We start from the raw sequence: 122,800 nt of genomic DNA on the forward strand, positions 1-122,800 counted from the left end.
AAAGCGTGAAAAATAGACTTTTCCACTCATCAGTTCAAGACTGAAGACCTGGGGAGTATAGTACATAGTAATTAAAACACTATTTGGGCTGGTCATAGTTAAAGGCCACTTTAAAACCTGCAGATTTATCAGATAGTTAAATGCCCATAAGCCTTTTTAAAGGATTTGGTAAAACCTCCTCCTCCTCCACCAGCCCAAAACTTCAATCAATCTGCCGTCATCCTCTGCATAATCCTCGAAGGTTATAATCCTCAAAGGTTATAATCCTCATGGGTTATAATCCCCACGGGTTATAATCCTCAAAGGTTATAATCTCCACGGGTTATCCACTCGTACAACCTGTTTTACGGACGCGTCATCGTGTGCTCACCCTTGTCTGGGGTCTTGACCTCACGTCACCAGTATCTGCTGGTCAGATGTTAAACGGCCAGTTCTGTCTTTCGCTCGCTCTGCTTCAACTCGCTTCCGGGAGTAACAGAAGGACGCATCGCAGTAACGACGGCTTGTAAGTGTTTTCATCATCAATCGGTATAAACCACCCCTCTCGATCGGAATCAAATCTTGATCGGATTGAGTTTGATCGGGTCAGACTATTCCGATTTATCTGTGTACATTTTTATTCCGATCAGGCTTTTAATCCGATTAAATGTGTCCATGTAAACGCAGCCAGTGGCCATAAAGCATCGTCCGAGCGTGGAAAATCGTCATGATTAGCGCTCCATAACTTCCCTGAGCTTTATGAGTTCTCATGAGCAAAATAAGGCCGGGGGGGGGTGGGGGGTCTAATACTCACTCAATAACAATCCAATTATGACGTGCGTTTCTCTGGGAGCTGGCATACATTCAATAATGTCTCGTGTTCTGGTGAAAGCGGGGGCTTTCCTGTGGTCTCGGCGGGCGAACACTGAGCACGCAAAAGAAGGTCATTGTACAAGACACAATACAGGCCTTTGAAAATAATGGCGGAGGAATGGCTGTGTGAGGAACTCTCATCGCACTCTGGGGCAGAGAGAAGGACGCTCCAAAGCCCCCCCAGGTCCCAGCCGGAAACCTCGGCCACTATTATTCATGACAAACTGCAGCTACAAGGCGTCTTTAGAAAGTGAAAGACCCTCACATCTGCCGGATGGTCACACAATCGGGTGAGTGGGCTTCTGCCAAATACAGAGAATAAACACGACATGAAACGTAAACGCATCTGAAAACAGATCAAAGATATGCTGTTGTTGTTGTTGTTGCCAGAGGACAGGACTCCAATCCGTCCACCGTGGAGTCGACGCAGGAAAATCCATCTGTGGACAAACGGGAGCAGCGGCGCCGCGTCTGGGGGATCCTCCTCAGCGCGTAACGATGATGAAGATGAACAAGGGTCGATGCGTGAGTGAGGAGGTGAAAGCAGCATGCAATGCGTCCAATCAAACCAGGACGCTGTGCAGGGCTGGCTCAGTGCTGCTTCTCAGATGTTGGGGGGGGCATGTGTCCTCCAGATTTCCCCCAGCTGACCTTTATAAGAGCTTTGAACATTTTGGCTCTGGCGTGTTCTGTTCTGCCTTACTGTGTCGTAATGCTCCTCTCTTCTTCTGCTCTTCATTAACTCTTACTGAAACCTCTCTGTGACATGCCCCCCCCCCCCCCCCCGCGTGAACCCAGCTTTAATATGGCGTGTTGGTGTCGCGTCTGAAGAAGCACCCGTGAGACGTTTTTATTCAGGATGATAATCCTACCGATTTATGCAGCTCTGCTGCAGACACTTTCCTGATTGTTTCCATTTGGTTTGCATTGTTAGTTTGTGACTGTGTGTATAGAAATAAACATATTATTATTCATCCCTCCCTCCATCCAGCCGTCCATCCATCCATCCAGTGATCCATCCATCCATCCATCCATTTATCCATCCATCCATCCATCCATCCATCCATCCAGCCGTCCATCCATCCATCCATCCATCCAGCCAGCCGTCCATCCATCCATCCATCATCCATCCATCCATCCATCCATCCATCCACTGCTGCAGGATGACACGTCCAGTATGTGTTTGAAGGTTCGGCCTTCCATGACGTTTTTTCAGCCATTTCTTTGACTTTGTCTGTAGTAACATACTGAATACGACTACAGCTCTGATGCTGTTCCAAGCTGCTCAGCTGTTAATGTTTCTGTATGTGCTCAAACCCAGCAGTAACCTCCCAGAGCTCTAGGCTCAAATCCCAGCAAACACATTCCACCTTAAACTCAAAGGCCTTCCCAGACTTCAGACAGAAGAGTTGTCAGTATGTATATCTGAGTCTGGGACAGACATACAGAGTGACTCACCAGCTGACTCTTTAAGGCTCAGAGAGAGAGACAGAAACATCAGAGTCACCAGAGAGAAACCCCTGAAGACTGGAACAATGGCAATTACTGTACTTCCAGATTACATTTTAAACATCAACAAAGCCTCTCTGCATATATATATATATATATATATATATCGTCTCACCCTCCAGGACGGCATAGTGTCTCCTTCACACTCAGATCCTCTACCAGAGGTCTGGGAGCTTGAGGGTTCTGTGCAGGATCTTAGCTCTCCCTTAGCTCTTCTTTTAGCCCTTGTTATTTTGTGTTTTATATAGAAACAGCTAGATTTTTATGGTCCTTGCATTACATAACCCCACATAACACATTCATGGTCAGGCACATGCACATAATGTGTGTGTGGGCCTGGGCATGGATGACACACAATAATACATTCAGCCAATCCTTGTGATCGGTGCTGAAAAGGTACCGAGTTTAATATCAGTTCTGTGCTTCCTGTTGCCATAAGCGCTTATCTGCTCTCCCTTTGTTACCATCCCTGTTATTTAAAAATACAATAATATATATATATATATATATAAATGCAGAAATGTATAATCAATAAATAAACACACACAAGACCAGTTGTGCAACAGGTGGGCGATTCTCAAAGGGTATTCCCTCCTGGAATGAGATCACCGCTCCTTTTAATGCACAGACTGCTCCCCTCAAAACAAAGGAGAGCAGGATCAGCAGAGAGTGGGCTGGGGCTCCAAGGCCGCGCCCTTCAGGCGCTGCTTCTTTCAATGCACAGATCAGGACACTCGAATCCAAATGCCTGTTACCTGCACAAATAACAAGCTCTGCAAATCTACAAGCTGTGTGAGGATAACAAAATGGTGACGGTCCGACATGGGACAACGCCCCATGGTAACAATATCCAGCATACTGATAATAAAAACAAATTTAAATTAATTAATTTAAATTAGCTTAAATAAGGCTTCTCCTTTTGGTTTAGTTTTATTCTGTTTCCCTTTTTCTGACCTGAAATTGCTCATGATGATGATGATGATGATGAATATATTTATTAGATAGAATGTTAGAGTACAAGTACAGTCAAACAGGAGCATGTATTACAGTACAAGTACAGTCAAACATCCTGTCTAAGAGGAGCATGTCAAAAAAGCCCTTGCGGTCTTGTTTCCGTTGAAAGTCCTTTGCACATTAATCATCGACTATGATGGTGATGATGATGATGATGATGATGATGAGAGAAGTGAGATCTATCAGGATGATAAATCTGATGTTGGGTGTCATTAGAGATAGACGTGCATCCTGCTCTATAAACATAAGAATAAACACAACAAGGCTCGATTCCACAGCGTCGTCCCCCGAGCAGCTGCCCCTGGGTGGCTCTCAGCATGGAGCTCCAGCCTCAGCCAGCCCTGCCACCCACCCAGCACATCACCCCACCCTGCAGCAGACGCCAGCTCCAAGCATCAACACTGCTTTGCAGCTGTCAGGTGGGGGGGTTGAGGCGCTCCCTCATCGGAAACAAGGCCGACTGCTCTAAGCGTCACAAAATCCTCACAGCTGCCGAGGAGCCGACTTTGGTATCTTGGAAACAAAGCAAAACAATTCAATTTGGGATTATTGGCGACTGATTTGAGCTAAAAGCCTGTCAACATAAAACAGGACCGACCCGCTAGAAGGCTGGTAACTCCCCGTTATTCCCACCGGACGCACTGGGATCGCTGCTGCGGCCTGAAATGATCAACCATCACTCAGCGCCTCTTCTATTTCTCTTTCTTTCTTTCTTTTTGGTCTACATGAACATGCTAGCGTCTGATTAACCAGCACCGCTTACTGGTGAGCCTAACCTTCCCGAACACCGGAGCACACACGATGGAATGCCCCGTGGTCTGCCTTCCATTCGGCTCACTGGCGCTCTCGGGCACGCCGAGGTAAGGCGGGTCACACCTGCCGAACCTCGGGCGCCGTTTGGTCCCAGCTTCAACCGATTCATTTATGAAGGTAGACAGTTCATTGATGGTGAACATGTAATATCTTCACTGCAGGGGGAATGTCCCTGAAATAACTGCTCAGAGTCCGACACACATGTTACGCATTCATTTCTAACTGGCTGGTGGGGACGGCCCGTATTTAAGCTCTACAAACAAACGCAACTATTAAGGTGTGACCTTAATCGCGTCATTGTGTCAGCGACCTCAGGGGAGTTCAAATATCTGTACCGCCCCCCCTTCCCCACCACCAGCCAGTCGGAAGAGGTGACACCTCACATCTTGAACTACAGATACATGAGAATATGCACCAAAGTATAATGTCTCATGGTTGTGTAGAAACTATCAGACTATCCTCCGCTACACTGATGTTTATTTTAGGTACGCTCAATGTGATTCTCACTTTGGCAGAGGCTTCGATCCAGGCTTTGTCTTGATGGTCCCGGGAATGCCCAGACACATTTGACCTTCGGCAGGAAGACAGTTCATTTCCAGCCTGGAGGAATGCTGGCTGGACAATAAAGAATGTCACCATTGTCTGTCCTCAGCAGCGCATTCCAATCCTGACGGTATGGCGGGGCAAGCAGAGCCCTTTTGCTAATTCAGTAGCCTCCGGTGCCTTTGGCCTCAATGTCGCTCTGACCCCATCGCAAACAATGCACCAACAGGCCCCCAGCCTGCTCCTCTCTTGGCTGCGGTGAAGGCCACAGAGCGCTGGCATGCCCACTTCCACAGTAAAGCCTTTGTTTGTGCTGTTTGTGCCACTGTGGCTTTGTGTTGCGTAGGAAAACAGCAAATGCTAAACTGAGCGAGTAATTCTGTTTCACGTTCCACAACTCAAGAGAGGAGATCTGGAAATCAAAATGACGACGAGGGATGGGGAATTGAAAACTGCTTCTTGCTGAGAACTGGTTTCCAGCGTTTGAATTCCACGGAATCGTTTGCCAATTTTGCAAACGATTCCCTGATTGATTCCAGTGGGAGAAAATGCTGTCGCTACGCAACGTAGGAGCAGCTGCAGCAACTGCAGCACATCCTCGACTAACACTGCCTACCATGCTAGCGCTATTTACCTCTTTGGAGAACCAGCTATTGCTAACTGTTAGCATTGTGTGCGCAGGCGCCCTGCACCCCGCCTATAAGCATATATGCCTTTCTTTATTTTGCAAAACAATTGTTAACTTCTTCATAGTTGATGGTTGCACAGTTCCATTGGACCTGGGTTGATTGTATTGATCACACATGCTGTTATATTTACTTTTTTTAGTGCTCAGCTCTTATATTCTTTTAAAGAGGAGATCATTTTAATTTCTAGACATTCTTCTGTATTTGCCACAGGATAGTTTGTTGTATTTTGTTCATTTCTACAGAAGAATATTTATTTTGTTGTTATAAAAAAAATACAAAAACCTCTCAGTCACGTGTTTGGAAGTAAATTTACCGGTAACTGAAAATTCTGAAATAAGATATAAAACAAATTTGATGTTAGTCGACCTTTTTGTTCTCCTTTTTTCCACGTGAGGATCGATAGAACCGACAAAGAACTGAACCATTACACGGAATTCTTTGACAGAAGGTGATAGATGATGACTGAGGATGAAATGTGCATCATGAGGATGACGAGGTTTGAGCTTCAGCACTTTGGGCTGAACCTCAAACCTCCTATTTCACAAATTCTCATTTAATTTGTGGAATACATAATTGAATGAGAATTCGTTTGTTTTCCTTCTCATCTAGACCAAATCAGTTCCCCCTACAAAATCAATGCAATATTTTTCAGTGAAACTAATATTACATGTTTTTGTGCTTCGATGAGCAAAGATGCAAACATGGATGGAAGAAAAAAAACATAAAGTCAGCCGGCAAAGTGTGGAAAATGGCCACATTCAGAGGGTGCCGCTACACGTTCATAATTTTGACAGCAAACCTGATTTATTTCCCTGATGTCAGATGCAAAGCTATATAATACCCTCTGGCTGGTCCACAGAGACAGTCAGTCCAGTATTACAGACCAGTTACTCACGGGGCTTTGTCTGACCATGCTCAAACGGTGGGGCAACAAGTCCACCTCCCGGGACCGGACCGTGTTGTGAAACGAGAGGTGCGGCGCACGTGCCTCATAAGGACGCGTGCTTTGTTAAAGTGGATGACGTCGGCTGCTGCGTCTCGCATCCACACTTATATTGCAGCCCAAAAGAAAAGTTTACATTTTTAAGCATCTGCGCTCAAGATGTGATGAATCAAATTGTCTAGAAGGGGATGTGACACCCTGTAATCTCACACCGAGCATTAAGAAAAGCCATATTGTGGCCCTTGTGCAGATGGCCTTGTGCACTGACATAAGAGGGCAAGCATTCAGAGCAAACGAAAGCCGCCTGTGGTCATCTTCACGCTGAAAGCCTTTGAGCGCTCTCACGGGTCACGCGAAGGCACGTCAGCTCACGCTGCGCTCCAGAGCCGGATAAAAAGCTCACTGCATCTGAAAGCCGAGACGAAAATGAAGGTCATGTTTGCTTGTTTTTGGTCGGACAGCTTTTCCCTCTCTGGTTCAGTTATTTCAAGCTATTTAATCCTTACAGACTTTAGTATGCATCCTTATTCCATATTTTCCCCCCGATGACATTATTCTTAAAACAAGAGTTACCAGAATTTCAGAGCTGTTTACACAATTTCTTTTCGTGTTGACAGGGCCACCTGTGTATGTGTAAATCCGGCCCTCCGAACTTGTGCAAATTATATCATTAAATTACATTTTATTAGGATTAATCCTCATTAATTTTACATTTTCCCTGTTATGCTACCTGTAATTCCTTTTTCATGTCATTTATATTAATTCACACAAACACTCCATCCATCTGTGTCAAATTTTAGAACCCATTGTGGCCCGTGAGTCAAAAGGTTTGCCCACCCCTGTTTTAGAGTTCATTATATTTAATCAGTACTGGGCTATCAAGCATGATGTATCAAGTTACTCCTCAGGGAGAGCATTAGTTCTCTCTGCTAAAGCAAAGCAAGCGCTCTTTCCTGCAGTAGTGAAAGTCTCACTTACTGCACAGGCAGATATTCACTTGTTTGTATTCTGACCAGAGATGGCCATGCAACTGATGATCAGGTTGGCTATGCCATGCATATTATCGAAAGGAATCCAGAAACAAGTATCATGTGGCCCATCTCAGCACGCTGAATGACAAAGAGTCAAGTATGGAAGTAGATTTACAGCCGGATGCTGGCAGAGCAGGTTTCATTTCATTTGTAATAGGAAAACTGATAGCGTGCGGAAGCATGGATAATTCCACAGCATTCTTTCTAGGGAGCCTGGAGTCTCTCTCTCTGTGTCTGTGTGTGTGTATAAGCATAAATTGTGATCTTTCAAGAGTGCTTGTTACAACATCTAATTGCACATTCACTTGCCTTTACATTAATCAGACATCCCTACAGTCTGAGCGTTTGTGAAGATAGATTTAAGCGCTGCTTTTACTTTTGAAGATACATCAAATCCGTTTGTCCACTACTGGTTCCACAGTGTCTTCGTAAAGGCCAGCAAAAACAAAAACCTCATTTTTGGAGGTAATAAAGATATGATTGAAAGTGTCCAAAAAAAAAATTGTTGTGAAAATTGACCCCCCGATTTCAACTGGATCCGTCTCCTCAGGTATTACAGATAGAACTAGGGAATACGGGAGAACCTGGAAACACTGAGGAACCAGAGAGGATGTTCTGGCAGAGAACTGTCCAGAGAGGCAGGATCTGATCAGGTGACATGTGGAACAAGTGCGTCTCGTTCAGTTCATCGATGCCTCCGCAGCTGTGCAGGGCAGAAATCAGCCTGCAGCAACAGTTACCATAGCAACCATCACAGATGGGGTTTAATGTTAAAATGTAGTATTTTTTCCTGATCTTATTCTGGATCAGATCCTGAAGACATTTTGCATGATAGTTCATATTTATGACTGGGATTTTTGGTGAGTGAATTGAATGCAGATTTTACAAGATGTGATTTTTTTTTTAAGTCTCCATTATAAGTAAATAGGAAAAGCCGGATGGCGACAGTATGCGCAATCCGGATCCGATCCGGGTGAAATTTGGTGGTGATATAGAAATACCCACCCTACGTGATTGTGTTAAACTCCATAAACATTAGTTAATAATCAACCGAGATGTTGAGGAACACATTTTGAAGTTACATTGACTGCAATGTTAATGAATATTTAAAAGCGATCCAGAATCCAGGATCTCTTGTGGATCATCACCAAAACTGTTCAACTGTTCCTGGTAAGATTCCCTACTTTTCCTGAAAATTCCATCAAGATCCTTCCAGAACCTTTTGAATAATCTTGCCAACAAACTAACCAACGGAGCTGAAAACCTTCTCAGCAGAGTAAAAAAAAAAAAAAAGATTTTGTGCAGCGGAAACTACAAATGCCCTCATGACCCCCCCCCCCCCCCCCAATCATTCACCCACCCCCATCCCCGCTCTTCTGCATGTACTGTAAAACAGTGCATGAGATGGCCCCGTCTCCTACAGCTTATCTCTTCTGCTTGAGGAATGCCAGCATGCTTCCTAAAATAATACCCAGTTGGGATGATTTGTTTTGTGTAAAAATGAAGGCGGCATAGAGAAGGATCAAATCTATGTGAAAGAGGGCTTTATACATATAATTAAACACCCAGAAAGGCTTGTTTGGGTGCATTTACTAACATTGTTCCTTTTTGCACACTCTGTAGAGTAGATTTGGTCAGATGTAAGATTTTGATGACAGATTTCATTCCTTCAGCAGCTTTATAAAAGTCGGCGCCGATCCTTGATGGAGGTTGTGGGAATATTGCAGAACCGGCTGAGGACACGGACATTGCGTCGGAGAGGAACAAGCATTTCCACACTTTCCTGCCGGGGTGAGCAGTGATGAGTAAAATCTGCGTTGTCTGCTCATTCCAGATGGACGTTACAGGATTGTGTTTCCACTCACTGTTTGCAGCGTGGCATGCTAAGTGTGAGAGAGTAGCCCTTTGTTTCTCGTAATGAGGTCAGCTCTGTTGGGAGCGTAGGGACGGTGGTTGGCGATGGAGGAGGAGAGCTGATGGTCACCGTCGGGGAATCCAAGGGCAACATCTGGACATCTTTCACTGGAAAACCTAACAAGCAGACGCTCAAAACTAATCAGAACTGTTTTACGTTTGTGTAAATACCTTTATTAATGTTCTGGTATGTTCTGCTGTGCACATTCAGATCACAACAGAAAGTCATCTCAAGGCACTTTACAGGATTAGCAGACAGAACCCAACTTGACCCGCAAGAGCAAGAGATTTGGAGACGGAGAGGGAGGTAGGAGGAGAGTCCAAAACAAGATGTATAAAACTATAAATGCTAATGCCAGCGATATGGACATCAGTGTTGTCCAGTCACTTTCCTGTCTGGATGCCTGCTGATGAAAAGGCGGAAGGGCTGAGGCGAGGACATCTGCCGCTCGGATCTCAGCGGCGGCAGCAAGACATTAGAAACATCAGCGTTTTGGAGTGTGCCCTGCCGAAACGCAGATTACTCCCATTTCAAATCCACCGGGATGAAGTGAATGAACAAAATGTTCCACAGAAAATGAAAATGCAACCAGGTATGGCCACATTTTCAACCCTAACCCTACCCCAGCCCAGGAGGGAAAGCATGCTGGCCGTGGTTTTGATTCGCAGGCGCATTATTATGGGCACCAGCTCTGGACTCTCCATCGGGTGTTCCAGGGTTCATGGGAGTTCGCCCAAACAGTCCATGTGTTGAGTGCATTTGGAGAAGCCGTTAGACCGCGTCCCTCGTAGTATCTTGTGGGGGGGGGGGTTCTTCGGGAGCTCTCGATTTACCGGTCAACCTACGTTCCTACTCTCACCTATATGGTTGTGAACTTTGGGCCATGACCAAAAGGACAAGAACCCGGATGGAAGCGGTCGAAATAAGTTTCCTCCGCAGGATGGCTGGGCGCTCCCTTAGCGACAGTGAGGAGCTCAGTCACCAGGGAGGAACTCGGAGTAGGGCCGCTGCTCCTCCTCATCGAGAGGAGTCAGCTGAGGTGGCCCCGGGGAATCTATTTCGGACGCTTCCCTGGGGAGGTGTTCCGGGCACATCCTCGGGGAAGACCTCGGACACGCTGGGGAGATTATGTCTCTTGGATTATGTCTGGAAGTCCCCGCTGATTGTTGCCTCCGCGACCCGGATAAGCGGTGGAAGATGGATGGATTATTATGGGCTGACCCTTTTGGAGTTGCCAGTGTACTTTCATTTCCTCCCACACATGAAAATAAAAGCAACCTTAGACTGTAGAGTACAGTACTGTGGCAATCCTAGAGGGATGAGTGGGAGTTTTGAAAAAGCCCTGCTTCATTACCCCTCACCCGCATCCATCCAACATTATGAGTCACACAAATCCACTATGGTGTCATTGTTGAGAACAGGAAACCCCCCAAATGATCTTTCGAGAGACAAAGCACGAAGAGTCGTTGGACAAGGAGAGCAGTGTGTGAGACATTTCCCACATTAACACTCCTCAGCTCACACTGAGACGCTTTCCACAGTGGAGAACTAAACTGGTTTTGTTTTAACCCTTTAAAGCCCGCACCATGAAGTAATCGTCAGAACACTCTCATTTTTGGAAAATAAGGTCTTAATGAAACCTTCTGACAAATTTAATTAATGTAACTTTTGCAAAATCCTGATTTTCTTTTCATGGAAAATGCAGATGCATGTGTTGGCTTGTATCCGTCAGCTGTTTCAGGGCGGGAAAATGATTTTGCACGCCAGTACGAGCGGAGTTACGAGTACATCGACGATATGTACAATCCTCAAATTGATTTGTCATGCGAGTGATTTGACATACTTGTATGCCAAGGTATTACTGCAAATATATTTTAGGTATTCATAGCCTATGATCGAGGGAAACGTCACACTTATTTGGTATTGGTTGACGGAACAACGGCTGATACGTGTCCATTTTCCAAACAATAGTTCAATGATATTTTAAGCTACGAAAATAGACTATTACAAAAGATAATAACTTTATTTTTCTGCATTATCACTCACAGAATTGTGTTGAACATATCTGATTCAACCTGATCAAACGCCCTTCATAGATTGTGTAATTAATTAGACTTGATAGAATCACACACGACATCAAGTCAAAAAAGTCACACTCATCATTATCTTATTGGATCGTCTCCAACTTTGTGCCATTTATTTCTATCCAGACTTTTTTCTGGATTTTTCACCAAGATTATTGATGATGGGAGAGTTAGCCTTCTCCAGCACATTGCAAAGCTTGCCAGCGGAGAGCAGGTCTGAATTTGAAGCCTGATCTGTGACTTCTTCAACCTGGAAGAAATCCATGCCGTCAGGGAAGAAAAAAATAGCTGATGGAAACCCTTGGACATTCAGTATATTCAGGTAGTTAGCGGACCTAATGTTTATGGAACACAGTTTTGCTGAACCTATACCTCAACCAAGATCCAAACCTAGACCTGAACCAAGATTTGAATCTAGACCTCAACCAAGATCCAAACCTAGACCTCAACCAAGAGCCAAACCTAGACCTGAACCAAGATTCGAATCTAGACCGGAACCAGAATCAAATAAATACACAAATAAAACAAGTCCAAATCAGAACACCGCCCCCCACAGGCTAAAACAGCATTTCAGATTATTGGAGATTATTTATTTAGATTATTGGATGGAATGATTAAATTATTTAAGAGATTCCTTCAGTATGTTTTTAAAGAATAATGCACATTGTTTTGTTCATGATATCTCAGTCGAGGGTGATGCATAATCTGATTTGTTGTTTGTGTTCATATAAAGTGTATAAATCTCTGCGGTGTTTCAGCCTGTAAAGGATCAGTTCATGTTTCAGATAACAAAGTCAATCAATAATAAATCAAAGTCAATCAATCAATCACCAATCAAACTTTACTTCTATCGCACAAATTCACAAATTACACTTTGCTCCAACAAAATCACAGAAGTGCGCAACTGTGTTTTGTGTGTGTGGGTGTGTGTGTGTAGTTGTGTGTGTGTGTGTGTAGTTGTGTGTGTGTGTGTGTGTGTGTGTGTGTGTGTGTGTGTGTGCAAACTTATAGGGTGATTTTTGCATATTTGTCTTAAGCGTTCACGCCCGCCATTTTCCCCGTGATAATTCTTCTTCTGTGGTGATCGGATCAGTGCTCGCCCGCCCGTAATTGTGTAGTTTTGTCTGGCTGTGTTTCTCCAGCCGGTCCGTTCCTCAGTTGTTTATGATTGTTTCCTGCTTCAGTTCACATTTTCCTTTGTGTGCGTGTGTGTGTGTCTCGGCTTCCTGGGGCCCACCTGTTATTCCGGGTCTTTATTCCCCATGAAACCTGACCCGCGTGTAGCTAACAGCAGCTTTCCTGGCGAAACGGCTCAACAATCGAATGTGTTTATTTGCTGCTGTCACATCCCAGCTGGGCTCGTCCCACCAAATGACCTCAGAGTGAGGAGGATGCAAGGCCGACGCCAGACGCTCCACTCATTCCAGGCGTGAACACCGATTATCCGGAGCTGAATATTAGAAACCGGAGAGCTAAAATATCAGCTGTGGTGTTATTGTGTTGCGTGAACCGATGCTCGTAACCACGGCAACAACGCCTCGCCCTGCGTCGCCCCTACCAACGGCAAACAAGCCCGGGCTGTGACCGCGGGCTCTCATAGCAACATCTATTCTAGAGCTGTGGGTAAAATCAGAAGAACATTACCAAATGGAACTTTATTCAACGCTACTGATCCGATACTGATGGTCTGAATGCGTGGAGGTAAGAGTGCTCGCAGAATTTTTATCATCACTGTGCCTTCTGGCCTCAATGGTTAAGCGTCCGGGTGGAGGCACATCTCATTAACATCTGGAGCATTAACCTCAGCATGTATTTGATGGGGGGGAGGCCGGGGCACCAAGCTGAACCCACGTGACCATGACGATGAGTAGGAACTCCACTGTCTGTAGATAATGTCAAAGCGGATGGAACACTGTGTGCAAAACTATTCAGCTGCAAGTTGTGTTTTTGAGGATTCATTTCAATATTGAGTAAGTCCAGCGGCATCAGTCAATCCAAAATGTTCATAAATCCTCCAACCTGAATCCTTTCAACCATCCGTTGAAAGTCGTTAGTACATAAATCATCGACATGTAACAACACCAATAAAATGTGTTGACTATCTCTGTTTCTGCCCCCCTGAAAGGTGAATTTTCAGGGCTGTTTTGAATGAGGCCAAAGAGGTGCATGTTTTGAGGGCAGGAGTCAAACAGTTCCACCCATGGGGGGAAGTATTATAAAAAGATAATTTACCCATGTTGGTCTCATATTAGAGTCGCATTTAAAAGTTGTTCTGTCTCTGATATTCACTCAAAGCTTTTGTTGTGGTTTAGTCCGGGAACTATTTCCTGTCTGCCCCAGTTTTAATGACGGTGTCATCGGTGGAAATGTAATACGCACTTCTCTGTGTCTCCTACCGAGATGAGCTTGTGTTTATACATATATAACTATTAAATAGCTGATTTTGCTTTTATTCTGAAAGGATGACCGACGTGAGGAATGACATGCTCCAAACTGACTGGTGCTGATGCTGTGGTTTTGAAACGGTCTGTCCATGCACTGCACCACAGTGATCAATGATCAATGAGGAAACTGGAGAGAAAAGGAAAACATTATATGCACTCTAAAATGTGGCTGTCGATATACCGTGCAATCTCAATGCAATAGTTCATTAACCATAGTCCGTCTGTTTGGCGGCAGAGGCTCCACGCTTATATTCACATACTACTTATTTATATATATTTAAAGCAGCTTTGAACTCAGAAGAAATAGATTATAATTGTATTGTACATTCAGAAACTATAAAATATATATCGTATCTGCTGCCAGTGAATTGTTGTAAATTTGCACTGAAAAGTTTTACAGTGTGGGCTCCAGCAGAGGGAGGTTGGAGCTCGAACCACACATGTTTTTTTTTTCTTTCATCCTTTGTTACTCATCTGAATGTCAAAGCGTGAGAAGGGATGAATAGCTTCCTGTGTACTCAGGCCATGTGGTTGACATTATCTGAATATCATTGAATCCAGTGTGAATCCTGCTTTCAATCTTTCAGCGACTCGACGTAAACAGCAGACCTTACTTATTTTGTAGAAAGTTCCAACTCAGCATAAATCGGCGCTGAGACTTTGAAGTATTTTTCCTTTTATCATATCCTTCCACTATTTTCCAAAGTCCAATACCTCAAACTGTAAAACGTTTAGCTATAAAGCACAATACATACAGAGCTTGGACAGGGAAGCACTGTATTCTTCTTAATTTACAACACAATACTTGGCACAGTTTTGTCAGTAATAGTATACTTAAAGTGTGTAAAATGTATTTTAATCAACAGCATCTATCCTGTCTTTAATAACAATACAACCACTTTTCCAGTTTGACCAAGCATTCAAGGCGCATCATTACACAAACCAGAATTCACACACAGTAAGTGGTTTAAGAGGCCACATTCACACACACTCACAAACCAATGGCGTATAGCTGTTTGAAGTAGTTTTCATATTCCAGGTCCAAAAAGCTTCTTCCACCTTCACGCGATGCTCTGAATTAGATTTACTGCAGATTCCTGTAAATAATGGCATCCTCTTTTTTTTTTATCTCCCAGGTTGCATTGCAGATTGTAGCGTATATGTGTGATTGTGAGTCCTGGATGCTCACGGATCAACTGTGCCAATTAGCAAAATTGATGAATGAGAGGCTGAACCATCCAGCAGAGTGCGGCCCAGATGAGAGGCTGAACCATCCAGCAGAGTGCGGCCCAGATGAGAGCATGTCCGCTCACAAGGAGCGCAGAGGAAACTTCCCCTCCAAATCAAACCCTGAGCGCACGTTTCTTCCTCCAAGACAACAATCCTGCAGAGATGCAAGGCTTCTGCTCCGAGGTTCTGAGCTCCCTCGCCTGCAAGGTAGCAACTGTACGCTGTCAATGACTGTACTTTAAAATGGCATGACATGAGCTGGTTCCATTTCGTTTCAGACATATTTTAAATTTCACCATTTCAAGTTGGTCGAAGCCAGTCTCATCCAGATTCACGTCATGTCGTTCGAGGTCATCTGGTGACGCAGTAATAATCAATAAAACTAAGAAAGAAGAGTTGGTGCAGAGTGTTCTAGAGGAGAATAGACTGATGTCATGTTGAATATTGTTAGTGGGTATGCTCCACAGGTAGGAGGTGAGTTAGAGGAGAAGAAGAAGTTCTTACGCTCCACAGGTAGGAGGTGAGTTAGAGGAGAAGGAGAAGTTCTTACGCTCCACAGGTAGGAGGTGAGTTAGAGGAGAAGGAGAAGTTCTTACGCTCCACAGGTAGGAGGTGAGTTAGAGGAGAAGGAGAAGTTCTTACGCTCCACAGGTAGGAGGTGAGTTAGAGGAGAAGGAGAAGGAGAAGTTCTGGAGTGACTTAGATGAAGTGCTTCAGAGCATCCCAGCAGTGAGAGAGTCGTGATTGGAGCAGACCTCAATGGTCATGTTGGTGAAGGAAATAGAGGAGATGAAGAAGTGATGTATCATTTATCATCCGGCTCTGCAGTCTCATTCCATTTCGTGACATCTCATCACCGTGTGTTGCCTGGTCACAGTCTAATTCCATTTGACGTACTTCTGTTGTAGTGCAGGGATTTTGCTGTCCCCTCCAGCAGAGGCCGGCCAGCAGCAGCGGCAAAGCCCACTGCGTGACACCGCAAACCAGGGGGGGTGGAAAGGGGAACTTCAAAGGAAGGCCGGGGATTGCAGACCGGTCAACCCCAAAGTGCAGGACGGGGAGAGCAACGATCACCCAAGATGGTGCCTCCGCCGCCGCACTCCATCGCACACGTCCAATCAGTGAATGTCCTGCTCTGGCATGGGAATATATCGTATGGATGCTCACCGTTACATCCATCCTATGGCTGATCACATTTAACTCATTTCCCTGAAGTTTAAATAGAATTTTAAATTTTCAAAAACTAGTTCAAAAGCAGCGCTCATGTGTTCATCAATGTTCACAGTTTATTGATAGGATTATTTATCATTCTACAACCACTGTGCGAATCGAAAAGAGCCAATCTGTGCAACTAGTAGAGAAATATTTTGTGTATTATAATTCTGCAGCAAATAGATGCTTCACCTTTCAGCTGGGTGTGAAGTCGGGGAGCAACTCAAAGCGAAGGCCTTCCTTCAGGAATATGACCAGCATCAGCCTTTCTTTTGCGGCATCGCCACAGTGTTTTGTTAACTCTTACTTTTCAGAATAGAGACGCATGCGCTGTTTATTCGTTCTCCGAGTCACTTTAAAAGCCTTTTTTTGATCAACAAACATGACCACTTCATCTTCCAACAAATCTCTGTAATCACGTCCAGACGGCATGCAGGATGCAGGTCTGAGATCTTCTTCTGGCCGTCGGGCGGAACAGCTGCGCTCAGACAGAGAAGCCGTTTCGGTTTTCATCTGACATGAAAGCTCCTCTGTTGTGCATTAGCCCTGAATGACTTGGACTATAGGCCGTGCATGTTTTTTTGCTGTCGTTTTGATAATTGCGTTTTGGATATCCTGTAGAGATAAGCGGACACAGATCAGCTGTAGCTTTGCGTGACCTAAAACACAGTCTCTGGATTCTCTGGTGTGTGGATGCGACTGTTTTCAAAGCTGCATCTGTAACTGAGTTTTTTTTTTATTTTTATAACACATGCTCCCTTCTTTTTGGCAGAAATTCCCATAATCCCCTTCTCCAGCAAAATGCAGGCTCCACACGGACATGCCGGCGCCGCAAAGGTTTCCGAACTCCATCTGTATCTGCCTTCATCACTCTGTGATGATGAGGGGCAGGACACTGACACACAGGAAATGAGGTATGACCTATTAGTGGTTGTGTTTTAGGCGTGAAGGCCTCAAAGCAGCCATCAGCATCACTTCATGTTCATTTCTTCTCTCTTTCGCATCAGCGTATGTTTCCATCCTCGCTGACCAGAGCTCCAAAATAAGGCTCTCAGAGGTGATGTCAGTTGGAGGGTGGGGAGACAAACTATTTTCCCATGTACAGACGTGTCCACTGGGTCTAAATGGGATGTCCTTTATTTACAGAATCATTACGTGCAACAGAAAAGGAGGACGAACCGACTTGAGGTTCTGTGAAAAAGATTCCTGTTGAGGCGGACGCGTTGGAAATGACATAATCAGCCACTATGTGAAAATAAAAAAATACAGCAAATTAGTAATGATTGCTAAATAATCGACATGTTGATATAATTATTTGACATAAGCAATTGTAAACAACTTGTAAACATCCTGTCGTGTTGTATTAAGGCCTGTGTTAATGTGATTCCTGACTGTCGCTGCTGCTGTACAAAAAGTTGATGGTCAACAGATCAAGAGACGCCATGAATGTAGGGATTACAACTATTATTGAAAAGAAGGGCGGCCATATTGCTCACTGGTTTATTTTTTGCCATTTTCCGAAATGTTTCTTTGTCAATTTTTAGTCATTTGTTTATTATTCTCACTTTAACAGATGGAAATAAACAAGTTAGAGGTGAAACTTTTCATTTTTCATTTAGTTGCATAATAATTCTGCAGACTTACAGTTACCCAATAAGATACGAACAAAGATACGCTCCTAAGAAATCCAAAACGTCTCTTTTATCTTCTTAAATATTTAGGTTTAAGGTTTATGAACATTTCCAATTGACCTAGAACATTGTAATTGTTCAATAATCAAATCCTTAAATGTACAACTTGCCTAATAGTTTTGAACACAGTGTATTTACCAAGTCATAAAAAATATATAATTTAATAAATGAACTTTCAGTAACCACATAAACTGCTCTCCTGCAGTTTGGAACCTACTGAATGTGCTGTAATTAAATGTCGTCAGTTCGGGAGCGTAATTATTACTTTTGGGTTCTGAAACAAAGTGTCGACAAATGAAGGTGGCGCCCAAAAGTTAAGCCTGGTTTGTAAAAAACAAAAAATCTATGTCACAAAGCTGGCCACAAATGTTCTTTTATTTTTAAATGTTGAGGGCGGGACCAATATAATCTCCTCCAATGACTAGTTGTGCTTCTTTACATTTGTTTTAAAGCACTTCTAGATTTGTGCCAACAAAATGTTAGCCTGAACTGCTTTATTGTGACTGTATCAATTTATGAGACAGTAAAATAAAGCGTCCTGAACCCACATCTGAAGTAAATGACGCAACAATGTTCTTTACACTTGAGGACAGCGACCCCTGCTGACTGGTGTGAGGCACGACAAATACAACAAGCGCTCACCGCATTGCTCCTGTCGGAATCTGGAATCTGTTTCATCTGCACAAGAAGAAAATCGACAATATCATTAATAATAAAGAAATACTGAGACCTCCCTTCACCCTGACTTATTTCAGACACATTGTTAAGATAACAGAAAATGGTGAATACTGATTGCTGACAGTATTTTATATGATATAGGTTATTGTAGACCTAGATCAAGAAGTAGCTTAATTAATCTTAACAACAATACAATGTCGTTAAGATTAATTTAATATAATTTTTTTTAGATAACTTTCCCTTGGTACAGCCCTAGATTAAATAAAGAGTAGTTGTTTGTCTTCTTCTGTTTTTTCCCTTAATCTTCTCATCTTCAACTGTTGAAAGGACGATTCTCCTTTATCCCCCTTTTATAGAATTAGTTTACAGATTTCTATAAGCATTGATGTTGTGTCATTAGTCAAAATAAAACAGCTCAGAGTGAAAATTAGTATCTTTATTTATATATACTGCATAAATAATAGATAGAGAATTTTTTATCACTAGTATTTTTGCCCAGTACCAGAATTTATTGTTTGAATGTGGGCTACACTGTTCACAAAATAGCAGTACACCGATGTACATATACAACATGTACATGATACTTGATTGTTGTGACGTTGTGTATACATTTGAATGTATTAACGCTTACTGTTTATTATGCTGTTTTCTCTCTGTAATATTGGATTCAATCTTTACTTAAAAATAATATTATCCACACTTATTATTGAGCTCGTTTGGGTCATGCTAGTTTTTTTTATTTTCCAATTTGGCCCAGAAATAAGTGTTTTATGGACACTTTTGTGCGTGATGTTTGCTTTATGTGCTGCTGTTTACGTTCAACACTCCAACACTTAGTAATGGCTCCGCGGTGACACGTCGGTGGGCGTGTGAGCAGAGAGGCGTGGCCATTCCATAGAAGCTAACCTTCCTGTTTAGCCAATGAGACGCTTCCGGACAAACGTCACCCACAGAACCAGCCAATCACAGTCAGAGTAGAGGCTCGTCACGATGACGTCGGCTCGTTCGCGGAACAACAGTGCTGTTCCGCTTCCTGGTTCCGACCCCCCTCATTGCGGCTCTTCTGCAGGCCTCCCGGGGAAGGACGGCGGACTCTTCGGACATGAGGAGAACTTATTCGTGGAGGTTCGTGAAGTTGCTCGCCGTCTCGGCTGCGCTCGTCCTGGCCGCGCAGCTTTTAGTGTGTCGAGTAACCTTCGGTAAACGCGGTCCGAAGCCGAGTCTCCTCCCTGCGCATGCGCACAGAGTCCTGTCACCTGAGACGTACCAGTACGTGCTCGACAACCGCGCCGTTTGCGAGGACAGAAGACCCCTGCTGGTTCTGATGGTCCCGGTCGCCCCCGAGGAGACCGCATCAAGGGACGCTGTGAGGAAGACGTGGGGCGCTCCGTGTCGGGGTGTCCTCACCCTGTTCTTTGTGGGGCTCCCCAGGGGGGGGCGGGCGTTGCCCATCCAGGGTGTGCTTGAGGAGGAGAGCCGGAAATATGCAGACGTCATCCAGATGACCTTCCGGGACAGCTACCAGAACCTGACCGTCAAGACCATGATGATGATGAACTGGTTGGCGACGCACTGCCCGGGCGCCTCCTACGCCATGAAGGTGGACTCCGACACCTTCGTGAATGTCCGCCCTCTCCTCGCGCGGCTGGAGCGCTCCCCCAGGAAAGGCTTCATCACGGGCTCGGTGATCAGCGACGGCAGCCCCAGGAGGGACCCGAGCAGCAAATGGTACCTGTCGGAGGAGGCGTTCCCCGAGGAGCGCTTCCCGCCGTACGTTTCCGGCGCGGGCTACGTCTTCTCGTCGGACCTGGCCCTCCGGATCTCCTGGGCGTCCAGGTTCGTCCGGATGGTCCCCCTGGAGGACGTCTACGTGGGGCTGTGTCTGCGGGTGCTGGGCGTCCAGCCGGTGTACGCTCGGAGCCTGCCCACATTCAGGAACCTGTTTGAAATCGGCGAGTTGGAATACGACCGGCGTTCGTTTGCCAAACTGATCATCGTCAACCATTTTGAGCCGCCGCAGCTGCTGAGCGTTTGGGAGGACTTCTCCCGAGGCCGCGGCCGCTGCTGAGCGTTTGGGAGGACTTCTCCCGAGGCCGCGGCCGCTGCTGAGCGTTTGGGAGGACTTCTCCCGAGGCCGCGGCCGCTGCTGAGCGTTTGGGAAGACTTCTCCCGAGGCCACGGCCGCTGCTGACGGCAAAGAGCTGCGTCTGAGAGCGGCTGAAATAAAACCAGCACTCGACACAGAACAGAGTCGCAGACGTAGCGTGAACGTGCGACGCAGGGAGAGAGTTAGTTTCAGGTGCGACGGACGAGCGAGGGTTCAACTCTTAAAACTATCGCCTTTAAAATCTGTAAAAAAAGATTTTGTCCATATAGCACTTTAAAATCTTTTCAGTAGAAATTGGAGCCAATGTGCTCTCTGTAAGTTAAAGCTGAGCTGCAGACTTTCTGAAAAGGCTCTGCCAGCTTAAAGTTATAAATTAAATAATGCGTAAATAACGTAATAAGAAGAAGAACTAAGTTGTCTTATCGGACACGAGGAAGTAAAATGAGCAAAAAAAAACCCCTGCAATGTGTCACATGACTTTGGAGCGTTACGCATGAATGTAAGTATCAAGGCCTGTGTACACACAAATATAATGCAATACTCGCGCTGCATTGAATTGTCTTGTTGCACGAAGGACCGACATTACTGTTGTGAAGAACCTTCCAGAACTGCAGTGCATGGACTTCTTCTCTTCTCTTCTCTTTTCGTGACTATCACTCTCGTGCCTATTTATTTCCTCAGACTTCCGTCTCTTCGACGTGCCTCTTGCTGTGCTGTAGTTGCTAATGACAACCAGCTGGCGGCAGTATGTTCTAGCAGATGCAGCCGGGCTGCTGTCCCTCTAAACCTGACCACTGTGATATGCTGCACACCCAAAGGCCTCGTATGCACGTTCATATGGGAATACAACTGCTGCTAAAGACAAACGTCTGCTCCGCTTACTCGGTGCATTTAGGCCAGACTGGTTCCAGTTGCTGTGTGTGTGTGTGTGTGTGTGTGTGTGCGTGTGTGTGTGTGTGTGTGTCTGTGTGTGGCTCTGGTTTAACATCCACAGTGTCTAGAAACTTTACCTGCTCTACTGCTGCTTTCCCTGCTGGATCAATAAAGGAATATGCTAATAAAGGAATATGCTATGATACTGGTGGGTTTTTATTGTTATTATTTTACTCATTCCTGTTTCTGTCTGTCACATGGGATGTTCGCGTGTGTCTTGTTTGAACCTTGCCTTCCTAACACTGCACTGCTTGGATCAGGGCTCTCAAACTCGCGGCCCGGGGGCCATTTACGGCCCACAGGACGATCATCCGTGGCCCGCAGGACGATACGAAAGTTCAGCGTTAATATGTTTAAATGAATTATTTATTTAATGAATGAATATCTGAAGAATGTCTTTTGAGTTTTTGATTGTTGCTGAAGGGGGGGGGTAAAATTTAAACATTTTCTGGAAACCCCTTTTATCAGAACATTTTGTTTTTTTTGTGCAATGCCTGATGTGGCCCGACCGTACCCCCAGACTGTGCCTCCTGTGGCCCCCTGGGTAATTTGAGTTTGATCTTTCTCATATCACTTCCTGCTTAACAACCTGATCGCAGGCCAGTCCCACTCCTCTAATACCGCTACAGTCTCTGTACAAACAAACACTTAAAGTACCGGATGAGAAACCGGAACATTTCCGAGAGCCTGCATGCCGTAGTGTCTTCTGATTGCAAAGGGAATCTTGACTTCTGTCTTTTCACCTCACACACAGTAATGTATTCTAGAGCAGACATGGGCAAACCATGGCCCGGGGGCCATACACGGCCCCTTGGGCTTTTAATCTGGCCCGCCGAACTTGTCCAAATTATATCATTAAACTACTTTTTATTATAATTAAACCGCAATCATTTTACCTGTAAAAGGCCAAATCCTTTCATGTAATAACTTTTACATGTCATTTATGTTAGTTCACACAAACACTCCATCCATCTGTTCCCGGCCCCTCTGTCAAATTTTAGAACCCATTGTGGCCCGCGAGTAAAAAAGTTTGCCCACCCCTGATCAAGAGTCTAGAATATATTACTGTGTTTACCATTGTTTTGAGAAATGTAATTGGATAAATTACATTTTATACAAGGCAACCTAAAAAGATTTATTGCTTAATTATAACATATACTCTTACACGCTTGTCAAAACAATGATATTTACTGCTTTTTTTAATAAATACAATTGATTTTATGCAGAATGAATGAATGAACTGATTCATCCACCTACATCCACAGTAATATATTCTAGTCTAGAATATATTACTGTGGATGAGGTGGAAAGAGAACGATTCTAGACTGTATTTATTGACGGTTGGACTCGTTCCTGTCTTTAGGGTCGTGTGGCCTGCCGTCCCACTCTGGAAGCTGCAGGAACCGACTTCAAGGTGCAGAATCTGCTTGGTACAGGTGCCTTTGGGTGAGTCAGATAAGAAGTTTTTTGTTTCTACCGACTCTGGATTCTCTCTCCAGTCACGGAGGATGCTGACGTTCTCTTTCACCTCTCGTACAGGTCCGTCGCCATGGTGAGCAACAAGGCGACGGGTCAGAACTTTGCCTTGAAGTCGGTAAAGCACGGGTCGGTGCCCCCCACCGTGCTGGCCTTGGAGCGAGGCATTCTGGCCTTCACCAGAAACCCATTCATTGTCTCCATGCGGTGCCCCTTTGAGACCGAGGCAGAGAGCTGCATGGTGATGGAGCTCATGGAAGGTAAGGGGCGGGCGAAGGTCAGACACCGGGCGGTCAGGAAGGTCAGGCAGACAGATCCGAGGTGGGAGGCGAGCAGACGGGGTTCCGGGGGTCAGGCAAGGTCGGTACTCGGGGAGGCAGGCGCTGGAAGGGTGCTGGAAAGAGCGGGAACATGTCACTACGATCTGGCGGGGTTGTGGTTGTCCGGGCCGATGAGGGATGCGTTGCAGCTGGTGACGGGACGGGAGCACAGGTGGCAGGAATTAGCTGATGGCAGGGCAGGTCTGAGGAGGAGGGGAAGTAGGTGTGTAGCGCGGCGCAGGCCGTGACAGCGGGCGCCACGCCCTGCAGGCCGGGGGCGACGGGCCTGGAATGCGGCACCACGGAAGGCAGAACACAAAGAAGCAAGCAGTTCCTGCTTTCAGTGGAGGCCGAGCAGCAAGTCGAGGTGAGAGCCGCCTTAGGAGCCGTTTATGGCGCCGTAATAAAGCTTTGGTGCCGCAGCTATTAGCTAACGTAGCGTTTAGCGGTTGCAGTTTAGGATTCGCTCTTCTGAACGTGTTGGTTCTGAGTAGCTCGTTAGTCTGTCCGCTCTTTAACCGCCTTTTAACCGGATACCTGAGCCAACAGGTTCCGTCTGAATTTGAGACGCATCACGTTTAAGTACCGAACTCTGAACTTTCCACTTGTGTCTCGGGATACGTTATAACCTCAGCTCTCACTCTCACGCATCCTTATGACGATGGAGCCGAGTGTGTTCCAGTTTGGCTCCTCCCACTGTTCTTAGCTTGGGCTTTGTCTCTCGCCGCTGTCGGAGGTTAGCCCTGAAATCTGATTGGCTCTACTAACTGTCCGTTTTTTTTTTTAGCGGTATCTACAAACATCGTCAGAAGAATGTTTATTTTGTTTTCTATTTATTATATGAATGAAGTGATTTGTGTCCGAAGCCACAGATGGCGGCGAGAAAAGACGCCGGCTCTGCCCCGGGCGCCAGACGGAGACGCTGGTGGCACCTGAGACAGCGGTGGAGGATGCTGGGCGTGTTTGAGATCAACCCGGAGCATCCGTTCTACCACCTGACCGCCATGATAAAGGAAGGCATGCAGGCGTCCATTCAGACCCGGGCCGGCGCGCCTGGGCAGGTGAGCGGTCGCCTCGTTGTGGATCACTCGTCCGGTTAGAGTTCAAATGTGAATGAACTCGCGTTTCATTTGATGTTCCAAACCCCACAGGATGCACTCACAGCCGAGCATTTCACGGCAGAGGAGACGCAAACCCACGAGGCGAGTCCCCGCCCACAATATGTCTGCCTGTTTTATTTCAACAGAACCTTCACAGCCGTTTCTGCTATATCTGGACCATCTGGATCGCGTTAGGGGGTCACAGGGAAAAGTGGCGGCTGATGACGTCACCCCGACTGTTTCAGCAGCCAATCAGAGCCCGGGTTGAAGAGGAACAGCCGAACCTGAAAAACGAGCCGCCGGCTCGTTGCAGCGTCTGAAACACGAACACGTTTCCAGCCGTGCCGGAATGTCCCGTCGCACGATGCATGAATCTGTTCTGACCCCGAATCAGGGAAACGGCGTGAACCTGCCGTGCGACCGTTGCCTTGCAGGGCTTTGAGCTGCAGACGTTTGCGGCGCCGGCGTTTGCCAGTTTGCGCCGTTGGCTGGACATCAGCGAGGAGGAGTACGTGACCTCGCTCTGCTCGGGCCGGTGCTACCTCCAGTTCGTCAGCAACTCCAAGAGCAAAGCCGATTTCTTTGTGACGTAAGCATCGCCGCGCGTGCGTTTGAGTGCACGTTTTACGTGCGCGCGCGTGCCTCCGTGTTTGATTAGACGTAACGAGGCCTTCAGGGAACGCGTGTGGAGTTTGACTTTTTACCTTCGGCTCTAGGAAGTAAGAACATTTGCAGAGTCGGGACTTTTCTTTTCCGTGTTCAGTATCTTCCAATAAGGATTTCCTTCTCTGCTGATATATATTTATATTTATTTTAGGAATGACAAGAGGTTCTTCCTGAAGACCCAGAGCAGCAGTGAAATCCGGTTTTTCCTGTCCAAGCTGCAGGCCTACATGGCCCACCTGAAGAAATACCCTCACTCACTGATGGTGAGGATTCTGGGTAAGATGAGCTTCATGCTGCAGACCTGCGTTGTTTTATTTTCTACACTTTTTCCTCCAGCTGTTTTCAGCCCAGCTTTATTCTGAGTGCCCAGATCCTCCAAGCCCCACAGAATATTCTTTCCTACGACTACGCACACGCCGAACCTGCCGAACCCACCGAATGAAAGAAGTATCTTCTTTCATCAGAACACAACACGGTGTTCCGACCATTTTGCCTTCTGGGGTTATTGAGCTGTTGAAGAGAGGCAGGGTTGGCAGTGAATGTTTGGCAGTGGCACTCAAAGAGTTAATCATTGAACGCCATCGGTGCGTTCCTTTGAAGTTTAGAAAGCAAATAACGATCAATGTATTAATAACACGGATCCTTCTGTCCCCCTTCAGGCGTCCACCGGATTATCCTTCCTGATCACATGAAGGTACTTTAATGAATAACCAGGAGGACATTCCGGCCGCCAGGATACTACTACTACTAACCCAGGATACTACTACTAACCCAGGATACTACTACTAACCCAGGATACTACTACTAACCCAGGATACTACTACTAACTCAGGATACTACTACGTCAGGATACTACTAACCCAGGATACTACTACTAACCCAGGATACTACTACTACATCAGGATACTACTACTAACCCAGGATACTACTACTAACCCAGGATACTACTACTAACCCGGGATGCATTGTGTCTGCGCTCCAGAAGTACTTCATCGTGATGCAGAGTGTGTTTTACCCGGACGAGAGGATTAACATCAGGTAGCGTTTCCTCGTCTTCGCTTTGCTGGATTCCTGATATCGCTCGCTTGAATCGGGACGTTTGCGTCGCACAGATACGACGTTAAAGGCTGCGAGGTCGGACGCTGGACGAACCCGGACACGGGCGGGACAGCCATGATCAAGGTCCTGAAGGACAATAACTTCCAAGGGCAACACATCGCGTTGGGTGAGTCCCCGATGACGTCATCCGCTCCGCTCCGGCTGCTGTACCACGGAGTACTGCAAGTACTCCGAGTATTGTCGTGTGCTTGTGGCAGGCCAGGAGCGACCGTGGTTTGCCGAGCAGGTGAAGATGGACGCCGCCTTCCTCCGGGGGCTGAACGTTCTGGACTACAGTCTGCTGCTGGGCCATCAGCCTCTGCACCAGGATGAGCGTGATGGGAAGCGCTCGCTGGCGAACCTCGTCCTCCGCACCACAATGTAGGTGTCATGAAGCCCGGGGGCGTGGCAGGAAGTCCGGGGGCGTGGCAGGAAGTCCGGGGGGCGGCTTGAAAGGCCAGGGGAGTGGCGTAAAGCCCTGGGGCGGGGCGTAAAGCCCGGGGGCGGGGCGTAAAGCCCGGGGGCGTGGCGTGAAGCTCGCCAAGCGTCATTATGTTTTCGGTTCTTATTCGCCAGGTCTGTGGATTTCGAAGACGGCCCCCCCGAGTCGGACCCCACCACAAACCCGTTATTGGACGAGACCACGGGTGAGGCGTCTGCAGGCCGCGGGCCAAGCTGGCCACGCCCTGCTGGGAGCCCTGACGAAGGCCCCGCCCCCCAGGAGAGAGAAAGCAGGACCGACACAGAGCTGAAGGAATTCCGTCTCCACCACTGCAGGCTGCTGCCCAACTGCAAGAACGCCATTCACGTGGTAGACGGGCCGGACCGGCGCTACTTCCTGGGCATCATAGACATCTTTACCGTCTACGGCTGGAAGAAGAGAGTGGAGCGCCTGTGGAAAAGCCTCCGCTACCCGGGGAGGGCCTTTTCCACGGTCAGCCCCGACCAGTACTCACGCAGGTTCTGTCAGTGGGTCCAGAACCACACTCGGTGATGCCGGGTCCTGCCGGTCAGTCGGGTCGCGACCCGAGAGCAACGCCATGTTCTCATTTATAGTCTGGGTCAGTCTGCAGATCAGCCCTTTGTCATTTTGAAATAAAGATCTTGTGTCTCGCCACAAAGAGAAAAGAGCTCAGCTTTTTATTTTATTTTATTATATTTTACCTTCACCAAGGAGGTTCTGTTTTTGATGCCGTTCGTTTGCTTGTCTGTTTTTTAGTTAGCAGGATTAGTTTTGGTCTAACTGAGATCTCTGAGAGCGAACCCGAAACCCTTCTGGATAGAAAAACATCTGGATTTTCCCTTTTACTTATAATAAAGGCTTTAAAAATAAAATAAAAAAATCACGCCTTCTAAAATCTGCATTCAATTCACTCACTAAAAATCACAGTCAAAGAGGTCCGATATGAACTGTCTTCTGGTTCTGATCCAGGATGAAGTCAGGAATAAATATTACATTTTAACATTAAATCCATTTAAGGATTCAAAAATCAGTTAAAAATACACAGAAACTCTGATTCACGTTAACTTTTCATGGTTGTTGCATAAATACACCAAGAACAATCCAGAACCTTCTGGTGCTGATCCGGATCACCATGTGGACGGTGTAGATCCAGATCGGAGGGGAACGAGCTGCTTGGCGGAGGTCTGAGCTCTCTGAGTGCTTTTCTAGTTTTTTTTATTGGCGCGTTCATGTCCAGTAGGTGGCGGTAAGGAGATGAAAAAGGAGATAGAGAAGAAGAGGAGGAACCGGAAGCAGAAGAAGAAGAAGAAGCCAAACATGGACGAACCAGCGTCTTTCTGCACCGTGTTGGACAGAAGCGGTCAGACGAAGTTCGTGTGTTCGACCCGCAGGGCGGACGGGAAGCTCCGAATATGGTGAGTGGGAGACTATCGATCATGTACTACGTGACGTCACCAGGGCTTCCTGTGACGACTGACCCATGCGTCGGTTTCGCAACGAGGTGAAGTGGACGGAGTCCGCTTACACTTTAATATGAACGCGGTGTGTCCGGATCGGATCCGGATCGATCAGAGCAGCTGTAGCCCGGGTTATCAGTGACGTCACTCTGTCCTGCAGTCTGACTGATGCTGCCGGAGTCTGGAGGACGGACTTCACGGAGGACGCGCTCGACCAGTGTGTGAGTTTCACCTGCCGGCCCGAGTGGTGACGTCATCAGTGGCGGTGTCGCGTTTCAACCTCACCTGTTTGTTTAGAGACGGAGGCTCGACGTGAAGTCTACGGAGGACTACGTCCTGAAGCTCAGGTGAGTCCGCTCGGAGGCTGTCCCTGGGGACGGGGGCTGAACGTCCCTCCGTCTGCGTCAGGGAGGAGACTGTCCCTGGAGACGGGGGCTGAATGTCCCTCTGTCTGCGTCAGGGAGGAGACTGTCCCTGGAGACGGGGGCTGAATGTCCCTCTGTCTGCGTCAGGGAGGAGACTGTCCCTGGAGACGGGGGCTGAAAGTCCCTCCGTCTGCGGCAGGGAGGAGACTGTCCCTGGGGACGGGGGGCTGAACGTCCCTCCGTCTGCGGCAGGGAGGAGACTGTCCCTGGGGACGGGGGGCTGAACGTCCCTCCGTCTGCGTCAGCGAGGAGACTGTCCCTGGGGACGGGGGGCTGAATGTCCCTCTGTCTGCGTCAGGGAGGAGACTGTCCCTGGAGACGGGGGCTGAATGTCCCTCTGTCTGCTTCAGGTCCGCCTGCGGGAGCGGCCATGTCTCCGTCTCGGTGCAGGACGCCGGCGTGGAGATGCACGTGGGCCCCCCCCCGGGGGACCTGAGCGTGACGCTGTCCCGGCTGGAGGACCCGGACGCCACGGCGGAGCTGAGAGAGCTGCTGTTCACGATGGCCGACCGCCACGGTGCGTCTCTCTACGGGCTCGTCTTCTGTTCTCACCGTGGGGGTTAAAACGGTTCTCCGTCCTCACAGGGAGCTCCGCCCCCATCAGCCCGGAGAAGAACCAACCGAGCCGGCTCACAGGTGCGTTTCCATAACTAGTAGTTCTGGACCAAAGTGTTCAAGGGCCGGTCCTGGTTCAGACCCAAACGCCCCGACGGACGACGGGATGATGAAACGTAAACTAGTAGAGGTCAACCAGTAAATGTAAACCAGTAGAGGTAACCCAGTAGAAGTAAACCAGATAAACCAGTAGAGGTAAACCAGTAGAGGTCAACCAGTAAATGTAAACCAGTAGAGGTCAACCAGTAAATGTAAACCAGTAGAGGTCAACCAGTAAATGTAAACCAGTAGAGGTCAACCAGGAGGGGTCAACCAGTAAATGTAAACCAGTAGAGGTCAACCAGGAGGGGTCAACCAGTAAATGTAACCCAGTAGAAGTAAACCAGATAAACCAGTAGAGGTAAACCAGATAAACCAGTAGAGGTGAACCAGTAGCTCTCCCGTTGGAGGCTGTGGCCGTGATTCAGAGCTGATGATGCCGTTTGTTCTCCAGCTCCTGGTTTTACCGGTTTTATTTCCCCCCCCAGCGTTTGAGCCCCGGCAGCAGCAGCGGCGCCGTCCTCCATCGGCGACCGGGAAGAACCGGCTCGCCGGGACGTCCCTCATCAACCCGGGGATGAGGAGGTAGGCGGCGCGTCCGGCGATGGTCCGGCGATCGTCCGGCGTTGGTCCGGCGTTGTTCTCCGGCCTCTGAAACTGACTGTCGCTGTTTTTGCAGGAAGGCGCGAGCGACTGGCGTGGCCTTCGATGACGCAGAGGAAGACTGAACCTGCAGGAAGACGCTTCCTCCACGTGTTCACGCTGCTGCTGCTCAGACACTGACTGTGTGTGTGTGTGTGTGTGTGTGTGAGCGTGTGTGTGTGCATTTTTAGATTCCCCGCTTGTACAGAAACATGATTTTTTTAATGGCATCTTACCTTGTTTTTAGTGTGTAAATAATAAATTGATCTCTTAATGGTTCCGGGTTCTGTTTGTGCTCGGTGGCCTCAGATCAGGACCGGAGTTACGAGTTGTGAGTGAGAATATACACACGTGCAGTATAAATGTACTGTGCGGAAATATGAACATTTCATTTTCACGTCTGCTTTTAATGTTCTATGTTGTATCTGTTGAACGCCACTGACTTCTTTCATTGTGGGCCTTTGTGAATCCACAAGAGGGCGGCGAAGAGTCCAAACCAAAGACTGTGTACTCTGTCGCGTCTTTACGACGGCGCCACAGAGGTAGGAAATGCCACAAAGAGGGGCGCTTCCAAATACGTTCAGTCAGAACTTCACACTCATAAACTGTGAAAGAATTAAAAGCGTTTCTGGTTTAATTCAAACAGGAAAACTTCCACAATGATCACAGGAGGTGTGGCGGCGAAAGAAGCTCGATCACAACGAAAGCAGATGAGAAACAATCCCCCCCCCGAGTCTATTAGCACGGCACGATCTGCACCAGACGTTCTTTACCCGAGTTAGTGAGCGGATTATTCTATCCCTTCAGGGTCACAGTGAAGGTCGCTGGCTTTAGGGCCACGCAGTTCAACGCTGATACGACCCACGACGACAATCCTCCATGTGCCACACGGAACCGTCCCGCCAGGGAACCGTCCCGCCGGGGATCGACATCCTCTCAAAGTAAGTCGGCTTGGGCACATGAAACGAGGACGCTCCGGTTGGCTGGGAGCGACGCCAAAGTAAAGCCGGATCCTTCAGTCATGGAATGTCGGACAATCAAAGAATAATTAATAAAACATTCAAAGACAAAGTCTTCGATCCAAATGCAAGCTGCTGTTTCTGCAGGCCGGGCTCTGCGGGGACTCGTCTGGAGGCCGGGCTCTGCGGGGACTCGTCTGCGGGCCGGGCTCTGCGGGGACTCGTCTGCGGGCCGGGCTCTGCGGGGACTCGTCTGGAGGCCGGGCTCTGCGGGGACTCGTCTGCAGGCCGGGCTCTGCGGGGACTCGTCTGCAGGCCGGGCTCTGCGGGGACTCGTCTGGGGGCCGGGCTCTGCGGGGACTCGTCTGGGGGCCGGGCTCTGCGGGGACTCGTCTGCGGGCCGGGCTCTGCGGGGACTCGTCTGGAGGCCGGGCTCTGCGGGGACTCGTCTGCAGGCCGGGCTCTGCGGGGACTCGTCTGGGGGCCGGGCTCTGCGGGGACTCGTCTGGGGGCCGGGCTCTGCGGGGACTCGTCTGGGGGCCGGGCTCTGCGGGGACTCGTCTGGGGGCCGGGCTCTGCGGGGACTCGTCTGCGGGCCGGGCTCTGCGGGGACTCGTCTGGAGGCGGGACCGGTCCCGTGTCCCGGGTCTCTCAGACGGGTCCACGGCTCCGCCCTCCGTCACGCTCATCTGTCTGCAGCTAACAGGGCCCGCCTCAACAGAGTGTGTCTGTGTTGAAAGAAAGCTGAACCTGACACACACGCACGCACACACGCACACACACACACACACGCACATATTATGGAAGCAGATGTGACACAACATTTGTTTGTTTGTTCAAAGCATCCATCCATCCATCCAGCGGGTCACGGCTGCTGCTGGACCCGCTACCTGCTGACTACGGGTGAGAGGCGGGGCACACCCTGGTCGCGTCGCCAGCGCATCGCAGGGTCACACCCTGGTCGCGTCGCCAGCGCATCGCAGGGTCACACCCTGGTCACGTCGCCAGCGCATCGCAGGGTCACACCCTGGTCGGGTCGCCAGCGCATCGCAGGGTCACACCCTGGTCGTCTGTCCGTGTTCTGACTCACCCGTTCCTCTTCAAAGCTGATGAGTCCTTCATCATCGTCATCGCTCTCCAGCTCCTCTGGCTCCTCTCCAATCAGAGCGTTGAGCTCTGTGTTGGGTGGGCGGGACTTCAACAGGCCGAGGAAGCGCTGCAGGGGAGACGGCCCACTGGCCGGGGGCGACGCCCCCTGCTGCTCCAGGTTGTCGCTCTGCTTCTTGGCAAAGTTGACAAAGACCTGGAAGGCGAAGAGGACAGATCCTGAATGGAGTCGGCGTTCCCCCCCCAGCACGCCCGGGACGCGGCGTCCACCCTGACCCACGTTGTCCAGGGTGGTCTGGCTGACTGAGTAGTCCTCGATGTCCAACGCGTCCACCACCTGCTCCATCCTGCTGAACACCTGAGCCAGGGAGATCCGCTCCGACTTCAGCTGGTACTGGACCTTGGTGTGGTGCCGCTCCTGTAAACATAACGACACGATGCATTGCGTTTGATCTTTTTAGTCCTTCGTTAACAGCTGACCTTTGACCTCTAGTATGACCTCTAAAACCGAATGCCGCCATGTCTTGCAGTGTTTTTATGAAGATCCCCGCGATAAAAAGATGTTGCTAGAATCTGGAAGCGTGCCTCTTCTCAGTCCTTCACCCGAGGAGCTTGTTTGTGACTCAGACGGGTCAAGCCCCGCCCCAAAACCATAAATATCGGAGAGACAGGGATTTGAACCATTTGAAATCAACGACAACCAAGCTTTCCAGGGTCCGTTTCGAATCATCTCCGCGTAGAGCTGAGATTGTGTCGCATTAGCAGCTCCTGCAGACCCACTCTGAGGCCTCTCTGATTGGTCGGAGGAACGCAGCCCCACTGATCCGAGGTCAACTCTGAGGCCTCTCTGATTGGTCGGAGGAACGCACCTTCAACACGGCCTCGGGGAAGGTTCTGTTGAAGAATCGAACCACCTCCTTCACGTTAGAACTGCTCTTGGTTCTCACTGTGATCGTGTAGCCATCCCCAAACCTGCAACAACAACACACAACAACAAACACACAACAACACAACAACACACAGCAGCAGCTTAAGTACGGCACGATAAACACGGCATCAAATAGCGGCCAGCGCTATTTTGAGCTTTTATGTTCAAAGGTAGTTTCCGTTCCTGCGCTTCTCTCCTAGTCTTCGATGTCAAATGAAAGTTTGTGTAGAATTTGTCCTCCTGAGACCCAGCATGTCCTCTAGTGGACATGCTGGGTCTCAGGAGGACATACACAACTACCGTCTGGCAGGTTCCAAACTTCAACAGTTCATGGCCTCTCCTCCAAAACGCTGGAACGCATCAGAAAGGACAACATGAACCGACGCCCCCGTCCCAGGAACACGCTGAAGACCGTTAAATATCGTGTCTTTAGCGTGTGCTTCGGTCTTTATTGCCATTAGACTTCATCTCCCAACCTTTTGGGAACTGGGACTGTATTAACGGCAGGTACGTTCACCCCCCCCCCCCCCCCCCCCCCCCCCGACCTGTTCTTGAGGTGCTGGATGCTGCCGAGGCATTTGAACCGGCCGTTCACCATGATGCCCAGTCTGGTGCACAACGCCTCGCACTCCTCCATGCTGCAGAGGAAAGCGCAGAGTCAGCGAACGGTCCAGCGAAACACAACGAGCCCCCCCCCCGAGGGCTGCGGCGGCGCACCTGTGTGATGTCAGCACAACGGAGCGCCCAGTCTTGATTATGTCAAGGATTAAATTCCAGAGGAACCTGCGGGCCTTTGGGTCCATCCCAGTGGTGGGTTCATCCTGGACAGGCCCAAAAGTACAGGCAGAAGATGAAAAGACAGGTGGGGGTTGGGGGGGGGGGGGCTTATTCCCCAACACATCCAGTCCTCATCTGTAATTTCATTTTTCTGACACGTGAAATTCCGAGCACCGTCTCTCCTGAGTTCAACACGACCTTCGACCCTCCCTACACTGCCCCCAGAGGATTCCTCTGCTTCGTCATCCATCCAGCCTAACCTCAGCTTCACTCCCCTCCTCCTTCTGCTTTCAAATGCCCCGCCACCCCCTTCTACAAAAACTAAAATGGACCCTTGAATTGTGAACGGCTTCTTTTAGACCCCCCCCAGCTGTCTGGATAACAGAAAAGATTTATCTGCTGCAAGAGACGGGACGGCCTCTTTCTCATATCGATGAGAAGTCACCATTGGCCCAATGTTCTTTTCTTGGGGCATAAAATCCTTGATTTATTTTTCGATGTGGTTTCTATGGAAACCTCCATCCAGACCTCTTACCAGGAAGATGAGCGAGGGGTATCCAATCAGAGCTATGGCGGTGGAGAGCTTGCGCTTGTTTCCTCCGCTGTACGTGCCGGCAGGTTTGTCTGCATACTCGGTCAACTCCAGCTTCTCTAATGCCCACTGCACCACCTGCAAGGGGCAAACGGTCGTTCGTCAGTCTGGGGAGACCTGCCCACGTTGCCAGGGCAACGCAAACTGACACCAGACTTTAGGGACGGCGAAGGATGAGACCTGGAGAACGTTCTCGTAAACAGATGATAGGATGAAAGAGAAGGGAGAGGACATAAGAGGACGGGGACAGCAATGACACCTGAATATGCTGCGTGCTAAAAAAGGAAACCCAAACGGTGACATTAGGTTTGTTTTGGTGTGTAAAAGTGGGGGCCGGTTTTCCTTTTGATGACCCGAACAGAATTTTAGACACTTAGTCTTCGAGTGCAGGATGAAAGCCCTTGTTGAAGATGAGACAGAAAGCTCGTCAGTGAAAATCTAAAATGTACGGGCTCAAACACATGATACAACTAGAAAGACAATCAGAGATTGCAGACCCTCGCCTCCAATAGACTATTGGATCTTGTGAGACAGTAAACGGGGCTTCCGGATCAGAGGGGCCAAACCTGCTCTAGCTTGCTGCTCCGGAACGGGACAAGATACAACTTTTATGTTGCACCCCTGAAATGAAATGAACGACTGGACTCGCGTTCATCTTCGTTTGGTAACTTTTAATTACAGTCCTCGGTTCAGTAACGTCAAGTAATATCTTTGTCTCCTGCGTACTACACGACACCTTCTGGACTCTTTTTCCCATCATGCCATTCGTGTCCCTCCCTCTTAAAGTGACACTCCCATGTTACAGCACAGGCACAATTCCAGATGTAAAAATAATTCTAGAATCTGGATCCAGATCCGGATCAACGCCATTCTCGGGGAGGACCGAGCCACGGACAGAACCTTGCTTGTGTAAATTTCAAGTTGATTGGGTTACTAGTTTTTGAGTTATGCGCTCAGATAGACAACCAGACAGACAGACCCAATTGCACTAAAGAGCGTAAAGGGTTACTATGTGTGTGTGTGTGCAGCTGAGTGGCCAACCTTCTCCTGGTCCTTCCAGGGAATGCCCCGGAGTCGAGTGTACAGCTTCAAATGCTCCGTAGCAGTCAGGTCATCAAACAGAGCGTCAAACTGTGGGCAGTAGCCAATACTCTGCTGCACATGCAAGAGGTCCTTCAGAATGCTGTAAGCACACACGCACACACACACACACATACACACGCACACGCACACACACACACACACACACACACACACACACACTTTATTAGGCCAGCTTGTGTCATGTAGCAATCCCTCCGTCCCTCCTCTACCACTTGGCGCTTCGGATGGTTCCCTCCTGAGCACACATTGTTAACCCTTTCTCCCTGCTCCACTGACCTGCTTCCACTGATGAAGGCCTCTCCTCCAGTGGTGCACTCGTCCCCAGTCAGCATCTTGAAGGTGGAAGTCTTCCCGGCGCCGTTCACCCCGAGCAGCCCGAAGCACTCCCCAGGCCGGACACCCAGGCACAGCCGGTCTACGGCCAGGATGCGACCCATCCTCCTGGATTTATACACCTGGGGAGGACGCGGATAAGAACCAGCAATGATGTCTTCTTCACAAACTGTATGCTGGTAGATCACTCTGACATGAAAACATGCCCATTTATGAATTAGTGTCGGAAAATGAGCTGCTGTGTTTAATGTAATTCGTTTTTCAAGAGTTATTGTCCTTTGAAAAGCAAACTGCAGCGTCTAAATGGCGTTCTAAATGCTGATCTAAACCTTTGTCAGGTTCTCGATCTTCAACATGTCACTGTCGGCGTCTCCACGCAGCACTCTTCTTCTCTCAGAGGCCACATCCACATCATCATCCTCGATAGGCTGGCAGCTGACTGGCATCCTCCTGGTCACACATACACAGATGGATTTGCGTTTCGGCGTTTTCTTTCACTCTCAGCTCGCTTGTTGGGCTGATAAATTATGAAGGCAGCAAGATTTCAGCAGAATTTAGGAGCTTACATGCCGATGACCTTTCAGCAAGATGTTCTAGTGAATGTTTCACAATTAAAGCTCCAGATAAAAAGATATATAATATTATATTAATAGGCTATTGTCTCGCAGCACCGTTGAGATGCATACGTAGACAGCAGGAAGATTCAACTCTTACTGATGAGTCTCTTTTCTGCACTTTGTTATCTTCTCCGTTTATATTCGTGCTTTCCTTGAGCGTTGAATGATTTACGTAACGTTACTCTTTTGTGTTGCCCTGCCTGCTTCTGCTTCCGCTTTCAGCTACTTTATTAGTTACGTTAGTCATGAAGTCATTCAATATGCATGAAATAAATCCAAATTTAAACTTGCATGCCAGATAAGAATGTAAAAAGCAGATATGCTCCAAGCCTTGAATGCATGTGAGAATCAGCTGGGAGCCACAGATGTAAAGTCTGCCTTCCTCTTCAGGTTCTCCAGCCTGTTCCTGTAAGCTTTTACCCTGGGGGCCTTTTATTGGACTTTGTACATTCCACTGGCTGAGTGTTTTAGTTCCTGTACTTTGTACTTTGTATGTAATTTTGAACGGCAGTCTGTCCGTTACCGTTTTTTCCTGCAGGTTTTTGTTTTTATACTGTAAATATTTTTCAATTAAAGACTTTATTATTACTATTTAATATAACTATTCCACATTCTTGGTTGAAGGATTGACAGTATAAGTGAAGACCTCATGCACACACACACACACACAACTCACAGGGGTTTCCTGAGGAAGTTGTACTGGCAAAGGATTGTGATGAGGAAGCCAACAAAGCCTTCGATCGTCATGGCAACAAGTCCTCGAGTCACAATGTCCCACTCAAATGGAGACTTCATCTTGTCAAACTGGCCTGAAGACACACATGCAACAACAAGCACTCCTTTCATATGAGATGCTTTCATCCTAATAGTTCTGTCAAATATAAGAGATTAGCAGATCCAAAAATCTGCCGATAATTCATTCAAATTCATTTAAATACAAAAGGTAAACGTACAATAAATGCAAGAACCTTTTTTTTTTGTTAATGCTTGAAACATGGCTGATACGTTTGAAAATATGTCACACATGTATGTGCGTGTGCTCCGAGTGTAACACGGTTTGTACATTTATACATGGAAACATGAGTGGTGAGGGAAATTCTTCAATCAAGAATTGCTTGAGGATTCAGTGAAGGAAACACCTTTGTATACTTACACAACATAATAATGTAATATAATCTTCATGTTTTTAACACGTGGAACTGTACACTGTATTTTCCGGACAATAAGTCACAATATGTATATTAAGATATGTACAGTAAACCCCCAGTTATCTGCGGTTCCAACTCAAGTATCCGCAGTTTTTTTCCCCCTCATTCCTTCTCGCAAGACTGTTCGAGATCTGAATGCTGAGCAAAATCTCGAGAGATCTGAATTTGGAACCATTCTACGTGAAGCAGCTTTGTGATGAGTATACCAATTTTAGCGTAATATTCATTGATGTACTCGTTGTAGGCCATCTCCATCAGGCCATGGCCCAGGTTGTAGTTGGGGAAGATGAGGAAACAGGACTTCAGGTAACTGTTGACTCTTTTCAGATCCTGTAAGAAAGAACAACAGTGACGGAAAAACCAGAGAAACACAAACATGTCAAGTGTGAACCTGCTGACGGGCAGACGTGCTACATCAAGTTAGTAAAACATTATTTTCCCATCTTTAAAAGGTTATGGACAGGTGAAAGATATTAGAGTATATCCGACTGCAAGCTTGAAGGTGTTTAAATGTTACAATTATGTGAGGATGAATTGTTGGCTTAGGGCACAAGCCTTCATATTATTTGGGGTTAGTCAGTATCTGATTATATAATCAGTCAAACAAACCTTATCGTGTTCAAAGAGCTGGAGGAGGAAGGTAGCAACAGTCGCGGTGATGCCGATGAAGAGGTTGATGACGATGAGGAAGACATAAGCTGTACTGGGAACCTCAAACCAAAATGATGCTGGGTACATGATGGGAGTGATGGACCACCTGCAAGGTAAGAGCAATCATCCCAAAAAAAGATTACAGACGATGTCTAAAGGCACAAAAAAACTGTTTAAAAAACGGGTTTCTGTGCTTCCTGCTCAGGAGGGAAGTGAGAACTCTCTTCTCTCTCAGAGGGTTCAGCTCACGAGAACAATAAGCAGGTGCAAAGTTAAAGGACGTTCACACAGATTGATTTTGTTTATATTGCAGGATAGTCAGGAAAAATATAACTAAGGTTGTTTTAGACTGAATAAACCCCAAAATTAATATCAGCACCCCTAAACAAAAGACGACAATTTTACTTTTCCAAAACCATGTTTGCACTCCAAACAGAGCAGAATAACTCACCCACACGTAACCAGTAGAAATACTGGCTTGGCTGATACGACTTCAATTCAATTTTTTTTCTATAGTGCCAGATCACAACAGAAAGTTATCACGGCACTTTACAGGAGTAGCAGGGAAAGACAGAACCCAACTGGATCCACACGAGCAAGACCTTTGGCAACGGATGCAGATAAAGACTTCCTTTTACCAGGCAGAAAGCTTGGACAGAACCTATGGCTCATAGTGCGTTTTAAAAGTGGAAATCTCCTAAAAGAGAAGTTGCTCTGAGACATTACACAATAACATCTGCTAAAAAAAAGCATACGAAATATAAAAACAAGTCCAGTAAAACAGACTACCAGCAGGTGACATCATTTTCCCTGCAAACCTTCACAGGTAGAAGACGTAAAAACCATGCATGGATACATGATCTCCTTAGCCATCCATATCCTCCAACACCACAGCACATTTCCATGTTAATCACAACATCTGATTTGCTTTAATCAAAACCTAAAATGTGTGTGTGTGTGTGTGTGTGTGCGTGCAACCAGATGTCTCACCCATAGAGAAGGAAGAGGGCGAGAACAGCAGGGAAGTTGGTTCTGGAGGTGTAGGCTGGTAGGTCAAACACGAACAAGATAAGAACGCAGCACATTGCAGGTACCAGGTAGTTCAACTGAGGAGGAATGAAAGGATGCAGCATGTTCAGACCCGGACACACCCGGCAATACGTCACCTACACAACACCTACACAACACCTACACATCACCTACACAACACCTACACAACACCTACACAACACCTACACAACACCTACACTGTTAAAAACAGGCATCAAGCATTCTCCATGTGCTCTACATTAAATAAATACGAGGCTTAATGTAAAGCGCATTGGCCACTGCTATATAAGTGAAGTTCATTCATAAATTAAATCAAAGAACAAATTCTTTAGTAAAAGTTAGAAACTCAATCTGCTGAAAATGTCTGTTTTTGGGTGACACTATTTCATTAGCGATGCACAAAGTGCAGGCACATCTCGGCTGCCTTTCAAATGACATGCGAGATGACGGACAGGCGGCACTCGTACTTATACCAAGACACAGCAGAGTACATTTAAAAGACGAAACACGGTAAACTTCACTTTGCTGCCCGGCTGGTTTGTAACATTTGCAAACTTAACACGCCTTTGCACCATGGACTTTGTGTTGCATTGTTTAAATCCGCTGCTTTCCTGCGTACCATGTCCCATATGTAGTTAGCCAGCCAGTAGATGACAGGGTCGCAGCCACTGACAAACTGAAGGTGCTTGGCCTTCGTGGATTTCTCCGCTACGAGGAAAACTACAAAGCTGGCTGGCACAAATGACATGGCGACGATGATGAAGATGGCAATCACCACATCTGTCCCCTGGAGCCTGGTGACGGAGAGGAAATATAGAGGGAGCGGTTACAAGACTGACTGACTACACCCCGGAAACATCGCCAGCCCACACAGACAACCACTCACGCACACGCTCACACACTAAGAACAATTCAGAGCAACCAATTCACCCAAGCTGCATGTTTTTGAAGGAGGCAGGATAATGGAGAACCTGGAGAGAACCCACACAGCCACGGGGAGAACATACAAACTCTGAACAGATCGGATTCAAACCTGGAACCTGCTTGCCCGGAGGCAACAGCGATACCAACTGTGCCACCGTGATGCCCTGATTTGACTGTAATCCTGAATTTATTAGAGAACTATATTTATCCAGTTAGTACTTGCCTACAAAATAAGAGTTAGTGATTGGTATGCAGAGTTCCTGAAAATGATCTTCATCACCAGAAACATTTGTCAACGTTTGTGTGTGTGTTTCTAGAGCTCACTTATTAACTCTGGAAACATAATCAATCACTTTATCATGAATAGCAAGACCGAAAAAGAAAAAACTGGAAATGGTCTAACGGTCCAGGTTTTGAATCCTTTAAATGTCATTGCTGCTGAGCAACTTACAAGTAGTCCAGGGAGAGGCTGGCACTGGTGCGATTCATTGGGTGGTTTGTGAGTGTGATGCCTGCAAAACAAGGGAGCCAAGCAACAACCTGATTCACGTAGACGACAACAGCCAACCTACAAGCTAGCTCAGACCAAGAGTGCAAACCTTCATAAACTACACTGGCATTCATTGATGAAGACACCTGATTCAAATTCAAACCTTCTCTGTCCATGTTAGGTCTCATTTAACTACCATAAGCAGCAGGGTTGCCCTTTGATGATGGCAGGTTGGCGCGCAGGATGGCGTTGTTGAGGACGTTCAGATATGTTGGCATGCTGTGGTAACCTTTGTTGTTGTATAAAACCTGCACAGAAGTGGTCACTCTTACACTGGGCTGCCTTTACAGTTTATGCCTGTTGGTTCAGAGTGACTCTCTCACCTGAGCTGCTCTGCGAACTGCTATCTTGCGAACCATTGGTGGCGTCTTTCTTCCAAAGGATGCTGGGATGGATTTTTGAATGTTCCCCACTGTTATGCCGCCGTATCTATTAAAGACATCGGAGAAGAAAAGAGATCATAAAAAGTCATTAGAATAAACATTTTAAGGTTCCAGTCCCAGATAACCCCCAAAAACTTCAAATCTGAGAAATCCAGAAATGTGAAAAATGCGGATAGTACAAATTGTACATTTGTCCATAAAATACGAGCGTATTGAATTCAGAACATACCACCATTCTGTGAAGCATCTTCTTGCCGGATTAGCTAGCACTGTATTCTACAATAGCTAGATATTTAATGTTTGTCAAACGTACAGCATGTTAACCACAGCTGGTCCTCGCTTACCGACGTACTCATTTAACGATGACAGGCTTCCCAAAATGTACAAGTATGTGTTTAGCGGCAAGAAATGTCTGTTCCGATGAGCGTAATGCGCTGGCCGCGGAGTTGCCATCATTCCTACTACCTGTGCAGGCGTACTCTGTCCGATGTGAAGAGCAGATACTCAGAAACGTTCCGGCCAGTGATGTCCACTAGGATGTCACCTGTCACCACCTTCATGAGTGGGGGTCGCCCTCCAACCCCACTGGGACATGAGAAACCTGTCCCCTGCATGGAGCAAGTGCAACGCACTGGCTCATGGATAGAGAGGGGGAGAGTGGGAGGAGACGTCACAGGCTCTGAGCAAGAGAGAAAGCAAAGGTTACATTTAGATTACATGTCGAGGCGTAGTGATGCATCACAGCAAGAAGGTCACGGGTTCGGGTTGAGGTAGGGTGACCAGCCGTCCTGCATTGTGCGGGATTGCACCGCATATTTATCTCAAATCCGGCATCACGCAAATTCAGGCTGTGTCCCGCATTTTAATCTCACCGCCACATATTTTATTTTAATACTTAAAGCACATGTGTCAAACTCAAGACCCGGGGGCCAAATGTGGCCCATGAGAGCCGTGTGCAGACATTTGTTTATCTTTTTTCCTGGGTGATGATTGCATTTGAATGGAAGTTTTCCACATTATTAGATGTGTTAATTTATTCCAATCACAAACTTTGGTTCATACTTATCATTGTTCTCATTTACAGTATGTCTTTATCTTCTTCTTTTTTTTTAAGTTATATCAAAACGGAATATTTTATTGTAATTACTGTGGCGGCTAAAGAGTTAAATAAAGAAATACGTATGTAACAACATGTTAAGGAGTAGTTACATTTATTTTACATTAGATTACATTACTTTTAGTTACATTTTTTTACTGTGTTACAGTTTACATTTGGCCTTTGGAGGGCAAACATAATGCGAATGTGACCCCTGGAGAAAATGAGTTTGACACCCCTGACTTAAAGTCATAGAGACACCGGCGCAGGATTCGCTGCTCCTCTCTTTTCTCTCTCGGTCTCTTTCTCTCCTTCACCCAAGCAACACAGTGTCGCTGCAAATGGACGGGCGAGGTCATTTCTTGTCATTGTTAAGCCCCGTCTCCAAACAAAGGCGGTAACGCCGCAGGAAATGAACGTTTATCGGAGAAAAACATGGAACAATCCGCTAAAGAACACAGCTGCTCCTAAACCCGTGACCGGGAACAAGTTTATTCCTGGTAAAAGCAGCTCAAGGGGATTCTCAGTCCGTTCTGGAATCATCCTGCAGCAGCAAGTCTTGTCTGGATGGGAGACCTACTGTTTAAATTAGTTTTTATGTATATTTTTACCTGTTAAAACAGCACAAGATTACAAAAAATAATAACAATTGATAGCCCCATTCTTTGTGGAGTGTTTATTTACATGCTTCTTTCCAAGTGGTTGTATAAAATAAAAGACTTCGGAACAAGTCAAATACGCAGTTCTTTAAATGCACAACTTACTTTTATACTGAGGGACACTAAATTACACAACATATATCATATGTCTGGAAATAATAATTATTGTTTGGCATCTACGAAGTGTCCCTCCTTTGTCCAACCTATACAGGCCTGCTGTCCCACATTTGTCCGGTGATGATCTGGTCACCCTAGGTTGAGGTCGTCGACAAGAATATGGATGGATGGATGGACAGACAGGCAGACAGACACCATGAGCTGGACTCACCGTGAGCTGTGGTTGGAAGGGTGACTGTAAAGTTCCAGAGTCCATCCTCAAAGCGAGGGTCTGGGTCATCTGATGGTGCTGGCGAGGGAGGTGGTGGTACAAAATTGGAGAGAGGAACCCCCTGGGTGAAGGAGTCCAGACACATGGAGTCAAAGTAGCGGGAGGCCAGAGTTTTGGAGTTGTTGGCGCTGGGGTTGAGGGTCTGGGCCAGTTGGTCCAGTGTGCTGTTGAAAGGGGTTTTGAGGATGCAGGTGGCACCGACACCTGAGGGCAGACGGAGGGTGTTGACGAGCTTATGTGGGCTGGCATCCGGCGACAGCTTACCCCTGAGGAGGAAGGAGAAGCATGCTAAGATTCAGCACTGGATGTAGACAGTCATAATGTACTCTTAGCTTAGCTGTTTCCCTGCTTAAAGTCTGATCCAGGACCAGCCACACCTGAGCTCAGTCACTCAGTTCTACATAAGATATTCATTGTGTTCAGTCTTTCGGGTTGTAGGAATATCAACTTGGGTTTGCTTTAGTCTTCACTCGTGACTCGTATGTGAGTACTTCCTGCTTTGTGTAACAGTACGTAAACAGTGAGCCATGGTAATGACACCAACGTGTAGCTAAGATAAAGCACGTTCAGAGTTATTTAAATGACTTTTATCTATCTGAGAAAGTTAAGATGTTAACTTTGCAGGAAAGAGATCCCGATTCATGAGTATGTACGAGCATACTTCCGTTTCTGAAAATATTACAGTCAAATAAGTCTTAAAGTTTTAAAAACACAAACATAGGCTTTTAAACAGTAATAATAATATGATCTTGTTATAGATCAGCCATAAATGCAGCACTAATGGACATTGCATTGCAGGAATGAAGCTTTAAAACTTATCTTACCTGTACTGAGGTCTGTATTCATTGGCATAGGGGATGAAATTTCCTCTAGGTTGGGTATAATTATGATACTGAGAGGGGGACAAGATCAGGGGTGGCAAATCTCCTGAGAAACAAGAAAAGCACATTTAAATTGTTTTATTTATTGTAAAAGTAGTCCAGGACACTTGATTGCTAAAAGCAGTAATTTCAGAAAAAGATCGATACTTCAGATCATAGCATTGTAATGATATTGATATTGTTCTAGCCTCAAACCATCTCTAGTTTCTTGGAGGCATCTCACAATACGTCAGTGTGCATTCACTGAGAGGACCAACAACCCGCTAGCTGGTGGAACAGAAAAAAGCCGCCGTGGTCCAGAGGATTACAGATGTTACGCTAAACCTCGCGTAAAATCTTACCAATCTCAGGCACAGACAAAGCCACGGTCATAGCGATACAGACGAAGAAGGCGGGTAAAAGGATCTGAGAGAAGAGGCCTTTGCTGTTCCTTTTGGCACAGTGGAATCTCTTGATGATGAGGCCATGAAACTGGCTTAGCCTTAGCCACCAGCCTTCCAGCTTGAAGCTACCTTGCCCCTCGAGGGCCTCTGGCTCTGGAGACAAAGGGGTTCCCCCATCACCTGAACGTGAAGGAAACAGCAGCTCACTAATTGGGACAAAACAACAATGAACAACAGCTTCAAATAAAATGGTGACTCATTCCGTAAGAGTTCACTAACTGAGAATAATATTACAGGATGCACTCAAAAAACACAGAAACGTAAAAGTCATTGGGAAAAAGAATTCATATCCAGACAGTGTGGAGATTGTCCTCGACTTCAGGGCAAGGCATCTTTCCAGGCGTGGACCTTAGCGCAAGGCTAAGGTCCACGTTGCCTTCAATTTTAAGTCAAACAGTGAATTCTAAATAACAGAGTTGATTGTGACAAATAAACTGTATATGCTCCTCGCTGTCTTACCCCTCAGGCTAGCAGCGTCAGACTCTGGACCATTGTCAAACAGCGGACAGTAATCTCCATAGAAGTCTGCATAGAGTCCCCCTTCATCCCCCCTCACTGAGCCAATGGAGGACGAGGACTTCAGCGAGGACTGACTTTGGCTCAATTTAGAGCATGCCACCAGGTTACTAAGCTCAACCTCCGGCTTCCCGTTCTTCTCTGAACGTTCGGTCTCACCGTGTGGCCCGCCGAGGCCTGCTGAACCCACTGAGGTTCCCTCTGGAGAACCTTTAATGTCTGCCCAGGGAAAGAGAGAAGGGAAGAAAGTTAGTAGATGACCGTGATCTGTGAATATTTTGCACAAATGTACTTGTTCTTGTTGAAAAAGTCAGAATTAACTGCCAAAACAAATTCAAGTGTTGCGCTTTCCGGAGATATGAGGAAGGAACATGGTCCTCACCTGCGTCACTATTCTCAAGGGACGGGTCCTCCTCAGACACTTTGAGAAAGACCTCCTCTAGAGTAGTATCCATAACTCCGAAGCTGGTTAAGGCCAGGTTGTCCAAGTTACGCTCTAAAGCCTGGAGGCAACAGGAGAGAATGTCAACGCACCGGCGCGGAGATTGAGGGCGTCGTCTTGAATACCGTTAGCGGTGAAAATGGACCGTCACCTGGAAGAGCCTCTCGAAGCAGCCCTTCTTTACGGCCTCCGACGGGAGGACATAAGACAGCTCGGTGTTGGAGTCCGACACCAGCAGGCAGGAAAGCACAAACTGGCCGATAAACTGGGTGACCCGCGCCTCTGAGCAAGGCGACAGAGAGGAGGTTGGAGACAGACATGCAGGATGCTGCAGCTGGCTGTCCAGACCTGAAGGGCAATGGGGAAAAAAGACACACATGAAAGATGGAAGGAAATGGCCGAGGGTGAGACAAGGACCCCCCCCCCCACACACACAGTAAGAACCAGTGGGGACCCATGATGAAGGTAGAGCGAATACATTTTATGAAAATGTGCAGATTTATTTTTCAACTCTGTCCCCTCTGACATTTATACACTTTGTCCCGCAGTTGTTTAGCATAAAGAGTGTTCCACTACAGCGGTATCATCATCACTATGGAAACCACTGAACTCCGTCCTCATGTTTGGGTAAAGAAAAGACACCAAGGTAGCGGATGAGTACTGTAAACTCGATGCCGTTCATCTTCTCAGACAGTTATATATATATATATATATATATATATATATACACCAGGATCAATATGTATCACATGTACAGTATAAATGGCCAAGTTGTCGATTAACTCTGGAACGAGGAAAAACGGTAGGAAGACACCATTTTTTCTGATGAAAGAAGAGACTATAATCCTTCATTTAGTCTGTCATGTGGTTGGTTCGGTATTTGCGTAGTCATAGTAAAGAATATTCTGTGGGGCAAAATGAGCAAAAACTGGGGGCACTCAGCATAAAGCGGAGCTGAAAACGGCTGGCGCTGAAAGAGTTAACGGGTTTTTTTTAACCATGAAATCGTTTAGTGACGGAACGTAACTCCGTTGTTAAGTGAGGACCACCTGCATGCTGATAATGTGGTTCTGTTGATTTCATCAGGCATCTTCAGGATGCAGTTTTTAATTTACCCGGTAACAACTCCTCACTCACAATGATGAAAACCTAAAGTATCGGTTAGCTACCCGAAAGTGAAGCTGCAGTATGAGAGTCAGAAACTGTGAATCCGAGGCCGTGGTTCTTGGGTTGGGAGTATTTAGTGTGCAAGTGACAGGAAAACAGACGATGAGATCGTATCCAGGTGCGTCGGTGCAGCACCAGGAGTATTCTGGGTACTGTGTCGAGTCGGAAGACAAATCTCTCTCAGCCTTCGCCGCTTGCAATAAATAACCGCCACACAGTTATTGTGCAACGTTGAACAAAACTCTCCACAAGGCGCAGAAGTAAACAGGTGACCATCATATAAATGAAAAACACAAGAACATGACAGAAATGCGCTAACTTAGCGTCCTGCAGGAGGACAAACTGAAGACGCACCTCGGCCTTCACTCTGCTTCTTAACCAGCGTCAGCTTGTATCCGTCGCCGTAGGTGCTCTTCAGAAAGAGAGGAGAGCCGCAGCACTTGAGTTTCCCGTGCGAGATGATGGCTATGCGATCGCCCAGAAGGTCCGCTTCGTCCATGTGGTGGGTGGACAGCAGAATCGTGCGGCCTGGGGCAGAGACGGAACGCACAGGTGGTGTTTTCAAAATGTTTGTAACTGCTTTTAACTTTGTGTTGCTATCTTATTTTCTCATGTTATAACTGCAATTTTAGTTCATTATTACTATTTTGACAGAGCTACGTGTGCATGTTTGTATGTGTGTAGTTTGAGTGTGGATGTGTGTTTGTGTGTAAAGAGAGAGTATTTTTTATTTTATTCTGTTTGTTGTTGTTGTTGTTGTTTTTTCATATCTGCACTGCTGTTATTTTGTTTATGTTTTGTTTTGATTGAGGACCCTCTTGAAAACAAGATGGTTTCATCTCAAGGGGTTTTAACCTTTCAAATAAATAAATGTAAATGTAAATGTGTGCACCTCAGAATCATTCTGTGACTACAGTCGTCAGTAAAAGCGTCCTTTTGTGCAGAAATTGTGTTTGTGTTGGGGGCTGGGGGGTAAATCTGTTGTGCTAAGCAGTTTAAACTGATCTTCTTGATCTGGGTGATGAAAAGTACATTTTGCCATCATACCTAGAATACCCGTGATGTCTGAGACGAAGGCTTGAAGGCCGTTAAGTTCAGTGCAATAAGAGCTCTTAGGATCTAAAAGCTTCATTCAAAAGGCTTCAACTCCGCACTGACCTTGTTTGTACTTTAGGATGAGGTCCCAGATGGCCCTCCGGGCGTAGGGGTCCACGCCGGCCGTGGGTTCGTCCAGGATGACGGCCCTGGAGCCACCAACGAAGGCGATGGCCACAGACAGCTTCCTCTTCATCCCCCCAGACAACGTCTGCACTAAGCTGTGACGCTTGTTGGATAACTCCAGGTCCACAATCATCCTGGACACACACACACACAAAGTAGAGTTACATGTTACACGGAGCCGATTCAAATGTCGTCCCTCCCCGAGACAAGGCACGCCCAGCTCCAATAACAGCCATCAGGTCGCTGCCTTCCCCACTAGCCTGTCTAAAGGGACTCTGCTCCCCGTCCCAGTGTATTTCCTGTGTGTCTGAATGCCTATTTTTCTTTTGTAAACGCATTTGAACGTCACCCAGTGTATTTCCTGTGTGTCTGAATGCCTATTTTTCTTTTGTAAAGGCTTTTGAACGTCACCCAGTGTCTCGTCGCCTCTGCCTGAAGCGGTCCTGAATTAACACCAACCCACAACGGTCCAGATCTCGAGCTACGGCTATCCGCTAGCTGCTGCAGGCTGGAGATCTGCACCTTCACGAGAATTCCAGTGTCATTTCCACTTCAACAACAATGCAGGACTATACCACTAGTACTCTTGTTACTCCTAGTTTTCTACTACTAAACAGAGATGGCTTGATTTTCTGCTAATCAATTATGATAAATGAACTATAAAAAAGAAAAACTTTATGTCTTGAAAAAAAAAAAAAAAAACAAGCCTGTTCCAGTCTACTTGAGATTGTATCAGATGGATAAAGAGAAACAGTGGAGACAGTTTCAGTTGTATTTTTGCAAGCAATCAAAAACAAAGCAACTTTATTAGTATGCTTTTTTGGTGACAAATATTGTTAGGTTGAAGGTACAGGTTACTTCATAGCCAACGTGACATCACCACCAGATGGCTTGCTCTGATTGCATTCTGTAGCTATTTGCTTTGTCCTTGCTAATAAAGTTTTATTGCATCTGTCTAACTGTCGGCGGTGAACATGAATTGCTTGGTGATGCAGCAGGCCTCTACTGACTTGTCCATCTCCTTGTTGATGTCGTCTTCCGCCATGCCTTTCAGCCTGGAGTAGAACCACAGATGCTCTTCGACGCTCAGCTTATCGAACAGGACGTTGTGCTGAGGACACATGCCCAGGTTCTGGCGAATGCGCTCCATCTCCGTGCGGATGTCGTGGCCGTAAATGGTGGCAGAGCCAGAAGTAGGCGGGAACAATCCTGTCAGGATGGACCTGGGACAAATCAGTGTGTGCAAATCAGTGTTACGCTGTGGAACAGAGTGAGACCTCTCTACTACAGACAGAGACGGTAACGCATGACATCACTTCCTGTGACGCTATTGGTTGAATTCTGGCTAAACAGGGAAGCAGCTTGGAGCTAGTCGCACGAGTCTGTCTGCGCTGTGGAAGTATTCTGAAGGGGACAACAACAACCTGCCGATTGAGCTGCTGTTCATTTTATTTTAAATATTCAGATTTAATATTCCCTGTCGCACTAGTCCAAGTCCAAAGTGAACAAAGTATTTTATTTATGACTTCAATGTTCAAGCTACGCCACACAAGAGCTCTGTTTAAGAGTTAAATGTTGAAATAAGATTAATAAAATTAAATATAAGGGACATCCTGGATCCGTTTTTGACTCATTTTCTTTCTTTTTTTTTTTAATGTATTAAAGAAGTATTGGATCGGGACTGAGTTCAAAATCAAATGACTCGTGGTCAAAAAAACCTGATCATGACATCGTTACTTCCGACCGTTGTTTGTTCCGGAGTTATTGGCCGTTGAAGAGAGGCAGATTTCAAAGTCAGGGTTGGCAGTGAATGTTTGGATTATTAAAAAAAACTTATTTAGGCATGAATGGCACTCAAAGAGTTAAGTGACTAAAAACATCCTCACAAAATGAAAACTGTTGCTGTAGCTGAGGATAATTCCATCAGCATGGTCTTTCATACATACACACAGGCACACACCCCACCCCCTCACATTGTCGTGGTCTTGCCAGCGCCGTTGTGCCCCAGGAAGGACACCACCTGATTCTCGTGGAGGTTGAGGCTCAGTTTGTTCAGGGCCAGTTTGCTGCCCGTCTTGTACACCTTGGTCAGTTCGTCTATGCAGACCACCAACGGCAGGTGGCTCGGCTCCTCCTCGATGCCCCGCATCTCCTCTGGGGTCACAGAGACAAAGAGAGACATGGCGTTGATTGGCTTCTCAGCATTGCCCACTTTGCGTCTACATCATGTCTTTCACGACGTTCTGAGTTGGAATGTGACGTGTGGACAGATATATTCCAGCAGTGCCCTCTAGAGATATTTATTATTTTTTGTAATAAAAACATCCCCCTTGAATTATCGTGGCGGGGGCAGCTTTAGTGCCCGAATGATCCCTGGAGCTACAGTATGAGGTCGGGGGCTTTGTGCTCCTGGTAGGGTCTCCCATGGCAAACAGGTCCTGGTTGATGGGCCAGATTAAGAGGAGTTCAAAGCCCTTCATGTGTGATACAAAATGGAAGACTGTAATGCGCAGCCAGGGCCCGAAGGGGCCTGAAGGGTCGGGGCTCGAATGCAAGGGGCCTCTGCCCACGGGGTTCAGCCGGGCTCCACGTTGGCTCCACCATCGGTGGACTCGCCACCCGCCGGGGAGCCGTAGGGCCCGGGGACAGAGACTAGCTCTTGGGCCACGGTATGTGACCTCGCTGTGGGGGGGGGGGGGGGGGGGGTTGAGAGGTACCGTCTAGATATAGTCGGCCTCACCTCCACCCACAGCTCGGGCTCTGGGAACCACTTGAGAGGGACTGGGCTCTACATTCCTCTGGCGTTGCCCGCGGGGAGATTAGTTTAATGTTCCAGTTCACATACGTTACTGTCCGTTGCTTTCAGTGACTCTGAACCTTTATGTTGGATGTATTTTTCTGATAATAAGCTGTGTCCAGCTTGACCAGTTCATGCTCGGCATGTTGTTGGATGTGCTGCTTTATGCTTTTGTGATAATGACTGTGTATTTCAGCAAAATAACTCTCCTTTTCGGTCAATTTATCAGTCCCATTTTATAAAAAACTCACTTTCCCATGTTTCTACAGTAAAATAAACCATCCGGTCAATCCTTCGTAGTTTGTGTAGGTCTGTAATCACCTCCTGAAACATGTCTGGAAGAAATCTCGCCCGGATTTCGTGCACATGCGTGCGTGCGTCCCTGTGTCTGCGCTCTCTTCACCGTCATGGTTAAGAGGAAGCTGAGCCAAAAGGCGAAGCTCTCCATTTAGCAGAGTGGATAAAATTAAATTTTTGTGGTAATGTTCTGGCAAAAATTGGCAAAAATGTTTTATTGTGTGCTAAAAACATCCCTCACGGGTTACCATGGTAGCGTGCTCGCTGTCAACGTACTTTTGTTCCGGGTTTAGAGCGTTTCTGGCAGAGCGGTTTGAGACAGAAAAGAGGGATGCTGTCCTGCAGCATCTGTTTGAGACAGAAATGAGGGACGCTGTCCTGCAGCATCTGTTTGAGACAGAAATGAGGGACGCTGTCCTGCAGCATCTGTTTGAGACAGAAATGAGGGACGCTGTCCTGCAGCATCTGTTTGAGACAGACATGAGGGACGCTGTCCTGCAGCATCTGTTTGAGACAGACATGAGGGACGCTGTCCTGCAGCATCTGTTTGAGACAGAAATGAGGGACGTTGTCCTGCAGCATCTGCTTGAGACAGAAATGAGGGGCGCTGTCCTGCAGCATCTGTTTGCTGTTTGTAGACTGGCACAGATATTTCATGTAAACTTTATACTGAACAGTTTCAGACATCCTTCAGTGGATCTAAAGATAATACAATAGTCACAGCCAAATTATCACTATACCTGTTCTCCGCTGGTCCATCGCACAAGCCTGATCTTCCTCCATCACGCTAAGCCGGGTAGCCCCGCCTCCACACCACGGCCAATCCCAGGTCTCAGCACGCCCGCTCCCTGACCAATAGGACCTCTGAAGGGGAAAGTACCATGGTCGAGGCAGGCCATACATTCCTATAAAAGAGAGAAACACGTGTATGCTTCAATCTCTAGTGCAGGGGTGTCAAACTCATTCTCTCCAAGGGCCACATTAGCATTATGTTTGCCCTCCAAAGGCCAAATGTAAACCGTAACACAGTAAAAAAATGTAACTAAATGTAATGTAATTTAATGTAAAATAAATGTAACTACTCCTTAACATTCTGTTAAATAACTATTTATTTTTTATTTAACTCTTTAGCCGCCACAGTAATTACAATAAAATATTCAGTTTTGATATACAGTAACTTGAATAAAGGAAGATAAAGCCATACTGTAAATGATAAAATTGATAAGTATGAACCAAAGTTTGTGATGGGAATAAATTAACACATCTAATAATGTGGAAAAGTTCCATTCAAATGCAATCATCACGCAGGAAAAAAGATAATCAAAACAAAATCAAAGCAAAACCAAAAATCCACCACCTTTTCATGGACATGCGCAAACCAAAAAAACCAACCGAAGTGGGCAAGATAAAGAATATTCCCCGAGTCAATGCTGCGGAAAAGACGTCACTTTCAGGTTCAGCACTGAACAGCTCCATATGTATCCGGCTGGAGCTGTCCAGTGCTGATCCTGAGCTCCATATGTAGCTGGGATCAACATTTCAGCACATGCTGGAAAAAACAAAAAGTTTTAATAACTTTCAAGAGTCACCGCCAGCAGATTCTTGATTTCCTGACTGCAGCGTGTTGCTATTGTTATTGCCGTGTTGCTGAATTTTTCCATTTGATCAGTTCACTACTTAAGTTACAAACATTGCATATTCAATTGTATAGTTGTAAAAATATATGGATAGATTATTGCTGTTATTATAACATAAATCCTTTCAATTGATCAGGTTAAGAAAACCACACTACTCCATCGATCAATAATCAAACTCATTCAAGTAAATAATATTAAATGATAAATAAATAAAAATATCATCCAACACAAGTTATGGCATTAACTTTGTTCAATACTCTTTTGTCACAGTTCAGAGGGGAAGAACTGCAGAAGAACCAACAAATGTGGGTAGATTGACTGAATGCTAACATAGCCTACATGCTGATCAGTACGAACAGGATGGTGGGGATTCGGCGCAGAATGGTTTCCTACCTGGATGCACAGCCTCTATGTACCAGGTGAGCACGCCATACACGCCGGCATCGATGATGAGCATCATCATGGATAAACCCAGGTTAAAGTCGTCGCCTTCTACCGGCGACTGACTGATGGTTCGCCACTGAATGCCAACGCCGGCCACCTCGTACAAGGCAAAATACTTGGAGCCAAGTCCGAAGGCTGTGGTGGACATGAGAGACTGGAGGAGAGAGGTGAAGTTTCGATGATGTCACAAGGAGCAAAGCGTTAAACGGACCAAATGCAGTCAGATTCAAATGAAGAGGGAGAAAATAACATTATTACAGCAATGCACTTCTCAAAGGCCGTGATCTTGTCATGGGCCACCTCCTCCCTGATGGCCACATACATGTAGGGCACGTAGCTGAGGAAGTAGATGATGCCTCCACAGGCTGATGCCAGTTTGGCCTTAGAGTAGATCACCGAGACCAAAAAGCTGGAAAACAACACGGAGTTCAGCAGAGTGAAGATTTATACACGCCAAAGGTCAAGGTCGGAGCCGTGACGATGTTTTCCTGACTTTCTACGCACATATCAATTTTAGAATAAAAACGAATTGTTACGTCTTGACTCCTCCCCTTTCTGTGTTACTCTGACAGCCTGTCGTAACTCACAGTCGTCGTTAAACGAGGACCGCGTGTACTTAAGTTGAGCAGACTTTGAGTCCAGAATAAATACATTTCGCCCTTTCATTGTTCGTAGGTGTGTTTTGGTAATCAGCGTTAGGGTTCTACGCCATTGTCCACTCCCTCCACAAGGCAGATGCACCTAGCCGATACCTGATAGAATGGATCGGTACTTCTGCAGAGGAGTAACGGCTCACATTAGAGGCTGATTTCTACTCCGTCGGGGATTGTGCTGTCGGGCTTTGAGCGGGATGCCAATTTACACTCCTCTGTGCTTGAATACAGCCTCAGTAGGCAGAGATGGAGGCCTGCAGCTGCTGCTAAGCTAACGCGCAGCTTTCATGCAGCCGGTTCGTCATTTCTCAGCAATCAATGACATTCTGGCATTAAAAGCTGGGGGTTGAGCAATGAGAAGATCTCACCAGAACATGATGGTTGCCACAGCGTAAATGGTGAGGAAGAGCCAGATGATGAAGGCGTTGCTGTGGAGCAGGACCCGGCCGTACTTTAAAATGGCCGTCAGAGCGGTGACTGAGATGGACAGCTGGACGAAGCCAGTGATGAACCAAGCCACCCAGTGGACAGCGTTGTTCAGGCCCATCATCTTCATCACCTGATGAAGCGGCGCCAGAGTTCGTCATTTATGTATGTGTGATATTAGACATTATATTCTGGAACACCGCTGTAATATTAAAGTCATAATAATTAAACAGTCGAATAAATGCAAACAAAGAATTCTATATTTTCCTCTAATGAACAAATCCCAAAGTCCATATATTGAATACATTCTCCTAATAAATACAAGATTTAAAAACACCTCATCTTAGATAAAAACGGACAGTTTCATTTTAAAAGGGGGACTCGTTTCCTGGAACAGCTGGTCACTGCAGTCGCGTTTAGAGCCGACGGCTCATTTCTCCCTCCCGACTGATAGCCGTGAACGAAGACGCGAGAACAAGAACAAGAACTTCCTCCCAGTAAGACCAACCTCTTTGAGCCGGTGCTCCTTCTCAGCCACGATGTGCTGAATCATCATGGCCACTGAGTAAACCCAGGAGATCACCATGCACAGAGGCATCATGTGCTCAATGACAAAGAGGAAGCTGAAAGACAGCAGCAACACAGGCAGGTTTGCAGTTGAGTTACACTTGGCGTAGAAAGTATTGATTCACTAAACGTAGTGGAAGAGCGCAGGAGAAACAGCAGATGAAGATAATTAATAGAGCGTTTACAGCAGCGGGCCCCAACCGTGTTCCTGCCATGGACCGGTTCTTGTCTTTTAATCCAGGGTTCTGGTGTCTCTGTGCCGAAGCCGTTTTGACCCCTTCATTGCTCGTTAACGAAGCTAATCAGCTGTTGTTGTTTAACCCGAGTTTTAAGTCTGACTCCTGGTTTGTCTGTTAAAAGAAGTTTTCTTTTCTTTCTCCTCTTCTTAGTTGGACTTTCCCATCAGCAAATAAGCTCTCTAAAGACATTTGTTTTTTAATTTGATTTTCACTATTTTACGTCTGTTTTAGTAACGTATCACGTAAAGCATGAAAATTCACAGGCGAATGTCTCAACCCTAACCCTAACACCATTTAGACGCTAATAATCGATACAACGGAAATTGTATACATTAGTTCTTCTTTATGTGTGGCCCGGTAACAAATGCCTCATGGACCGGTACCGGGCCGTGGCCCGGTGGTTGGGGACAAATACAATGACGCCGATCACTGGTCTACAACGTTCTAACATAATCAGAACCATGAAACCCCGTTTCTTACTCGTCTCTGGTGTAACACGGGTACGGAAACATCTGAACGTAGTTTCCAGGTTCCACCACGTCGCGGCCGACAAACATGTTGATGATGGCTCGCTCTATCATGTCTGAGGAAGGGTGAGGATGGAGACATAACGTCAGACAGAAACAGAACAGAACTATGCATTTCATTTACAGCCTAACAACCTAAATGAAGACTTAAATCTATCCAGTTAAGTCTTCATTGCTCCCCTGTGGACTCACCACCCGCAGAGGGTGTCTTGGGGGGGGGGGGGGGGGGGGGGCATTGGGATGAACGGCCTTCCCGATCTCAACGCGAGTGCTGTTCTGTTATTGGACTTCTGTGCTCGTCACAGTTTGTCCAGAACAGACATCTTGTTCGAGCACAGGGATGGGTCGTTCACCCATCCCCTACGGTTTCTCAGTGGGTGGTGAGTCCGCCAGAGGTCGGACCCACGTCGTCCTTTCGGGCTGAGCCCAGCGGAGTCCCGTGGGCATAAGCCCATCCATTTGCATTCGAAGCCCGACTGCTGGTCCGAGTGGACCAGAGCAGCTGCTCGGTTCTGGTTACGCCATCCGGAGTAGGGGGTCCGGGGCACTTTGCTGAGGGCTGTCCGGTCCCTGTATGATCAAAGCAGGAGCTTGGTTCACATTGCCAGCAGTAAGTCAAACCTGTTCCAGGTGCATGCTGGACTCTGGCTGCTCCCCCATATCAAGCGGGGCTAGCTGAGGTGGCTCTGTTCTAGATGCCTCCTGGAAGCCTCCCTGGGGAGGTGTTCCGGGTATGTCCTCCGGGGAAGACCTAGGACACGCTGGCCGGCCTGTCAGTTCGGAAGCATCGCCACCATCATTCTGCGTCACATGAGCTGAATAAAAATGCTGCACCTGTGATGATGCACCTGCATCATCACAGGTGCAGCATTTTCCCAGAATGCATCCTGCTCCTGGTAAAACAAGCCACGTGCGTCTGGTGCCACAGAGGACCGATATCTGGATCTTGATTTGTAGCAGAGGCTGCTGCCGTCTGCAGGTTGCACTAAAACAACAAATCCAGTGTCCAAACCTCTTTGACTCCAACTATGGCAGGAGCCCAGCAAACATGAAACTATCAAATGACGGCTCATTATACTCAGTACTCAGGAGGCATTGTATGAGAATCACTTACCTTGGATCCACACAAAGCCATACAGGAAGTAGAATTTCCCCCCGGTGTTGGGCCCAGGGCGCCAGTAGGCCCGTCTGATTTCATTCGTCTTCTCAGTAAAGCTGGAGTTTTGTCTGATTTTGTACAGAACATGTGGCGGCAGGGAGCCATCTTTGTTAGTCTGGAAAATCACGCCTGGGAAACAAGTGAGTTTATATGTCAGTCACAGGGTCAAGGGTCAAGCCAGATGACTGCTGCAGCTAAGAATGTCCTACCATGCATGTCCTATAAATGGCTTTGCAGTTTTAACACGCTTGTTTTACAGGAACAGTTAATCTATACACACTCACTGGCAAACACCGAGACGTTGTCCTGGTAGGCCTGGTTCAAGGTGTAGTTGACAATGCTGTCCTCATCGGGGAAGCCCTTGAAGACGTCCACGCTGACCTGGAAGCACAGGAAACAACACAATGAAGCATAAAAGCCTGGTAGCCACGGGCCTCTCCCCGGACAGATAATCTGGTGCACTAAATACAGCAGCAGAATTAATACCACTATCAAAATGAATTATTTAGTCCTGAAATGTATAATTAATAACAAAAGAGTTGTGGTCTGTAAAAAGAAGCAGCCTCACTCCCTCACGTAGCAGCAGGAACAACCGCTCTGTCGTTTGTTATAGGATGTGAGGGTGAGATGAATTATTTGAAAAAAAATATTTTTTTAATTGCTGACAATTTCTGTTTTTCTTTTTTTTTTAAATCAAAATGAAGTCTGGCGAACAATAGATGCGTTTTCTGGGTGCTTCTTCGTTTGTGCGACCAAATGATAAAAAACATAATTTAACCCTAACCCTTTATGCCCGAGATCCATCCTTCAGAAGTCATCAATAACATTCAGAGATTACGTCTCCATATCAGACCAAAAAATCTATACATATCCAGTGGAACCTCGGTTCTCAAACGACTCGGTAGTTCTCTTTGTTCTCTTTAGCTCTTAGTCGTGGATCCAAAGAAAGGCAGCAGTAAAGAACAACCGTTGAATAGAAGAAGGAAATTATCGCCAAATGTGAACATGCCGTCCGTGTCTGGGATCTCGCTGCAGGACGGGATGGAGGAATCAACGATTTCTACTCTTCTTAAGAACCGATTCGTCCAGTTTACACGATTTCTTAGGAGAAATATAGTTTCTGTATTTGAGAACCGCGGTTCCGCTGTACACTGTTCATGTTCCGTCTGCTGATGGAGCGCGTCGCCCCAGATTTAGACCAGGTGGAACTCGTCTGTTCCCGCGGACACAACCTTCGACATGAAGCGAGTCCAGCCACAGGCGGCGTTGTCAATGGTGTCGAGCTGCTCCAGCAGGGTGGCGGTGCTGGGAAGGGTGTAGTTTCCATCCACCAGACCCCGCGTCAGCTCACCGTCGGTGCCGTTCAACAGCTCCGGGCGGTGCCGGAGCTCGGAGGAAAGCTGGAGAGGGATGACAGCGAGGAGGACACGGAGCCAGGCAGCTTCGTCACGGTTCCTTCACACATTAGTCGTTAATAAAGAGGGAACGTGTCGGGCTACCTGCTGCAGCCACACCCGCTGGTCGTGCAGCCGACCCTCCTCCAGGAAGCTCCTGAGCTGGGCCGAGATGTTGAGCCACACGTGGGCGTAGTGCGTCACGTTCCCGACAAATGCAAATGTCTCATTAGCCTGAGAACAAATACATAAATAAAAAGCCATGACTTTGAGTTCAACCATCTTCTTCCTCTCTCTGCATCGCTCACAGCTCGGTTTCATTTGTGCTAAATCAGGGGTCAGCAACCCGCGGCTCCGGAGCCGCATGTGGCTCTTTAGAAAATAAATAATGAGTATTTAATTCAATGTATTTTATTTTAGTTTGTTCGTTTTTAAAATGTAACTCTAAATTTGAAGATTATGGTGATTATAAATAATACAAAATAAAACGTATTCAATTTTTTTGTCGCTCATAATATAGGTCACAACCATCGACATATATCCGGCCACAACCGCCAAATTGCGTGCGATTTCTTGAACTTTTCGACCCCCAGGTAGGACAACTATGGATAAATCTAAGAAAAGAAAAGTGTCTGAAGAAAACAGAACGTTTAATGATACGTGGGCAGATACGTTCGCCTTCAATGCTGACGAGACGGGTTTACCGGTACGCTTAATATGTAATAAGAAGCTAGCAAACAACAAAAAGTCAAATGTCACAAGACATTTCCAGAATAAACACACAGACTTTGCTCAAAAATATCCCAACGTCTTTTTTCGGAGTTCAAAATGTTTTTGTTGCGTGCAGAAATGTAATTTCACTTCTCTGTAACAGTTCATTGATTCATAAATGCAACACACTATAGTTTGTTTATACATATATAAAGGTAAAAAACGATGATGAAAAGATGCAGCGTTGTCTTCATTTTAAATGTCAAAAGGATTTCGTGGCTCCCCGTGTTTTCTCTTCTGTGGAAAATGGCTCTAAATGGCTCTTTGAGTCGAAAAGGTTGCCGACCCCTGTGCTGAATGCATAACGTGCGACGGATAATCAGGCGGCTTCGTGTCTGAACTGTCGTTTTTTTACAGTAACCGATAACCCGCTAGCGAGTTGCTCCGCGTCTGAGTGAGAACATTATGTCTGCTTGCCTTCTGAATCACTTTGTCCACCTGGGAACCGATGGGGGAGTAAAGGATCTTGGGATTTGCAGTCATCAGGTGAACCAGTAGGCCCAGATTCCTCTGCTCTTTGCTGGTGAATCCAAGAGAACTCATGTTCCCCTGCTTCAAAGCCTCCGGCTCGATGATCCTGCAGCAAGACCGTTCGGATGAATCCACATTAGCTCCTTGGTTTGTCGTTTCAGCTTCATTGTTCTCCAACCAGCTATAAATGGCAGGTTCATTTCTAAAACGATGGAATACGTTTAATAAGCAGCCTGACGGATTGTAATCAGACTAACCATTTATCCATCATATCTCTGATTCAAAGGACGATGCAAAGAAGAGCACAGCTACAGAACGTCAGATCGATGAGAGAAGAGCGGAGTGTTTTATTCTAGGAGCAAGTCGCCTTCAAAGGTCAATATTTACAGTAACTATTCTGAATCATAATGTCAATAGCCGGCCCCGTTTTCTATTTTTAGATTTACAGCCGATACTAAAGGTTGGTGTTTGTTTGCGTTCTCGGCCCCTCCCGGGTGCCGCTGTGTCGAGCGACAGGAAGCCGTCTTTGGACTTGCATGAAGGTCAGGAAGACGGAGATGCAACCAAAGAGGAAACAGTAAGCGTTGGAAAACGTTCCCGTTGAGGTCCTTTGGTCCCGTTTTGGATTTCGTCACCTACCTGTTGTTCCCACACAGAATCGGCTGCAGTCCGGCCCAAAGTTGAACGAATGCTGAGAACTGAGAGTGAGGGTTCTCTGCTTCCTCCTTCCCTCCTCTTCCTCCTCCGACACCCCCCTCTGGCCTTTCCTCCCCCTCCTCTCCGGGGACGTCAGTCGTGTTGGGCCCCCAGGTGGTGGTGTTAAGGGGCCAAGACACGTTTGTGGGCGGGGCCGGAGCTTGTCCGCCGCAGGCTCCTTTGGGCAGCAGACGGGCCAGACTAGAGAGCAGGTCCACGTCTCTGAGGAGCCTCTCAACATCAGCCAGGTCCTTCAACAAGACCCTGAGGCGGGACTGTGAGAGGGGAGCCAACGAGCTGGGCGGCTGCAGGTGAAGCTGGTGGCGGGAGGGGGCGGGAGAAGGTGGTGGGGGAGGGCATTCGTAAGCCAATCGGAAGCCACAACAAGTTCAATCTGTGTCGTATGATAAGAATACTAAAAAACAAGAGAAGCTTCCCCTTTTCATCCCCGACCCAAAAGCTGTACCTTCTCAGTCACGCTGCGTGTGTTGATCTGCTCTCTCAGTGCAGCGCTCAACAGCCGGAAGTACTCTGACCTTTGACCCTCCTCTCCTCTGCAAACTGCGCTACGATAGGCCCGCAACAAGGGCTGCTGCTTCTCCGGCACAAACAGGATCTTAGAGAGCGGGTTGGCCCCGCCCTCCCCGCAGGTGAGGCTCTCCAACATGGCTCCCGTCAGGAGGAGCTCCTGTGGAAGACAGGACGGGAAGGAACGAGGCTGCCTTCCCCGATCATTCGATGACGGGTAAAACGTTGTCCTCCCTTCTTTAGGGAACCAGAACAGTCTGATATCTGATGGTTCGTCCAGTGCAAGCAGCAATGAGAGCGTCTCTTAAAGGCCTACCTGCTGGTCTGCTCGCTGGCTTCCTGTGACCTCACCGAGGCCAACGGCCTGGGACATCAGCCTGAGCAGCGCCCGTCTATGAGCTGCATCCGTCGGGTCACCTAAGGCCTCGTGGATCAGACCTCCATCCAGAATGTCCTCACCTCTCTGGAGTTTCTGCTGGGGGGGGGGCAGGAAAAGCAAGGAAGACAGTGACCTTAAGAAAATACACAAATGATCAGTAGCAAAAGAGTTTCACGAGGAAGGTGGATCAACCTGCGTGTGTGTGTGTGTGAGAGAGAGAGAGAGAGAGAGAGAGAGCGAGAAAGAGAGCTTACCTTGACATGAAGGACTTTTTGGCTGCTGTTTTTCGCCCCCTGAATCAAACTTCGAGCTCCTCTTCCTTCTCTGAGCGACGTACCAAAGATGAGACGATGCACCTACAACACACACACACACACACACACACACGCAAACACACACACACACATGATGACCCACTCCCCTGCGTATTACTGCTACCATAGCACACTCTCATGCCGTGGCTTCCTCCATTTAGCACCTTGACACAGAGCGACAGGACAGCGTGTTGTTTACGTGCGTGTTGTTTACGTGCGTGTTGTTTACGTGCGTGTTGTTCACGTGCGTGTTGTTTACGTGCGTGTTGTTTACGTTACTGTAACATTAACTATTGATCCCGAGTAAAGCCAGAGTGACGTGCGGGTTAAGAACAGCTGATCACCTCCCTCAGGCTGACTGGAGAGTCCAGCAGCAGACTGCTGGTGGCGTCGGACAGGGAAAGGTTCTTCACCAGGAACTGATGGAAAACCGACTGATTCTTCAACACGCTGGCCAGAGTGAAGCCTGCACACACGCACACGCACACACACACACGGCGACACAAGGCTCAAATGAAGAGGTGACGTCATGCTAGATGCTAAATGCTCGTTTCCTGTGACAGTCCACAGTGCATACGCCGAACCTGAGAGCATCGAACCCTTCACACACTCACTGGTGTGCAGAGCTCTGAGGGTTATACCTTGGCTTTGGTTGAAGGTGTCGTCGGGCGGTAAAGGGGCGGGCCTGAGGGTCTCCAGGTGATGCTGCAGGGTGTCCAGCTCCCGTCCCAAAGCCGGCCAATCAGCGGTGAAGAGCCGATTCTGCTCAACCACTTCGCTGATCCGCTCCAGCAGCTGGGTCACGCTAACAGCGGGACAATTAGACACGAAGACACAAGTTATTCTGAGGCAGCAGGAAGTCCATCAAAAGTCACTGGTGAACATGGAACATGTTACAGAGCCGGAGAGTCTGAGCATCGCCTCAGCGTGATCCCACCGCCGAGATCTCCTGGTTGCATCAGGAACCACATCCTCCTTGGATCGACACCGTCCACATGGTGATCCGGATCAGCACCAAACGGTTCTAGATTGTTCTTTGTGTCTTTATACACCAACCACGAAAAGTCAAAGTGAATCAGAGTTGATTTGACTTTTTGAATCCTAAAATGGGTTTTAATGTTAAAATGTAATATCCGGATCGCTCCCACAATTTAATAGGACGTATTAAATTTATTATGACTGCTAACAGACAAACGGCATCAGAAACATGACCTCCTCCTTGGCGGAAGTAATTATAAAGAAATAAGAAACAAAATGATGCTAACATTAAATTATAATTCATCTGAAATTGATCAATAGATTTTCTGAGCTAGTGATTCCAGGTGAGGAGGTGATTGGTGAAGACGGCACAGCTAATCATCATTTGCTAATTTTAATGGCAGGAAGTAAACGATCAAGCAAAGAAACACATTGATCAAGACAAACATCTTAAAACCTACGAGCGTCACCGTCAGGCTCGACTCACGTGGAATTCTTGTACTGCAGGAAACCAAATTCATCCCTTTGTCCATCTGGGCAAAGGGACTGCATGATGGGGAGGATGCCAGCCGAGGTGAGGGGCGCCGCGCTGTAAAAGGCTGGATGTGGGAGGAGCACAGAGGAAGGAGATGGAGAAGGAGAAACCAACAGGTAGAGCAGAAAGCCACAGATCCAAACAGGACAAAGAGCGAGCGAACAAGAAGAGGGGGAGCTCCAGCGCTAGAGCTTCAGAGGAGAAACCGGAAGCTGCTGGTCAGAGAGGCTGCAGCATGGCGGCGCTGAACGCGCACGGAACCGATCACAACCCTCGCAGGGTGGAGAAGCAGCAGAGACCAATGAAATGCAGACATCGGTAATATGCAGTTAAAATCTGAGGCTCGTCCTCTCTGACCAACTAGCTGAGAACTGAGTCAGTAATGACAGTTAATCACGTCCCCTTGACCGTGAATCACAGGAAGACGGCGTTAGGAATACACTGTAGGTGTATTGAGGCGACATTCACACGGAGGCAGAGCAGAATTCATTCACTCAGAGGCTCAAACACTAAATAGAAACACTGAAGTTCAGATCGGGGCAATTGAGTATTTTAAGATTCGTTTTATTTGTATTGTTAAATGTCGATGATTTATGTACGAAGGACTTTCAACGGAAACAAGACCGAAAGGGCTTTTTAGAAATGCTCCTCTTAGACAGGATGTGTGACTGTACTTGTACTCTAACATTCTATCTAATAAATATCTTCATCTTCATCATCATCGGCAGATGTGGACAGAACAAACCCCCGGACAGATGTGCAGCCGGGAGCCCCTGGACGGTATGAGCCGCTGAGTGACTGAAACGTGGGTCAGGGTTAGGCTGACACGCCCTCATTGGTTCATTAGATTAGAAGACCTTCAGATGAATACAGCAGCTCAACCAGGGTAAAGGAACGACAGCAGCACTTACACACTGGTGCATCCGACACGATGACAACATGCATCCCACCCAGGGAGAAAGAAAAACAGCCAGAAAAAAGGAAGACAAGAAACATCAAAATAAATTGGTACAATGGCTCAACGAAACTAAAAAATATGTGTTTAAAATGCAAACGACAAGAACTATAACACATCGTCACGACGACAGGGAGACATAAAGCATCACTTTAAACATCAATGCATCCAATAGCACTATGTACACACACACACACACATGTTAATGGAGAGAGAGAAAATCCTAAAATGTAATTCCATCCATCATTTATCACAGATTTACCTGATTATGAACATTTAGCCATCACTGGAGATACTAGAGGATATTGTAATAATAATTTATATTAAATCCCCCCCCAGTAGTTGATCACAGATTATTTTACTCATTTCTGTGGCGCTTGCATCGTCTGCCTGACTTTAGAATCCTCAGTGTGTTTCTACAGAGCCATTAATTCAAAGTATTTTATTACCTTTCTGTGCTGCTAAACAGCAAAAGTCATCTGCGCTACAAACGTGGGCAGCAGGACCGACACTGAGGAAGTCGCTGGGACGCATCCCATTTCGCTCAGCAGCCGCACACGCTAAGCGCATTAATGAGTGGAGCTGCTCCACCGTGAAGCACAGGAAGTGTGGCTGCTTTGATCCGCTTCAGTTCTATTTCCCTCCAAATCCAAATACTGATGAAAGATCTGCTTCTCAATGAAAGTCTCGTTTTCTGTCCCCTGAACGAATGCGAGGCTTTTCATTTCAAACACATTAGACATTTTATTAAAGGTGTATTGCAGGAACTTTACCGGAGAAAAGGGGAACAGATCACAAAGTAGGCCTCGTTTCCGGTGTCATCCCTTTCAGTGGACAATTTCATGAGTTTATAAAATGCATGAAAACGATATGATTTCTGCTATTGTAAACGGTGCATGTGTGATGTAAGGAAAGTAAACCTTTTAACTATCCCCGTTCCGTCTGCCTACCTTCCTTGACAGGAATCGCTGGCTTCTTCTGCCTCAGACCCAGGAGGATGAAGAAGAGGACGAGTGGGATGAAGATCTCAAAGGCCAGCACCCACTGGAAGAGAATGGTCAGACAATCTATGTTAATTACACTGCTAATTAACCTGTTAATTACACTGCACTTCCATAGAAACCAGGTCACATTTTACATTTGGTACAGTGATCATGCAACTTTGGTTAACATCAGTCATGGTTCCTCGGGGAGGGGAGGAGAGGGGAGGGGAGGAGAGGGGAGGGGAGGGGAGGAGGAGATGCAGACCTCCTCTTTGAGCTCACCCTCCATGAATTGTGATACATTGTCACATGAGGACAATGAAGTTCATGAGGATGACAAAGCTGCATGTTTAACGACACAGTGTTGAGTTGTTGAGCACAACTATGGTGGCTTTGTGTTCTTCACACACACACACACACACACAATCAGTACACAGCTGGTATGTGTTTCTGTCTGTAAACAAACTACCATGCAAACAGAAACTAGAAAGACAATCAGAGATTGCAGACCCTCGCCTCCAATAGACTCTTGGATCTTGTGAGACAGTAAACAGGGCTTCCGGATCAGAGGGGCCAAACCTGCTCTAGCTTGCTGCTCCGGAACGTACTACAAGACTCCTTCTGGACTCTTTTTCCCATCATGCCATTCGTGTCCCTCCCTCTTAAAGTGGCAGTTTACAGCACAGGCACAATTCCAGATGTAAAAATAATTCTAGAATCTGGATCCAGATCCGGATCAACGCCATTTTCGGGGAGGACCGAGCCACGGACAGACCCTTGCTTGTGTAAAAATTACAAGTCGATTGGGTCACTAGTTTTTGAGTTATGCGCTCGGACAGACAGACAAACAAACAAACAGACAGACAGACAAACAGACCCAATTGCAATACCCTCGCCTCCCCTTCGGCGAGGGTAAAAATTGGTCTTTACATTTACATTTTATATCACATCCAGACTTGTTGGGAATGGGCTCGTAATACAACTTATTGTCCTATAAAAAGAAGGCAGACACGTCTCGACGCACGAGCAGTGTTCCTCTCTTTGCCCACACACACTCTCTGAGACATCAGAAGAGTGTGATGCGGCACAGCGATGAAGAGGACGTCCTCAGAGAGGGAGGCCATTCGCTGCCTCTCAGCACACAACGGATCTGTGCATCACATTCGATGCATGCGTTTGCACAAAAATCCTACAATTCTGCGAGTTGTGTTCAACACAGTTCACAGCGTCGCAGAAATATTATTGGGTGCAACAAACACGGCTCTCGACCAGGGAGAGCCGAGTCAGGGCCCTCGTTGTGTACACAATAAGAGTTCCTGTGTGCCCAAAGGTGTGTTTGCCCAACAATGAGGTGTGGTCAGATTGTTTCCTGGTTCCTGGTTACCTTCGGGCCTCACAGCAAGCAGGTCACAGGTTGGAATCCGACTCGCGGCTTTTCTGTGAGGAGTTTGCATGTTCTCCCCGTGTCTGTGTGGGTTATCTGTGGGTTCTCCGGCTTCCTCCCACCACCAAAAACATGCAAATTAGGTGAAGTAGTCCCATTAAAATTGCGTATGATCCCAAAACCCATTCTTTCTTAGAGTTAGAGTTCGGAAGAGCTGGAGGAGGGGTCTGGGAAGTGTGGAGATCCCAGCTGGGACTGTTGCCTCCATGACCCGGCCCCGGAGAAGCAGAGGATGGATGGATGGATGGATGGATGGAGGTTACTCAGTCCAACGTTGGGCTGATGCTCCTCCAGCTTCTTGATCTTACGGCAGATATTCAGGGAAAACAAACGAGTGTTCTTGCAGGTTCCTCCTTTGAAGCAATGCTTGGTGGATTTGATGTTTTTGCTTGAAAATGTTGCTGGAGTTGCTTTAATGACATCTGCAGCAGCTGCTAACTGGAGCTAACTGGAGCTAACTGTTTCTTTATAAAATATGATGCCATTTAAGCGAAAGAAGGTGAATCGAGTTGTGCAGTTGTGTTTTCATAAGGCGCCCAGATGATTGAAGCATATACAGGCGAAGGAAGGACCCGCTCATGTCCCCGTCCAATCAGAAGAGAGCATTCCGAGAGGAAGCAAGGCTTGCAAGAACCACGGCGAACAAAAGGCTAGTTCAATAAGGTAAATAAATAACGGATTAATAATTGGTGAAGAACTAAAATAGAACTGCAGAGGTGGAAATAAACGGAATAAAGTAAAACTTTACCTCAAATAATGACTAAATAAAAGCACGCAGCACACGTGCACCTTTATGCAAATAAATCCTGCATGAATCGGGGCTGTGACGTCGTTGAGCAGCAACCAGCACGCAGGACGCGACTGATGCCGTTTCTATTTAGTGCCGAGTCACAACCCAGAAACGCATGACTCGGCGGTTTCTATTCCGATTTCAGAGGATCCCGGACGGATGTCCGGTGACTCCTTTGAGTTGGATGTCTGAAGGTAGATGGGCTAAAAATAGCTGGCCAACACCCCTGCTGCAGACACACACGCACACACACATGCACACACGCACACGCACACACACACACACAACGCGGAAGGGCCCGGGCTGACAGGCAGGAGGATTTCTGGTGGCTAATAATAGAAAGGATTAAAGGATTCACAATATGCAGGCTCAGACAGCACAGCTGTGGAGGTCACACATCTGGAGGAGGCGCTCCTCCTGCTCCTCCTGCTCCTGGTGACAGTGAGTTCTGGTGTCTCATGCAGGATGAGACACCATCGAGAATAGATTCTAGACCAGGGGTCACCAAGGCGGTGCCCGCGGGCCGTGGTTTCTCAAGAGTTTGTATAAGATAAAAGACTTCTGAACAAGTCTTGTTAAAACGTTGTTAATAATTAGTGTGAGTAATCATTAAACATGATCAGTGTGTTTACATAGATCGATATCATTAATGATTAATGGTACATTTTTTATTTTGTGTATCAAACTGGTAGCCCTTTGCATGAACCGGTGCCCAGAAAGGAGCCCTCGGCTTCAGAAAGGTTCCTGACCCCTGCTCTAGAGGCGCCGGGTTCCATCGGCTCCTGAATAATAACCGAATATCCTTTGATGTTTACGCTGCTGAATGTCATAACTTTATAAAGTTATGACATTCAGCATTGAAGCATTTCCCTCAATGCTTTCTTACACGCACACATGCAACAATTATCAGTCGCCTGATTCCTGTGTGTGTGTGTGTGTGTGTGCGTGTGCGCGCGTGCGTAGGTGTCTCGTTTTTAAGAGAGGCTGAACACGACTTGGGAATAAACACCGGATTCGTTTAACAACAACAACAACCTGTTTGACAACACGGTCACACGCAGAGCCCGGCAGACCTCCTCCTCCTCCTCCTCCTTCCTCCTTCCTCCTTCCTCCTTCCTCCTTCCTCCTCCTCCTTCCTCCTCCTTCCTCCTTCCTCCTTCCTCCTCCTTCCTCCTCCTCACTGAGATCTCTGCGGTGTTTCTCTACTGTCTGAATGAAACACATTAGCGCACAGAAACAGCTGCTGTCTTCCCCGGAGGAACCGAACCGAACCGAACCGGCGCTCCGTGATGAAGAACAGAGTCCTACCGGCCCCCTCCTCTTCAGGGAGACGTTCTTCCACAGCAGGAGATGGAGCTGGTGCAGGAATTCCATTTCGCCTCCGACTTGTGCTTCGGCGTGGATCCACTGACTGCTCGCCCGCTCCGAGGCAAGCAGTCCGAGCGCGGCCGAGCCCGTCCGAGCGCGCCCGAGCCCGTCCGAAACCGTCCGAGCCCGTCCGAGCCCGTCCGAACCCGCCCGAGCCCGTCCGAACCCGTCCCGGCTCTGAAACGTGTGTCTGACAGTGAGTGACGCTTGTCTCCCGGTGAGCCCCGGTTGAAGCCGTAACGGGACCGCTTGCGTCTCAGGATTGGACACACAACACTGGCGCGTCGGCACCGTGTCGGGTGCGCATGCGTGAAACCCCGGATTGGTGCGTATCGCTTTAACAAAAAAGTCACGTGACCGACACAGGAGTTGTGTCGTCCGGATGTGCCGCGACAAAAAGGAAACAAAATGTATCGACTTGTTGCGGGTTACATTGTTTGGATTCCCGCTTTGCTCCCGTTCATGGATCGTTCTCGGGAATGTGTGAATTAATCCATCTTTAGTGTTATTTCATATTATTGAACACTTTGGTTAATAAAATAAACATTTTGACTCTGAATTTTATTGCACAAATGTGCTTTAATTTACATTCCAACTCGAGCATTTACACAAACAAGCTAAATGTGAACCTTCACATGAACAACTTCACTCAGCAAACAAGTTGAGAAAATGATATTATACAAAGATGATCAGAGACTCGCAATGGAATAAAGATTAAATAGGATTCCTATTTATTCCTCATTTCCAACAAGTAACTTTACAGAAGGACGCTGAGACGTAACATGGAGCTTCAACAGAAATAGATCAAACGCTCTTCTTAATATCATGTTTGTCTAATTTCTTATTTGAATTTAATTTAATGTTTTTATTTTTTTATAACTGGGCGAATGCGTCATTATTCAGATTCACATCATATCATATTACACAAACGACCTTGGAGTTTAATTACAGTGACAATAATATATTAATATATTCTTTAGATCTGAAATAAACAGAAAAACGATGGGCTCTAAATAATAATAAAGGTACATTAATCAATAGCACAAGGGATAAATGCAGATCTGTTCATTCCTGGCTGTGTGTGTGTGTGTGTGTGCGTGATGGAGGCCACAGCTGTTCCTCAGGCTGTTTGTTCTGGATTACATTGTTTGAACGTTTGTTGGACTTTGACTACGCTGCTTTACTTGTTACTAAATTCTATAATTTCTCCATAAGATCCACCATAAAGTCACAGAAAATGTCATAAACCCATTTTCTGTTCCCTAAAAGTACAATTTATCTCTTAAGCTGGTCCACAAATTGTCTACTAAGTCCTGTTTTATGTGGAAATACGCTTAAAAAATGTCCAATTAAGAACAGAGCCGGATCCCCAGTCCATGCAATCTACCGATGCACCAGCAGAGGGCACCAAAGCACCAAACATAAAAGACATTTCCCTTTAAGCGACGTTCCTGCGTTGGCTTCATTCATTCATTCATTTATTTATTCATTCATTCATCCATTCATTCATTCATTCATTCATTCTGCCCTCTTGTAATTTATATGAATTATTTGAACACAAATCAAATCAAGTTCTTTCCAACACAAGGATTAAGAGAAGATAATTCTCTCTAAACATTGTGTGACGTTTTCTTTCTGAAAACGGGGGCATCTCTGCTGCACCGAAACGCCCGCAGGCAGGCAGCGAAGAGGAGGAGCAGCGTGGTGACGTCACAGACCGACGTCGCACCGCTCCAGCTCAGCTGTAAGCATCTCAATCAATCAGCCAGTCGGCGGCTTGCGTCCATGTTCCGGTCCCTCGGTGGACAGACACCTTGCGGTAAATCCTCCGGAGGATCCGGACGGTCGGCGCCCGAATCCGCTGCTCGCTGCTCGGTCTCTTCTGATCGTCCTCCCGTGCCTGCTCACCGGGCGATGGGGGAATGAGCAGCACCGACACTTCTCCTCCTGCTGCTCCTCCTTCCGTCGGCCTCCGTGTCCCCCGTCAGTCCTCGGAGCTGTGGCCAGGATGCGGGCCAGGATGCGGGCCCCGCTGCTCCTTCAGGCCGCGGTGGTTGCGGCCCTGCTGGCGCCGGTCGCCTGCTTGACAGGTAAGGGGACGCCGCCAGCCGCGCCTCGTGTCCCGCAGCGGGGACACCGGTGGTCCTCCGTCAGCGGGGACACCGGTGGTCCTTCCTCAGCGGGGACACCGGCGGTCCTTCAGCGGGGACACCGGCGGTCCTCTTTCAGCGGGGATGCTGATGCTGCGTGCGGGGACAGTGGTCCTCCGTCAGCGGGGACACCGGCGGTCCTCCATCAGCGGGGACACCGGCGGTCCTCTTTCAGCGGGGACACCGGCGGTTCTCTTTCAGCGGGGACACCGGCGGTCCTCCATCAGCGGGGACACCGGCGGTCCTCCTCCAGCAGGGATGCTGATGCTGCGTCCTTCATGCCATCACTCGGCCGTGCTTCTTTTTGCTGCGTGGGTTCGTCTCTGGCGCTCAGCTCATCGTGTTTTCTGTCCTCGTCTCGTATCCGAGCTAACTTTCTCTGGAGGAGTTTATAAAACGGTTCCAGATTATTTATTGTGATGCGAAGGAGGTCAGATTAAAAGGCCTGCAGCCTCTGGACCAGCCCGACTCAGCATGAATGAATGGAAGAGAGCAGCCTCCTGGGGGGGGGGGGGGGCTGTCTGTCTATTGCAGTTACAGGCAGCACTCATGTCGTTAATGTATAGGAGGAACAGTAACGGCCCTAGAATGCTGCCTTGAGGAACCCCACAGCTCACCGGGAGGGACGAGGACAAGGTTCCGTTTATGTCCACCATTTGTTCTCGTCCCTCTAGGTACGATTTCATCCAGTTTGTTGATGTGCTATCAAACCCAATCGCCCCTAGTTTATTCAATGGGATTGAATGGTTGACCGTGTCAAAGGCCTTCTGGAGGTCCAGCATGACCATGCCGCAGTATTTGCCCGAGTCTACTTCACGCTTAATGTAGTCGGTCAGATATATGAGGCACGTGTCAGTGGAGTGGGATGTTCTGAAGCCCGATTGGAATTCAAAGAGCAGGTTATACTCGGCGAGGTAGCGGTTGATTTGCTCCTGGATTATTCTCTCCATGACCTTTGAGATGGAGCAAAGGATGGAAACAGGGCGGTAGTTGCCAGGTTCTAATTTGTTTCCTTTTTTATACGGAGGGATAACCCGCGCCGTCTTGAATTCCTGTGGGACGTGGCACTGATTGATGGATACATTTATCAGATGGGTTACCACGGGGGGCGATAGAGACGGCTGCGTCTCTGAGGAACCGGGTGGGTATGTTGTCGAGGCCTGTGGCCTTGTTAGGTTGAAGGGTAATTAGTTGTTTTAGCACATCAACAGTAGATACAGGTGTGAAAGAGAAAGTGTCCTTTTTAGCACCTAGCTTCTCATAGTGAGTCTGGATGTGGTCGGAACCGTACAGACCTGAATGCGGGGGGGGGTTTGCTGACCAACAGGGGGCAATGGTGGTGAAAAAGCTGTGAAAACAATTTGCTGTAACGAAATTACCACAGAATTGTGCCTTTTATTATTTAGAGATGAATTGGTGATTAAATTGTCTCTCTCCCCGTTTCCATAGTTACACATTAGATACGTTTCCATAAAAGAGTAAAAGTGATGTTTTGAGGTTCCAGAAAGACGAGCTCCCGGTGGGACACCCTGTGGCGTGCTGACGCGTGACGCGCCCGGGTGTGATGGCGTGGGAGCCGTTAGGCTGCGGGGGGGGGGGGGGGAATGGAGGATTCAGTGGATGGAACACGTTTCCAGCGTGTGTCGGAGGGAATGTTGGTGTGAGAGTCTGTTATCAAAGGTCAGTCTGGTCGAACTCGGAAACACATTCCAGCTGTCAAAGCTGCGCGGGGGGGGGCTCAACGCCAACCTGGATAAACAGGGTGACCTCCAGGTGAACGGGATCACATCCAGGTGAACGGGATCATGTCCAGATGGACAGGATCAGCTCCAGGTGAACGGGATCACGTCCAGATGAACGGGATCACCTCAGGATCACCTCCAGTTCCGGCCGAGTTCCTTTACTCGGCAGACGAGGCTCGTTTTCTGCTGCTAGCTCAACTATTCTGAATGACTGGCATCGTAGCCGGATGTGTCCGTGAAGCGGTTTCAGTTTCTTTCAATGAGCTGCATGGGTCTGCAACCGATTACAGGCGCTCTAATCCATAGTGATGATCCCCAAGCAGGAGCGTCTTTTTCCCCATTGTTGCTGGAATAACTCTTGAATTTTGATTTCCAGCAGCCGATATTGGGAGAGTTCCAGAATGTCTCCCGATTAATTCGAGTATTTTTGGGGTAGCTGTCAGAAATAACCAACCCGTGAAACCATCGCCTCCTTGGTAGAGAAAATGACACGAGTGAGGTTTATAAAGGCTTTCTCATTAACTTACTTCATTGAAACTATTAAATGATGACATTTATTAACATTAAAATAAAATGAGAGAAGACTGGGCTGGAATGGGGCGGGGCTTGTCTGGACACAAACACCAGTGTTGTGGTGAACCCAGCCTGTGAAACAAATTGTCTCGCTAATGGGTTTTGAGCAGTCGAGCTCCACGGCAACCCTCTCCGTGGCGACCGTTTTTCCTGCAGCGAGCGGCATCGGTGCGTCGGATGAATTGGGTCCAAGCATAACCTGCAGCGCGGCGCGTGATCATCCAAGTCCGCACGGAGGCGCGGCACCAGCCGCAGGACGGCGCCCTGGATGAGACCCTGTCCTCAAGTCCACTCGCTGAGAGGCGGCTTGTCTGAGCCTCGGCGCTGGCTGCCGTCACCGGATGGGCCAAAGCATAATCTGATTAAGTCCTGCGTCATCGTGTGGAGGAGGCCGCCGCCGCTGCCGCTCTGCTCGACCGGACCCAACCGGACCCAACCGGACCCAAATGACGGCTCCCTCTGTGTCTGAGCAGAACAAAGGCCCAGTAGCCTCTAGGCGGGGTTAAAAGCACCTAAACCCCTCCAGATACTGACGGACACTGTGGAGGTTCCTCCTACGGTAAAGATCTACTTGTTATGCAGTCATTTTCCTTTCTTAAAACCCTTCAAGAGCCCCCGAGCAGAAAGTATTTTACTAATCCATCACATATTGTGACAAATTGATCTGTGCATTATTAATCCTGAGTTTGGTTATGACTCACTGCTATAATGGATTTGAGGGGGGAGGGGGGGGGGGGGTGACCAGCGGTGAGTGGTGCGTCCAGCAGTATCACTCGCTGTGACCTATTAGCAGTGATCCTCTCTCGCCCTGGGAGCTCTCCTATTAACCAATGGCTGAGTGGCCAGCTGTCCATCCGTATGTCGGTCTGGGGGTGGGGGGGGCTTTAACTTGTGTGACCCGACGTTGCACCCCCCCACCCCCCCCATCACAAGCACAGGTGCTCTTGTGAGTCCGCCGAGCTGTCGATGACGGAGGCAGCTGCAGCAGGATCTCAGGTACTGGCAGTATTTACATGAATACTGGACTGTGTTGAGGAATATTAGTAGGACCTGTCCTGATCAGACACTTGTCTTTTCTGGTGTCCATCAGACAACCAACAGGTCTTAGTGAAGACAGGAAGGAAAGGGGACATCCTGGCCCTGGATGCCAAAGGAACACTTTTAAAACCAGAAAGCACTCCGAGGTTATAACAAGGCCAATAAGCAACTGCTGCATCGCTAACCCGGGGTAAAACGCACACTCTGTTGATGTCACCATGATGAGGTCACGGCACCAGGACGAGGTCACAGCACCAGGATCTGCCTCATGAACTGCTCAGCTCTACCCCAACCAAATAAGATCATGTGATGTTTCTCAATTTCGCTTCAGACCCATGTGTCAAAATCGAGCTGTAATATAAATACATCTTTAACCGTCGTTCCTTTCGGCAGCCATCCAAAATGGAGGAATTTCGAAAAGGAATTTATCTAACAGCAAAGCCCGAAGCTGCCAAACCCGTTTGGACAGCATCCGGTTGAACCTTGAGAGGAAGTGGAAGAGAGGAGGACTCTTCTATCATTAAGCACAGGACACAGGGTTGCTAGGAAACTGACTTGAGACTGTATTTGACACTGGGGAAGGTCATCGAGGCTCAGAGAGTTCTGACGGATGTCGGGCTTGCTCAGAGCAATGAGAGCTCTGATGCACTTTGCGAGCTTTTTGATTGGCCTTAATGAAGCTGCCCTGCAGTCGGTTTAAAAACCGGAGGGTTTTCACAGTTGCTCTTTGCAGCAGGTTTTGTCACAATGACAATTACTGTTCAGCTTCCTTTGGGGTGGTCAAATCAATATTTTCACCCCAGTCGTTTTTGTGTTCGACTTTGGGCTCAGATTACAGACCTGCAGTGGACGAATGCAAATCCTGCCATTACTGAGGCACTTCAGACCGCTAGGGGTTCCAGCTCCTCTGGCTCGGGACTGGCTCCATGCAGCTGCTCCATCCCAGAGACGGGGCAGCTTCCTGTCCCAGGGCAAACCTGGCTCTCCGTCGTCCCGGCGTAAAGCTTTGCATGGATTATCCGGGGCTCGTGTAAAGTCTCCAAGGGCAGGATGAGGTGGACAGTTTGATCGCTGCTCCACTGCCAGAAGGGTGATTCTAGAAGCGTTCTAGAGGGCAGAGTAGCAGAACGGTGGCTGAGGAGAGCTTTGACTTATTCGGCATGGCTGCGCGGGACTTTTCCTTTGTAGCACGCTTTGAAGTTAATTTCACGGCGCGTTGGAGTGTCTCTATTTTCAGTGCGTAGCATTGTGTTTATTTCTGTCACATTTCCTCGTGCATTTTGTTATCCCTGTGCCCCCCCCCCCCTCCTCCCCCACTCCAGCCTGAGACAAACTATCCATCCTTGACTTGTGCAACTGTGTGGTGACTCACCCCCCTTGCTGACGTCACAAAGCCTTCAGTTGCCATGGCAGTCGTCATGGCAACCAGTCTAGGTCCCTGCGGCGGAGACGAGCGATTCTGATGAAGAAGCTAAAGAGATTAATATTGATATTTCGGGAATCTTTTCGAGTCCATTCCGAGCCGAGTGGGTCCCGGCACGCTGGTGCGCAAAATGTCACGCGGTAACCATGAAATAAACGGTCGCACTGTTGCACCACAGCAACAAGTGCGGCAGATCCTCCCTGCAGGGCAGCATTTTCAGCGACGCCGTGGTGCCGCTGAGTTCTGCAGGGATGTGATGGGTGGAAATCACAACTGTTGGTGACTTTTGTACTTTAGCGTAGTTTTAATTTGATGCATATGGTCAGTGACTTGCTCTCGCGGTAGCGTTCGCTGCTGTTGACAGTTAGAATCTCATTATATAAGAAACATTATTTTTAGTCTTGAGTTTGCTCGATGCTCCAGAGCAGGGAACCTGTGGAGCGTCTCTTGGGGTGTGATGAAACCGGCAGCAGTGAGCAGTGACGGCCTGCACAGGAGGCGTCCCACGAGCCGCTCCTTCTGAACGGCTGTTTCACTCGTGTTGCTTCAGAGACGCTGCTGAACGTGTCAAACTCACCGCTCACGCGTGTCCCGGCAGGGCTTCTGGGACAGTCAAACGGCGAGCGTTGGACGGGAGGCCTGAAGAGAGGGGCAGCCGTGTCTCGTGTGTTTGACTCGAGCGCTGCGACCTTTCAGTCGTTACCTGTGTGAGAAGGAGAGATGGTGGAGAAAATGATCAATGATCAATCACAGGATTGAAGTGATTATTATTACAGCAGACCTCAGATAGGCTTATATGTTTATATGCACATTATGTGGATACTTGAGGTGTGATGAGAAAACTTCTGGAAGCCCAGGTGGATGCTGGGTGGCGGCGAGGCTAAAGGTGCAGCATCGGCGGCACAAGCAGGCTGATTTCATCTTTATTACCATGACAACCGTCTCAATCCAAAAACTGAAAATGGTCTAAAGATGTGAAATGTTGTTCTCTTTGATTGACTAGCGGTTTGCGCTAAGCTAAGCTGGAAGCTTTGTGAAGTGGCGGCTTCATCTTAGCTTTTCAGTCGTCGGCCATATGAATCACAAACACAATATTTTCTGAAATGTACAATAACATTTTAGACTCTTCCATGGCAGCGTTTCAGGAGGTTGTGTCTTTGTCTTTGTCTTTGTCTTTGTCCACAGGCTCTCATCTGTGCCCTCGGAGTTTAGACTGCGCCCGGGCCGGACGGAACTTCTGTCAGCCGGGTGGCTCGCACTGCGGGCCCTGTCTGCGCCCCCTGGTGGAGAACGCCCATGGCCGCTGTGTGGTCAGGAGGAGGCGTCCTGCTCAGCCAGTCAAAGGCAAGTCTTGGGCGGGACTAGGCGTTCAGTACCGGGTCACCTGATCCGGCCTCTGGCTGGAGGTCAACATTTGGTGCACTAGAGCAGTGGTCCCCGACCACCGGGCCACGGCCCGGTATCGGTCCGTGAGGCATTTGTTACCGGGCCGCACAGAAAGAATAACTGTTTACAATTTCCGTTGTATCGATTATTAGCGTCTAAAAGGTGTTTTATTTTGAAAAACGACCGGATTTTCTCCAACGTAACATTCGCATGCGAATTTTCATCCTTTACGTGATACGTTACTAAAAACAGACGTAAACTAGTGAAGATTAAATTAAAAAAACAAACGTCTTTGGAGAGCTTCTTTGCTAATGGGAAAGTCCAACTGAGGAGGAAGAAGAAGAGGAAGAAAAGAAAACTTCTTTTAACAGACAAACCGGGAGTCAGACTTAAAACTCGGGTTAATCAACAACAGCTGATTAGCTTCGTTAACCAATGAAGGGGTCAAATCTGCTTCGGCACAGAGACCAAGAACCCTGATTAAAAGACAAGAATGTGGAATTTATGAAACAAAAAAACGTGAACATGAAGGACAGAAGGAATTATTGAGACCACAATGAATGGTGAGTAGATATTGGTGTAATACTTGTTTAATAGTTATTGCAAGTGCATAATATAAAGTTTATTGGTAAAATCATATTCCTCTTTTTAACTGAATTTTTAATTACCCCTCCGGTCCGCGAAAAAATTGCCCTGGCATGAAATGAAACCGGTCCGTGGCAGGAAAAAGGTTGGGGACCGCTGCGGTCGAGCACCAGCATCATGCGCTCTTCCTCCTACAAAGACTTCCAGCTTCCCTCCGCGTCGATCAGCAGCATGAGTCGTAGTTCACGAACCGATCATCCTGATGAGTCTCTGCGTTCCTCACTGTAGAGGCGTGATAGTGACTGGGTGAATGTGGGATGAATCAGGGGGGGGTGACCTGCGCTGTTCCTCCACATCCTCCTGGTGGCTCTGCCACACTGAGGATGGTTAGTCAGGCGTTAGATTAGATTAGATCAATATGTTTCTTATTCTCAGTAAATCAGTGATTTGCCTATTCAAAATAAATAAATAAATATATTTTCCTATTAAAAGGATTTCTTTGACCGGTTTCCATTATCCATCCTTCCTAATCCCATGAAGCAGGAATTCCATTTCTCCTGGTTCTGATTGAACGCTTGACTCTAGAGTTTCTAGAGGTTCCGTGCTCTTTGATCAGCAGCGATAGAACTGGTGCAGTTTCAACATTCCTATCGTCCTCATTCAGTTCCAGGACTGATTCTACTCCTGCTAATACTATCATTACTGCAACTGCTGTGCCCCCCCCCCCCCCCAGGTAAGGAGATTGCCTCCCCTGAGCTGGATCAGGAGATCGACTTTCTGTCTGCCGTCATCAGCAAACAGAGAACTGAGACCAGGCTTCCAGGTACTGCAGAAGCCGCTATTGCACCCGTGTTTGAGTTTTCCCTGCTGACGTAATGACTCAGACTTTTTTTTTTTTACCTTAGCTCCGCCCCTCCAGGATGTCTCAAACCTTGCATCCAAGCAGCTCCCTGTGCCCGGCCCCGGCCCCGGCCATCTCCTGTCTTCTGCCACTGAGCAGCCCCCAAGCCAGAGCGTCCCCTTCACCAGCACCAATCACACGCCGGCCCCGTTCAGGGGCCCCATCATCCTCCCGTACCCCGCTAATGACCGCGTCTTCATCAGTACGTCTCTCGTTACCTGAAATACTTTGAATGAAAGTATTACATTATTGGTTTTGATTATTGGTTCAGTAGTGCTTAGAAGAAAAACTGCATCTCATTTACCAGTAAATAAGCTCGGACAGTTTTATTGATCAGCTGACTGCAAAATTGTAGGTCAGTTTAGTAAAATGATCTTCTGTCTCGAGAGATTTTAGCAGTTCACGCTCTGACATCTCGGGACTCGCCACAGAGCATCATCTGTTGCTGTCGGTTAGTTCCGCCTCCCTCCAGTGATGTCATCACTGCTGCAGACGCGGCCTCTCACGGCTCTGCGCTCGGCTTCGGCCACACTTCCAGAGGCTCCCTCCAGGCGTCATGTCTTCTTCTGACGGGAACCGACAGCATTTTCTCCCTCTGACGGTCTGCATGCGTTTTTTTTCAGTGGTGAGCAGCGTCTGCATCGTGGCGGCGTCGATGGCTCTGGTTGTAGCGGGAGTGTGTTGGGTCAGGTAAGGTCCAACTGAACAATCCTTTATCCAGCCAAACTGCAAACAGCTTGAATTTAGGACTAATTAAAAACGAGTTATATGTGTTGATTAATGTATTGGCAATGCACTTGATTAGAATAAGTAGTTTGTGCAGAAACAATGCCAGAAGAGAATTTGCTTTGATTTACCGGTGGTTTGTTTCATTTGATGAAACCGAACCAGGTCAAATATAATCAGTTTATCATCAGAAGGAAACGGATATATTTAATGTTTTAATGAGGTGATTTGGCCTTTTTAAGTTACATCCCATCACAGATTCGAGATAATAATGTTATTGATATTAACTAACATAAATTTGCATTACGGTGCATTTTGGTCATCATTTTAACAGGATGTTCCACTAATGTAATAGTGAATATAAGTCCTGTTGTGACGTCTGTGAGAGGTTTTGGCTACAGGAGGTGGACATAGCCTACATTTCCCATAATTCACCTCTGTGGCGTGGGCAAACCTTTTGACTCGCGGGCCACAATAGGTTCTAAAATTTGACAGAGGGGCCGGACCGAGAACAGATGGATGGAGTATTTGTGTGAGCTAATATAAATGACACATGAAAGCTATTGCATGAAAGGATTTGGCCTCTTACAGGTAGCATTACAGGGAAAAGGTCGAATGAATGAGGTTTAATTATAATACAATTTTATTTAATGATATAATTTGGACAAGTTTGGCGGGCCGGATTAAAAAGGGAGGGATGGATATGGCGGCCCCCGGGCCTGGGTTTGCCAATGCCTGCGTTGGACCCTCTCTGCTGTCGTCCCGGTAGAAGAAGAATATCAACTCTGTGTCTGGAGGTTCTGCTGTCAGTCAGTTGGCGTGTTCTGTCCAGATTGCAGAAAGGCGTTGGTCTCACCCAGAAGGCGGACTACGCTGCATACGGACTGCTGAGAGCCCCGACCTTCGACTGTTTGGTGAGTCGAACGATGACTCCAAAGTAGATGTAAGAAGTCGTCATCAGGAAAGTGAAGGCCAAGCCTTTGATTGGTCAGCCAGATTAAACAGGAAGTGTTTTCATCCGCTTGTTTATGTTAGGATTCAGTCAGTTCAACCGGAAAACTACGTTCACACGCAAGAAAAGAATGTGTTGGAAAGCCAGAACAATATATAAATATTTGGTGTTAAGTATTTCTATGCGCCTTTTGAGGACAGTCCTAACATCATCTCGGCGTAGTAAAGTAAGATGTCGATGTCTCATCACTAAAATCCTTCATCGGGTGAAAGGAAACGGCCTCGATCTAAAAAGTGATGGTGACATGACGGAAAGCATTTAGAAAGCGGTCGGCTGGAAACATTCCGAATGTCAACACAGCGACGTTCCCGGGGTGTGCCCGGTCCCTCGCCCGTAGAAAAGCTGGGATAGGCTGCAGCAACACTTTGAGTCGTCGTTAAACGAGTACGACGTTATACGAGGACCATTTGTACACAACGAGGGGTGCAACGGTACGCTAAAATGTAATTTTGGTTCGGTTCATTTTCGGTACAAAAAAGGCAGAAAACAATGTAAACAATAGAATTTGTATAAATAAATAAAAGCGACCCATTTGGGTGATATTTCAAATAAATTCGACTGAGTTGTGAAAACTATTGTATCGTAACAATTTAAAAATTGTAATCAAAAACGAATGTGAAGTCACGTCTCGGATGCTTTTTGAGGCTTTTTGCGTTCCATGGACGTGTTTGTCTCCTGCTTGGTAGAACCAGGCACGATAACAGTACTATGTCTGTCCCCCAGAGGGACAGATGACGTTCCCCGTCCCATGTGTGAAAACCAGCTGTAGCGGATGCAGACTAGTGATGTTGTGTTGTTCCCTTTCCCCCCTCGGGGGTTCTGCAGCCCGGGGACAAGAAGCTGGCCCAGAGTGCCCAAATGTACCACTACCAGCACCAGAAGCAGCAGATGCTGTCCCTGGAGAGGTGAGTCCCCCCCGCGGGGCCCGGACACGCTCGCCGCCGTCTCACCCCTCGCCAACACAGCTGAGTCTTTGTTTGTGACTCTGCAGACGCAGGGACGAACCCAAGGTTCCCGAGTCGGGCGCGTCGACAGACGAAGAGAACGACGATGGCGACTTCACGGTGTACGAGTGTCCAGGACTGGCACCGGTGAGTCGGCTGGCTATTATTAGCTTCGGTGTTATGCGTAGGGTCGCAACGCGTACTGCGCATGCATGTACTGCGTGTTGTGCTGTAAGCGAGGCGCTGGGACGGTAGCCTGTAGCTACGTCAGACGGGGGGGGGGGGAAGCCAAATGAATAAAGGCTAAAGGCTAAAGGTCTCGCCGCCGGGGTTCAAACGCGACAGGAAGCAGATCTCTGCCTCCAGAGTGCACGTGTCTGCCACGCACTCCGCCGTGTCAACGTGTGCTACGGGACATCACGATGAGGACGCTGCTACCGCGGGGCTCTCTAACGTCTCCTGTCTCTCTTTAGACGGGCGAAATGGAGGTGAAGAACCCGCTGTTTGACGACTCCACCCTTTACTTCCAGAGGTTCCACAAGTAAACCTGCACGCCGAGGCATTTCACACCCTGGATGCACACGCACACACTGGCCGTGCGTGTGTGTGTGTGTGTGTGTGTGTGTCAGTCGGACCCCTTTAACGGACGGGATGATGCCTTCACGGACATTTGAAGGGCTTCACAGGCGATGGAACTGAATCTGGGACCACTTTCTCCTGTTCTGTAGCCACAATGCTCTTTTTATGCTATAACACCCCCCATCACACACACACACACACACACACTCAAGATGACTTCTGTCCTGTAGCAGATGTGCATGTTGAATATAGCCTGTGTTTTAGAGCGGCCTGCTGGTTCACTGATAGATGTGTAGAATGATCCCTGTCCTCGGTCCCTGAATGCTCCACATGTCTCTGATTTATTGCTGCAGGCTGTGGTTCAAGTAACTTTTAAAAAAAACCGTGATTTTTAATATGCCCCCCCCCCCCCCCCGGCCAGCCCCCGCCACCTTTCTAACCTGCTACGTAGCCATCGTGTTCCCACTCTAGCTCCTCTATGCATGACTTGATGATGCCTGAAGAGTCGATATGCATTTAACGGTCTTACAAGTTTCTTTTGCAAACTTGGTACAGAAAATAAAAAGAGAGAGAGAGAGAGAGAGAATGATTTCAAAGGAATTTGAAAGTTGACCTAGAAGTCTGAAGCCGAGCGTGTCCATGCGGGGTCTGACCCCATGGCTTGGTGATCTGCATATAGCTGCTAACATGTACAGGAAAGGTGTGTGTGTGTGTGTGTGTGTCTCCTTGCTGTTCCACAGTCGTTCCTACAGGCGTGGAAAAGACGCTGCACAACAGATGGATACGTATGTTACTGTATGTAATAGGATATAAGTGTGTTGTGTACGGCGGAGAGGGCGGAGACGAACCTTTCGTCACGTCAAACCTGCATCGGAAGAGAGCTTCAGTCGCGGAGCGTCGTTTATTATTTCGTATCGATTGTGTGATCGATCCAGTCAAAAACGTTGATTCCGATAGCGCTGATCGATATGATCAACCCAAAATATATACGAGGACAAACTGTCCCGGAGACGTGGGACGTGCAATCATTGACCGAAGGGCTCCGATTGGTGCGTTTCGTCCAATTAGATGTTTACGTCCCCGAGACGTTCCAAAACATTCGTTTACAGTCGTCACCGAAAAAGATGCTCAATGAAAATAAAAGCGTTCGGCTCGCCGCTCATTTACTGTCGCTGGTTTTACATTTGAGCGGGCCAGAAACCGTCCGATGACGAGTGGGCGTGATGAAGGGCACAGAGCCACCCGGGCCAGCTGACTGATAACAGTTTTCAGAACTTCTTCGCCGCCGCGGTTAGCATGCGTGCGGCTGCACCGCAGCTAAGATCCAATAAATCTTTCTATCGGGGGAAACGTTTGGCGTGACGTCGTTTTTCTTTTCCATTTCCTGTTCTTAAGCAGTTGGGATTTATTCAGACGAAATAGTTCTGATGAGGCCCAGCCCGCACACGCACACACACACGCACACACACACACACACACACACACCCCCACGCACACACACGCGCGCGACTGGGACTGACAGGAAGTAGTTCTAATCTGTAGTAATCCAAATTCATTCGAGATTATTCCTCCAGGCCAACAGAGATTAGTGGAATTTATTTCAGCAGCTGCATCACATTTCCATTGAATGAAACTTTATTTAAATAGCTGTTTGACAGCTCTTCAGATTAGGATTATTCTCATTCACGTGTGGCAGGAAGCGTTTCTCTTCAGATGCGTTGGCTTTGAATGTAAACCAGGATGAGGCGAAGCTTTTCCTGTTTCTACGAACACACTCGAGTGTGTGATTCTGACGTGTGCGTTGTTTTGGGATTTAATCTGCTCTTCCCTCGCATCACAAAACTCTGTGGAAATGGATTGACTCGTCTTTGAGTCAAACTAGACCTGAAAAACACTGCAGGAGGAGGGAAAACGCATTTCCTGGGAGCTTCCCGTCATCTCCGTCTGTTTCCTTTTCCTTTCACCAAAGCTTCAATAAATAATCCAGTGGATTTTGTGTAATCCCGTGGAAACTCATCGCTGTCGTGTGGAGGTTCCGGGGCCCCCTGCTGGTGTAACACGGCCGTGATGACCCACAGTGCCCCCCCCCCCCTCTCCTCCAGAGTGGAAGCTGAGCTAAACAGTGGGGAGGACTTCCAACTGAAACTGAAACAGATGTTGCTTTCATGCCTTTCATGTTTGACCCACGCGCTGATGATGTCATGATGATGGGCTTCACGCTAATCTCGCACTTAAATCCAGCCGGTCGCGTCAGGGTTCCGCTCGTGCACGAGGTGGTGATGCGTTCACTTGCTCACACAGACTGCTCGCACTGACAGCCTCCTCACGAGGGCCAGAAGTGTGAAGACTAAAAAAAGGGTTTGAGGGAGGAGCTTCAGCCGCCTGCTCGCACACGACAGAAGAACAGATGAGTTGCTGCTGCCACGAGTACCATCATCCCTCCGTCCATCACTCCATCCATCCCTCCATCCATCCATCACTCCCTCCATCCATCACTTCCTCCATCCATCCATCACTCCATCCATCCATCCATCACTCCATCCATCCCTCCATCCCATCCATCCCCCATCCATCCCTCCATCCATCACTCCATCCCATCCCTCCATCCATCACTCCATCCCTCCATCCATCACTCCATCCCATCCATTACCCCATCCATCCCTCCATCCATCACTCCATCCATCCATCCCTCCATCCCATCATCCCCCCATCCGTCCCTCCATCCATCACTCCATCCCATCCATTCCCCCATCCATCACTCCATCCCTCCATCCATCCCTCCATCCCTCCATCCATCACTCCATCCCTCCATCCATCACTCCATCCCATCCATCCCTCCATCCATCCCTCCATCCCTCCATCCATCACTCCATCCCTCCATCCATCCATCACTCCATCCCTCCATCCATCCATCCCTCCCTCACTCCATCCATCACTCCATCCATCCTTCCCTCCATCCATCACTCCATCCATCCCTCCCTCACTCCCTCCATCCATCACTCCATCCATCCCTCCATCCATCCTTCCCTCCATCCATCACTCCATCCATCCATCCATCCATCCCTCCCTCCCTCACTCCATCCATCCATCCCTCCATCCATTCCTCCATCACTCCCTCCCTCCATCCATCCATCCATCCTTCCCTCCCTCCCTCCGATATGGGGCACGCTTTCAGCTGTAGACCCAGCTCTCCAGGTCGTCGTAGACTCTACTGGCTGGTAGCGCCGGGTACCTGACACAGATCTGGCACAGCCGCTCCCTCCAGTCGCTGAAGGTCTTGATCCTGTGGGTGTGCTGCCACTGGAGGTACTTCTCGTAGGCCTGCCCGTCTGCAGCCACGTGTCTCAGGTGGGCGGCCAGGTCGGCTGTGCTCTTGAAATCAGTCACATGGATGAAGGAACCCGGAGGAGCCAGAGCCTCATAGGTGGCCCTGCTTGGCCCGAGGACCACGGGGACCGATCCGGCTTGGAAAGCGTTCCTCCACAGCTTCTCACTGATGTAGTCCTTCACCTCAGAGTTCTCGAAAGACAAGTAAAAAAAGCATTTGGCTATGGTGGGCAGCAGCCTCTTGTTTGACAGGGGTCTCCTGGTCCACTTGCCGTAGACCTGTATGGGAATATACTTCTTTAGACTTTGGTAAGCAGCGGCTCGGGCCTGGTGGGGCTTGTATCTGCTGACCACCCAGCTAACAAGGCAGGAGCGATTCGGAGCCGCCCGGAATCCTCCACCGCCTGCTCCCAACAAGGTCTTTCCATAAGGGATGGGTATGTCTGCGTCCCGCCTATAGCTCATAGTCCAGTTGAAGAGACCGTTGAGCCGGCTCAGGTTGGCGTTGTTGGAAGGAGGCTCCATGGACAGCCACACCCAGCGCTGGGAGGCTGGGCGAGCCCGGTCCAAGGGCAGGGAGGACAGACCCCCGTTCAGCTCGTGGTGGTGGAACACAACCACATCGGCGTCTGAGAAGGTGGACGTGTTGTCAGTGAGGAAGCAGCGGCTGATGTTGTACAGGGCGAGGCATTTGTCTCCGTCGAGCCTGTAGGAGCGGCCAAACGGCCAGTGCCACAGCAAGACGCTGAGGTTTCGCCGGGACTCCTCTGGGGGGTATCTTTGCTGCTGAGGGTCCAAGAAGCTGTAAATATACAAGGATGACAGGAAGCTGAGGAGGACGAGAAAGAAGAAGAGGAGGGGTTGGGATCCAGATGCTGTCATGGCTGCTGGTTCTCCTTAAAAGAAAGGAAAGCTGGGTCAAAGATATGATCACGTCCATGCTGCCGTTGGTCTGCGGAGGACGGCGCGTTAACGTCTGCAGGCGGTTCGCTCGTTTGATCACAGGTTCAGTCAAAGTGAGAAAAACTATTATTACGGATTTAAAAAAAAAAAGGTAATGTATAGTTAAACGTTCTGGTGAAACATGACCGTGAGAAAAGTCACTTCTGCTTCTGCTGGATGTTTGTCTTCAGGATTTCATCATCACATTTACAGGGTGGAAAAAAAGAAGAAGAATGGCAGCGGGTTCGAGGCTCGCCTCGGCCAGGAACACGCTGCAATCTCAAGAGCAGAAGAAAACTCTTCAATAAGAAACATTTCACACACTCCCAATGTGCAGAAAGTCAATGGCAGCTCACTGCCTGAGTTAAGAGGATGTTTGGCACCTACCTGTGAGACATGACAACAGCCAGTCCGCTCGCCGCCCGGGCTTGTCTTAGCACATCCTGGAACATATAGGAAAGCCTGCCCACCCCGAGGGTTGGCTCATCTCCTCGTACAGACACACACCCAGCTGCTCGCTGCCAGGGCGTGTCGACTAGATCACACACACGTGCAGGGTGAACAGATTTAAAGGTCACACTGGGTGGATTGTAAAGATCTTAGGCTTGATTCACAACCTCGGGCGGAGTCGGCAGAAAGAAACGAGCAGAGACGAAACCTCAGATCAATTGTTACGCTTTCCTTTACTCCAAACGGAACTAAAATCGTATGAAGCTTCACTTCTTGTTCTGGATACTCTGGGTTTTACTCTCATGTTTAGCCGGGTTGGGTTAGGAGTGGTGAAACCGTCGCCTGTCACCGCAGACTCTTGCCGCCGTGCCACTCGGTTTCACCATCTTGGTTTTATCTGTGAAACTGCACACACACGAGAACAGCAACCGCTGCCAGTCAAAAACGCTGCTGCTGATGTTTTGTAAACCGCCAGCTGGCCTTCCTCTTCCTGTTCTTGCAGTTCGAGGGAGGAAGGGGGGCATGGGGTCACGGACTCCTGTAGGCACCAACCGCATCACAATCGCTTCACCCACAGCCTCTGAACTCACGTCTTTAAATGTGGAGCCTGATACAAAACATGACCCTACGACCCCCCTGGTCACTTCAGCCCAAATGCTTTTTACTCAGTTTAAATTCAAGGACATTTGTTTAAAGCAGGGGTCCCCAAACCTTTTCCTGCGAGGGCCACATAACGTTTCCCTTCTCTGATGGAGGGCCGGGGTCAGTTTGTACAGGAAAAGTGTGACGATGGCAGGGGGGCCTAAACATTTAGCAGAGACAGACAGATACTGGACTCTCCTTCACAGAGGCTGTTATTAAAAGGAAGTTTTTTCCTTGCTCTTGTTGGGTTCTGTCTTTCACTGCAGGTCTTTCCCTGCTACACCTGCAAAGTGCCTTGAAATAGCTTTCTGTTGTGATCTGGCGATATAGAAATAAAAAAAATATTGAATTTAAATTGCTCTGCTTCCAGCTTAAAGTACTTAAAGTCAATTTAACTCAACTGCTGCTGTAACCTCTTCTCCAAAGCGATGTTGGGTCAGCAATGAAGAGCATCTTGATATTTGTGGACTGTATGACTGTTTGGAGTTGTATGTATGAGCTCTCACAAAAGAAGAATTGAAAAGTTGATGTTAAACAGTTTCTACTCCCACCCTGCACAGCTCAGGTGGTTTCTTCTACACTGTTGTACCGTTATTTGACCTTGTCCAAAAGCTGAGTGATGCTTCTGAATTTCAGGGGGGCAGAAACGGAGATAGTCATCACGACTCTCTCCGGATCAATCCCCCCCCCCCCCCTTTTTTTTTTGTCCACCTACGTTGTACATACTATGTGTTTTTTTAATTGATTGTAATTTTACATCTGTGGAGTAATTTATTTTTAACGTATTCTTATTTTGCACCAATTGAGTAATTTAATATTAGTTTTATTTGTATTGTTAAATGTCGATGATTTATGTACGAAGGACTTTCAACGGAAACAAGACCGCAAGGGCTTTTTAGAAATGCTCCTCTTAGACAGGATGTTTGACTGTATTTGTACTGTAATACATGCTACTGTGTGACTGTACTTGTACTGTAATACATGCCACTGTGTGACTGTACTTGTACGCTAACATTCTATCTAATAAATATATTCATCATCATCATCACAGTCCAACCTAACTCAGTGCCAGGTACCGAGATCTGGATACCTGTCGATACAAAAAAAGGTCCAGTCTCTGTTGTCCAATCACAGCTGTCCAATCACTGATCAAAGAACAGGTGATGGAGATCAAAGGTCCTGAGCTATCAAAAAGATCTTAAGATCAAAGGAAGTAAAATTATATATGTGTGTAATTTCACGGATCAAACTATCCAGGGTTTCGGACTGTTGGTGGTTAGATCAAAATAGGTTGTGTTGTGAATCTCGAAAAGAGATTCCTTCCTTTCATGACTGTTTAACCACAAAATGTAGCATGAACAAGCGGAAACGGGGATGCAGACATCGTCTAATGAATCAGCAGTATTCTTAATGTTATATAAAGGAACGCCACAGAGAGCGAAGCACCAAATTCATTATGTTTTCATGTTTGAGAACAAAGGCAACAACGATTGTGTTGCCTAACAGGGCACACAAGAAACAGAAACGGTGAGCACTGCTTAGCCCTTCTGTGGTGTTCCTTCACATAACATGAAAGTGATCCCTGACCGTTTTGACAAATCCATCTAAAAGTAAATAGATTTCTCGTGAGCTATGAAATCCGTTTTGTTTGACGTCACACCCAAGCTCACTGCTGTTGTGGAGTACAGCAGCGATCTGTTAGCAGCGATGAGCTCCTCTGGTCAGCCTTTTCAGTCTGACCCACAGCGGCAGCAAAGACGAGAGAGTGAGGAAGAATCCAGAGATGAAGATGGAGATGAAAATCAACGGGAGGTCAGCTGTGTTTGGTGTCTCTGGCGCTGCCATGGCGACAGAGAGTCTGATCTAAAGAGCTCCATTTTATTTCTGCCGGAGTCCCATGGTGATTATTTATTTCATATTTATGTTGGGGGTTGTAACATTAATATGAAACTAATAATTACTATGGACTCTGGCAGAAATAAAACGGAGCGCTTTACAGCTCTGTCGGCACGGCTGCACAGGCCAGAGACACGAAATCTAGTCCTCCAGATTTCCGTCTCCTTTTCCATCGCTGGCTTCTCTCCTCTCGTCTTTGCTGACGCTGCGGGTCAGACTGCAAAGGCGGAACAGAGGAGCTCATCGCTGCTAACAGATCGCTGCTACACGCCACAACAGCAGTGAGCAGGGGAGGCGGGGGGTGCATTCTGGGTGTGTCGGGGGGCACACCCGGGGGGTGCATTCTGGGTGTGTCTGGGGGGGCACACCCGGGGGGTGCATTCTGGGTGTGTCGGGGGGCACACCCGGGGGGTGCATTCTGTGTGTGTCGGGTGGCACACCCAGAATGCCTTGCAATGTAAACATTGGTGGCCCTCAACAAAATTGATATTATAGCTGATAAGGAATAATTATATGTTTTTAGACCGATTTGTCAGAAGCCCTGGATGGGTTGGGTGGGCGGGAGATTAGGCGATTCTACGCCGCTCACAAATCCTATTTTTAAGAAGAAAGTTTTGTTAGGTATTTCAGATAATATTTTTACAATTTTAACATTTCCTTTTTCATAGACAGGTAAGTTATATTTCTTTCTTTATTTTCTTATTTCCTCCCCAGATATTTATTAATGCAGCCTCAGAGGTCGCAGGGTCGGGTCTCCCTTGAGCCGGTCCCAAGTCCGGATAAACGCAGAGACGTGCGGCAGGAATGGAATCCGGCGTGAAACGACCAGACGAGACGGTTGATTGATTGGCTGTGACGAACTCTGACAATATGACAATAAAAACATATCCTCCTGGGACCCAGCCCACCAGTTAGCATGTCCATTCCAGAGGACATGCTAACTGGTGGGCTGGGTCTCAGGAGGATATAAAAAAACATTGAATCTTTACTTTGTTTGTTATTTTATATTTTTTATTTGATTTTATAATTGATTATAAGTCAGGTCTTCATGACAAACAGACAAGACACAGTTCTGTCATCAGGAAGAACAGTCAGCATGGCTGAAAGAGTGAGAACGGGAGGTCTGGTGCAAAAACCTCATCATAATAGTGCGTTGGTTTTATTTAGAGCTTTTCTGGACACCCAAAGATGCTTCACAGTCTGCATTATTCATTCACGCCATGCTTGGTGGTGGTGGGCTGCTAGCCACAGCTGCCCTGGGGCAGACTGTCAGGAGCGAAGCTGCCAATTTGTGCCATCGGTCCCCAAACGTTTTCCTGTGAGGGCCACATAACGTTTTCCTTCTCTGATGGAGGGCCGGGGTCAGTTTGTACAGGAGAAGTGTGACGATGGCAGGGGGGGGGGGGGGGCTGCACATTTATTGTTTTCCAGACAGCCACCAAATAACCCTTTCTTCACAGAAAAAAAGTAAAAAAGTTATTATTAATAAATTAATAACTAAATAACCCTTTCCGGGTTTGTCACAGAAAAAAATCTGCTACGCAGATGACACAGAGCTGTAGCTCTATCCGTCAAACCAAACATACAAGCTAAACTTCAGGCCTGTCTTAAAGACATTAAAATGTGGATGACCTTCAAAGTCTCGCTGCCCAATTTGGACAACACTGAAATGATTGCCTTTGGCCCCCACACACCTCAGAAACGCAGCACTGAATGGCATAGTAATCCTGATGACATCTCCTTAACAGACAGTAATACTGTAAGAAACATGGGCGTGGCCTTTGATCAGGATCTGTCCTTTGAATCCCACATAAAGCAAAATTTAAAAAATCGGCCATTCTTAGTCATAAAATGATGCAGAAAAGCTGCTTCAGACATTTGTCCCTTCCATGTTTGACTGTTGTTGCTGCTTATATTAAGGGTCTGCTACCGATTCTATAAAGACCTCCAGCTGACCCAGAACGCTGCAACCAGGTTCTGCCTGGAACAAAACAAAGAGAGAACACTTCTCCTGTTTTAGCTGCTCTGCCTTACAGTTTCCCAACTTCCTGGTGTCACAGCTGGGATGCTTCCGCTAGTGAGCTGCTGTCCGGTGCAGATATGACCATGCGTGTGTGGATAACAGATAGAAGGCCATAAATCCTGGACTGGATTACTGTTTGGTTCCAGGACAGCCTCTGTGGAACCTCTTCAATAACATTCTCCTGGACTCAGTTCAACCACCGTGGACTTTGTCATTGTTGTACCTGCACTTGTAACATCAATTGTATGTGTGCACATCCTTGGGAGAGAAATCCTTCGTCTGTGCTTCTTCCAGAGGTTTTTTCTTTCTCTAGAAAGTTTTTTATGGCGAAATAGCGCCCTCTAAGGGTAGAGGTCATTTGTAAATTTGGATTCTACAATTGACTCGAGAAAAGCGCTCCGAGAGCGCAGACCTCCTCCAAGCAGCTCATTCCCCTCCTAATTGGATCTACACCGTCCACATGGTAATCTGGATCAGCACCAGAATGTTCTAGATTGTTCTTGGTATCTTTATACACCAACCATGAAAAGTCAAAGAGAATCAGAGTTGACGTTTAACAGATTTTTAAATCCTTAAATGGGGTTTTAATCTTAAAAGCTTATATATTTTATAATATTCTGAACGGAGCTGCTCTGACAGTAAAGTCTATTATTGTAGCCATTACTGATTTAATATGCACAAACCCAGCAGCAGAGTGATCCAGATGATTAAAGGTATTTGTGTCGATGAGAACGTGCGGCTGATGGCGCTGGGAGGAGGCGGCTTGCTTCTCATCAGTTCAGCATGGAGCTGGATACCAGACCAGCACCTGCCCACATCCACACAGACCACGGCACCAGGTGCAACGGATGAACCTGGTAGAGGAGGACGGCATCCTCCAGGACTCTGTGCTCTACTTCTGCACCCAAATTAACTTCAGCAACAATCAGGCTGGTTTGTTCCCTGCAGCGCTGCAAGACGCCCCACTTCTTAAATCAATGATTCTGTGCAGGCTAACGTTCTGCTGCTTTAACGCCGAGCTCACAGGACACAAGCCGTCCCTCGTCATACACGGGGAAACGGCGCCACCTGGCGTACACCTGCGAGATTACTGAACGAGTAACTTCTCGCGTCCAGTCTGCAGAGCATCAGTTTGTCTGACCGTATCGGGGGCCGACTGATTCCAGTCAGTCAGGAGCGTGAGCCTGCCAGATCGGCTGCTGGAGACGGAGACGGTCCCATTCCAGACAACGAAGCGAGCGTGCACGAGAAAGCACCACGAAGACACGCCGATAATCAATAAGGATTTATTTTCAGTTTATAGCACTCGGGTAAAATAACTCTAAAAGAACATTGGTCCAAAAACAGATGTGTGCATCAATAAATTAAACGGAGGTGAAGAAAAGAAAAGAAAAGAGGCAGAGAGTACAATAAAATTATGTAAAATGACATTCTGGAAGCTCCCTGATCCATACATGTATTTATACATAATATACACAAGCTTTATTCATTAAGGGTTAATCTCGTAAAACAGTTCGTCCTATTGAGGAAAGGATCGAGACGTCACGGCGAGACACAACCACGCCTGCGCCGCCGCGCCGCATGCAGGAATACCGAATGTCACCAGAGGCACCGTAGCCCGGGGGGGGTGGGGGGGCTCACATTTATACCGAGGTGAGGAGAAAGGTCCGTGTCTATGACCGTAAGATGCGTGGACAACAGCTACGCCTGCCGTTGTGATGAAGATGAGCTGCCGACTGAGTTCTGCTGAGGAAGAGGACGCCCTTGTGGGTTGAACAGCGCCGAGTCTGGGCCAGATCACTGGACTCCGGTCTCAGAGTCCCTGGTTGTGGTTTCTGCTCCTGCTCCTGTGGAAACGGCCTCCTCCTCCTTCGCAGGCTGCGGGGCCACTTTGCTCGGAGCTCCCTCCTCCTCTCCCTCCCCTCCTTCAGTGGAGGGAGACTGGAAGCCGCTGTCATTGCACGGAGGCGGGGGGAGGTCAGACTTCTCCTCTGCAGGGCTACTTGTTGCCGTGTTCGTGACCCCGCATGAGATTTCCTCTGAAGGAGGCGGTGGCGGCGGCACCTCCTCTGACGCTTCCTGGCTGGATTGCGGCGGTTCCTCTCCTCCGTCCGAAGTGCTTCCTGCAGCCGTTTCATCCTTCAGCAGGACTTCTACTTTACATTCTGCTTTGGCTTTCTCTTCCGTCGAGACAGAACCGTTTGATAAGTCTGGATTCTCTGAAGCTTTGGGACTAGCAGGAGGAGGTTTAGCATCAAAGCGCTCCTCTCCATCCTTCTCCTCTCCATCCTTCTCCTCTCCAGCTCCGTCCTTCTCCTCCTGTAGGACCGAGGAGCTCTCTGGAGAAGCATCGACCTTCAGCGGGACTTCTTTATCCTCTGCTTTGGCTTTCTCCTCCATCGAGACAGAACCGTTTGATGAGTCTGGAGGATTCTCTGAAGCTTTGGGACTAGCAGGAGGAGGTTTAGCATCAAAGCGCTCCTCTCCATCCTTCTCCTCTCCATCCTTCTCCTGCAGGACTGAGGCGCTCTCTGGAGAAGCATCGACCTTCAGCGGGACTTCTTTATCCTCTGCTTTGGCTTTCTCCTCCATCGAGACAGAACCGTTTGATAAGTCTGGAGGATTCTCTGAAGCTTTGGGACTAGCAGGAGGAGGTTTAGCATCAAAGCGCTCCTCTCCATCCTTCTCCTCTCCATCCTTCTCCTGTAGGACTGAGGCGCTCTCTGTAGAAGCATCGACCTTCAACAGGACTTCTTCTTTACACTCTGGTTTGTCTTTCTCCTCCGTCGAGACAGAACCGTTTGATAAGTCTGGAGACTTCTCTGAAGCTTTGGGACTAGCAGGAGAAACTTTATCAGCCAGGTTCTCTCCGCCATCTTCCTCCTCCTCCTCCTCCAGGATGTCATCGACACCAGGCACCTCGACGCACGACTCGCTTGGCAGGACTAGAGCGTCTTCCACCTGGATCATTGACACCACCTGCTTCATCCTCTTCCTCTTTTGGGGGTCTCCACCTTCACCTTCACCCTCAACATTCTCCTCTGCATTGCCCACCTCCTCTTGGGCGCCTCCGTACTCCCCTGCCCAGTCGATGGAGGGCTTGTCTCCCAGTAGGTGCAGGCTGGGGTCGCTGTTGTCAAGGACAACGCTGTCCCTGAAGAGGTTGTGTCTTCTCTGGACCGCAGCCTCCTTCACAGCTGCAGGCGGAGGAAGAGCGAAGACGACAACTCGTCAGACGGCAGATTTTACACGTCAGAACCTTTGAAACCGCTGCTCATAAACCTGGATTCCCTTTTGTACATTAAGGAGTACAATTTATAGAGTACTTTTGAAGTTACAAGCCGCGCAGCCGCGCAGGAACTGGAGCACACTGGTAGAACCAGCGCAGGCGGGTAGAACCCAGACGGGTCAGCCGGCTGAAAGCTTCTCTAATAAACGTTTTGTCGTTTCCAACCAATCAGAACGGCGTCCTAAATCCGGCCTGACCAGAGCCGACCTTGAGCCGACCTCTAAGCGCCTTCAGTCCGAAGACATTTTGAGCCCACTTCAGCAGCACCCTTTGTCCACTCCATAAGAACGTGTGCGAGTGCAGAGGACCCACCCATCATGATGTCCTTCATCACAGAGTGCAGCACGACCTCCTCAAAGATGTTCTCCACCAGGATGAAGCGAGAGAAATCCTCAAAGATCAGCTCCTGGAAGCGAGGCAGCTCCTGCAGCGCAACAAGGGCAGTCAGCGGTGAGACGCTTCTGCAGCGCCACCAGCTGGACACGACGGTCCTCCGGTTGACTCACCGAGCCGAGGGCAGGGCTGAGCTGCTTCAGCATGTAGGGGATGAAGATCTGAAGAAGGGCCTCGCGGAAGAAACGCTTCCTCACGGTGCTGCTGTCGTAGTCGAACTTCTGCAGAACAACCGACAGCGGAAACGGGTTTTCACGCCGCCTTCCTTCCGAAACACCAGAACGGGGATTTAGATTCATCAAGGCTGTCGGGCTGAAGCTGCAGGAAGTTACGGCTAAAGGATGAACGACTTGCGTTGGTCGTCGTCCATCATCCACTTCTGGTGATCCGATAACGGACCGTTTCATTCTAATGCCTGTCGAGTGAGGCCCCTCTGCTCCAACAGAAACGGCAGCGCGTACGGCAGATTGAAAAAGTCATTTCTTCCTGCATTGGTTTTATCAACAGCCTTTTATGACCAGCTTTTATTCCACTTGCGCACCTTTTATGTTTTGTTTGTGCGTTGACCGAATTGTGGTGTGTCTCTGCTGGCTGTGAAACGAATTGCCCCTCACAGGGATAATAAAGTTTTTCTGATCTGATCTGATCTCTGATACGTATGTCGGGCTGTTCGGCTACAGTGAATCCGTGCAAAGTGAACCGCTGCATAGCGAGGGACAACTGGACATGCTAAAGGAGCCGGTCGAGAGACGGGCAGTGGGAACAAGATTCTTTTTCATGAACGCCCTTCTGACAGGACAGAAAACACGGGCGTGAATAATTCTAATAAACTGAACCATGGCTGGATTCCATTCAGCTGCTCTGGTCTGTGTGTGTGTGTTTGCGTGCATGTGCGTGTGCGCGACCTTAATGACTCGGTCCTGGCAGCGCTGGATGGTCTTGCAGAGCTCCTCCGTAACCTGAGCCTCCAGACTCTGGTATAGAATCTGCTCAAAGGTGTAAACGGCGTCGTCCATTTGCTGTGGACGCAGAGATCAAATGTCCCTTTACAGAGGACGCGATATTCATCCAATGACCGATCAATAATCAACGTCAAAGAAAGCCCAACGGAATTCAAGCAACGCTACGATCTGCAGCTGCAGCTTCAGCCTGTCGGAGCGAAGCTCGGGTCTATTTATCTTGTGAATTCGAGCTCCAGGATATTTGTCTTGAACACAAGAAGACACACATGATGACTCCAGAACCGGTTCTGGATCAATGCCTGCCGTGTTTCTACTGCCGAACCCAGAAGTTCAAACAGCAGTCCGTCTCAGGAACCTCGTCAGACGGGTCGTTTCTCTTCTCTTTGAGTTCATGGTCAGTTTGTAGCTTCATTCTCTGGTTGCTAAGTTACGGCTGGAGGCTGAGAGAGTCTTTCATCAAAGAACACGTCAATCTCAGACGTCCACGGAATGACGCTCATCCCGGGGGTCGGCTGGGCTTTCCTACAACCCGGTGTGAGGTGTGGGGGACCCAGGACTGGGTTTAACTCACAGCAGCCCCCCCCCCGCTCCAGAGCAGCCAGTAGACTCGGACTTTAGTTTTTTAGAGTGTAAACTTGATTGTATGCAGCTTCTACAAAGAACTTTAACTCTGAATGACCTTGAGTCAAAGTGTGGACCCCCCCACCCCCCCGCCCCCCACTGGCCTAACAAGGGATGTCATGATAAGTGATTTCACCATTGGAGGGGCTCTGAATGCCTGCCACTGAGTTCTTGTTCGAGTCTGGATGCACAGAAGACGAATGCGATTCTCCCAGAGGCCTCGGCTTTATACGAGAAGGGGCTCGGGGGGGGGGGGGGGGCGGGGAGAGGCCGGCATCTCACAGTAGAGAATTTTCCATGATCCTCATAATTCAAACAGCCCGATGCAGAACAATACTTGGATCGGGATCAGAGTTCGGATCAGGATTAGCCATTCCTATAATCCAACGGGTAAACGTCACCTCTCTCATGAGGATCTGGGCCCTCTGGACGAACACGGAGGGGCTGGAGACGTCAAACCGCTGCTGCAGACCCTCCAGACTCAGCTGCTCCACCTTCTCGTAGCAGCTCTGCATCTTCACCGGGTGGAACGCCAGCATGGAGATGACCTCCATGTGCTGCGGAGGACGAAGCGTTAATAATCCTGCCCCACAAGCCAGATTACAGGGCCGAGACGGACTGGTGTTCACCCCCCACCTGAGCTACGGTCTCCTTGGTGCCCTCGTTCAGGGTATTCTTGCTCATGTCCACCAGCTCTCTGAAGAACAAATCACGGACCTCGAAGAAGCCTCGGCTGGTCGGCTCCATCAGGGCGTCCAGGATGGAGCCGATGTAGGGCTGGATGCTCACCTTCAGCAGCTTCTCAGCCTTGGGGAGAACCACCGCTGTGGGGGGGGGGGGGGGGGGGGGGGGTACTATTATATACTATAATATTCCAACGCATACAAGTAGCATTTCTGGAGGAAGCCACGCCCACTCTCACCGACCTCTGATCTTGCCGGTCACGTGCTCCTTGGAGGTGATGATCTGGTCCATGTCCGTTCGTATGGACCCCTCCAGGGAGGAGCGGGCCGCCTCACATTCCCTCAGCAGCGCCTCGTACTGGGCCTGGCACTGGTCCCGGACCAGGCCGTACACCGCGTCACTGATCTGCACACGGGGGACACACGTTTAAAGGTAAAGCCCCACGCAGCCTCATCGGGCGGGGGGGGGGGGGGGGGGGGGGGGTGTTCATCCGACCTGTTCCGTCACACGAGTCTCAACACATTCAGAGTAACCGACCACAAAGGTGTGGAGGGGTTTCGTACCAGCATCCAGTTCCTCTGCCTGTCCTGTAATTTGCCTTTGAGTCGGGGGGAGATGAGATCCCTCAGCTTTGGGAGGAGGCTTTCCATCACCAGGTTAGACAGGATCTGGAAGGGAGGAACACGAACACACACACACCGTGTTGAACCTGGTAGGAGCTTTATTCCTGTTACAGTCAGGTCACACAAGCCAATCAGAGCCTCTCCTGCATGACGGCTCCGACTAAGCGCAGTTAAAAAGGCCCCCAATGAAAATATTTAAATCAAGGGCCCTGATGTCGCCGCGGTGGGGCCCCCGGTATGGCGTAACCGGGGCCCCGCCCTGCAGCCAGGCCTGAGGTCGTGTACACAGCGTGACACATCCAGAATAACCTGTTCAGAGCTACAGGTACAGAAAGCTGGGCCACCTACATGCCTGCTCAGAACAAGCCCTCAGTGGGAACACGTTGACGAGCCGCATCACGCCGGAACACTTCCAAACGAGCGCGGGCTCCATTTCCCACTCCCACGTTCTCACCTGTGATGGTTTGCCACACATCATGTCCCAGGTGCCGTACTGCCCTTGAGCCTGGCGATAGAGTCGCACAGCGTCGGTGAAGGCTGGCGTTTGGATTTGATCCGCCTCTGACAAACCTGGAACAGGAAAAGTAGCCGTTAGCAGACTAAACACAAGCGGATTAGATTATTCCTGCTGCTATTCCACCAGTTACTTCGCATTAAGGAAACGTTCCCGGTTTAGTTTTGTGATCTGTATTTTACAGACCCCCCCCCCCCTTCATGGAGTTTACACATTTGCCCAGCTTCCCCACAAGAACGTCTTCAGGAGAGACGTTTCCGATGCTGGATCAGGAGCGGGTAGACGCCAGGAATGAGACATTTGTAGTCCAGTTCCTGGACTCGTCTGTGTGGACGTTCTTGATGCTCTGACTCCAGCCTCGGTCCAGACCTTGTGAAGCCCCCCCCCCACAAGGTCTTAGATCAGCTTTGCCATTCTAATCACCCTTTGATGGGGCTTTTTATACAGCCCCTTTGATCGGCACTAGTACTAGTCTGACTGCATTGTGCCAAGCGTAACGTTTGGTGGAGGGGGGGGGGGTTATACTTCAGCACACTCGGAACTTTGTGGGGACGTATGGGGAGGCCCCTTCCCGTTTCTGCGTGACGAAGCAAAGTCCATAAAGAGACGGCCGAGTGAGTTTGGTGTTGAAGAACTTGACTGGCCGGATCTCAGCCCAATAGAACCTTTGCTATGACTTGGATTGCGAGACAGAACTCAGAGTCAAACATTCCCCTCCGACACACTCCCGAACTTTGAAGCCTCCCCGTTACAGCGGCAAAGAGAGGGCCGACGGTTTGAGAACGGGCTGCTCCTCAACCTCTCGCGCGCGCAAAGCGAGGAGCGGGTACCGCCGCTAATCACCGCTAGTCCTCAGAACTGACCGTCGTTGGTGTGCCGGACACAGTCCTGCAGGACGGCGTGCCACTTCTGCTGCTCCGTCTCCGTCACCAGGCAGAAGCAGTAGTGGCGGCCGTACGGGTGGAACAGGATCAGAGGGAACTGGGTGGCGCACTTCAAAAGGGGGGAACTCCCCATCTTGGCTTTCACGTCTGGGGAAAAAGTCAAAAGTTACAATATGAACTTAAGCTACATTTAACGTACGGGGTGCAACATTTCACACGCCTCTGGCGGTACAAATCTAACGTTCACATGCAAGTGTAACGTGTTGTCGGGGGGCCTCACCAGGAAGGCTGTCGCTGATCAGCTCCATGTACTGCTCCATGGATGTCAGCACTCTGTAGCCAGCACAGTTGATGCTTCCTTTGGGCTGGAGGTGCTTGTCGTGCGCCTGGCGGTAAACACGGGGAGCAGAGTGAAACCGGGGAGCGGCCAGAAACAGACCGGACAGGCGGCTCCGGGCCCCCCCTACCGATTTGCTGTCGTAATGGTTGATGTTGTACGTGTCTGGAATGAACAGGAAGCGGTTCCTCCATTTCTTGCTCTCCTCCAGGTACTGGAAGAGCGAGCCAGAGAAGATGGACTTGTTCTCCAGGGGAATCTGTTCAAAGAACGATTTGAGAACTTTATTAGCACCACAGCCAGTCCACACTTCTTCTTCCTCTTCCAAGCATCCATCAGCACCTTACTCCTCAAAGCCAGCTGCATTCCTTGCTACAGTCTTAACGGACTCCAGCTGTGCTACCAACAAGCAGGGCCATCTTCAGCGCCTTCATTTTACATTTGAGAATAGTAGCGGCGCATTCTTGTTAGGATTAAAACACAAAAGCGTGGACGCCAATAGAATCCAGAGGAACCGAAGGTGGCACTAGAATGTGGAACGGCACTACAGGAAACAGGATCCACCCTTCACCAACGGAGGTTTAGCACGCCACCCATCTACAGAGTCGCTCAGCGGGCCACGCCCTGCAGGAGGACACCCCACCTTGCGGTGCAGGAGCTGGGGCTGGAGACCTGCGCCTCCTTCTATGTCAAAGCGAACGCTGTTGAAGAGAGCGACGGCGTACTGCTGCTCGTACAGACGGCTGAAGTCCTTCATCACTTCCACGGTGTGAGCTGAAACACACACGCGCACACACGCACACGCACACACACGCGCACACACGCACACGCACACAATTAAGTGATTTATAGGACGAGACAAAAGAGAACATTTTAAAATGAAAGCGGTTAAGCCCAGTAAGACACTAGTATAAAGACGACTGATCATTTTGCATAAATATTCTCAAACAAGCTTTTATTTTTTTCACTTACATGATGCTGGTTCAGAGAATGCCCCCGATCAGAATATTGAAACTGTGCCACCTCAGTTTTAACATAATGCTTCCAGATCAGTCACACTTTAGTTTGATAAGCCTCATTATATCAGAACCTGAAGCTGAACTGTCCTCTTTAAATGGTTTTACACTCATTAAACTAGAAAAGCACAGAGAGCACAGACCTCCACCAAGCAGCTCACCCGCCTCCTAACTGGATCCACACCGTCCACATGTTGATCTGGATCAGCCCCAGAAGGTTCTAGATTGTTCTTGGTGTCTTTATACACCAACCATGAAAAGTCAAAGTGAATCAGAGTTGATTTTTAACTGGTTTTTAAATCCTGAAATGGAGTTTTCAATGTTAAAATGGAATATTTTTTGAAGATGAAATTCGGGGGTGAGATAGAGGCCCCCCCACCCGCCATGATTGTGTCAAATTCCATAAACGTCGGTCAATAATGAACCGAGATATTGAGCAACACATTCTGAAGCTCCATTAAGTAATGTTAATATTCAATCTGATCCATAATCCAGGATCTCTTCTGGATCATCACCAAAATATAGTCCTCTGTTCCTGGTAACATTCCCATCATTCCTTGAACGTTTCATCAAGATCCATCCAGAACCTTTTGAGTTATCTTGCCAACAGACAGATTCCATAGCCTCGGCCTGGGCGTCGGCCTTTAAGGTTCCAGTCCTTTAGTTACCAGCACGAGGCGATAATCTAGCTCGACACCATCTTGCAAACATTTCATACGATTAGCAGAACTGCTCATCTATTATACCCCTTATCTCTAGGAATGTAGGTCACTTCAGCTCTTTCCTCACCCAGTGACAGAATCACGCCGTCTATTTACTTTAGTGATAGTGGAGCTCCTCTGGCCTCAGAACCAAAGCGGTCCTCACGTGGGAAAAATGTTCCCAGGCCAAAGTGAGACATCCAACTTGGTGAGCACAGCATCGCCGTTCACATGTCCGGCCTCTTACACCGTCCCGGCTGAGCCCGAATCCAGATCAAGTCAGTGCCACGTGTGAGGGCGCGGCCGACTCAGAGCTCAGTTCTGGCTGCACGGGACAGAGCGTCCTGAAGACGACAGCGAGGTCCCGCTGCACAGCGGCCGCTCCATGAAGAAGCAGAACATTAAAATCCGTGGAATGGCTGTGCACGAACACTACGTGCACTGAGGGGTTCATGGAGTTCTCCGCCAGTGTTCCGATTACAAACACTTGGCGTGACCACAAACACGAACACTGCCAAGAATGTAACGCAATAAATCTTAATGATTAGCTCAGTGGGAAAGGACAAGCCTTAAGCTCACGAGAACGCGAGTGAAGAAACGGCGTAGAAATGTTCAAGACGAGGTTCTTGGTGTTCCTGCCAGGAGGCCCGATGTCCTGACCGAACGGGACGGGCAAGGAGTCATTTTTTTATGGTTCCACTTTCAGGTGGACGTTGGCTCGCATTTACTCTGACTCGTACATCCAGCTCAAGAGGGAGACAGACGATCCGGGACAAAACTGTCCACATATTTTGAAATACCTCGACGGTAAACTTGACCTCGGCTGCAGTTCTGTCTGCTGGTGGGCACAAAGTCCTAGCAGAGTTCAGGCTAACTGGGACCATTCCCATCCTCATTAACCGTCTGCACTAGAAGTGAATGAATGTTGGTCAGATCCTTTGAACCGATGACTGATCCACCACCCCGGTGACTCAGGAGAACACACTCTAGCGCATGCCGCCAGTATGAGTCACCTGAAGCCCTGCGCTCTCCCACTGAGACTTCACCAATCTTCAAGTTACCAGCAGAGGGTCATTCTGACCCGGCCGCTTCCGTCACAAAGAAGAAGGAGGAGCCCAACCAGCACAGAGACGATTCCCAAGGATAAAGTTGATTCCCTGAAAATCAACGTGAATGATTGCACTTTATTTCTTCTACTGGCTGACGCTCGTGGGAATACAGCGTTCTGGGAAGCTTGCCCTTTGGACAGGAAGTTTCATGAGGAATGTGACGATTAGCAGAGACGAGAGCAGCTGCAGGAAGAGGCGGAGAAACATGTGCAACTTCCCGGCTTCAAGTGTCAGAGACCCGACGCCAACTCGTGCTTTGTCTCATGGAAATTATTACTCAATCACGTCAACATCGTCAGTGACCGATGGGTGCGCTCGTCTGCACCAAACGGAGCGGCCAATCAGGTGGCCAGGAAGCACGGCTAGGAACCATGAGAGAGAGAGCGAGTCGGGAAATGTGTGCCAGACATTTTACCCTACATTTCAAGACCCACAGAATATTATTTACTACTATTACTACGACTATTTGAACACCAACCCTTCTTTCATCAGGTACAAAAAAAACCTGTTACTACAGTTTTTCATTCTGGACCGGTTTTCGACAGAAACCTGATAAAATGAGCTTTTTGTGCGGAGAAACATCTCAACAGATTGGCGACACATTTAAGTGACGCATCGAACATCAACAGTTGCTTTCTTCTTAGTGCCGTGACTCAAACTCTCCAGTGCCCCATGCTTATACTCCTCTGATTGCTGATGCTCCACCATTTTTCCTCTCCCAGTTTCTTCTTTCAATTTCATAGTTACAGGTACTATCGGAGTTGTGACCTGCGCTACTTACGACCACCCGTACTTACGATCGGTACCGGCCCGTGAGACATTTGTTCCCAGGCTGCACAAAGAATATATATATCTCGCTCTGTATTGATTAATAGAGTCTGACCGGTGTTTTATCTTGAAAAACCAGACTGACAGAATCAACACACATTAACCCTCCGAGGTCTGTAGACATACCAACAATATATCCTTTAAACATCTTGAACATTTATTATGACCCACCAGACACAGAAAATAGAGATTCTGTGAACGTAACATGTCGGTAAAGTCATTTCAAGAAAATGAAAACCAACATTTCAGGTTCATTTTTTCCTGGTCTTCATTTGCTCCATCTGGGCGGGGCTGCCTCGGTTTGGCTCCTTTTGAAGACGCCACTCAGCGTAATCAGAAGACCGCCAGACCACAACAGACGGCGGAGGGAATCAAAAGCCCCATTCATAAACACGCCACCCAAGACAGACGGAGACAATCAGACACTCTTCTTTGTCATAGCTTAAAAGCAACCAGCAACCTTCCGATTCCTGGCTGAGCAGAGCCATCAAGCATCAACTCATGAAGACAGTACGTTCCGATATGTCTTCTTGGGCATAACCAAAGACCTAAACCACCAAAATGACCATTTCAACAAACAACGTGACGCATCTGAGGTTTGGGAAAGTCTGTCTCTTTCCAAAAAACAAAAAAAGGGACCATGTCTGCAGACGGGAACTTCCCAGTTTCCGGCACAGAATTAATTTAAGTCCACAATGACACGGGAGTTCCGTTTGCTAAAACGGATCCACGAGGCGACGTACTCAAAATAGTAGGCTAGGCCATTTCAAATCACAGACGCCTGTTCCCAAGGCAACAACCCTTCAACACTAACATCAGTCCTGGTGCTGAAGTTCTGCCGGGGACCCTAGGGGGGGGCAGCGGTGATGCTGCTGGAAACTGACTGCTTTGGTATAACGCCATTATATGGCGTTGTTGTGATGCTAGCGCTTGACCTCCAGGTCAGGAGGTGTGAGGGGACAGGTGTCAATTCTTTTCTGTAGAAACTACGGGTTAAGGATCCCGACTTATTCCTGCAGCTGGAGCCATTGAACACCCCCCCCCCCCCCCCGCTTGTGGGCGAGCTGACTCGGTCGGGCTAATTGTCCGGAGAGCCTCTGCAGAGCTGAGAGCAGCTCGGCTCTAATGATGACGACGACCGTCTTCCACTGCGGCGATAATCTAATCACATTGTTTACCTGATCAATGACAGCTCAGCAGTTTGAGGACATCGTGGAGATAAACTTTGTGCAGCTTTAATAGACCCCCCCCCCCCCCCCCCCCTTTGCTCCTCAGTGCCTTAACAAAAACATTCCACCGAGTTAGAGCCAGAGGCTGGCTCATAAATTCAGTCTGTGAAACAAGAGGGTTGCACTCGGATCCAGGGCAAGAAGGCTGCTTCAGCTAAACATGGACACAGACGCTTCAGCGCTGGGCAGGTCAACTAGTTCCAAGTAGAGTCACTCTAACAGCATGATAATCCCAGTACCGGGCCAACACCCGATACTGGGATGCTGCACGACGATCCGGTCAGAGGGAACATCACGACCACAAAGTGAACTGAAAGGACGCGAGTATTCCTGAACCGCCTCGGAAAGAGACAAAGACTGAAAACGGAAAGAGGAGCGGAATAACCGACATACCAAAAACAACGGCGAGCCCAACAAGCGACCAGCGAGCGAGAAATGTGACATCATTCAAAAACAGAAATGTGTGGTTCACTGCCCTGTAATAAAATCAGACACAGCAAACACCGCGACGCTCACAGGCTGCTTAAAATCGGCCATAAAGGGCTAACACCCCACCCTCCAACAGAAACATTCTGAAGCACAGGTTGAAGCTCGCCCCCCCACAAGCGTGTGTTGTAATGTGCCCCCCCCCCCCCCCCCAGCAGGTATTTCCACTATCTGAACCTATTGAAAGTAGGTGTCTGCGCTGGGGAGGGCGTGTGCTGAAGGTGAGAGTGTCACGCCCCCCCCCCCCCCCCCCCCCCCAGAGACACAACAGAGGCAGGGCAAATTACACTGTTAGGGACTTCCTGTTTCCTGGCCCCTCACCCACCGGCCAAGGCGGCAGCGGGAAGTCGGAGGAATCGTGTTTCTGCCGTCCGTTAGATATCAGAGCAAACGTCATCATCGTCATCACATAAAACGAGTCGATGAAGGTTAGCGTTTCACTGTCCAAGAACATTCTGAGGGTTCGACCGCAAATGGATCTTTAATCTTCGATTAATGAAGCACCAGTCAGCAAAACTAAATACGAAGCATTTCTAGCGCCGTGTGAGAATCCAGTCCTCGCTCCGACGGGCCCTAATCCAGTCCTCGCTCCGACGGGCCCTAATCTAGTCCTCGCTCCGACGGGCCCTAATCTAGTCCTCGCTCCGATGGGCCCTAATCCAGTCCTCGCTCCGACGGCCCCTAATCCAGTCCTCGCTCCGACGGCCCCTAATCCAGTCCTCGCTCCGACGGGCCCTAATCTAGTCCTCGCTCCGACGGGCCCTAATCCAGTCCTCGCTCCGTCGGTCCCGAATCCAGTCCTCGCTCCGACGGCCATTAATCCAGCGTGAATGTGGGCGACCACATTACCCGCTGACTTGGTTTCAATGGCGACGCTGTGAAACCAAACATCAAGCGCACATTCATGAGCAGCAGCTCAAGGCCCGGCGGAGGTTCCAGCCAGCCTCACACACTCTTTTTCATGCATTCCTCAGATTCCACATCTGTGAGCGCCTAAACGAATTTAAAAAAAAAGGAAAGACGCTTGGCCTTTAACACAGATGTGTCTTCCTGAGTTAGTCAGCACCATTATTGCAGCGCTTTACGAGGACATCAGATTCAGATTGCATCAGGACGGTACTTAAAACGGGGCGAGGTCACGCTTTCTGAAAGAAAAGACACATTTGTAGATTCCTGACCGGCGCCCAGACGTTGACCTGACCTGGTTCAACCCCTGGACAGGTGCTCGCTCAGACATGACTAACCACGCTTCTGCAGGATTAAAAAGTAAACAGTAATTCGCACAGACCCGTTAGACAACAGCAAATATTAGCGTTCAACCACTACCTAGCTAACATAGTGTTAAAAAAATTATAATTCTGAAATATCAGCAAACAAGCCGCATATTTATTTAAGCCTCGAGGTAAAACTATAACTCAACCAGATCTGTTAGCTCGTTGCTAAATGCTAAGGTTACCCTATTTTAGCGATTGGGCTGTTGCGTAAGACTTACAGCCCGAACTTGTTCCAGTGTTCTCCCAGAGCCGTCGTCAATCAGAAACAACAACAACCGTTACTATTCTGTCTTTGTTACGCCAGTCAGCGGGTCAGTCGGGTCATTTCAACCGGGAACAGAGACAAAATGTTAGCATAAGCTAGCCACCTGTCGGGGGGGAATGGCCGACGCCTGAACGCGATCTGGGGAAGGATTCTGTTAGCCGAGGATGCCAACTTTGAGGAGGACAAAATTATCAGACAAATTATTACGCTTAAGAAAATCAACAGAACTGTTCTGATCCAGGATTCACGCCGACGCATCAGAACCTGCGTCCCATTATTAACGTCAAGCAGCTTTTACGCCATTAGCTACTTTCGGACAGTCCTTTGAATGACAGCTGCATCACCTGTGCCTCACCTGCGCCTCACCTGTGCCTACAGGCTTCCGTACCTAGCCGCCCCCTGTACACAGCAACTCAGGTGACTTTACCTGAGCAGGCTCTGACAGGCCACCTGTTCATATATACTGGCCGAGGCAGAGAAGGGCTCAGAATGAAATAACCAGTTCAATGTAGTGAATCCGTTTTTCTGGGGGTTTTCCAGTTTCATAAAATGATGTAACTTCCGAGCCAGTCTCGAAGTGTCCCCCGCCACGCCTGGATCCACCCGAGACTCGCGTTTATGCCCCTTTAGTCCCTTCAATTGTTGCTTTTTTTTTTTTTTTTAAATAGACGCATCCCATTATTTTATGACTAATTTCCCAGGTCTGGGATAAATAAAGCATTTCTATTTCATTCCAGAACACGCACGGGTGATTCCACGGGAGACCAAACCCACCAGAGACACGTCCCCGGTTTAACCCACCACCGCCTCAAGTCCCCGAAGGCGCCGCCAACAAACAGTTAAGAACAACCGCCGCTCACCTGAAACCAGCTCCCGCTTAGATTCGTCCAGGTGGCTGGAAACCACGTCCCCCATGGCGGCGGAGAAAGGCTCCGACGCTCCTCGTCTCACTGCGGGGCGGGCGTTAAAGACAAACGCAGAACGTCTCACGTCCTCTCCGACATCACCGGGACGGACTGAAGCCTGGAGGGGAGACGGGCGACGGGCGGGTTTCACACGGCTGGTTCCCCCAGCCAGACACGCCCTCTTTAAAGTTGGACAACGCCCACCTCCCAGCGGCGGTGCGTTCACTGAACGTAGGAAAGGTAACGATTCATAGCCGGTCTCCAACGAAAAGCACCTTCCCGAAACTATTAAACCGTTCACCATGTTTACGTACTTGCTGTTTGTAAGAATGTGTTCTCTGTATATCCATTTAAATTACATTCATTCATTCATTCATTCATCTTCTGAACCGGGTCGCGGATCGTGCTGGAGCCTGTCCCAGCTGTCCACACCCTGGACAAGCCGCCAGTTCATTGCAGGGCCACACAAAGACAGACAATCATTAAATGACATTATTATTATTATAAACGTTATGCAGGCCTTAGTTAAATAAACGCATCAGCAGCCTTTTGTATTCAAGGTATACTGTGGGAATGATGTTTGAATTAAAAAGTGTTTCTCTGTTTGTTGACTCGTGGAACAAGAACTTTCTGCAGCTGCTAGCCTGAAGCACTCTGAGGTTTCGCTCAAGATCAGAATGAAGATGAGCCACTGCATTTTAAAACTCAGGATGCTCCCTCCCCTTCAGAGTTTCTCTCTGTTATCTGATCCTATCCCAGATACTAATTAAATACACATACAGGCCTGTTCTGTTGAGCTTATTGCTCTCTGACTGCTGGAATCTCCACAAACATCTGTGTCTATTTAACGAATTCACACGGCTCTAGCCAATATAAACGTTGATATAAAGTGGAGTGTTGAAACTGGAGGTTATGTTCTACAGCAAAGACAATGTCTTTAAAAACAAATGCATTAAAGGAGACATATTAGGAAAAACTCCCTTTTTCCCATGTTTCTACACTATTATGGTGGTTTGGGGTCACTACCAACCCCAAAACAGCAAAATTAACCATCTAGTGAGTGTAGTTCTGTAATCAGCTACTGAAACGCCGCTGGCAGAAATCAATATGCAGCCTTGTTTTGTAAGCTCAAGAAAAAAGTCCCAAATTAGAATTCTCCTCTGTCCAATTCACAGATTCCTGCTTATTTGTTTTTTCATGTCTTGACTATCTTACTGGACTTGTATGTCACCATCAGGCAGGATTCAGGAATCCATTTATTTGATGTGCTGCAGAACGCTACGGCATTCTTTTCAACAATCATCATTCAATAATGCACAGTAGCGCTATTATCCTGTGCAGCTTACATCGGTTGCATCTTTTATTGAGGCATTTCGGGCTCTTTAGTAGATTCTGGATTTAGAGAATGATCATCTTCCCTTCCCACACCTTTTTAAAATGGAATTTTCTTTGCGATTGCAGGAGGGGTGAGGAGTGATTGCGATGATTTGTTTTCAACAATGACTGGATAAAAATGAGACAATAACTTCTGTATAGGGTCTAATAGACATTCAGATTCTCATTTGAATACAAGTTATATTCTGAATCTGGTGATCGAGAATGTTCACATTCATTGCTATGAAATCAAACAAATACTTTACTTTTGGCTTGTCCTGTCAGGGGTCGCCACAGCAAATCGACCTTCTCCTGCACACATGTACTCTGTTTTACTCCTGCTCACCTTCATTCCTCTCTCTTCTAGAGCAGACCTCCACTTCTCTAGATTCTCCTCTACCTGCTCTCACTGCAGATCACAATGTCATCTGCAAACATCATATCCCAAGGAGCTTCCTGTCTCACCTCATCTGATAGTCTATCCATCACCATGGCAAACAAAAAGGGGCTCAGTTTTCACAAAAGTAACGAAAGCACAGCAAATGTAACGCCTTTTAATTCTACTTAATTTCCTATTTGACCTGCACTTCCTATTTTCAGACAGCTCCTAACGTTAATCCCGTCGCGCACCCTTGGTCGTTCTGCGGGCTGATACTTTTGTTCCACCACACAATGTCTGTGATCAGTCAGCGACTGGAAAACCTTCTTTTACGTCTGGATCTTGGCGGAAGTCTGTCGGCTTTTATTTTGTAGGCGGTTGGAGCGGAAGTGCGTGTGTCGTTCTGAGCTTGACGTTGCCACAGCGCTCCGGACAGGTTGGTGTGAAGTGGACGCCGCAGAGGACACCATGGCACCGCTTGGACTGAAAGCCATCGTTGGAGAGAGTAAGAGCGGCTCTTTGATTTTTGACTTCTTTATGCTGATATGCGATCCACGTCCGACCGGATGGATATTAATCCTAATCCACGAGAAGTGACGCGGATGAGAGATGCGAGCGAGATGGAGACAGAAGACAGTCCAGCTCCAGGTGGCAGCTTGGTCGTTTTTGGAAGGTTGATGCGTAAAAGACGCACAAACTCATCCAACCAGTTGCGAAGTGGCGCCTTTCCAGATTTATCTCCAAATATGTATTTAAATATTTTATAGTACAACGGCTCATCACTATTGCGCCGTTCTATTTGCGCGTAATGGAGCACGGAGTTCTGGTTGGTTGTAAATCCCGTTTCACTAATCTCTGTGCGGATTAAGCGCTTTGACATCATCCCGAGAGGAGGAGGAGGAGGAGGAGGAGGACCGAACTCAGCAACAGACGCTTTCACGGTCACCTGTTTATCAATGACGGCAGATCGCGTCATAGTGTCAATGACGTGACGCTCTCTTTAGCGCGTCAGCGTTTCAGTTCATAAACTCTCTCGGATATGATGATGATCTGTCGCGGTGATTGAGGACAAGTGTCCTCTTGTCTTCATCTCGCCATCAGCAGGTGCTGAAGAAGTGAAGCAGCCTCTTGGATGAGGCCTTAAAGAATCATCAGCGAGTAAAATCAAGATTCAATTGTATAAATATTTCTGAATATCTTACTTTGATTAACAAAAAGTCTGAAACAACAATTCATACAAGGCTAGAAATAAGAGTTCTCCAAATACGTGTCGTATTTTCATCGATACCTGATCGATTTATCAAGAAATGTAATAAAAAGTCTACATTAGTTTGATAAAAACACAGTAGAGCTTTTATCAACCCCTAAAGTCTTTTATTTTATTAAACTCTACTGTTCTACATGCAGACAGCTGTTCTGCTGTGTGACATGTCACATCCCATTCGGCCACTAACACTTCTCCGTAATCCCGTTAAATGGCTGGAGGAACATCCGCTCATCGTTTGAGCTCCTCCTCAGACTCAGTACGACTCCACGGTTCCGAGACGGACCCGTTGTAGAAACAGGACACGACTCTGGGTGTCTGTCCTGCTTTGTGTCTGTCTGTGTGTGTGTGTGTGTGTGTGTCAGCGGGCGACGTCATGTCCGCTGACACAGAAACGGGACAGACACAGCGATGTGAGTGGAGGCCGGGGTAAGAGGATTGGGGCAGATTAGAGGCAGTGATTGCAGTGGCCCGGTTCCTCCCAGCACCAGACCCTCTGGACTGGACAGACGCTGAAAGCCCCCAGTGGGAGAAACTGGGACGCCGCTCAAAATCACCAGTTTGATTGACATCTCGGGGGCGGATCATTCATCAATGATATTGTCTCTAATGTGTGTGTGAGTTACTGTAGGATATTATGAATGCTAACTATATAATTATTTGTAGTCTTCATTATTAAGATGCCGTGTGAACGCTCATATTCAAGTCTTTACTTGTTAAATATCCTCCAATCTGTGTTTAAAACGGCGCAGAAGACGGTGCGTTTTCTCCCATAATGAATTGACTCCCCGATCTCCCAATCCTCTGTCCCATGCATGTGAGAAAATAAATGTCTCCCGGGCGGGCGGTCCACTTGGATAAAATGATGCTTTAGATGTGACAGAATACTCGATTCATGGGAGAAATAGGTGCAAACAGTAACAGTAAATGTACGACCACAGTCTGTGCCGTTTACGCACAAGGTACAGCAGCCGAACTCCATTCATTATCGAATGTAACAGGAGCATAAAGACAGTCCAGGTTCACATAGTGAAACAGCTGTCGCCCTGATGAACCCTAATGTATCAGTGCACGGACAAGTCTGTGTGGGTGCAAGTAAATAATAACAATAATAAAAAATAGATAAATGCATCACAGCCAGTCGGTGCAACGACCATTTTCACATAGTTTCACGCTTCATATGCAGTGGCATCAAGAACAATCTCCTCTCAGCCCTTCTAAAATATTCACATGTAAAATGTCCTTTCTTAACAGAAATAATGAATAACGTCATCAAGAAGGCACGAGAGAAAGGAAAGTGGAAGGTAAGGCTTCCGTCACGCTCTGGCTGCGTTCCCATGATGCGAGCAGGGCTCCCGCGGTAACGTCCGGGCGGCGTGTGATGCCTTTCAGGTGCTGGTGGTGGACAAACTGAGCATGAGGATGGTGTCCTCCTGCTGTAAGATGACAGACGTCATGTCAGAGGGAATCACAAGTAAGTGTGACCTCTGTCCACGGCTGTGGATGGATGGAAGGTGGATGAAGGGAGGCGGGGGGGGGGGTAGACATCGGGCTAATTTACGTGTAATCCCTGATCTCATTGGAATTTAAGTTCCCAATGTTTATCCTTTCTTTCATTTCTAAAGTTTATATGAGACCGTCGACTCTCAAAGTGCATTTTTGTTCTTAAAGGTTTTTATTTGATCTTATGCCTGTTTTTATTTGAACATTCGGATGCTTATTTTATTTCCGCCGTGCTTGTGTTTTTAATTTCTTTCCCTTGACGTGACGAAAGAAGGAACCATTAAAGTTTGGAGAATATTGGCAGAAATAAAGTTCCCTGTCATCCCTGTGAGAGCCCTGATCATTCTCAGCGTGTTACGATAACTCCAGAATAAATGAATGGTTGTAAATCAGATTAGGATTTAATGTAATTAACTTTGCAGAGGCATGTGTGCTTGATATTTTCGTCATGCAAAGCAATGGCGTGCTTTGTGCTAGCTGGGTTTAGTTTGCAGCGTAAGCAGCAAATGAAAAGCCAGAAGGAATACTCTACTGATCAAGCTCATAGATGATTTATTGATTATTCCCGTCTGCTCCTCAGTTGTAGAAGACATAAACAAGCGGCGCGAGCCGTTGCCCACCATGGATGCGATCTACCTGATCACACCCTCGGATGAGGTAAACCAGGCTGCACGTCTCGATCCACCATTAGGAATGCATCAGGATGCTATTTTGGCTGTTTGGGGGCAGGATGGATGTTCTCAGCCCTTTAAAAGTCATTTTGAATGCAGAATGTTATTTGTTCCAAATTTCTCTCCATGATCTCCGCTGTCAGTCTGTTGAAGGTCTGATTGATGACTTCAGGGACCCTCAGAATCCGAGGTACAGAGCAGCGCACGTCTTCTTCACAGACAGTGAGTAAATCCAGCAAAACTGTAAAAACAAATACACAATACAATATAATGTAGTATAAAAGTATCTGCCAAGAAGTTGTCTACTGCAGTTTGATATTTTGTCTAAGCGTCATGTCTTTCTGTGACTCCGGGCAGCGATCCCAGAATCCTTGTTTGGACTGTTGACCAAATCTCGAGCTTCCAAAGCCATGAAGGCCTTGACTGAGATCCACATCGCCTTTCTGCCCTACGAATCCCAGGTAAGACTTTGTCTCGACCGGGATGAGACCATGGCAGGTAACCTGCTGCTGCGCTGCATCATCTGTACCGGATACTCGTTTTAGCCGGTTAGCTGAGACACAAATATAAAGCAGTGAAATATTTTGTGCTAATATAACTTAAAAAGTTACGGAAGGAGCTTGATGACATTTTTAGGAAATGTTAGGAATCTTACCAGGAACAGTTGAATAAATGTTGTTGATCCAGAAGAAATCCTGGATTGGGTCGACTGCTCCCGGCGGGCCACCGGTGCAGCGCTGACCTTTGACCTGCCGTGTATTCTGCTTTTAGGTGTTCTCCCTGGACAAAGTGGAGGCTTTTCAGGACTTCTACAGCCCCTTTAAAGCCGACGTGAAGCACAACATGCTGGAGCGCTGTGCCGAGCAGCTCGCCACCCTCTGCGCCACACTTAAAGAGTATCCTGGAGTCCGGTACAGAGGGTGAGACCAGCAGGGACAACACACAGTCCAGTGCATGCCGCCTTGTACCAGCAGAGAACAAACCGACAGCATTCATTACAGGTACAGCTGCGTTACAATGCTGTGTGTGTGTCTGTGTGTGTGTGTGATTTCAGAGAGTACAAAGACTGTGCAGTCCTGGCTCAGATGCTTCAGGAGAAGCTGGATGGGTACAAGGCAGACGACCCTACTATAGGAGAGGTAGGCCACTGGGGCTAAAGGATTGGGCCTTGGGTTTAGACGTTCTTCTCTGACCAACAGGTGTGTGGCACCTGATTGGTTGACCTCCGCCTCCACCATGAATTATGAACGAGATAACATGAGTGTTGCAGACACGTTGGGCTGTCTCAGGGAGGATCGAGTTTCTGCATTAGTCGAAACTTTAAAGGTTGTTTTTCTTTGCATGCATGCACGAAAGTCGAGTTTTCATGTGGGCAGTTTTCACACTCGTCATTTGGGAATCCTCACATCTAGCAGCACTTATATTAACGTACTAATATTAAACGATGCGCTGCAGGACGAGGGTGAAACAGTGAGCTCAGTGCTCTCTGGTCCTGTTTGTGTTCAGGGTCCAGACAAGTCCCGCACTCAGCTGCTCATCATTGACCGAGGATTCGATCCGGTGTCGCCTCTCCTGCACGAGCTCACGCTGCAGGCCATGTCCTACGACCTCCTGGGCATCGAGAATGACGTCTACAGGTAGGGGATGAGCGAGCGCAGCGCCTCGCTTGCTCCATTGCCTTTCCTCTCCTTTGAATCGTCTGAGACAGGATCACAGTCCGTCTTCTCTCCGCCAGGTTTGAGACCAGTGGGATGGGAGAGACGAGGACCAAAGAGGTGGTGCTGGACGAGGACGACGACCTGTGGCTGAGCCTGAGACACAAACACATCGCGGAGGTTTCGACGTGAGCGACCTTGTTACCGCGGTGACGCAGAAGGCATCGCCGCCGCGGCAGGACTCATCTCCCTTGTCCTCTCCTGTCTCGCAGGGCTGTGACTCGTTCGCTGAAGGAGTTCTCCGCCAGCAAAAAGATGAACACCGGGGAGAAGGTAGAGGTCGCGCGGCCTCGCGTCTCGCTTTCAGGCTGCATTACCGTGGCCTTCACAAGGTCGCCGAGGCGGACGGAGAGCCAGGAAACATGGATGGAGTCAAACACATTTCCTGTCACAGCTAGTCAGCCGAACGTAGAACACATATTAGGGATGCCTGACGAGGAAGAATCAATAGGTTTCATTTCAAGCTGGTATCTCTGTTAGTGAATGCACTCAGTCTGGATTTAACACCTGCCACGTGTTTGGATGAACTCAGGACAGAACTTTAATGTGTTTTTAACCAACACTTTAGTTCACTCCCCTTCTCGGATGATGTGCAGGTTCTGTTGCTCGGTAATCGAGGGTCTCTGTAGTTGTGTTTGGTGCTTCATAATCCATCCATCCATCTGCTGCAGCCGCGTATCCTGTGCAGGGGTGCAGGCTCAGAGGCGGCGTGCACCCTGGACTAGTCACCAGTTCATCACAGGACCGACACATAAACGACCATTCACGAAATGTAGGCTCCAGTTCAGTATAGCAGGTTTGTTGTGAGAGGAAGCTGCCCATTAGCTAAACAAGGAGAGCGCTCAGAGAGCACAGACCTCCTCCAAGCAGCTCATTCCCCTGCTAACTGAATCCACACCGTTCACATGGGGATCTGGATCAGCACCAAAAGGTTCTAGTTTGTTCTTGGTATCTTTATACACCAACCATGAAAAGTAAAAGTTGATTTTTGAATACATAAATGGGTTTTCAATTTAAAAATGTCATATTATTTCCTGACCTCATTCTAGATCAGATCCAGATGCAATTTGGCAGTGAGATACAGACTGTATGCACTCGGTTATCATGTTTGCGGATGACGTGAGATTCCTCAGTCACTTCATGTTTGAGATACCAAGCGAGCCTGTTTGTTTCAGACCACCATGAAGGAGCTGTCTCAGATGCTGAAGAAGATGCCTCAGTATCAGAAGGAGCTCAGCAAGGTAGGGCTGAAGCAGCTGCTCTAAATGCTGCTGCAGTTAGTCTGAAGCACCGAGAGGCTGCATCACTCCAAGGCCGAGCTGAAAGCAGAGTCGTGCGACTCTGACCTTGTGACATCGTGCACGCTCGTACAATTGTGACTCCAGTCCAGATTTTTTGTTTGTTTCGGGATATGATTTTATGGTCGCGGGAGAGTTGATTATATTTTCGAGGCTCCAACACGGTGATGTTTGGCCATTTTAAAATATAAGTAGAGTGAAAAATAACAATAAAGCAGTCAAGAGAAAGATTCCTGGACACAGACAGATGCAGAACTGGGCAGATCCTGGACTGGATTACAATCCCGATCCAGATGCCACCAATTTGCAGTTTATTCATTCATTAAATACATTTCATGTAAGATTCAAGGTGGTATAAAACTTTTTTTTTTAGCATGAAGCATACAAGTAAAGGGATGCTGTAATCACCATAGACACAGAGTACAGAGGTTTGTTTTGCAGATTCAGGAGTCATACTAACAGCCTCTCTCCTGTACCACTGACCTCAGTATTCAACGCACCTCCACCTGGCTGAGGACTGCATGAACCGTTACCAGGGCACAGTGGATAAACTCTGTCGTGTGGAACAGGTGAATAAATCACACACGCCGGTGTTATAGAGTTAGAAATGCACAAGTGACTATCCGTCAGCATTAAAGTGGGTACCGGAAATTCAGTTCAGACTGAGGATGACGCTACGTAGGAGGGGTCGATTGACACAAAAACATTCTTTTGACCTTTTTGTCTGCGATTGTGAGGAAATAGAGCTCCCTGACATCGAAGCCAGATTTTCTCCGCAGGTCGTGTTCGGCTGAAACGAGTGTGGGGCTTTCGCCTCTTTCTGTCCTTTACCATGTTTAAGGATCTGGCGATGGGCATCGATGCAGAAGGAGAGAAGATTAAGGATCCCATGCGGCTCATCGTACCCATTCTGCTGGACGCCAACGTTTCCGTTTCGGACAAGATCCGCATCATCCTGCTCTACATCTTTCTTAAGAATGGTCAGGCATTCATTCATAGCTGTTTTCCATCGTCAATAAATCGTCCATGCATATTCATTCTGTATGTGAAGGTCTAAGGTTCATGTGCTTGTGTATCTGTGTGTGTTTCAGGTGTGACGGAGGAGAACCTGTGTAAGCTCCTGCAGCATGCCAGCGTCCCACCCGAGGACAGCGACATCATCTCCAACATGGCTCATATGGGCGTTCCCATCATTTCTGAGGTGAGCTGTTCTGACTCCATGGTGAATAAATCCTGAACGACTCATCATGTGAACCTTAGGAGCAGCTTGATGCCACTTCTGTAGTCATAGTACACCTTTCTTAATTCGTTTCACCTGCACGTCATACATCTAACCCTATTGGCTGCTGCTGGACTTTCTTCTTGTCCCCTGAGGGGTCGCCACAGCAACCAAACCTTCTCCACTTCACCCTGTCCTTTGCATCGTCCTCCCCAACACCAGCCACTCTCATGTCCTCCCTCACTACGTCCATGTATCTTCTCCTGGGTCGACCTCTAGCCCTGTTCCCTGGCAGCTCCATCCTCAGCATCCTTCTACCGATATAGTCCCCGTCTCTCCTCTGGACATGTAGAGTAGAGTATATGTAGAGTCTGGGCTGATGAGAGATGTGTTGCAGGTGATGACAGGAGCACAGGTGAGGGGAATGAACCGATTGCAGGAGCACAGGAGAGGGGAAGACAGGGGGAGTTAGTGGGGGAGGGACACAGGCCCGCCTCAAGGTGTGAACATCGATCGAAACTGATTCAAGATAATGTGGAACTTTCTACCAAGTGTCCCTACAGTAGGTCAATGCAATCCTGCTGAGAAACTAACTAACTACCAATCAATGGACACATGAACATGTAAACTCCTTGGTGTAGGTAGTGACTAAACTTCCAGACTGAAGATGTGCCATGCTAACATGACTGGAAGCATCATGTACTTCACAGGGCACCACAAAGAAAGCCAAGAAGCCTGATCGCAAGGAGAGGATCAGTGAGCAGACCTACCAACTCTCCAGATGGACTCCCCTCATTAAGGACCTCATCGAGGTACTCCTCAGCTACCACTCAAGTATTAGCAGTATGTCATTTAGTGATTTAGGAGCCAGAGAAAGTCCGTAAAGAGAAAATGGCCTGAACTACCATTGTGCCTTTTTCTTTTGTTTGATGGGATCTAGGTAAAAATCAAAGAACATTTTGATGGAGACATTCAAATAGAATTGTACTCTAGATCAGTGGTCTCCAACACGTTTCCTTCCGGTTGCATGGCAGGCAATTTTTTTCGCAAACCGGGGGGTAAATTCAATCCAAAATAAGGAATATAATCTTACCAATAAACGTTATATTATGCACTTGCAATAACTATTAAACAAGTATTACCGGTACACCAATATCTACTCACCATTAGTTGTGGTCTCAACTGGCTTCTGTCCTTCATGTTCAAGTTTTTTTTGTTTCATAAATTCCATTAATCCAGGGTTCTTGGTCTCTGTGCCGAAGCAGTTTTGAACCCTTCGTTGCCTCGAGTTTTAAGTCTGACTCCTGGTTTGTCTGCTAAAAGAAGTTTTCTTTTCTTGGAGGTCGTCGACTCCTCTTCTTCCTCCTCTGTTGGGCATTTCCCCTTAGCAAAGAAGCTCTCCAAAGACGTTTGTTTTTTATTAATTTTCGCTAGTTCACGTCTGTTTTTAGTAACGTAAAGCATGTAAATTCACAGGCGAATGTTACGTTGGAGAAAATCCGGTAGTTTTTCAAAATAAGACACCTTTAATAATAATAATAGATACAATGGAAATTGTATAAATGAGTTCTTCTTTCTGTGCGGCCCAGTAACAAATTCCTTACGGACCGGTACCGGGCCTCAACCAATCACTAAACCAATCACAATATATATTTATTCCACACCTCTACCTATAATAGGGATCCCATCTGAATGTGACTTCAGATAACTCTATGATAGTCTGTTTATGAAGCCATCTGTTGTGACCAACACATTCCCACAGGATGCTATTGAGGACAAACTGGACTACAAGCTGTACCCGTACATTTCACAGCGACAAGTATCTGCCAAAGCCAGCGCTCCATCAAGGTGGGGTTTCTCACTGCACTTTGCCTACACTTACAGTAAAACGTCACGTTGAAAATACGGCAGAGGATGGAGCCTTGTGGTATACCTGTGCTACTGTAGATTGGGTGGCTGTGGCTCAGTTGGTAGAGTGGGTCGTCCAGTGATCAGTGGGTCGGTGGTTCAAATCCCAGCTCTGACTGTCCAAATTGCTCCCCCATATCCCAAACTGGAGTGTGAACGAGTGTGTGAATGTGAGGCTTTCTTGTAAAGCGCTTTGGCCACCATGAAGATGTTGAAAGCGCTTTATAAGTGCAGTCCATTTGCCATTTATAAAGAAGACTTGACTGTCCATCTTTCAGTGCTCGCTATGGTAACTGGCACAAGAACCGGGGCCCCACGGAGATGAAGACAGGGCCCAGGATCATTGTCTTTATTATCGGCGGGGTGACGTACAGTGAGATGCGTTGTGTCTATGAGGTCACCCAGGCCAATGGCAAGTGGGAAGCGCTGATTGGTGAGTTTACCAAGTTCCCTACTGAACTGAAATATCAATGAGTCGAGGAATTCCTGATTTCCTTCTGTGAAAACTTACAACACATAGATGCATCTCTGGCAGCCTAAATATGTACAGTTAGTGATTGTCTTACGAGCTGTGCGACTTACGAGAGTTCGACTTTACGACTGATCAATCAGGCTCTTTTTGGGGAGCATTTTGTAACATTTCAGTGAAACCCAAGTGAGTTAATTTTTTTTATCCTGACCGATCCAAACACACTTTCATCCATTACTTCTAGTCCTTGATTACCATTTTGTGTTCTTTTTGTCCCGTGTAGGTTCCACTCATGTTCTTACTCCGCCTACATACCTAAAGGAACTGCAGCACCCAGACTTCTTGGACACCAACGTGGCACCAGAGGGCACAGAGGAATCAAAGTGAAAAAAAGTAAAAAAAACGCATCTTACGTCTAAATCCCTGCTGGTCCAGAGCCGGATCAATTAATGTGTCTGCCCATGACTTAATTTACCTTCCCTGAGCTGCCACTTTCAATCAGTTACACCACATATGTCAAAGTCAAGGCCCGGGGGCCGCATCAGGCCTGCGAGAAGGTACCGGGCTTGAGTTCTTTCTGTGCAGAGTTTGCATGTTTTCCTTGTGTCTGCGTGGGTTCTCTGTGGGTTCTCCGGTTTCCTCCATAAACATGCAGCTTAGGTGAATTGATCGTTCCAAATTGTCTGTCTCTGTGGACCCATGATGAGCTGGCGCCTCATCCAGGCTGTACCTTGCCACTCACCTGTAGCCAGCTTGCATAGGCTCCAGCAACAACCCGTGACCCGGAAGGCGGACAAAGCGGACATGAAAATGAATCGATGAATGATCACTCATGACTCCACAGCCGAAACTCTTTTGTTTAAAACACGAAGCTCTTCTAGGTTAAAACAGAGGTGTCTCCGCTCTGAGATTGTCTTGTCTCTTTCAGGATCAGCTGAGCTCTTCGCCCTTCCTGTCCTCCTAAAAGCCATCAGAGAAAGAAGAACTGACCGGACACGTCACGCTTCCCTGTCCCCTCTCCTAATCGCATCATCATGGATTAGATGTCATGAATGCGCCGATCAAAGGTTATTGGGGGAGGTTGCTTTATGTTCTAATGCTTGTTTCTTTGGAAAAGTAATTTTAGCGAATTAGATTAGATGACTGGAGATTTAGGAATGTAAGTGAAAATGAAGCAGCTGTTTTACCGTCAGAACAGAACCAAACCATATATTCATTGAATGGACACATTACCTCTCTTCCCTCTCCTACAAGTACTCAACCTACTTGTATTTTCTTAGTGTATACAACATATATTGAAGTATATGTAGTGTTTTTCTCTCCATTCAGTACTACTCATACATTGTATAAATCAAGGCATGCATATGTCTGACCTTGGAAATACCAACATAAATGTATTGGACCATCATGTAGAGCTTTCATGTAGAGACTCTCCTTGGTTCCCTGTGTTGGCCCATCATGTTGTAGAGCTTTCATGTAGAGCCTCCTCTTGGTTTCCTGTATTGGACCATCTTGTAGAGCTTTCATGTAGAGCCTCATCTTGGTTTCCTGTGTTGGACCATCTTGTTGTAGAGCTTTCATGTAGAGACTCTCCTTGGTTCCCTGTGTTGGCCCATCATGTTGTAGAGCTTTCATGTAGAGCCTCCTCTTGGTTTCCTGTGTTGGACCATCTTGTAGAGCTTTCATGTAGAGACTCTCCTTGGTTCCCTGTGTTGGCCCATCATGTTGTAGAGCTTTCATGTAGAGCCTCCTCTTGGTTTCCTGTATTGGACCATCTTGTAGAGCTTTCATGTAGAGCCTCATCTTGGTTTCCTGTGTTGGACCATCTTGTTGTAGAGCTTTCATGTAGAGACTCTCCTTGGTTCCCTGTGTTGGACCATCTTGTAGAGCTTTCATGTAGAGACTCTCCTTGGTTCCCTGTGTTGGACCATCTTGTAGAGCTTTCATGTAGAGCCTCATCTTGGTTTCCTGTGTTGGACCATCTTGTAGAGCTTTCATGTAGAGCCGTTTAAAGTTTGAACGTAATCCGAACAGTGATCTACAGCTAGTGTTACATACAGTCAGGTCAATAAATGAAATGCTGTGTATAATTAACTGCTGTCGTTTAATTCCACGTACTCTAGTATACTACAAGAGTGTAGTAGTTAACACTGACATCTGTTCATTAATGGTTCAACACAGCACTTTAATTTTCCTTCATACGCTGTCCGGACCTCCCTCGAGTTGCGTTCAGATGCCATTCCTCATCCAGCCACTGGGGGGGAGTCGATGGCTTATCGAGACAGATCTTTAATTAGGACAGAACTCTGATCGGACATGTTTATGGTCTTAGGAGGAACACCCCCTGGCCACCCCCTGGCTTCCACAGAACAGCAGGATGTCTGATGATGAAGCGGCACCAGCCATTATACAGAACAGTGTTTCCTTTCAGGGAATAACGCTCCACTATCTACCTGGAACAAAGCTCTGCTTATGCAATGCTGCGTTCTCTCAAGGCCTCGGGCAGCGAGACAGATGAGTGGATGCGAGTCCTTCAATGAAACAGAGAAATCAGCGTCAGGAACGGATGGAACCTTTTTTTTTGAAGGGCAACAGAAGGGCTAAAGTGACGGCTTTGCCTCAGTGTCATTGTTGCAGGAAGTTGGACCCAAACATTCACTGCCAACCTTGACTTTGAAATCTGCCTCTCTTCAAAGGCCAATAACTCGGGAATGAAAAATGGTAGGAAGACACTTCAGAAATGATCCCAGGAGAGTCGGAACTGCGCCGCATGTCTAAATGTCCTCAGACTCATTTCATTTGTTTCGTCCCAAGTGAATCTTTTAAAATATATTATTTTATTTAGTCAGGAGGAGTGAGTTCAACGTTTCTCTCCCTCTTCCAAAGCCTGGATCTTATTTCAAGAGATCTTCACGAGTACAATTTACTGCAGCAACACTCAGCGGCGAGTTCACCGGCCTTTCAATAAAACAAGAATACGCGTTTGAATGTTTGTAAATCCTTTATTTCATTCCCAAAGGTTGACTCGCTCAGCTTTAGAGTCGATACAGGAAAAGTCTTCACCAGGAAACAGGAGCTGGATAAAGGTCAAGAATTACTTCAAAATAAAAGTAGTACCGGTAGTTCTTATCATTTATTTCTCCTTTGTTTACCGATGCTTATTTTCATTTAAAATAATTGCTTTATTGATTGTTTATTTATTTTCTCATTCTAATTATATTTATTTAAACGAGTCGGTGGAGAGTGTGATTTGTCGCGTTCCTCACAGTTCGTGGAGTCCAGAGTGATCGGTGCATCCTCTGCTGGCGTCACATGCAGCCTCTGCACTGACCTCTGCACCACCTCTGAGGCCGGTGAAGACTACGGTAAAACAGGAGCGGATCCGGGAACTATTAAAGCCTCTTCTGCTTCAAACTAGATAATAGAAGTTACATAAAGCCATTTCAAAAGGGACTATAAGCAATATATAGTATGTACAAACGATCATAGTACTAATGATGAGTATAGATATTACACAATGACATGTGAAAACGACTGACTCGACATATATCGTGTGTATAAATCTAAGTAATATGAGGTTTGAATTCAATCTGTGATCTTTATCAACATTATTATCATCAGATGCTTCCTCACACTGCACTCGTCTGTCTGAAGGTTTGAGATGAACCACCCCCCCCCCCCCCCCCCCCGCCCTTCTGTTGTAACCACGGTTACATACAAGCATCTTTTAGAAGCAGTGGCCTTTTTTCAAACATCTTCTCATCTGTCACGCTGATGTTTCGTTTTTTTTCTGTAGTTCCTGTACAGAACTTTAGGAACATGCTGGAATTTGACGCAGTCATGTAGGGAGGGGGGGGTCTCTACCTGACCACCAAATTTCGTCTGGATCAGATCCAGAATGAGGTCAGGATTTTCTTAAAAACCCATTTATGGATTCGAAAATCAGTTAAAAATACACATCAACTCTGATCCGCTTTTACTTTATAATCCAATTAGGAGGGCAATGAGCCGCTTGGCGGAGGTTTGTGAGTGTTTTTCTAGTTTAACATGACATTTTGTAGAAACTTGATTTTTCTTAATATGAGCGATTTTGATCGATTATTCGTCTGACAGAATCGTATATATGTTTTTACGCTGGCTGTTTTAAAGTTCCTTTAGCCTCCCACCTGTTTCTGGGGCTGCTCTGTGCAGCCACAGTGAAGGA

At 47.8% G+C, this 122,800-nt stretch overlaps 8 protein-coding genes across 9 annotated transcripts; 5 read left to right on the top strand and 3 right to left on the bottom strand.

Moving 5' to 3' along the window:
• Window positions 1-19,750: 19,750 nt before the first annotated feature.
• Window positions 19,751-20,716, top strand: b3galt8 (beta-1,3-galactosyltransferase 8). Its single transcript, XM_068738809.1, has one exon. It carries the CDS (start codon window positions 19,751-19,753, stop codon window positions 20,714-20,716), a length of 966 nt encoding a protein of 321 aa, XP_068594910.1.
• Window positions 20,717-23,802: 3,086 nt separating this feature from the next.
• Window positions 23,803-27,466, top strand: LOC137892972 (phosphatidylinositol 4-phosphate 5-kinase-like protein 1). Of its 2 annotated transcripts, none has more exons than XM_068738390.1 (10): window positions 23,803-23,851; window positions 24,351-24,545; window positions 24,636-24,686; window positions 25,019-25,173; window positions 25,402-25,526; window positions 25,910-25,944; window positions 26,233-26,288; window positions 26,363-26,475; window positions 26,567-26,729; window positions 26,925-27,466. In XM_068738390.1, the coding sequence occupies exons 2-10, from the start codon at window positions 24,357-24,359 to the stop codon at window positions 27,340-27,342; spliced, it is 1,305 nt and encodes a 434-aa protein (XP_068594491.1). In that variant the 5' UTR covers window positions 23,803-23,851; window positions 24,351-24,356; the 3' UTR covers window positions 27,343-27,466. The 2 variants fall into 2 exon arrangements, with proteins under 2 accessions (XP_068594491.1, XP_068594492.1); XM_068738391.1 differs by having other exon boundaries at window positions 23,838-23,851; window positions 24,357-24,545.
• A 644-nt stretch (window positions 27,467-28,110) lies between these two features.
• paxx (PAXX non-homologous end joining factor) lies at window positions 28,111-30,421 on the top strand. Its single transcript, XM_068738680.1, has 7 exons — window positions 28,111-28,226; window positions 28,429-28,489; window positions 28,566-28,615; window positions 29,044-29,210; window positions 29,279-29,329; window positions 29,836-29,932; window positions 30,027-30,421. The coding sequence occupies exons 1-7, from the start codon at window positions 28,129-28,131 to the stop codon at window positions 30,073-30,075; spliced, it is 573 nt and encodes a 190-aa protein (XP_068594781.1). The 5' UTR covers window positions 28,111-28,128; the 3' UTR covers window positions 30,076-30,421.
• A 1,000-nt stretch (window positions 30,422-31,421) lies between these two features.
• abca2 (ATP-binding cassette, sub-family A (ABC1), member 2) lies at window positions 31,422-68,350 on the bottom strand. Its single transcript, XM_068761059.1, has 49 exons — window positions 68,278-68,350; window positions 64,703-64,796; window positions 62,750-62,861; window positions 61,926-62,089; window positions 61,629-61,750; window positions 61,225-61,326; window positions 60,908-61,066; window positions 60,530-60,748; window positions 60,007-60,380; window positions 59,314-59,473; window positions 58,231-58,359; window positions 57,964-58,131; window positions 57,016-57,112; window positions 56,687-56,860; window positions 55,526-55,628; window positions 54,748-54,862; window positions 54,182-54,372; window positions 53,419-53,569; window positions 53,110-53,314; window positions 51,820-51,984; window positions 49,959-50,139; window positions 48,996-49,208; window positions 47,923-48,119; window positions 47,119-47,292; window positions 45,749-45,945; window positions 45,538-45,658; window positions 45,099-45,374; window positions 44,538-44,759; window positions 44,140-44,242; window positions 43,256-43,581; window positions 41,638-41,851; window positions 41,113-41,218; window positions 40,926-41,037; window positions 40,691-40,751; window positions 39,935-40,109; window positions 39,256-39,371; window positions 38,224-38,371; window positions 37,821-37,944; window positions 37,083-37,215; window positions 36,119-36,239; window positions 35,733-35,911; window positions 35,394-35,535; window positions 34,296-34,430; window positions 33,701-33,804; window positions 33,529-33,621; window positions 32,925-33,027; window positions 32,336-32,473; window positions 32,039-32,251; window positions 31,422-31,698 (listed from the first exon to the last, which is right to left on the bottom strand). Exons 1-49 carry the CDS (start codon window positions 68,341-68,343, stop codon window positions 31,663-31,665), a joined length of 7,533 nt encoding a protein of 2,510 aa, XP_068617160.1. The 5' UTR covers window positions 68,344-68,350; the 3' UTR covers window positions 31,422-31,662.
• A 2,007-nt stretch (window positions 68,351-70,357) lies between these two features.
• npdc1b (neural proliferation, differentiation and control, 1b) lies at window positions 70,358-81,362 on the top strand. Its single transcript, XM_068760919.1, has 9 exons — window positions 70,358-70,427; window positions 76,449-76,607; window positions 77,968-78,057; window positions 78,140-78,337; window positions 78,759-78,825; window positions 79,694-79,775; window positions 80,699-80,778; window positions 80,865-80,964; window positions 81,291-81,362. The coding sequence occupies exons 1-9, from the start codon at window positions 70,358-70,360 to the stop codon at window positions 81,360-81,362; spliced, it is 918 nt and encodes a 305-aa protein (XP_068617020.1).
• Window positions 81,363-84,567: 3,205 nt separating this feature from the next.
• Window positions 84,568-85,605, bottom strand: zmp:0000001132 (alpha-(1,3)-fucosyltransferase 7). Its single transcript, XM_068738661.1, has one exon. It carries the CDS (start codon window positions 85,603-85,605, stop codon window positions 84,568-84,570), a length of 1,038 nt encoding a protein of 345 aa, XP_068594762.1.
• A 6,358-nt stretch (window positions 85,606-91,963) lies between these two features.
• Window positions 91,964-106,806, bottom strand: niban2b (niban apoptosis regulator 2b). The gene is made up of 14 exons (XM_068760967.1): window positions 106,752-106,806; window positions 99,627-99,757; window positions 99,114-99,242; window positions 98,927-99,032; window positions 98,626-98,793; window positions 97,703-97,818; window positions 97,189-97,293; window positions 96,868-97,030; window positions 96,578-96,765; window positions 96,343-96,498; window positions 95,264-95,377; window positions 94,472-94,579; window positions 94,278-94,389; window positions 91,964-93,873 (listed from the first exon to the last, which is right to left on the bottom strand). Exons 1-14 carry the CDS (start codon window positions 106,804-106,806, stop codon window positions 92,474-92,476), a joined length of 3,051 nt encoding a protein of 1,016 aa, XP_068617068.1. The 3' UTR covers window positions 91,964-92,473.
• Window positions 106,807-109,017: 2,211 nt separating this feature from the next.
• stxbp1b (syntaxin binding protein 1b) lies at window positions 109,018-119,660 on the top strand. Its single transcript, XM_068760724.1, has 20 exons — window positions 109,018-109,054; window positions 111,068-111,117; window positions 111,206-111,287; window positions 111,897-111,973; window positions 112,131-112,209; window positions 112,345-112,448; window positions 112,759-112,907; window positions 113,042-113,126; window positions 113,494-113,624; window positions 113,723-113,830; window positions 113,915-113,975; window positions 114,878-114,943; window positions 115,489-115,569; window positions 115,842-115,980; window positions 116,092-116,201; window positions 116,930-117,031; window positions 117,982-118,067; window positions 118,406-118,560; window positions 118,880-118,989; window positions 119,525-119,660. The coding sequence occupies exons 1-19, from the start codon at window positions 109,018-109,020 to the stop codon at window positions 118,981-118,983; spliced, it is 1,806 nt and encodes a 601-aa protein (XP_068616825.1). The 3' UTR covers window positions 118,984-118,989; window positions 119,525-119,660.
• Window positions 119,661-122,800: the final 3,140 nt, after the last annotated feature.

Source organism: Brachionichthys hirsutus, chromosome 4 (assembly GCF_040956055.1).
Source record: "Brachionichthys hirsutus isolate HB-005 chromosome 4, CSIRO-AGI_Bhir_v1, whole genome shotgun sequence".
In the NCBI taxonomy this organism is placed as follows: domain Eukaryota; kingdom Metazoa; phylum Chordata; class Actinopteri; order Lophiiformes; family Brachionichthyidae; genus Brachionichthys; species Brachionichthys hirsutus.

Coding starts and splice junctions, on each gene's coding strand:
- LOC137892972 (XM_068738390.1), top strand. CDS start 24,357: ATGGCGGCGAGAAAAGACGCCGGCTCTGCCCCGGGCGCCAGACGGAGA. Junction 25,174..25,401: donor AAAGCCGATTTCTTTGTGAC/GTAAGCATCGCC, acceptor TATTTATTTTAG/GAATGACAAGAGGTTCTTCC. Junction 26,289..26,362: donor GACGAGAGGATTAACATCAG/GTAGCGTTTCCT, acceptor TGCGTCGCACAG/ATACGACGTTAAAGGCTGCG.
- b3galt8 (XM_068738809.1), top strand. CDS start 19,751: ATGAGGAGAACTTATTCGTGGAGGTTCGTGAAGTTGCTCGCCGTCTCG.
- abca2 (XM_068761059.1), bottom strand. CDS start 68,343: ATGGAATTCCTGCACCAGCTCCATCTCCTGCTGTGGAAGAACGTCTCC. Junction 41,852..43,255: donor CCTTCCAACCACAGCTCACG/GTGAGTCCAGCT, acceptor TCTCTTGCTCAG/AGCCTGTGACGTCTCCTCCC. Junction 41,219..41,637: donor GACAGAGTACGCCTGCACAG/GTAGTAGGAATG, acceptor TGTCTTTAATAG/ATACGGCGGCATAACAGTGG.
- niban2b (XM_068760967.1), bottom strand. CDS start 106,806: ATGGGGGACGTGGTTTCCAGCCACCTGGACGAATCTAAGCGGGAGCTG. Junction 98,794..98,926: donor GATCAGCGACAGCCTTCCTG/GTGAGGCCCCCC, acceptor CTTTTTCCCCAG/ACGTGAAAGCCAAGATGGGG. Junction 97,819..98,625: donor TGTCCGGCACACCAACGACG/GTCAGTTCTGAG, acceptor TTCCTGTTCCAG/GTTTGTCAGAGGCGGATCAA.
- zmp:0000001132 (XM_068738661.1), bottom strand. CDS start 85,605: ATGACAGCATCTGGATCCCAACCCCTCCTCTTCTTCTTTCTCGTCCTC.
- stxbp1b (XM_068760724.1), top strand. CDS start 109,018: ATGGCACCGCTTGGACTGAAAGCCATCGTTGGAGAGA. Junction 117,032..117,981: donor TCATTAAGGACCTCATCGAG/GTACTCCTCAGC, acceptor ACATTCCCACAG/GATGCTATTGAGGACAAACT. Junction 118,561..118,879: donor CAAGTGGGAAGCGCTGATTG/GTGAGTTTACCA, acceptor TGTCCCGTGTAG/GTTCCACTCATGTTCTTACT.
- paxx (XM_068738680.1), top strand. CDS start 28,129: ATGGACGAACCAGCGTCTTTCTGCACCGTGTTGGACAGAAGCGGTCAG. Junction 28,227..28,428: donor GACGGGAAGCTCCGAATATG/GTGAGTGGGAGA, acceptor TCTGTCCTGCAG/TCTGACTGATGCTGCCGGAG. Junction 29,330..29,835: donor CCAACCGAGCCGGCTCACAG/GTGCGTTTCCAT, acceptor TTCCCCCCCCAG/CGTTTGAGCCCCGGCAGCAG.
- npdc1b (XM_068760919.1), top strand. CDS start 70,358: ATGCGGGCCCCGCTGCTCCTTCAGGCCGCGGTGGTTGCGGCCCTGCTG. Junction 76,608..77,967: donor TCCTGCTCAGCCAGTCAAAG/GCAAGTCTTGGG, acceptor CCCCCCCCCCAG/GTAAGGAGATTGCCTCCCCT. Junction 79,776..80,698: donor CCCCGACCTTCGACTGTTTG/GTGAGTCGAACG, acceptor GGGGTTCTGCAG/CCCGGGGACAAGAAGCTGGC.